Raw genomic sequence first — 144,179 nt, 5'->3', positions numbered from 1 at the left:
TGTCCGATTGGTATTTTTAAATCACTGATGAATGATCTTGAGACTGATTCCCTGACATGTCAATGTTTTTAATTTGCTGTTTTTGATTTTGTTATATTCTTTGTTAATTCTATGGTTTTTACTAGATTACTTGTAGTTTTTCATGTTGTTTGTCTGTAATTTTTGTAATGACTTGGCGCTGCCTATCTTGGCCCGGACGCTCTTGAAAAATAGATTTTAAATCTCAATGAGCCCTTCCTGGTTAAATAAAGGTAAAAAAAAAAACAAGTCAGAGTAGTGATCAACAATGAGAAGATAGTCCTTTTGTCTGTGGCTGAATAAGTCCATGCTGACGATTTGCCAGGCCCTTGTGGGCAGTTCGTGTGACATCATGGTTTCGGTGGGAGTGAGTGCTCTCGAGGAAAACGCAACAGGCTGGCCTTCCTGCATAAGGCAGTATGCAAGTCCCCTTTGGCTGGAGTCGCTCTGGATTGTGACAGGCTTCGTGACGTCGTAGTAGCGCAACACTGGCATGGATGAAGCCAGCGATTTCATCTCCTGCACTGCGGCCTCATGCTTGGGTAGCCAGTGCCATGGTGTGTCTTTGTCCAGCAACCGGCGCAGAGGCTCACAGACTGCTGATAGGTGTGGCATGAACTTTGCAAGATAGTTTGCAAAACCGATGAGACGCTGTACTCCTTTTGCATCAGACGGGTTTGGCATGTCGAGGATCGCTCTGACCTTGTCTGGGTCCGGCTTCAGGCCTTTTGCCGAGAGAATGTGGCCATGGAAGTGGACGTCTTTCACCTTGAACAGCAGCTTCTTCAGGCCAAGACGAAGCTTAACTGATCGACAGCGCTCCATCAGTGCCAGGAGCTTCACATCGTGGTCGCGTTCTGCTTCTTCGTCTGTGTCACCACAGCCTACGATCAGGACATCGTCGGCGATGGGTTCAATGCCCTTGAGCCCAGCCAGAAACTCGTGCTGCTTGCGTTGGTATACCTCAGGCGCCACTGAGACACCAAACGGGAGCTTGAGCCAGCGTTTCCGACCCCAGGGGGTCCAGAAGGTAGTCATGAAGCTGCTTTATTCGTCCAGCTTGCATTGAAGGAATGCATCTCGGGCATCCACCAAGGTGAAAATCCTGGCCTTGGAAAGCTTGTAGAGGACATCCTCTAGTGTCGGCATGATGTAGTGGGATCGTTTCAGTGCTTGGTTCAGATGCTTTGGGTCGATGCAGACCCTCAGCTTCTCTGTTTTTTTCACTATGACCATATTGCTGATCCAGTCAGTTGGTTCGGTCACAGATCTCATGTGGCCATCGGCCTCATACTTGTCCAGCTGGGCCTTCACAGCCACTTTCATTGCAATGGGCACATTGCGAGGAGCACACTGGACTGGAGTGATGCTCTCATGCACTTCAAAGTGTACCTCCCCAGGCACTGATTCAACGGGCATGTTGAATACATCGTCATATCTGCTGAGTAGTTGTTCTTTGGACAGGGTTCCATGCTGGACATGATCCACAATGTGCAGGTTATTTGGTACAGTGAACTGCATCAGTCCCAGGCGTTCGCATGTAGAGCCTGAGAGGAAAGGATGTTGACTGGTTTTCACAATCTCAAACTCCAGCTTGTTTGCGTCCCCGAATAACACATTCGGTCTCAAAGGTGCCTATAGAGCTCATTAGCTCTCCTGAGTACAGCTTTAGTCTAGTATCGCTGGGCAATAGATGTGTGTCAGGTGCCAGATTGATTTTGTCTTTGTAGCTCATTACGTTGCATGTAGCACCGGAATCCAGTTGACATTGTTGTTGCTTGTTGTGTAATCGTAGTGTCACAAACCATTTCTTCCCTCGAGTGTACAGCCCCAATGGATTCATGCATGTAAATGTCACTTTCACTGTTCAGCTCTGAACATTGAGTGACATCATCAACACAGTGAATCTTGCCCTCACTCACCTTCTTTTGCTTTTGAGACACACTTTTGCAAAGTGATTATTAGTTCCACAAGCTCTGCATGGTTTTCCATAGGCAGGGCAGTGCTCTTTGCCAGTATCAACTTCGGAGCGTGGGGTTTCGATTTCCATTGCTCTCATTCTCATGTCAGTGACTTCAGCAGTGCGGCACATTTCGATGGCAGTTACTAATGTTAAGCCTCTCTCTCTCAGTAGACGCCGGCGCGTATCCTCATTTGCAATTCCCAGTACTATTTTGTCCCGAATCAATTCATCTTTCAATCCCCCGTATTCACAAGTGGCGGATTTTTCTCTCAAACGGGTTACAAAGTTGTGTACTGACTCACCCTCTTCCTGTTTGCAGCTTCCGAAAACGAATTGCTCGTAAATTACGTTTCTGGCGGGTTTGAAGTAATTCTCCAATGTATCCAATATAGCCTTTGCATCACACTGTTGTCGTGCTGTGAGGGTGAGATTGTGCCGGTAGATATGCCTGCATTCGCTGCCCATTAAACTCCTCAGAGTTGCCGCTTGTACCTCGTTGGGTTTCTCATGTAGACCGGTCGCCAGCGCATAGTCCTCGAATTCATCCCTGAAGTTGTCCCAATTAGTATTCCAGTCCCCTGTGAGAACCATGGGATTTGGTGACGGAATGTTTGCTGCCATAGCGATGGAATAAGAGATTTCTTTGCCTTCAGTGATCGAGGTAGGTAATGATGCTAGCTAGCCAGCTAACAACGAGTTGATCAGTGTTGTGACTAGGAGTAAGAAACGGCATGTGTTCGCATATGGAACGTAACTGCGCCTATACTGTACTTAGCTACAAAAATAACAAACGTGTGGTTTTCGAGCCACTGCTGATACCATGTTTCAGTATGATATGTTGGATAAAGGAATACAGACAGACACCAATGTCAAGTTCAATTGCCTTGTTCATGCATTGTACAAATCCCTACACGCGGAGTCCGGGGAACAGTCCGGCTAGTCGATTACCTATCAACTAGACTCCGTAACAATGTTCTCATCAATTAAATATTTGATCTCAATACAGCTTTCTGTTCCCAAAACTAGAATCTGTTATGAACAGGGTGGACTAAGTTTTGTAGACTTTACCCTTTGCAAAAGTTTCAAAAAAATCGCACTGTTTAGGAGTGCAAAGGCAAATTGAGTTATTGCACAGGCGCCTACCACCTTGCTATTTCTGCCTGCTTTGACTCATTTGTTCCCATTGGAAACGACAAGCTGTGGTCTATCTTGGTTGAGTTATAAAAAATCTTTGATGTCGTTCATTATTTTCCACAGAACGCATAGCACCTCGTTGATTATCTCTTACGTAGACTCGACATAATCAACACTAACTACCCACACAACATGCGAGTGAATTTGCAGTGTCCCTACTCAGACCTCCACGAGCAACAACCTCCTCTTAAAATCCCTCAATCTTTTCTTTCCTAATACAAGGCCGCATTGTGGGTCACTGTTGTGTATTTATTTGTTCCTCTATTCTTGTCTGTCCTTTCTTTCTCTCTCTCACTTTACTCTCGCTGACTGACTGACTGACAGACACATGGACAGAGGGTGACATGCTTCAGCGATTTCATCCAGTTGAATGATGCGGGGGTCATGTGTGCAGTGGTGATCACCCGTCAAAATCCCTTGGGAGGATTAGCGTGACTCAAATCAAGACATTTGTGGTTTTCCCGCGCTGACCTATTGGTTTCTCCCGGCTGGCTGCCTCTCTGATTTCTATATTCAAACATATCTGTGACGCTGCTTGCACCTTGCTCTGAGAAACAGCAGATTCATAGAATAATACAACGGTCAACTGTGGTGGTAAAACTTGAAATTATCGTTATGATCTTTTATCGATGGAACCAGCAAAACTTGACCTTAGAATTCAAGGTACACTTAATCAGCATGCCTACCACAGAATTCTGCAGCGATTCACCATCCAAAATATTGTTTGGGCTTAGTGGGACTATCATTTGTTTTTCAACAGGACAATGACCCAACACACCTCCAGGCTGTGTAAGGGATATTTGACCAAGAAGGAGAGTGATGGAGTGATGCATCAGATGACCTGGCCTCCACAACCACCCGACCTCAACCCAATTGAGGTGGTTTGGGAAGAGTTGGACCACAGAGTGACGGAAAAGCAGCCAACAAGTGCTCAGCATATGTGGGAACTCCTTCAAGACTGTTTGAAAAGCATTCCAGTTGAAGCTGGTTGAGAGAATGCCAAGCGTGTGCAAAGCTGTCATCAAGGCAAAGAGTGGCTACTTTGAAGAATCTCAAATATAAAATATACACTGCTCAAAAAAATAAAGGGAACACTTAAACAACACAATGTAACTCCAAGTCAATCACACTTCTGTGAAATCAAACTGTCCACTTAGGAAGCAACACTGATTGACAATAAATTTCACATGCTGTTGTGCAAATGGAATAGACAACAGGTGGAAATTATAGGCAATTAGCAAGACACCCCCAATAAAGGAGTGGTTCTGCAGGTGGTGACCACAGACCACTTCTCAGTTCCTATGCTTCCTGGCTGATGTTTTGGTCACTTTTGAATGCTGGCGGTGCTTTCACTCTAGTGGTAGCATGAGACGGAGTCTACAACCCACACAAGTGGCTCAGGTAGTGCAGCTCATCCAGGATGGCACATCAATGCGAGCTGTGGCAAGAAGGTTTTCTGCGTCTGTCAGCGTAGTGTCCAGAGCATGGAGGCGCTACCAGGAGACAGGCCAGTACATCAGGAGACGTGGAGGAGGCCGTAGGAGGGCAACTACCCAGCAGCAGGACCGCTACCTCCGCCTTTGTGCAAGGAGGCGCAGGAGTAGCACTGCCAGAGCCCTGCAAAATGACCTCCAGCAGGCCACAAATGTGCATGTGTCTGCTCAAACGGTCAGAAACAGACTCCATGAGGGTGGTATGAGGGCCCGACGTCCACAGGTGGGGGTTGTGCTTACAGCCCAACACTGTGCAGGACGTTTGGCATTTGCCAGAGAACACCAAGATTGGCAAATTCGCCACTGGCGCCCTGTGCTCTTCACAGATGAAAGCAGGTTCACACTGAGCACATGTGACAGACATGACAGAGCCTGGAGACGCTGTGGAGAACGTTCTGCTGCCTGCAACATACTCCAGCATGACCGGTTTGGCGGTGGGTCAGTCATGGTGTTGGGTGGCATTTCTTTGGGGGGCCGCACAGCCCTCCATGTGCTCGCCAGAGGTAGCCTGACTGCCATTAGGTACCGAGATGAAATCCTCAGACCCCTTGTGAGACCATATGCTGGTGCGGTTGGCCCTGGGTTCCTCCTAATGCAAGACAATGCTAGACCTCATGTGGCTGGAGTGTGTCAGCAGTTCCTGCAAGAGGAAGGCATTGATGCTATGGACTGGCCCGCACGTTCCCCAGACCTGAATCCAATTGAGCACATCTGGGACATCATGTCTCGCTCGATCCACCAACGCCACGTTGCACCACAGACTGTCCAGGAGTTGGCGGATGCTTTAGTCCAGGTCTGGGAGGAGATCCCTCAGGAGACCATCCGCCACCTCATCAGGAGCATGCCCAGGCGTTGTAGGGAGGTCATACAGGCACGTGGAGGCCACACACACTACTGAGCCTCATTTTGACTTGTTTTAAGGACATTACATCAAAGTTGGATCAGCCTGTAGTGTGGTTTTCCACTTTAATTTTGAGTGTGACTCCAAATCCAGACCTCCATGGGTTGATAAATTGGATTTCCATTGATTATTTTTGTGTGACTTTGTTGTCAGCAAATTCAACTATGTAAAGAAAAAAGTATTTAATAAGATAATTTATTTCATTCAGATCTAGGATGTGTTGTTTAAGTGTTCCCTTTATTTTTTTGAGCACTATATATATATATATGTGTGTATATATATATATATATATATTATAGTTCCCCCCCAGTCGGATAAACTCTCCAAACAGTCTACTCGACCGCTCGGAGCCATCCGTATGATCCTAAAGCACACCATTGCATCGCTTTGTTTCACATTCCAGTGATAAAACTGGGGTGGACAAAAATGCAATTTCAGAATGTAACCCCCGTCCCCAGTGAAAGTTGCGCCCCTGGAAACAATATAGAGACATCAATAAGCATCAATGACCCCCATTTGAAACTTTTCCAGCCAATAACAGCCCCAACTAGATCCAACAAGCTGCCTAATTTCTCTTAACGGAATCCCTCGAAGGAACCCAGAAGATCCCGGGCCTCGCTACACCACACACTCCCACTACTTCACAGCTGTAGACCTCTCTGTGTGCTGAGGTTTAAAATATTTATTCTGAGCCATGTTTAGTGGGTTTAGTGTTGCGACCCCACTCAAGTAAGGGATCATCCCAACGTCTGTGTGTGTGATTGTGTTACAGTGTTTGTGTGTGGTACAGGTTCTGTTTGCATGTGTGTGCGTGTGCGTGTGTGTGTGTGTGTGGACTAGAAACACAGAGATCAGGAAGTCACAGAGATCAGGAAGAATTGTGCTCTGAGCTATTCATCATTACAACAACATTCTACTTATGGAACCTCTGCTTCAAGTCAATTCTCATTTGTAGTCTCCCTCTCTCCCCCTCCCTCTCCCTCATTTTCGCATTCCCTGTTGGGCCGTCTCCTCTTTCTACTTCTTCACTTTACTTACCTTGCTTTATCTTGTTGTTACTCTGTTCTTCCTTCCCTCCTCCCTCTGTAGCTCTCTGGTACATCATCTCCATATCGGCTTTCTGTCCTTTCTCACTCACATAAATGATGACTTCTCTAGTTCACACACCTTCACTTTCCCTTAGTCTTTATCTTGCTCTCTATGTCAAACTCTCTCTTGCAACTTATCTAACTATCCGGCCAAACACAGTCGCTCAGCTCTCTCTCTCAGAACTTTATGGATCAGCCACAAAGCCGTGGTCTGAGTCTTGACTCAGTGCTTGTGTTGCAGTCCACACTCCGCTCCTAGGCACAACAGACTGCTCGCTCATTGGTCACACACTCCTTGTTCCTATGCAGAGACAACCCCCGCCACCCTCAACCCTTCCCTGTACGCCCGCTTAGTTTCCGTCGTCCCGGTACGGTACACACACTCACCCTGACAGCTTTGCCATCTTTGCGAAACCAAAGACATCCATGCGTTCGAGTTATGGCTGTAAAAACTCAGGCACTCCAGATGGCGATTAGATCCAGATTCAAATCCAGAGTAGGGAAAACCACATTTGTACAAACTCCATAATCAGGATTCAGAAAGTAACAGTGCTAAAATATTGGAGAAGTCCAACAAGCAGAAGTGTCATTCCTTGCTGAAAGCGCTAAGCCTTAAGACCTGTCCTGTTTCCTATCCAGAGTAATGCCCTTGAGAGGGTATAGGGTGGGCCAGTGAAGGACCCCCCTCTGACTAGCCAGTCCGCTCTACCCCTCTCTCCCCCTGGCCGCGGTGGGCAACGCTGAGCCCTCTCTGGGTGGTCTCCATCTCAGCTGAGCTGGAAGATTGTGCAGGTCCAGAGCTACATGGAGAATAAAAGCAAAGAAGGAGAGGGAGGGGATGAAGAGGAGGGGGGATGGAGGAGTGAGAGAGGCAGGGGAAGGAAAGGAGGAGGGACTCAAATCCACATGACGGATGCTCTCAGCACTCGCACGTCCTCAGCGGAGTAGAGAGGAGCCATCCGTCCCCCTGGTCTTCACCCCTTTACGAAAGTGAGAGGGGTGGAGAGAGATAGGGAGGGAGGGGTGCTCGGATTGCCTGGGGAGGAGGGAGTGCAGCAGAGGAATGGAAAGGGAGAGAGGAAGAAAGAGTGAGAGAGAGAAAGAAACAAACGAGAGAGAGAGAGAGAGAGAGAGAGACGTGACGAGCGTTAGGAGAGGAGCGCTGACTCTGCAGAACGAGAGAGGGAGGGAGGGAGGCTGGCGGGAGCAGGACCCATTCTCTCTGGTTTATTTGTGTTGCTAAGTGAGCCACAGCAACCACGCTGACATGTAGAAAGAACACCAGCACACTGCTAACTTTCATCTATTTACAAACCTGAAACAGAGATATGCCTGACGACTCTTTGATGAGTCTCAGAAATATATGTAGTTACATATGAGCCGAGATACAGCTGTTAGGACTGTTTGCGTTTTGTGTAATTACTCCTTGACATGCTTTGTATGCATTTTATGTATGTCGATTGCACACTGCTCTCTCTCTCTTTCTCACTAGCTCTCTCTCTCTCTCTCTCTCTCTCTCTCATACAAACAGACACACACACACACACACACACACACACACACCACACACACACACACACACACACACCACACACACACACACCACCCCCCCTCAAACAGGAACGCATAAGTCCATTAGGACCCATCCTCATTCGCCATTTGACCTGAACCAGTGACGGTGGTCCTGCAGATGGTCCAGGGAGCAACAGGATGCTCTACCTTCTGTGAGTCAGCCCACGGGGGCCAAGGACAGAACATGGCAGCCATTATGAACATGCCTCTCAGCAGCAACACACTGTAATCGAATGCAAAACAGCCTAAGTCTATTTACCATACCATGTAATACAATTCAACACACAAACCCAATGCAACACAACCAAAAGGCAAGTCTGTTCAGTTCTGCTCTGATTGTTTCTGTGCTGTGGTGTTTTGGTCGAGGTTTTACTGCATTTTAGCCTGGGTGTCTGTTTCTACTCACTTGCCAACTCCTTATGGAATTGTCATGCCAAGTGTTTTTTGGCACGACAAAGAGTGACAATTTTGGCACGAAAGCATAGACAGACTGGCATTCAAGGTTAGCCTACTGTTACATTATATTGTTCTAATTTTATATTTTATTATACCATATTATTTTGATTTTTCATCCTTCCTTTTCGTCTATATCCTCTTTTTCCTATATTAACTAATAGTGTAGATCAGTTTCTGATGCCCTGTACTGTGTCATCATGTTCAGGGGTAGAATCAGGGGTGAAAGTAAGCTGAAACGGTCCCATATGGAGTACAGGCAAAATAAATAGTGGGGTAACCTAAACCAGTAAAACATGAGCTAATAGTTGGAAGTGTAACTGTCTGGACACTGACTGTAGGCCTCACATGTAGCTTATTATAATATTAACTGAAGTCTGGAAAAGGACTGTAGGCTGCACTTGTAGCCTATTATAATATTAACTGCTGCAGAATGAAGTGTTCCTCACAGTAAAATGATAGACCAAATGTTAATTTTGTCTCGGGAACAGGAGTGGAGGAGCTTTCTTTCAGCATCTTGAGAGAATGAGTGCACGCTTAGGGACCTGTTGTGCAGCCTAAACATGTCATTTCTTTCAATGACATAAAAGATGACAGTATTTCATTTTCAACCACATAAAATATGCATCCAAGATTAACTGAAACATGATGGATCGTGTTCACAAATTTTCATGAAAATAGTAAGGATTCTATATGCAGTTCCATGATTAGGCCCATACATTTAGTTTTCTTTAAGATGCACTCTGCAGAAACCGCTCAGCTATTCCGTGGTTGCTCAAATTCTAATAGTTTGCCTAATTTCAGTTTTTTTTGTGACAAAATAAGCAAGTATAGCGTAGAGAATCATTGTACAATCTAAACTGCTGTGAAATATCTTTTTCATAACCAAAAATATTGTATTTTCAGCTGTTTGAAGCTGGTGCACAAAACCTCAACTTAAGAATGGGAAGCATAGAAATAGTGCACATAGAAGAGATCTATTGTTTGTTAGACTTTCTTTCAATGAGAATGACAGATCTATAACTCACTGTTCTATGTGAATTTGGTTGGGTCGCCCTAAGAGCTACATATTGAAGCTTTAATAAAGAGCACGGGCACATATAGGAGGTCCCCGTACCAGGAACCCCTAGGTAGAATTTAGGATAGTATTCATGAAGCATCTCAGTGTGCTGATCAGGTCCCCACTGTCCATATCATCTTATTCATTATGATCTAAAAGACCTACTCTGAGATGCACAGGTTCAGGTCTGCCCGTATTGTGTCAGTTATATTAGCGTCTCCTTTACACAGCTCATCTCCTCAGCACCAGAAAACACACCCACTACGGTCCTGGGGTCAGTGTATATTCTCCAGCCACAGTCAACACAGGCTATGTTAACATGTTCAACCTGATCCCAGACCTGTATACCTTGTTTTGACCTGGGGTTACTTTCAACAAAGTCAAACTGATCCCACACCTGTATGGGAGTCTATAGTGAATCTATGGTGAAAGTGACTTGTTACGCCAAGAGGTCAAAGCACTTGCTGAACTTTGAACTGCTCCTGGAAACAAAGCTGCAGAACCCTTCGTTCATCACATGGAGGTTGATGGCTCAACGCTGTATGCTGTTCTATACGCCCCCCCCGTGAATCAAAGGTGCACTAAGAACGGAGCGTCCCTTTTCTAAAAACAGAGCGTCGGGAAGCGAAATTAAACAGCGCTTTAAGTCAAGCAGTGGAGAAGACAGCTTTGGTGTGGGAGTGGGGCTCTTTTATGTCACATCCATTTTTTATGAGGACCCCAGCGTTTCCTAAAGAGCTCTACCTGTGTTTGAGTGCTGTCTCCAGGGGTCGCCGAGACAACCCATCTCAAAGATGAGCCTGAAGCGTAAAACTCTTTCTCACATTTGTAGCCTGTTCTTTTCAAACCTAGGCAACACAGAGACTGTCATGTAGATTCCAAGAGGTTCAACTTTGTTCTTGATGATTTCTTCTGTGTTGAATGGGAGGGATGCAGACACAAAAGCATATTTAGAGACCATATTCAGACCATATACCAGAGGCGTAACTTTCACTGGGGACGGGGGGATATGTCCCTCCCAACATTCTGAAATTGCATTTTTGTACCTCGCAGTTTTATCATTGGAATGTGAAACAAAACGAGTCAACGGTGTGCTTTAGGACCATGCGGACGCCTCCGAACGGTCGGGTAGGCTGTTTGGAGTGTTTATCAGACTGGATATATATGTATTTGAATATGTCCCCACCCACTTCTAAAACCAGAGTCGCGCCCCTGCCATATACCACAACAACTCAGCTATTGGAACTTCTGCGATCCAAAGAATCCAGCCATACAGGAAGCCAAGAGCCTCTACATCAAAGTTACACAAGATACAAGAGACCTTCTAGCACTAAGCCCTGGGCTTGGGTTTAATAGACCGCCTGCACTGATTCTAAACCTTATAGAGCCAAGGGACAGGCTCAGCGGTGCTCGTCTAGATAGAACGTCAATGATGCTTTGTGTTGCAGGGAGATAAGGAAGACGCGATCGGCTACACTGTCCACAGGGGGGAACCAATATGCCCAAGGTCACAACGGGAGACTGTGTGTGTTTTATTAAAAACCACATTAGTATTTTGCTTTAGTATTCTCTTTGTGACCCAAGGGATGGTCCAGAATGGTGAAAACTGAACACAAGACGAAACAGCTATGGGCCTGGGAAAAGAGTTAGATAGAGTTTTAAGACCTGGATGTTCTTGTAGGGTTGCTATAACATGCATTCATAGCACTATGAATTATATCAGCTCAGACACAAAGGGATCGTATGAAGTTGTAGTATTAAAATCTGAACCTGCAGATGCCCTGCAGATGCCCTATGATGTACAGGAAGTTTATAGCAATGCAAATGAACACAGCCTCTCAGAGAAGCAGTGCTGATCTAGGATGAGTTTCACATATGATGTCATAATGAATAACATTATATGGTCCTGACCCTAAATTAGCAGTCATGCTCTCGGACGCTTTGAGGATATGGTCCCAAGTCAGATAGCTACACTTTGATTGTAATATAATTCAATAATATGAGTGATAAAAGAACAACCACAAGACGACCTGTTGAAATACCGTAGTACGTCAGCTGCAACAAATGTCCCTTTTGTGAATCTTTTTTTCATATTGAAAAGCCAAAGAGACTTGGAACATTTCTTAACGAGACATCTATTGTTTGACGAGGATGACTTTGTAATTGTGCCTCATGCGATTGACAGAGGCTGATTCACTACTACAGTATTACGTAACAACGCCCCAAGCTCCCGCATCTTATCCATAGTCTGTCAGTTCTCCCTCCAAATGGGTGTACTGAAAATCACATTTAAAGACACAGTCTAAGCTTTCCAGTCATTTCAATTAAGGAAATACAATATGATGTATGAATACCCTAATAGGATCTGTATGAACTTATCATAACTATTTTCCCATGTTTTGGTTGTCAAGTGCTATTTGCATGTGAAAATATTATGGAGGACGCATTTGCAACATTGTTGGTGGTCCACTCTTTGGATGGTACAGTATGACCATCCTACAGAGTGTGACTTTATAGTGGCATTTAATTAAAGAGCAGAGCTGATAATGAATGTTAACAAAGGAATCAGCACAATGTCATGTGGCTAATTCATCATCAGTGACGCCTTGTCTCGGCTCTTACATAACTGGCTGGCAGCGCTCTCTCATCTAGCGTACATATCACATATCTCTTCATCTTATGATTAATCAGCTTTACTATTAACATGACGTGATTTATACTGAAGTGTACTGTACACTTTGTACTGTAGTTCCCAAATGGCAGCCAGTTCCCTATATAGTGCACTACTTTTGACCAGAGACCTATGGGCCCTAGTCAAAAGTAGTGCACTACATAGGGAATAGGGTGCTATTTGGGATACACCCTACCTCTACACAGTGGAACTCAAATCAAATCAAATCTTATTGGTCACATACACATGGTTAGCAGATGTTAATGCGAGTGTAGCGAAATGCTTGTGCTTCTAGTTCCGACCATGCAGTAATATCTAACAAGTAATCTAACAATTTCACAACAACTACCTTATACACACAAGTGTAAAGGAATGAATAAGAATATGTACATATAAATATATGGATGAGCGATGGCCAAACGGCATAGGCAGGATGCAGTAGATGGTATAGAGTACAGTATATACATATGAGATGAGTAATGCAGGGTATGTAAATATTATATAAAGTGGCATTGTTTAAAGTGACTAGTGATACATTTATTACATCCAATTTTTAATTATTAAAGTGGCTAGAGATTTGAGTCAGTATGTTGGCAGCAGCCACTTAATGTTAGTGATGGCTGTTTAACAGTCTGATGGCCTTGAGATAGAAGCTGTTTTCAGTCTCTCGGTCCTAGCTTTGATGCACCTGTACTGACCTCTCCTTCTGGATGATAGCGGGGTGAACAGGCAGTGGTTCGGGTGGTTGTTGTCCTTGATGATCTTTTTGGCCTTCCTGTGACATCGGGTGGTGTAGGTGTCTTGAAGGGCAGGTAGTTTGCCCCCGGTGATGCGTTGTGCAGACCTCACTACCCTCTGGAGAGCCTTTTGGTTGTGGGCGGAGCAGTTGCCGTACGAGGCGGTGATACAGCCTGACAGGATGCTCTCAATTGTGCATCTGTAAAAGTTTGAGTGTTTTTGGTGACAAGCCAAATTTCTTCAGCCTCCTGAAGTTGAAGAGGCGTTGTTGCGCCTTCTTCACCACGCTGTCTGTGTGGGTGGACCATTTTAGTTTGTCCGTGATGTGTACGCCGAGGAACTTAAAACTTTCCACCTTCTCCACTACTGTCCCGTCGATGTGGAGAGGGGGCTGCTCCCTCTGCTGTTTCCTGAAGTCCACGATCATCTCCTTTGTTTTGTTGACGTTGAGTGTGAGGTTGTTTTCCTGACACCACACTCCGAGGGCCCTCACCTCTTCCTGGTAGACCGTCTCGTCGTTGTTGGTAATCAAGCCTACCACTGTAGTGTCGTCTGCAAACTTGATGATTGAGTTGGAGGCGTGCATGGCCACGCAGTCATGGGTGAACAGGGAGTACAGGAGAGGGCTGAGAACGCACCATTGTGGGTCCCCAGTGTTGGGGATCAGCGGGGTGGAGATGTTGTTTCCTACCCTTACCACCTGGGGGCGGCCCGTCAAAGTCCAGGACCCAGTTGCACATGGCAGGGTCGAGACCCAGGGTCTTGAGCTTAATGACGAGTTTGGAGGGCAATATGGTGTTAAATGCTGAGCTGTAGTTGATGAACAGCATTCTTACATAGGTATTCCTCTTGTCCAGATGGGTTAGGGCAGTGTGCAGTGTGATTGCGATTGCGTCATCTGTGGACCTATTGGAGCGTTAAGCAAATTGTAGTGGGTCTAGGGGTCAGGTACAGTGGAGGTGATATGATCCTCGACTAGTCTCTCAAAGCACTTCATGATGACAGAAGTGAGTGCTACGGGGCGATAGTCGTTTAGCTCAGTTACCTTAGCTTTCTTTGGAACAGGAACAATGATGTCCCTCTTGAAGCATGTGAGAACAGCAGACTGGGATAGGGATTGATTGAATATGTCCGTAAACACACCAGCCATCTGGTCGGCGCATGCTCTGAGGACGCGGCTAGGGATGCCGTCTGGGCCGGCAGCCTTGCGAGGGTTAACACGTTTAAATGTTTTACTCACATTGGCTGTGGTGAAGGAGAGTCTGTAGGTTTTGGTTGCGGGCCGTGTCGGTGGCACTGTATTGTCCTCAAAGCGAGCGAAGAAGTTGTTTAGTTTGTCTGGGAGCAAGACATCGGGATCCGCGACGAGGCTGGTTTTCTTTTTGTAGTCTGTGATTGACTGTAGACCCTGCCACATTCCTCTCGTGTCTGAGCCGTTGAATTGCGACTCTACTTTGTCTCTATACTGATGCTTAGCTTGTTTGATTGCCTTGCGGAGGGAATAGCTGTGTGTACACGACTGTGATTATAATCGAAGAGAATTCTCTTGGTAGATAATGAGGTCGGCATTTGATTGTAAGGAATTCTAGGTCAGGTGAACAAAAGGACTTGAGTTCCTGTATGTTGTTATGATCAAACCACGACTCGTTAATCATAAGGCATACAACCCCGCCCTTCTTCTTACCAGAGAGATGTTTGTTTCTGTCGGCGCGATGCGTGAAGAAACCAGGTAGCTGTACCGACTCTGATAACGTATCCCGAGTGAGCCATGTTTCCGTGAAACAGAGAATGTTACAATCTCTGATGTCTCTCTGGAAGGCAACCCTTGCTCGGATTTCGTCTACCTTGTTGTCAAGAGACTGGACGTTGGCTAGTAGTATACTCGGGAGCGGTGGGCGATGTGCCCGTCTACGGAGCCTGACCAGAAGACCACTCCGTCTGCCCCTTCTGCAGCGCCGTTGTTTTGGGTCGCCTGCTGGGATCTGATCCATTGTCCTGGGTGGTGGACCAAACAGAGAATCCGCTTCGGAACAGTCGTATTCCTGGTCATAATGTTGGTAAGTTGACATTGCTCTTATATCCAATAGTTCCTCCCGGCTGTATGTAATGAGACTTAAGATTTCCTGGGGTAACAGTGTAAGAAATAATACATAAAAAAAACAAAATACTGCATAGTTTCCTAAGAACGCGAAGCGAGGCGGCCATCTCTGTCGGCGCCGGATGTGATGGGTACTATGTGGTAGCAATTCTCCATTAACTAACTGGTTTCTTTGGCGTTGGATCATCAACAGTACATAATAGATAGTGTATTGGAGTAACTGCTTTGCTTTCTAAACGTTATAGTAACAATGCACTTCAAATGACTTAGAATGTCTTCCAGAATAACTATACAACTAAACCCACCAAAGTAGTAGCAGCAGCTGTATTAGTAGTCTGGGCCCAGATATGTTTGGGTGACTGTGTGAATAGCAACATGTTTGGCAAATAGATTTGGGACCAGGCTACAGTAGTCAATCAATCAAATGAATTTATAAAGCCATTTTTAGTAGTCATAATAGCAGTAGCAGTCATAGCCGTGGGAAGATGTTTGGGGGTGGGGGTTACTACAGACGGCTACATCGATCCCCTAATACACGACTACTAAAGGCCCAGTGCACTACTTTTGTCTAGAAAATAAATATTTTTAGGGGGTGCTGAGGGTGCGGCTATGGTAGGTGCCATCTAGACACTAAAAGGGTTCTTCGGCTGTCCTCATAGGAGAACCCTTTGAAGAACCCTTTTTGGTTCCAGGTGGAACTCTTTTGGGTTCCATGTAGAACCGTTTCAACATGGAACCCAAAAGTGCTCTACATGGAACCAAAAAGAGTTCTCTTATGGGGGAAGCTGAAGAACCCTTTTGGAACCGTTTTTTCAGGCTTCTCTGAAGACTGCAGTAATTATTAGGGATAAAGTGCATGTCTGGCTTCTGTGTCCTGTCTAAACAATAAGATCATAGATTTGCACACCCCATCTCCCGTAATCAAAGCAGCAATTTCTTCTTTCCTTATCAGGAAGCCTGCTGCCTAATCCCCCAGACAACACTGCAGTCATTCCCTCCAGAGAGATGGTGGGATGGAGGAAGAGAGATATATAGAGAGGGAGATGGAGAGAGAAAAAAATAGAGAGAGGAGGGGGGGGGGGGGGGGCATCCGAACAGTGCTGCAGTGATTCTCTGGTCCCCTGACAGATATAAGAAGGATCTCATGAAGTCTGGGCATCAGCACTGGGTCTGGGTAACATGGTGGGTTTTCTGGACCACTTCAAAATGGGATAAAAAAAAAAATCACTAATGGGGAGGGTGCTCTTCAGAAAGACAACTCCCAACAAATCATGAGTTGGGATAGGCGGTATTTAAAATTAGAGCAAGAATTGTGCTCTTGAAAAATAATCCCCTTGAAAACATGACAGAGACAGACACAATGCGAACGCAGATAGCTAGGCTTATTATAGCCACAGCCAGTCAGTGGTTGAAAGTTTGTAACACTAACTTTAGCACATACGGATAAGGCTCTGGACGGGTTTCCTGCACGTCCATTTCCACCTAGACCAACCGACAATTGTACCTGTGGACACGTGTATGCTGGAACATTTTTAATGTTTAAATCTGACCAGCCAGCAACTTTAGAGTAATATAATGTAGACTGGGCTCAAGAATAGGCCTGTGACTGCAAAGGGTCATGTACGCCATTACCTTTGTCTCAGCACAAAAATATGCTCATATGTCTGGGTCCAGAGTAGAGGTTGACCGATTAGGATTTTTCAACGCCGATACCGATTATTGGATGACCAAAAAAGCCAATGCCGATTAATCGGCTGATTTTTATATATATGTTTGTAATAATGACAATTACAACAAAACTGAATGAACAATGAACACTTATTTTTACTTAATATAATACATCAATAAAATCTATTTAGTCTCAAATAAATAATGAAACATGTTCAATTTGGTTTAAATAATGCAAAAACAAAGTGTTGGAGAAGAAAATAAAAGTGCAATATGTGCCATGTAAAAAAGCTCACTTTTAAGGGTCTTGCTCAGAACATGAGAACATATGAAAGCTGGTGGTTCCTTTTAACATGAGTCTACAATATTCCCAGGTAAGAAGTTTTAGGTCGTAGTTATTATAGGACTGTTTTTCTCTATACCATTTGTATTTCATATACCTTTGACTATTGGATGTTCTAATAGGTACTTTAGTATTGCCAGCCTAATCTCGGGAGTTGATAGGCTTGAAGTCATAAACAGCGTAATGCTTGAAGCATTTTGAAGAGCTGCTGGCAAACGCAGTAAAGTGCTGTTTGAATGAATGCTTACGAGCGTGCTGCTGCCTACCACCGCTCAGTCAGACTGCTCTATCAAATCATAGTCTTAATTATAATATAATAACACACAGAAATACGAGCCTTAGGTCATTAATATGGTCAAATCCGGAAACTCTCATTTAGAAAACAAAACGTTTATTCTTTCAGTGAAATACGGAACCGTTCTGTATTTTATCTAACGAGTGGCATCCATAAGTCTAAATATTGCTGTTATATATTGCTGCACAATCTTCAATGTTATGTCATAATTACGTAAAATTCTGGCAAATTAGTTCGCAACGAGCCAGGCGGCCCAAACTGCTGCATATACCCTGACTCTGCGTGCAATGAACGCAAGAGAAGTGACACAATTTCCCTAGTTTAATATTGCCTGCTAACCTGAATTTCTTTTAACTAAATATGCTGGTTTAAAAATATATACTTGTGTATTGATTTTAAGAAAGGCGTTGATGTTTATGGTTAGGTACACATTGGTGCAACGACAGTGTTTTTTTTCGCGAATGCGCTCGTTAAATCACCCGTTTGGCGAAGTAGGCTATGATTCAATGATAAATTAACAGGCACTGCATCGATTATTTGCAACGCAGGACAAGCTAGATAAACTAGTAATATCATCAACCATGTGTAGTTAACTAGTGATTATGTTAAGATTGATTGTTTTTTATAAGATACGTTTAATGCTAGCTAGCACCTTACCTTGACTCCTTGCTGCACTCGCATAACAGGTAGTCAGCCTGCCACGCAGTCTCCTCGTGGAGTGCAATGGAATCGGGCCATGACCGGTGTCCATAAATGCCGATTATCGATTGTTATGAAAACTTGAAATCGGCCCTAATTAATTGGCAATTCCGATTAATCGGTCAACCTCTATTCCAGAGCACTATCAATATATTAACACTACCAAGAATGTCTAATTAATTGCAATTGTAGGCTATCGCTAAGACCATTTCAAGTTACAAAACCCTCCAGAAATAAGTTATACTGTAACGTTTCAGTACCAGTTATGGCCTCTTGTCTAACTCTCTGTGGATTGACAGTCCAAACACATCATAACACTAAAAACCTCTACCTGTCTTGAAAGAACGAATAACTTTCATCTCTCAAATCTCTCTATTCAAGCAAAAATTCACATCAATAAATTATACCTGCAGGGAATGAAAAGCTTTTGATCCTGACTTGCATTATAGTCAAGCGAAAGCTATAACTTTGAATTTCCCTCTTGGAGGGAAAGTATATATTTTTTATGGATTACTGCCATCCGGGGCCTTCTCTCTCTCGCGCGCCTGACTCATGCGGTCTGTGACATCGAGGAGGGTAGATCAGTGACGTACGGTTGCTGTCAGAATACTAAATGATCTCATCAATAGCAGAGCTCCATGTGGCACGTTTAGATACTACAGAGTCACAGAGCCACAGCCATTTATCACCGCTTCACAGTCTGGATGAGAGGGTCACAGTCTGTTTGTCACCCCACATTCAGAACCACTGCAGAGGAAGAGAGGGTACACACATGCATGGAAGCAGGGACACATGCAAACTCGCACAAACACACACGCTTGCTGACGCACACACACTAATTCAAAATGCACATACAAACTCTAAGGCATGTGCACATACTGACATTCCCTAAATACTGAATCTAGACCTGCTGTATATCAGACCAATGCCAGACTGAACACGTGGACACTCTCTCTACATGCTGACCCCAGACCAGCATCGGAATGTCAGACATTGTAATTCTGTAAAATAAACATGCTCTGTATTCAGAGCCAGTTGGCGGTGCTCTCTCTGCATGTCATCTCTACACTTGAGAGCACTTCATTTTGCATTCTACACCAGGGGCTGCTTCTCCGAACTATGTTTTGATGTCTTTATTCAAATCTTAGTCAAGGGCGGATTTATGCTGGACCCATTTGATAGCGATGAATTGAAATACAACCCCAACAAAATACCTTTTTGAGCCAGAGAAGAGTATATTAAGGCAGGAGTTGAACCTTTGGTCTGGTTGCAAGTGGCAAGTAAAGCCTTATGAAAAGATCTCTGACAGTTTGCAAACATCAGGAGCCTTTCATAGATTGACACTGTAAATCCCCACTTAGCATGAGTTGTAGACCCATTTACACTATTGACTCCATCCGTAAGGCTGACATGGATGCTAAAATCCTTCTTACTGGAAGATTATGATCACGGGACACAGGAACCCATCTGCTTGCCATTGTTGTGGATACAGTGTTTCCCCCAACGTCATTCATCTCAATCTGTTCTATTTCCTACTTTTCACGGGAACTGTAATGGGCGCTCTTATTGCATCCATGAGGGACTGAGAAGTGTGATTGGCTGATGAGAGTACACACAGTGTCACAGGAATGTAGGCGAGTACACCATGTACATCATTTGTCTAATTGCCACACTATTAAATTGATCATGTTGTTGGTGACGTATATAGAGATGCTGTTCTTTTGTTTAGGAAGACTGCCCTTTCAGGGGGTACTTATATTTGTTGTGGCATATGAACTCTGGAACGCTTCTCTTTTTGGGGCATGATGAGTGAGTCAGATGTTCCCAACACCTTCCTATTGCCCACAGCAATCAACATGTTGAAATGACTTTCACTACGTCAAACATACAGCCGCCACACCAGAAGGAAATAGTATCTCGTCCCTGGTAGCTTTTGGATTAGCACAGGCAAAACTGGGCTAACAAGCTCAGTAGGGCAGACAACCACAAGCGTTCCATGCTGACAAGTGGGCTAACCTGAACCCAGCCTGTCTGTGTACGCCAGCTCTATAGCATTGACAGTTCTGCGAGAGTCTGCACTCCCTAGTGATTCAGTGGTCAGCATGGTCGATGTATGGTCAGCAGTTTTAACCGCGTCAGGTCCAGACGCCGTGACGTTTCACAAACAGGGGGAGGAGTTAGAGGTAAAAGAGACGCTGACTGTGTTCGGAGCGGAAGCCTCCGCGGTGTAAACCAATCGGGCTTGACCGCTTTGGCCGCCGGCCTGACCCAGCGACATCTAAAGCAGCATCCCATAATGCACCAGGCTCCAGAGCCGGACAGACATGGGATTACGGGATGCAGGATGCAGCGCTATAGATGCCTGCCAGCTCTGTGGAGACATCCACGTGTCTGGAGACAGCACTGAACAGTTGGGTCTATTGAATTCCCTCCTGTATTACACGTTTTATGATAAATTATCAATCTATTATTAGGAGTTAGTGTGTCAACACATATCTGCATTTCCTGTTGAAACTACCAATGGTAGAGAGGAGTGAAAAAAGAAAGAGAAATGGCTGGTGACTGCCCTCACACACCTTTAAAATATCCTCACAAATAATTCCAATTCCCACACGCACATTTCATTTATCTGGTTTCTAGGCCACATGTTTCATGGGGAGTGACCCTTCACCCAATCGTTGTAATCCTCCACAACGATGTGCGATCTCGCAATCTCTTTTTCAAAGTCATGTGATCAAGAACACTGGTGTGTCCTGTCCTCTGTGGTCTTGGTCGTATTATGTAACCTATAGTCAAAATCCTACCGGATGTAACCATATGTGACAAGAATAATGTTCTTGAAACATCAAAATATGTCACTGGCTATGATTGAATATTGGGGCATTATTCCAATAATCTACAGTATATTCATATATTCCTATTTTATCCCTTCATTGAACTGAGATAAGTCTAGACATTGCCAATATATGCAGCTCTGCGATTTATGTTTCATAAATACAATGACCTTTGCAGAAAATATAAAATGGGTTACTCTAAAGGTCAATATATGCTATATCCACAAACATGGTTTTTACAAACTGATCAAATGTTAATTCTAAAGTGATTAATATACAATACCAGTCAAACATTTGGACGCACCTACTCATTCAAGGGTTTTTCTTTATTTGTAAAAAAAAATTACATTGTAGAATAACAGTGAAGACATCAAAACTATGAAATAACACATATGGAATCATGTAGTAACCAAAAAAGTGTTAATCCATTCAAAATATATTTCATATTTGAGATTCTTCAAAGATTCACCCTTTGCCTTGATGACAGCTTTGCACACTCTTGGCATTCTCTCAACCAGCTTCACCTGGAATGTTTTTCCAACAGTCTTGCTTTTCCTTAACTCTGTGGTCCAACTCATCGCAAACCATCTCAATTGGGTTGAGGTCGGGTGATTGTGGAGGCCAGGTCATCTGATGCAGCACTCCATCACTCTCCTTCTTGGTCAAATAGCCCTTACACAGCCTGGAGGTGTGTTGGGTCATTGTCCTGCTGAAAAATAAATGATAGTCCCACTAAGGGCAAACAAAATGGGATGGCGTATCGCTGCAGAATGCTTTGGTAGCCATGCTGGTTAAGTGTGCTTTCAATTCTAAATAAATCACTGACAGGGTCACCAGCAAAGCACCCCCACACAATCACACCTCCTCATCCATGCTTCATGGTGGGAACCACACATGCAGAGATCCTCAGTTCACCTACTCCGCGCCTCACAAAGACACAGAAGTTGGTACCAAAAATCTCAAATTTGGACTCATCAGACCAAAGGACAGATTTCCACCAGTCTAATGGCCATTGCGCATGTTTTGGCCCAAGCAAGTCGCTTATTCTTAATCGTGTCCTTTAGTAAATCAAATCAAATGTTATTAGTCACATGCGCTGAATACAACAGGTGTAGACCTTACAGTGAAATGCTTACTTACGAGCCCCTAACCAACAATGCAGTTAAAAAAATATGGATAAGAATCAGAAATAAAAGAAACAAGTAATTAAAGTGCAGCAGTAAAATAACAATCGCGAGACTATATACAGGGGGATACCGGTACAGAGTCAATGTGCGGGGGCACCGGTTAGTTGAGGTAATATGTACATGTAGGTAGAGATATTAAAGTGACTATGCATAGATGATGATATCAGAGAGTAGCAGTGGTGTAAAAGAGAGGGGGAGGGGCAATGCAAATAGTCTGGGTAGCCATTTGATTAGGTGTTCAGGAGTCTTATGGCTTGGGGGTAGAAGCTGTTTAGAAGCCTCTTGGACTTAGACTTGGCACTCCGGTACCACTTGCCGTGCAGTACCAGAGAGAACAGTCTATGACTAAGGTGCTTGGAGTCTTTGACAATTTTTAGGGCCTTCTTCTGACACCGCCTGGTATAGAGGTCCTGGATGGCAGGAAGCTTGGCCCCAGTGATGTGCTGGGCCATTTGCACTACCCCCTGTAGTGTCTTGCAGTCAGAGGCCGAGCAGTTGCCATACCAGGCAGTTATGCAACCAGTCAGGATGCTCTCGATGGTGCAGCTGTAGAACCTTTTGAGGATCTGAAGAGCCATGCCAAATCTTTTCAGTCTCCTGAAGGGGAATAGATTTTGTCGTGCCCTCTTTGCTACTGTCTTGGTGTGCTTGGACCATGTTCGTTTGTTGGTGATGTGGACAACCTGCTCCACTGCAGCCCTGTCGATGAGAATGGGGGTGTGCTCGGTCCTCTTTTTCCTATAGTTCACAATCATCTCCTTTGTGTTGATCACGTTGAGGGAGAGGTTGTTTTCCTGGCACCACATGGCCAGGTCTTTGACCTCCTCCCTATAGGCTGTCTCATCATTGTCGGTGATCACTGTTGTGTCATCGGCAAACTTAATGATTGTGTTGGAGTGGTGCCTGGCTGTGCAGTCATGAGTGAACAGGGAGTACAGGAGGGGACTGAGCACGCACCCCTGGGGGGCCCCCGTGTTGAGGATCAGTGTGGAGGATGTGTTGTTACCTACCCTTACCACCTGGGGGCAGCCCGTCAGGAAGTCCAGGATCCAGTTGCAGAGGGAGGTGTTTAGTCCCAGGGTCCTTAGATTAGTGATGAGCTTTGAGGGCACTATGGTGTTGAACGCTGAGCTGTAGTCAATGAATAGCATTCTCACATAGGTGTTCCTTTTGTCCAGGGGGAAAGGGCAGTGTGGAGTGCAATAGAGATGGCATCATCTGTGGATCTGTTGGGGCGGTATGCAAATTGGAGTAGGTCTAGGGTTTCTGGGATAATGGTGTTGATGTGAGCCATGACCAGCCTTTCAAAGCACTTCATGGCTACAGACGTGAGTGCTACGGGTCGGTAGTAATTTAGGCAGGTTACCTTAGTGTTCTTGGGCACAAGGCACTATGGTGGTCTGCTTAAAACATGTTGGTATTACAGACTCGGACAGGGAGAGGTTGAAAATGTCAGTAAAGATACTTGCCAGTTGGTCAGTGCATGCTCGCAGTACAGGTCCTGGTAAACTGTCTGGCCCTGCGGCCTTGTGAATGTTGACCTGTTTAAAGGTCTTACTCACATCGGTTGCGGAGAGCGTGATCACACAGTCTTCCGGAACAGCTGGTGCTCTCATGCATGATTCAGTGTTATTTGCCTTAAAGCGAGCATAGAAGTAATTTAGCTCGTCAGATAGGCTCGTAGTATGAGCGCTCCGAAAGCGAAATGCTCTGAATTTACAAACGAACAACCTGACAACGCCCAGAGCGCACTCCAGATTGAATTTACAAACACAACCGAAGTCGTAAAATGTCGAGGTAGTAATTTGTTATGCTAACAAGATAGCAAGAGGTTCCATAGCAACAGAAACAACTTCCGGTAGACAGGCGAAGTACGCTGAACTGGAAGAATACCGTTCTTTTTCAACTGACTGATTCCCCTGATTCCTACCACTATAGAAACACAGACTATTCTAGTCCCCTGACTCCTCCCACTATAGAAACATAGACTAGTCTCATGAATCTTCCCACTATAGAAACATGGCAATGTGTAGTGCAGCATTTCCCAAACTCAGTCCTTGGAACCCCAAGCGGTGCACATTTAGTTTTTTGCCCTAACACTACACAGCTGACTGAAATGATCAAAGCTTGATGATTAGTTGATTATTTGAATCAGTTATGTAGTGCTAGGGCAAAAACTAAACGTGCACCACTTTGGGTTCCGAGGACTTGAGTTTGGGAAATGCTGGTTAGTGGTACTGTGGTAGCTCGGCATACAATTAGTTCAAGATGTTCAACCCTGGGGGGGAAAAAAAACTGCAATAAAAAACGTGAAGGAGATTTCTTATTTAATTGAATGGCCAAAAAATAAGCAAGGTTGGACTTACACACCTTGATGCCATTGTTCCTCTGTGGCTTAGGTGAATAGAGTATCTGTGTTTCTGTAGTCTGCAATGTTGCTGTAGGTTGTTGTAGATGTCAAACTCATCTTTAACCTTAAAACAATGTAACCAAAACCTTGATTTAACTATTATATTCACACTAAGAATTTGATAAAACACCCCTCACACTACATACTATTAAGCTTCTACTTGAGAATACCTTCCTTTCTTTTAGTATGCAGTCCCTCGGAGCTAGATGAGACTCCATTACAGTTCTGATCGTTTGCTTTCACTTTCCAGTAGGAAGGGCATGTGTGCATCTGCCTGCATAGAGTGTCATTGATCAATATTAGCCACTTATAATCCAGCTCAGGAAAAGCGCAATGACAGATGAATTTACAATCAGACCATCTCGCTTGCCCAACATGCCATGCAACAACAATCCTGCACTGATTGGTTTGGGTACTGATGGCCACTGCATAGCTCTAAACAAGCTACTGTTGATATGGGACATATTGACTAGTGAGGGGTTGGATTGTACCCCATGCTGACTGTTACCGCTCAGATACCAAATGTCAATACACCACACTACATGCTGCCTTTCTATGGATTGTTAATTGGTTTATGGATTGTTAATTAGTTTGATTAACACCACCTTCAAAGACCGAATGAGGTTCGAGATGGTTGAGGTTGGGGTTTGTGCACGTTTTAGTTTGCTGGTTTGTCTTCTCAAGACGTGTACCTAAAGCATGTAGAATACTGCTGCGATCTTTCTCAGCGCTTAGCAACACTATGAGATCCAACTCAATGCTGCTGCCATCTTTCTCAACGCTCAGCAACAGTATGAGATCCAACTCAATACTGCTGCAATCTTTCTCAACGCTCAGCAACACTATGAGATCCAACTCAATACTGCTGCCATCTTTCTCAATGCTCAGCAACAGTATGAGATCCAACTCAATACTGCTGCAATCTTTCTCAACGCTCAGCAACACTATGAGATCCAACTCAATACTGCTGCCATCTTTCTCAACGCTCAGCAACACTATGAGATCCAACTCAATACTGCTGCCATCTTTCTCGAAGCTCAGCAACACTATGAGATCCAACTCAATACTGCTGCCATCTTTCTCAACGCTCAGCAACACTATGAGATCCAACTCAATACTGCTGCCATCTTTCTCAACGCTCAGCAACACTATGAGATCCATCTCAATACTGCTGCCATCTTTCTCAATGCTTAGCAACACTATGAGATCCAACTCAATACTGCTGCCATCTTTGTCAACGCTCAGCAACACTATGAGATCCAACTCAATACTGCTGCCATCTTTCTCAATGCTTAGCAGCACTATGAGATCCAACTCAATACTGCTGCCATCTATCTCAACGCTCAGCAACACTATGAGATCCATCTCAATACTGCTGCCATCTTTCTCAATGCTTAGCAACACTATGAGATCCATCTCAATACTGCTGCCATCTTTCTCAACGCTCAGCAACACTATGAGATCCATCTCAATACTGCTGCCATCTTTCTCAACGCTCAGCAACACTATGAGATCCAACTCAATACTGCTGCCATCTATCTCAACGCTCAGCAACACTATGAGATCCAACTCAATACTGCTGACATCTTTCTCAACACTCAGCAACACTATGAGATCCAACTCAATACTGCTGACATCTTTCTCAACACTCAGCAACACTATGAGATCCAACTCAATACTGCTGCCATCTTTCTCAACACTCAGCAACACTATGAGATCCAACTCAATACTGCTGCCATCTTTCTCAACACTCAGCAACACTATGAGATCCAACTCAATACTGCTGACATCTTTCTCAAAGCTCAGCAACACTATGAGATCCAACTCATTACTGCTGCCATCTTTCTCAAAGCTCAGCAACACTATGAGATCCAACTCAATACTGCTGCCATCTTTCTCAACGCTCAGCAACACTATGAGATCCAACTCAATACTGCTGACATCTTTCTCAACACTCAGCAACACTATGAGATCCAACTCAATACTGCTGCCATCTTTCTCAACACTCAGCAACACTATGAGATCCAACTCAATACTGCTGCCATCTTTCTCAACGCTCAGCAACACTAGGAGATCCAACTCAAGGCTAAAACAGAACATTCTCCATCTTGACACAGGCAACAGAAGGCTCACTATCCAACACACCAACCTGACATTTTGGTAAGACCCGTACGGAAAAACCACATAAAAAACCACATTCCAAAACACGTTTTCATGTGATAACCTGTGATTTTATGTGAAGTTAATGTGATAACATGTGACAACATGTAAAGCAACATGTGATAACATGAAACTGCACATGTGAAAGATTTCCAAAAACACATCATGTGCATCCTGACACATGTGAAATCGTGTTTTTTTCTATAAGGGGAGGAAAAAACAATTATACTTCTACTGAATACACTGAATACAGCACGACAGTTTGGTCTCCAACGCCACACATCCTCAGAGGGCCTACAAACCTCTCCATTACTCTACCTAGTAGTTCAAACAAGATAATAGCTGGACAAAGATTATTCAAGGCATAGAGGACAACTAATACATGCCTGTGAAGCAGAAAGAAAGAGTACTTACTGGATGATGGTGAAGACTCCTAGTTCATCATCGCACCGTTCCATCCCTTCAGACGGACGGACGGTCACTCCAGCCCGCTAAAGGCTCAAAGGGGAATGTGCTCCAGTCCCTTTCCCTGAGAGTCCCTCTGAAAATCCACTTCCTCCACTGCCTGGTGTTTGCGAGAAAAACGTTGTGTTTTTTTTTGTTCACCTCCCTCCCTATTGCTCCTCAGCTCAGTGCCAAATGTTCCAGCTTAGCATTCGCTGCGCAGCACCGCTGGTGATGGATTTAGCCTGGGCATCTGGGCTAGCCGGGATAAACCGTTCAACAGACACACACACTCACACACATTCAGACACACTCACAGTGTCATGCTGTGCGAGTTAGGGGCCAGTGCCCTTGGGGAGACAGCCTCCCCCACCCTGAATAATGACACAACACCACCACATTCCAGGCCAGTGCTTAAAGAGATAGAGAAAGAGTGAGAGCAAGAGAGAAAGAGTGAGCGAGAGAGACAGCGAGAGAGCGCAATGAAAACAGAGAGAGAGAGAAAGAACGTTGGGAGTGTGACGGGGAGATCAACACAAACGGGGAGAGGATCAATGCATGAACAGATGTGTGCCAGCCAGCACACTCCAAAGCCGTTACCAGAGTCAGAGACAGGAGCGGCAGTTAGAGACAGCTGTCTGATGCCAGTATTATTAACCCTGAATATGCCAGAGGTGTCTCAGGGGGGGACTGGATAACTGGTTTCACAGTTAGTGTGTCAAATATTTTTTAATCGCTGCCTCCCTCCCACACACAGTACCTACAATAACCAAGCATAGATCATACTGTATTGACAAACCTCCAGGAACAAAAGAAAAACAACTAAATTGGTTGGCTATTTTCCGTTATTGCTAACGGTGTAAAACCAATTAAAACAAATCTGCATGTGAAAAGATCAACACAGCATCAGTCAACCGGGGCTAAACTGTGATCTGTGAACTAGGATGACTGAACATCACTACCCTGCATATGGACTCTGTAGCTTAATACCACTTCCACTGAGAAAAGCTCTCATTTAACGCAGCTCAGCGGTGCCCCATGCAACACGCCGCATTGACTGTTCACCAAATTGCTGTGCCTCTAGTCTGTGGCAGGCAGCATCCATCTGGAATCGCTAGGCCCTTACGTAACTGGCCGTTTACTAGGAAAAACAAGATGAAGAGTCTAGTAAGTTAAAGCTATTTATTTTTTATCCACTTATTTGAACCATGAGCCTACTTTATATAATGTGGCTTGGCTTGGGAATGGACTTCCTGATTTTGCTTGATTGGCTTATATCGCTCGGCAACCTAAATGACTTGACCAATCAACACTTGATTTATCATTAATTGTTCAGATCTTCATTCCAACAGGGTCAAAAAAAGTACATATATTTTACCTTCTCAAAGTCCTCACTCTATGTGACTCACATGTTGAGTAGATAACATTAACACAGTATTATTAACATACTGTAGTTCATGGCCCATGCTAATTTGATGTGATGACATGGTGGATGGCGCTGTGTGTATGATGAGCTCTGCTACTGCCTAGTACAGGGCTTTGTCTTAAGGGGACAGATGCTGGGCATCTCTGCAGTAAGCTGACTGCCTCTAATCTAAAATGCTAGGTTAGCGAATCTGTCTATAGCCAATGTCATACATGCAGGTTTCTCTACTTTCTGACATCGCTGCTTCATGACATCATCTTGACATTGTTAAATATATATACATATATATTGGTATTGTGTAAAGTTTCAGGTAAGGCGGCTCAGCTCACATGCACTCCAGCTTTACCGTTGTAGGCTGACTATTTTAGCCAATGAGCACAAGCCAGAATTCTATAGCATGCTATCCATCAGGATGTAGTGCTCCAACCGGAACTCATCTGGTCATGTGACCTGCCACAGGACTCTGGGGCGGGATCACCACTGAGGTAGAAGCCCCATTTTTTCCTCCCATTCCATACAAACAACACGATTGAATGTGTGTGTATGTCTGTGTGTGTGGAGGACAGCAGGCTAACATAGGCATAATACACACAAGGCTACTGAGAGAACTCTGCTACATGGCATAGACCAAGAGGATAGCCATACAGTATGTAACCATGCTTAAACCCTCTGGTCATCTATCCATAAAACAGTTGATCAATATTTACATGCAGACACAGTCACAGGTATATCGATTTTACTTCAGAGTACGACATTGCCCATGACTGTGCCCTTTATCTGAAAATAATGACTACCTCCAAAATTGTTTCAAAGAATAGGCATGTAACTTACTCCTGATTTGGTGTACAGGACACAAATCTGACAGTATTCATGTAATATGAAACCAATTAAAAGGTTAATTACCGTCTCTATGGAAGGTAATGGGTTATTGGATCAGCTGGAACTAAAGACAGTACACCCGGAGGAGCTATGAACCCGCTGTTTCATTACAGAGAGAAACTGTTTTCTTTTTTAATAATTGCTCCATATTTAATAAGCACACAATGTTTAATGAGATGATGTGGCCTAAGGATGTGACCAAGTTTGTTGTATTAATTATTTCATTTCCACACCTCATTTCAAATTTAATCTCCGGTAGTTTCTGGCAAAAATGGCTTGTAGATTATACCCAGGTTAACTGGCAAATTAACCTTTGTCACATGTTAAATGTGATTAAGTGTTGCCTACGCCGCAAGCCAGTACTACTGTACACTGTAGCTCTTAGGCCACATCCTATCAGTCTCTGTGGGGGCGCCACAGGGTTAAATTCTCGGGCCTACTCTTTTCTCTGTATATATCAATGATGTCGCTCTTGCTGCTGGTGATGCTCTGATTTCTACGCCGGCGACACCATTCTGTATACATCTGGCCCTTCTTTGGATACAGTGTTAACAAACCTCCAAACGAGCTTCAATGCCTTACAACACTCCTTCCGTGGCTTCCAACTGCTCTTAAATGCAAGTAAAACTAAATGCATGCTCTTCAACCGATCGCTGCCTGCACCCGCCTGCCCGACTAGCATCACTACTCTGGACGGTTCTGACTTAGAATATGTGGACAACTACAAATACCTAGGTGTTTGGCTAGACTGTAAACTCTCCTTCCAGGCTCACATTAAGCATCTCCAATCCAAAATTAAATCTAGAATCGGCTTCCTATTTCGCAACAGAGCCTCCTTCACTCATGCTGCCAAACATACCCTCGTAAAACTGACTATCCTACTGATCCTGACTTCAGCGATGTCATTTACAAAATAGCCTCCAACACTCTACTCAGCAAATTGGATGTAATCTATCACAGTGCCATCAGTTTTGTCACTAAAGCCCCATATACTACCCACCACTGCGACCTGTATGCTCTCGTTGGCTGGCCCTCGCTACATATCCGTCGCCAGACCCACTGGCTCCAGGTCATCTAAGTCTTTGCTAGGTAAAGCTCTGCCTTATCTCAGCTCACTGGTCACCATAACAACACCCACCCATAGCACGCGCTCCAGCAGGTATATTTCACTGGTCATCCCCAAAGCCAACACCCACTTTGGCCGCATTTCCTTCCACTTCTCTGCTGCCAATGACTGTAACGAATTGCAAAAGTCACTGAAGCTGGAGACATATCTCCCTCACTAACTATAAGCATCAGCTGTCAGAGCAGCTTACCGATCACTGCACCTGTACACAGCCCATCTGAAAATAGCCCACCCAACCACCTCATCCCCATATTATTTTTTTTACTCTTTTGCACCCCAGTATCTCTACTTGCACATCATCTTCTGCACATCTTTCACTCCAGTGTTAATTCTGAATTGTAATTATTTCGCCACGATGGCCTATTTATTGCCTTACCTCCCTAATCTTACTACATTTGCACACACTGTATATAGATTTTATATTGTGTTATTGACTGTATGTTTGTTTATCCCATGTGTAACTTTGTGTTGTTGTTTTCGTCGCACTGCTTTGCTTTATTTTGGCCAGGTCGCAATTGTAAATGACAACTTGTTCTCAACTGGCCTACTTGGTTAAATAAAGGTGAAATAAAACAATAAAAAAATTAAGACACGCCGGTTCAAGTCAAGATCGAGACTGGAGCAAATCCAGTCCGAGTCAAGACCAGGACCAGAGAAAATAGTCAGAGTCAAGACCAAGAGCGGAGGGGGGGGACCGACCTGCGTGTGCAGAGGCACACACTCACAGAAATGCACACACACACACAGACAGCAGTGTTCTAGGTCTCCAAACCATTTATTGTCTCGGTCTTGTCTTGGTGTTGGATACATTTTTACTCGGTCTTGACTCGGTCTCGGACAATGAGGACTACTAATTTCTTCCTGAGACCAGCCGAGACCAGCGGAGCACAAAAACTCATAGTTATCAGGTCCTATTCAGTCAGCGCATAAAACCGCATCACCAGGCCAAATATACACACTCCTTTTATGACACATTAATATCGACTTGGTCTTGACTTGGTCTCGCCCCTCCCTCCGGTCTTGGTCTTGACTCGGACTCGGTTTTCTCCGGTCTTGAACCGGTCTCGCTTTAGGTGGTCTTGAACACAACACAACCAGACACACACACACACATTTTCACATCATTAAAGAACAAAAATCCCTCACTCCAAGTAAAGATGTATCCTTACCTCATGACTCAGAGTATCATCCTGCAGCACTCCCGGCTTCTATACCCTGATCCTCAGGGCTGGTCAAAAGGCCACGTCACATTAAAAAAACCTACAGCAGCATATTCACTCCGCTTGAGCCCAAGAAGGAGATTATGTAATTACAACAGATGTCAAAAAGTGTTGGAAAATAAATGCACGAGTATGATCGCGAAAATGTGTGGTAGGTGTGTTTGTGTGAGAGCTGATGGGACTCTGGTGTGTTGGGAGGGCTTAGGTGGGAGTCAGGGGGGACTATTCAGTTAGGGGCGCGGTGTGAGGCGGGGCGGTATCCCTCCACAGACACATCTGGAGAGAGAGAGAGAGAGAGAGAGAGAGAACGTTTCACCTGGCTCATCCCAGCCAGCTGTGGGTACAGGCACATTCCAGATGGCCCAATCAGATTTAAACTCTCCCGACCACTGTAACCTCTTTAGACTTTAAATACAGTGCAAGAACATTAACTGTTTCCTTGTGCTGGGGTTTAGACACAGAGCCAGAGAGAGTCAGTCATATTTTATCTCCACCCAGGGCTTTGATGAATACTGCTCCGTCACATTATCTGTTTCAGCATTGGATACAAGACAAGGAAATTCAGAGAGAGTGAATGAGTGTGCAGAATGAGAGAGAGAGGGTGAGAGAGAGAGAGAGAGAGAGAGAGAGAGAGAGAGATGAGAGGTGGGGGGATTGGGAGAGCATAAGAGTGGGACAAGGGGTGAGTGAAAGAGAAAGAGGAAGAGGATAAGACTGCTACAAGGTTATGGAAAGTGAGGATGCGTGGGAATGAATGACTGCAATAAGGGTAGACTTTGAAGGGATAAGAGAGGTCAATGGTTGAATCGACCCCATTGATCAGAGATCTGAAGGAGCTACAGTTGAAGTCGGAGGTTTACATACACTTAGGTTGGAGTCATTAAAACTCATTTTTCAACCACTCCACAAATTTCTTGTTATTAACAAACTATAGTTTTGTTAAGTTGGTTAGGACATCTACTTTTTCCAACAATTGATTTCAGACAGATTAGTTCACTTATCATTCACTGTATCACAATTCCAGTGGGTCAGAAGTTTACATACACTAAGTTGACTGTGCCTTTAAACAGCTTGGAAAATTCCAGAAAATGATGTCATGGCTTTAGAAGCTTCTGATAGGCTAATTGACATAATTTGAGTCAATTGGAGGTGTACCTGTGGATGTATTTCAAGGTCTACCTTCAAACTAAGTGCCTCTTTGCTTGACATCATGAGAAAATCAAGACATCAGCCAAGACCTCAGAAAAAAATTGTAGACCTCCACAAGTCTGGTTCATCCTTGGGAGCAATTTCCATTTTTTTATTTGACCTTTATTTAACTTGACAAGTCAGTTAAGAACAAATTCTTACAATGACGGCCTAGGAACAGTGGGTTAACTGCCTTGCAGAACGACAGATTTGTACCTTGTCAGCTCGGGGATTCGATCTTGCAACCTTTCAGTTACTAGTCCAACGCTCTAACCACTAGGCTACCATAGACTAGCGGCCTGAAGGTACCACATTCTTCTGTACAAACAATAGTACGCAAGTATAAACACCATGGGACCACGCAGCTGTCATACCGCTCAGGAAGGAGACGCGTTCTGTCTCCTAGAGATGAACGTACAGTGGTGCAAATCAATCCCAGATCAACAGCAAACGACCTTGTGAAGATGCTGGAGGAAACAGGTACAAAAGTATCTATATCCACAATAAAACGATTTGCATATCGACATAACCTGAAAGGCCGCTCAGCAAGGAAGAAGCCACTGCTCCAAAACCACCATAAAAAAGCTAGACTACGGTTTGCAACTGCACATTTTGAAGAAATGTCCTCTGGTCTGATGAAACAAAAATAGAACTGTTTGGCCATAATCCCCATCCTTATGTTTGGAGGACAAAGGAGTAAGCTTACAAGCCGAAGAACACCATCCCAACCGTGAAGCACGGGGGTGGCAGCATCATGTTGTGGGGGTGCTTTGCTGCAGGAGGGACTGGTGTACTTCACAAAATAGATAGCATCATGAGGAAGGGAAATTATGTGGATATATTGAAGCAACATCTCAAGACATCAGTCAGGAAGTTAAAGCTTGGTCGCAAATGGGTCTTCCAAATGGACAATGACCCCAAGCATAGTTCCAAAGTTTTGGAAAAATGGCTCAAGGACAACAAAGTCACGATGTTGGTGTGGCCATCACAAACCCTGACCTCAATCCTATAGAAAATGAGGGCAGAACTGAAAAAGCGTGTGCGAGCAAGGAGGCCTACAAACCTGACTCAAGTTACACCAGCTTTGTCAGGAGGAATGGGCCAAAATTCACCCAACCTATTGTGGGAAGCTTGTGGAAGGCCACCCGAATCGTTTGACCCAAGTTAAACAATTTAAAGGCAATTCTACCAAATATTAATTGAGTGTATGTAAACTTCTGACCCACTGGGAATGTGATGAAAGAAATAAAGGCTGAAATAAATCATTCACTCTATTATTCTGACATTTCACATTCTTAAAATAAAGTGGTGATCCTAACTGACCTAAAACAGGGATTTTTTACTAGGATTAAATGTCAGGAATTGTGAAAACTGAGTTTAAATATATTTGGCTAAGGTGTATGTAAACTTCCGACTTCAACTGTACACGTGTACTACATTCACATATGTATGATATTTGACATTCAGGGATAAAAAAATTACTGTACTTGTCGATCATAAGCAGTGGTGGTGAGGTGGTGAGTACAACCAAAAAGGTTGTTGTTCAAATTAGATCTGCAATGTGCTTCACAGACATCTCTTGAAAGCTTCATGTCAACACGTGTTGAAATTAATACACCACTGTGATGTAAACAGAACAAATTGACACCTTCACTTTCACCCATCAAGGCATTTGCAATCCCTATTCTCACTAGCTTTCTCCCTGTTTCCACACAGCACTTTAAACTGTACACATTTTACATTGAAAACCTTCTCACTGCTTCATGTCATAACCTGTCAGAGGGATGACAAATAGTCAAATCTGGAGTCCAATGAAATACGGTATTTTCCGCAACGACGCCAAACGCGTTACCCTATATCAGCTTTCCTGTCTCAGTAGGACTGAGTGGGGTCCTCCCATGGGGCAGTGGGGCGTACGTGGATGAATACAGAGCGCGCCGTGATGTATGGGCTATCTAAACCCCTGTGGCGTCCAGCTACGCTTGGACACGCCTCTCTAACGATAATCACTGGCACCCGGTGTGGGGTGAAAAGTGATTAAAGCAAGATGAAATGAATTGGAATGTAGAGCAGGATGTTGAGTGACGGTTGATTTTTGCTCTTCTCACTTTGTTTTACCCAATAAGGGGGGCATGTGGTGTAGAAGTGTCCAGGACTACCTACAGAGGTGGCTTGGGAATCTGCTTCCTAAATCAGATTTTGACACCAGATCCGTTGCTTTACACTAAAACAATGTGCGTCATTGGCGAGACTTCTCTTTGAGGCCTACAAGTGTTAATTGCTTGACTCTGCCAAACCTTAACTCTTACAGTCTATCCCAATATCCATACGTACACCCAACTCAGTATGCTCTTCATCCCCACCATAATACTTCACAATAATCTAAGTATTTTATAATGGAATGTTGTAGAAAAAAAACACAAAGTAGACTCTGGATCAGCATCAACTATTCAGGGACATATCACATCCAGTGGCGGTCGGTGCCATTTAAGATGAGGGAGGATGATTATTTTAATTTTATGAGCATGGCCTTATTCTATTACAGCATATTGGATGACTGTCATTCATATTCCATTCAACCAGTTCAATGTAACATCGATTGGGTTAGGCTACTACATGATAGTCACATTTTCCCTATACCCATCATGAAGTTGCTACAACCTAGCCTATTGCTGAAAGTTTACAATGTAGGTGCACAGGTCGAGAGAATTTTGAGTAATCAAGGTGACAGACAGTTACAAATTCAATACTGCCTTGCACACTCTTGCCTGCATATAGGACGTAATCATTAGTCCAACAGTTGAAGATGATAGTTTCTATTGGACAAATTCAGGTATGTTTATCCCTGGAATGAATACACCCATGATCCACATAAAAACAGCATGATCACGTTGCTCGTTGTATATATAATTCCTTCTCGCAGCTATCTACGCGCTCTCCTCATCTCACCTCTTCCCTTCACTTGTGCAGTGTCTTTGTGGGGGGTGTAGTGTTTAAAATCCCATCTTAGAAAGTGACACCCTGGGAGAAGTTAGCTGAGCCAGCAAAATCAAGTCAGGGACTTGTGATTAGAAGGAGTAGCAACAACAGCAGGCAATCAGAGGACAAAACGTTCACAAAAATACTTTGAGATTCAAAAGGTTTGATGGTTCGGTGGGTAACTTTGACAAACAGTTATTTAGGTCCAAACTATTTCTGACATTTCAACATTAGGAATTTCAACCAATACTTGCTGTACAGTATATCCCTAATAACCAATGAGGTCCTTCAACACTCAATTTCTACTCCCAAATATTAGCATTGCTTGGAACCAGCATCTAGTGAGAAAACAGACTGAAGAAAGTAGGGTTGTCCTCAGTCTCTGTCATTAGAGAAGAAACCAAACGTCAAGTGCTAGCCAGAGGCTACTCACTCTGCAGGCCGCTGGGTAATGGCTGTCTCCTGCCACCCCACATCCATCGCTGACACGTCAACACTGGGGTTAGTGTCCATCTTCTCTATTCTCTCCGCTCCATCACCACCCTTCATGATGCCCCGACAGCCACGCTGGAGAATGATGGTGAGATGGAGGGATGAGACTAAGAGAAGAGAGATGAAACTAAAGAAAGAGGTGAGGAGTTGTGTGAGGTGAGCGTTGCTACCTTCTTCAGGCGATATCACACACGGCTCTCCAGCCAATTGAATCAGTAGGTAAGTGGATATCGAGAGGGTGGAACAGAAATTGATTTATTGCGGCTGGGAGACGGAGATTCTTGAACACAAAGCTCTATCTTGGCCATACGATAGCACCGAAGCAGGGTGTTGATCTCGGATTCCAGTTAGAAGTGGTTGATTACAGGACTCCATTCTATCCAAAAAGCATTAGTGCTTACCGCTAAACACATTTAGCCTCTGTAATGGTAGCAATGCTAACCTCCCTAGGGCTGAGGGAGCTAAGAGCATAGTTTTGCTATGGAAACCCTCCTAGTTTATTGAGCAGAAAGCTTCAGTACTGCACCGACTGTAGCCAAAGTAATAATATGTAATAGTCTGCCACATGGCAATCCTGAATGAAAACAAACTACAATATGTGTGGGACTCAAAACGTGGACAATATACTGTCCCTGTTTTCATTGGTGAGTGTCAATATGTATGAGACACCTTTAAAGTATTGGGATGAAAAAAAGCAGTGTATTTTCAAAATGAAATCTGATATGAAAAATATGTAGGTGAAAAATACATCAACAGATATCACTGGAGGACAGCCAGCAAAATTGTGACATTTTGAGTTGTAAGTATGACCACCGAGGACTGAACCCCTAACGTTCCAATCTCTGGGCAGACACTAACCACAAGGCAACTGCGTTGGTTAAGCTTCATTGCAATCCATCACATTTGCCAGTGATCCCCGAACCTTGGTGTAGTTATCTGGTTGTTCTGAAGAGGGTCAGGACTAGGCTAGCCGGTGCAGAGATGAGGCTCTAGTTATTCCCTCTGACCCTCAGGGCCTAGAGATGTTGACCACATGATAAGTCAAAAGCCACCCTAAGCGTTTTCCCTCAGAAAACCCCCCAAACACACTATCTAGTCCTCAAACTCAACTCTGGGCTTCAAAGTCAGTTTGTCCTTTTTTACATTCTTCCCCTCTAATCAGGGACTGATTTACACCTGGGACACCAGGTGGGTGCAATTAATTATCAGGCAGAACAGAAAACCAGCAGTACTCCGGACCTCGTAGGTTAAGAGTTGAATACCCCTGATTTAGAGGCAATGTGATAGCTTGAGGGAGGGGTTTCAGTCAGAACAACCAGAAACACTGGAGTTGTTCAGAGCCAAAAATATTCTGTACGTTGATTGCAACTCTGGCCGTTACACTCAAGAACCCATATTCAGAGGCAGTGTGTGATGGTCAATGTTAAGAGGTATTCTACAGCAGGCAGCTATGGCAGGATTCCCCAACTTGTGCACAGGTGATTTTTTTGGCCCCCCAAGTTTTATTAAAAAGTCTTGTTGGAAACAAGACTGTGGAAACACCAGCAAATCAGCTCAAAGTTATTTTATTTCAAATCTGTTCCAAAGTATTCCCACTCATAACATACATACTGTATATGTGATTGTATACCAATGTAAGTAAGGGTTGAAATGATTATGTTTTAGACATATTAGATCTGTTTGTGCTTCTTGCGGTCAATTTGGAGTCAACAAGTTCTTAGTAATTATGTTCAGGCCCCCTGTCCATCCTCTCAAGAAAAAATTGAAATTGATCTGCCGCTGAACCTAGTTGATGATCCCTGGTCTACGGGCACCAATATCCAGCGACTGACAGACAGGGCACAACCCAAAACACTGTGTGCCCATCAAAGGAGGCTGACGTCATCCTCTGAGGATAAACCCAACAATCTGCTCTTGTACTTTGCTGTAGTTTAGAACAACCTTTATAGTGAAGAATGTTTCTTTAAGGAAAAAGGACTTGAAGGAGAGAAGAACAGCAGAGAATAGGACCAGGATTAAATGCATGGCGCATTATAGCACAGCGATCTATACAGCTGACAACACCTTTTAAAAAGGCAACATTCGCAGGGATTGCATTCACGATAAACATAGCGCAGTTTGGCTCAAGTGTCAATTATTTGTTTATATTGTGCTGCCATATAACACGCCTTGCGTTGAATCCCGGCCTAGGTCTTTATGAATCAACAGAACAGCAATATTCATACACCACATGCCAAAAATATTGCTCTAACTTTTATTTCAGATAAGACTAATGGAAAACAAACTGAAAGTTGATATTTTTACATTTCCACCTCCACAGTGTGTTCCTGTTCGAGTCCACAAGTTAACAGTGTATAAAAAAAAAAAACACCGAATAAGGAATTTATACATCAATGAAATTCAATACCTTTTTCAAACATTGGGGGTAATGCCATGACAAATATCAATATGAACACTCAGTGGCCATAACATCACCGGCCCCTCTAAGCAAGAGGAACACAGATAGACATTACTAGAGTAATGACATTCTACAAGAGTTTAGAAAGAACTTAACAGACACTGAAGCGTGACTTGGGGCAGCAAGCGTGGTGAGCCAAGGAGAAGCCAATAGTCTCCAATAGTCACACAAAGCGAACGTATCAAATAGGCCTTCTCCCTGTGTTTGCTTGTCTAGGTGGACGGAGAGAGAAGGATCGGACGCAGACGCTGCTAGAGAAAGAGAGGGCCAAACGTGGTCCTTGAGTGCAGAGCGAGAGAAAGCAAGACAAAGTCAGCATCATGGGAAAGACCCCAGCAGGGGGTTACGGTCTACAGCCTAGGATAACAAGTAGACGTCCATGCTTTAGGTAATTATTGCATCCAGGAGGGTCTGTTCCTAGGCCAGGCTGCCAGGTTGGGGGCTGGGGAGAGTGAGTTACTGGGCCGATCAGAAGCCAAGACCCTTGCCTCACTTCCTTCCGACTGGCAAAACCACATAGCTGCATGGGTTGGATTTAGGAGGGCAAGGGGTGAACAGAGAGAGGGAGAGGGATAATGGCACAGTCTCAGAGAGGAAGTGAAAGAAAGGGATGGTTTGGGAAGCAGCTTGGAGCTCCCCTCCCAGCAGTGCAGTTCAGGGCGAGATAAACGGCCTCAGTAAACGGCCCGCGGGTGCTTCATGCAGTAGTGGGCCTCCGATGACGACACGTACGCCGACTCCGGAAAAAAGTCCTCGTGGAACTCAGCCAAAAACCTGGGGAGCAGAGAGGGACAGAGTAGAAAGAGACCGAGAGAGAGATAACACCATAACTGGGTCTAATTCACCACACTGAGTAGAAGTCTGAAGTTAAGGCTAGTTAACACAGCATGGCCATCAACAGACAGCTAATGCATTTGAAACAAAGACCACCGTGGGAAATGCATTACTCACCGGACTACTGTGGACGTCACGGACCAGACTAGTTACTCAGCACTCCCAATCTTGGTGTTTTCCAACAGGGGGCTTGTTAACACCCCCTTCCCCCCTCCAGGCTTGCAGTTAGTCAGTGCTTTTAGTAACTTGCCTTAAATAACCCAATTCGCCAGAGTAGGAGAGGGAAAATCTCCCCGTCTAATCAGTAGGGAAAATAATCCGGAATGTTCTTAGTATCCGCTGCTCAGCCAAATCCTCTAAATCTTGCCATCTCATCTTAGCTCTACCCGCTCTTCTAATTTGACTGCAAACAAATTATCCTCATCAGAGGGAGAAATTAAGAGGCGCTTTAACCGGCAACAAATTGTCGTCGTTGTGGAGCACCGAGCTAGTCCGTATGGACCACAGGACCGTGGCTACAGCTATTCTTCATTATTTATTGGTTCGTCCTATCTATTAGTCAGTGCAAATGTAGAGCAAAGGCTGTAAACTTCAACCACATTTCTCTGCAGATGTTAGATAAGATATGGATACATTTTTGTGGGAGAGCAGCTGGGCGAACACAGGCATCCTTGTTCTCATACACATTAGGCACTCTCCACAGTGGTGGAAAAGGTACCCAATTCTCATACTTGAGTAAAAGTAAAGATACCTTAATAGAAAATGACTGAAGTAAAATACTACTTGAGTTTTAAATATACTTCAGTATCAAAAGTAAAAATAATTTGAGTAAAATACTACTTGGGTTTTAAATATACTTCAGTATCAAAAGTAAAAAAAATAATTTTAAATTCCTTATATTAAACAAGCTAGATGGCACAATTGCCTGGTTTTTATTTATTTATGGAGAGCCAGGGACACAATCCAACACTCAGACATCATTTACAAATGAAGCACTTGCATTTAGTGATTCCGCCAGATCAGAGGCAGTAGAAATGACCAGGGATGTTCTCTTGATAAGTGTGAATTGGACCATTTTCCTGTCCTGCTAAGCATTCAAAATTAAATGAGGACATTTGGGTGTCAGGGAAAATGTATGGAGTAAAAACTAAATTATTTTCTTTTGGAATGTTGTGATGTAAAAGTTGTAAAAAACAAATAGCAATGTATTAGTACTTTAAAGTATTTTTACTTAAGTACTTTCAGGGATGCAAACTGGTGAGGGCCCAAAAAGGTGAGACTTTTTTGTTGCACTGAAACATGCAGAAAATCCCTGCTTGGGGGAAATGCAGGTTAACTAATTAAACAACAAAGACTATGATCAACATGTTCAGTCTCTCTGTGTAAAATAAAAAGTGGTTCATGTGAACCCAACTCACAGCTAAAAAAATAAAAAATGTAAAGAAAGCAATCCAGTGTTATTTGTTGCCTATACTTTACTGCAAATGAGTCTTGATAAAACAAAACTATACACTACACTAATATTGCGGTTATGCATGACAGCCTTTACAATAATAGAATGCTTGTGACCATAGACATCTAAATATTGCATTTGGGGGGAAAAAACATCTTAACTCACTTCACTCACACAAGTGTTAACACAACAAAAGCAATATATTTGGGCTACACTGCACATTATTACATTGTACACCTTCTGCCTGTGGAAGTATGTTCTACAATGTGCCAGCAGAGCATGATACCCTTTGTTGGCATAATTGATCTCTTTCAGGCAGAGTACACCTGGCATACCCCTTTTATCAGCTGTATTGAAAAGGTGAGAAAGAGGGAAAGTGTGTGGTTTTCCTTCCACCTCTAGTGGCATCCAGCTTAAGCTCAACTTGATCCATGAATACACTTGTTTAACAAGCATTTTCAACTAATTATCTCATTCTGAAAATGAACCACATACTCTAAAGGGAAAACATTCGTTCACAGATAGTAGTTAGTTCGTTAGCTAGTTAACATTTCAGATCGCCAGGGTCCAGAAAGTGACTAATGCGTTATAACTTGAGGAACGGCAAGGAGTCGTATAACGTTACCAGTTAATACTATAGCGAATTGGTTAGGTTACTAACGTTGGTTCATCTGATGTTGTAACGAGCTGTCTGACTTTGTTAGCCAGCTAATTTTCACACCAAACACTCAATTATTTGATCAGTTAAGTAGGCTAATGTTGCTCAACATGTCTCTGGCTAGCTAACGGATAATTCGATCCAGCTAGCAAGATACTTAACAATGCTAACAATACTCGTCCCACCACACTTTCTCCCTCGCCTCAAACTTTCCAAATGCCCGTTGTTTTTCGGTTATAGCCGTCTCTGTGGTCAGGCTTCTCAGCAAGCCCCCCCCTCGCCCAAACTTTTCTCATCGGATCTACACGAATAACGTAGGTCACCTATTCTGGATTCAAAACGGCGAATTTCGCCAAAAGGTGACTAGTTTGCATCCCTGACTTTACACTGCCATCCCTCCCTCTGTATCACAGCAACACACCAGACGATTCCCGATTCTTCCAGAGAACCATCTGTGTGCCCATTCCCGGCATGCACTTCTCCACTCTGCTACAGTCAACATCCAGTCAGGTTTTCTCCCTTCCTGTATCTCACTAGACTGAACAGACCTCCTAAAATAAATGTGCGTGAACAGCTGAAGTTAAATCCCATTATAAGGCAGGCGTCAATATATTGCTTACAGCATCCAACATGTCTCTGACCTCTCCCGTAATATCAGATAAGTAACTAGGTTTCCATCCAATTAGCAACAGATTGGTGAATATTCCAAAATCCGCATTTTCCCACCATTGTTGCGTTCCCATCAAACTGACTTGTTGCGGATAAAATTCACTGCACAAAATGTACTTTTTCGCTTACGTTTTCATGTGTCGAATAAAAATATATAGTTAATCGCATTTTCAACCTTACCGATAGTTTTATGGCAAAACTGTTGCATTAAATAGCAAATGTGCCTAGTCTGGTCTTGGCACGTGTGGTTTAGCCAACTGCTCGCAGATAGTGCTTGTAGGCTAGTCTACATGATAATATTTTTATTTGTCAAACGGCAGTCAAGCATCGATCATGTCACCAGAGTAAGACCTTTGATATTTATTGAAAAGGAGCATCCAGCTCATACCGTACTTTCACCACCCTGTGAAGTTCATCATAGCTTAATACACTGCCATGTTTTCCCCGAGTCGTATTGGAAGGACCCCACACCATGTCATCGCGTGACTCCCAAGTTTACTTCGATATTATGGTTATTATACCAACATTTGCGCATAAAGGTCTTTCCACCGCCATTTCTCAGGTAATTAATTTTACCGACACAAAATGATCTCACTATGTCAAAACAAATTTATAAAACTGTACTGAAACTTCCTGTTTCCATCACAGCCATCGTGATATTTTTTTATTATACGAAATGACTACTTGTATAAAAACTGTGATTGGAAACGTGGTTACTGTCAATAAAAAGATGACACTAGTGGAAGAAGGCCCTAATAGACGATTGAGATGTACCCAGCTGTGAGAAGAAAAGGAGTCATAAGTCCCTCAGTGTGACACAGCGCAGAGAGGTGGCTGGAGGGGAAACTACAGGCGTTTGATTAATAAAGGAGAGAGAATAAATCCCTTAGGTTTGGGGCCAGCTGAAGATCGCTGGGCAGGATTTAAAGATTAGAATCGCCGGCTTGTGTAACGCCGACTCATCTCCCTTCACTTTAATGTAGTCTGACAGTCTCTCACACACATACAGACAGATGCAGGTGCGCGCACACACACACAGAGACACATGCACAGACACAAAAACAGCAAATCAATCCCTCTGCATAAATAACATCTCAAGCCATCATCGTCTGATCACATCCTGTTAGACGATATTATGGCTACAATAACCGTGGCAGGCATGCAGGGCGAGCCAGTTTACAGGTCAGTGAGCACTTTTTCCACTCAGTGAGTTGCATGAATCACACAAACAGAGAGTTGCTACCTAATAGCATTACACCACAGCTAACTGCCCCGATGAATGAGCTAGACTTCAGGTGACGGGGCTAACACTGGATAGGCTGAGAGGATTGTGTGTGCGCATCAGCAGATCAATGCAGACTGCACTCCCATTGCTCCCAACAGGGACACCCCCATCCCTCTCCAAGATATACAAAAAGCCCCATGGGAAAAATCCACCTCTCTATTCTCCACTGCGCTGTCCAATTATTATGTTTTCTAGGTTAATGTTACAGGAGAGGCCCATCAAGCTGCCGCATTGTCCAAACATTTCTGCATGCTAAACTAACGTTAGTACAATGTCAGAGGCCCATCAAGTGGAAACCCCTCACCATGCTAGCGAAGTGAGCACGTCCAAAGAAATGCTGACGTGGGCATTATCGTGATGAAAGGAAGTCTATCATGCAACTATAGTCGGCACAGCAACTAAATGGCAGCCTGTCCCTTCCTGCGAGGCGGCCGGCCCAATTACACACCAGGCAGTGATTGACTGGGGGATAACGGGCTTCGCCCAGTCAGTGTCACTAATCCTGGAGACTGGCGATTGTGCATCTTCAGTTCCACTGTGAGTTACTGTGGCTTGAGGAGTTATTAAAGGAATAAGGCCTGATGGGGTGTGGTATATCGCCAATATACCATGGTTAAGGGCTGGTATTATGCATGATGCAACGCAGAGTGCCTGGATACAGACCTTAGCTGTGGTATATTGGGCCATATACCACAAACACTGAGGTGCCTTATTGCTATTATAAACTGGTTAGCAACATAAGTTAGAACAGTAAATTGTATTTTTTTGTCATACCACAGCATTCAGCATTCAGAGCTCAAACCACCCAGTTCAGAAAACGTGATTTATGACCTTTATTTAACCAGGAAGGTTATTGAGAAAACATTTTCTTCTTAAATAACCATCTGACATTACAGAAACATTACAGGCCTAGGTTGTATGGAGGTGAGCTATGGCAGCTGAAATAGAGATTATTGAAGCCCTGGTTCTAGCCTAGTTATGGTGTGTGGCTGATCACTAAAAGAAGAACAAAAGTAAAGAAAACATGTGATTATTCTATAATTAGATGGGAGGTACCTGAGGAAGAGCTCCAGGTGTTTGACCAGGGCCCTTAGGTTCTTCTCTGGGATTTGCATCTTCCCCAGGATCTCTGGCAGCTTCACTGTATGAGTGGAATAAACGAGATTGAAAGAGGATGAGTGACTGGAGGCTACATTGAACTAAACAACAATCCCCCCCCACACACACACACACACAAAGGGCTTCTGAGGACACCTACCGAAGAGGCGTAGGAGGTGCTGTGAGCCGTACAGGTAGGAGGGTGGGGGAGGCTGGTCACTCTGGGGGTAGTTATCAGGGGTCAGCTTCCAGCTCAGGACCTCGTTAAGCTCGTTGTTCCGTCGGCTCTCCAGGCCAGAGAAGACGCCGCTGCCCTCCTTGCTGGGCGTCTGGGGCAACGGAGAGGATGAGCCACTGTGGACAGGGGTTTCTGGGAAGGGGACAGGAGGGCAGACGGCAGTCAATCAACTGATGGGAGTGGGTGGAGGACAACATTTGCATGGACACTTCAGAAACAACAGACATTTACTGTGTGCTGTAGCACTGAGAAGCTGTGCGCAGACAATATTCCATGTGTTTGGGAGCGGACTGTAATGTATGACAAAACGGAAGAGTGCCATCTAGCGGATGGATATGGTCATTACAACAACAGAGGCTACGAGTGACATTGCATAAAGTAAAGCAATCAACTGCTCACTACACAATAAACTGCTTATTGTGTTTGAGTGTGTTTTCTTGCCACTCACTCTTCTCCAGATTGAGGAAGAACTTGGGCAGCTGGGCAGGCATGTCGAGGCGGCGTTTGGGCTGGGGTGAGGTCGTAGCGCTGCCGCTGCCCCCCTCGCCCGCCATCCGCTCGCCCCCCGAGGTGTGACGTGTGGAGCGTCGCAGGGACTGGGGGGCTTCGGGGTCGGCCGTGGAGGCACAGCGCCGACGTTTGGGCGTGGTGGTGGGGTTTGCCGTGGTTGTGGAGGCCTCACTCAGGGCTGGTTGGCTGTCCGTGGACTGGGGGGTGGAGGGGTTGTGGCCAGAGGGGCTGGGGGTGCGCTCACGCAGGGTCCTGGGACAGGAAGGGTAGAGATGTTCAAAGAAAGACCAGTTTGGTAATGACATCAACATCACAAAACCAAAGAAACGTACAATAATTTGTCACTGACATTTTCAACTTAGGTCAGATATACAAACTGAACAAAGGCCTGATGTACTTAGAGTCTTCCAAAAGTGAAACGTTTTCAACTTCATTTTGTTTTGTCTTCCTGCCTGAAAATGACAGATGTTAATTATTCAAGAGGATTGCATACATAGCCTGGTGTCTGTCTTACTTGCTGGAGCTGGCTGTGTTGTCCCGGATAGGCAGGAAGAACTTTGAGGAGCTGACTTTCTTGAACTGAGCGTGCTCGTTGGGGTACAGGAGGATCATGGGAAGGGTGAAGTCGAAGGTGATTCTCAGGCCGTCCACCATCTCCTTGCAAAGCTCCTCACTGAAACAAAACGGTGACTTTTAGCTATCACAATGATAATTTCATCCACGATGACCATGTTCGAGAGCATCGAATCTGTGATGCATTTATTGGTAATATTGTGACTGACATACTTGATCTACAAATAACATTGAGTAGTTATTTATGATGCAAGGTCATTTGTAGATCAGTCAGTTGGCAGGCAGCTGCAATGTTGGCTGCAATGTCAAACAAAACCATTATGTAGCCCATGGGACTCATGAGAGGCGAAAAGGCTAATGGGAAATGTTGTACTTTGGGGACTCACTTCTTCTCTGGAGGAACATAGTGAGGACTGAGGCTGGTCTGGGTGGTGCTTTGGTGACTTCTGTACCTCTCATTGGCAGAGAAGGCTGCGTTGAAGGCAAAGTGCTTCACGTATGATTCCAAGATGTTCAATATGTTCATCTGGCACGGAAGCTTCACCAACTGGGGAGAAAAAGAACAAAGCCCTTCATGATCACAGCTCATTGGCAGTGAGATGTTGAAATGTCAAAAGTCAAGGGTTGCATTCAGTAGGGTACATCGAGGCAAAAAGTTTTGCAACAGAAAATGACAAATCTGTGTTCCAATTGGACTAGTCCCTGTTTTTATACATTTTGTCTCTACTGAACATGACCAATATCTAGGGATTTGGAGAGATAGGAATAGGTATATGGAACTACAATAGAGCGGGTGTTATCTTTGTTTAATGACACACCTTCTTCCTCTTGTTGATGTAGTAGCAGTCATCCTCCAGTTTCTTCTTGAGAACCTCAGGGATGTCTATGTTGATGGTCTTGTCCTCACTCTCCATCTTAGCATGAGCTTCCTGCTCTTCCTGCTGGAGATAGATGGGCAAACAGTCAGATCCATCGAGTCATTTTGTCAAAATGTGCATTTCTGACAATGTCAATAGAACAACCGAGTTGATAGGTTATGTATTGAGAAAACACAATACCATTTTGTCCAAATCTTCGGAAGAGTCGCTCTCCTCACTTTTCAAAGATTCAGGATCCTCGGAATCGTCCTCGTCACTGTTGTCTGAAGACGTAATCAAACCTGAAAGATACCCCCACCAAAAAGTACATGTAATTTTAGCTTGCAAGCCATTTCCAATGAAAAGCCATTCCGATAAACTACTTTGCACTAGCACTAGTTTGAGTGTGATGGAACAGGCAAACTCACATGCGTCATCACTCTCTTCCTTCTCTTCAGGAAGTGTCTTCAGAGCTGACTCAACACCGGGTAGACGACGACGTCTCTTCCCCCATCCCTTTCTCCTCCTGTGGGTAGAAGTGGACACAGTTAGACAGGACACTGGCACCAAATCTGCAGTCAGGCCTAATGCTTACTTCTCCGATATTCTCCAATGGAGTAAAACTTACATGCGAGCCACAGCTTTACGAGCCAGTTTACGTTGTAATTTGCGATTTTCGTCAGTTTCCCTGAGCACATGGTCCTCTGCTGCCAATCGATCCCAACTGTAGCACAAAGCAACAGATGATGAATACCACCCCTTCCAATTCAAGCCGCATGCAGTCGGCATGACAGTATTGTCAGTGATATCAAGGACAATACTCCACTGAAGGTTGCTATCCACACTCAATGATTTCCACTATATAGATGGCTAAAACCATTGACAACTACGTACAGTTTTCAAAGGATTGTTAAATAAAAGTTAGCACTATTTTTAGCCAACTGTACAAAGTTTCTACCAGTAGCTTGCTAAGTAAACATTATCAGCTAACAGTATGTTGAAAAATGAGCCATTTTGCTGCTCAACAGGCAGAGCCCACAAAGGATGGGGAAATTAACCTAAACCATTCAGATACAGGGAACTGCACTTTTTTTTTGGGGGGGGGGGGGTCCTCCCATCCACCCCTCCCCTGTACCACCCCACCCCTCAGGAACCTCCCATCCTCCTCCCCAGTATCCCTTCTTCAAGCCCACCACCCCAGACTGTCTTGTGTGTGAGTTTACCTTCTGTTCCAACCATTGAAGTGAATCAGGTATTCTGGGACTCGCTTTCCACGTTCATCTTTGCCAATTACAACATCGACGACCTAAAACATACAATTCCAGAAATTAACGATAGTTAGCGGCAGCCGACCAAACTCAAGTTAGCGTGTAACAGACAGCAGGCAAATGTATCACCACATCTAGACCAAATAGACAGTTAGCCATCCGTACGCGTTAGTTAACTAACAAAACATGACTAATTGGTGCTAGCTAGCTAATGTTATGTAAACAACGGGTTGGCTGTTTGTAATTTGTTGCCGTGGCCTTGCACAGAGGCTAGCTAACGTTAACTCATGCTATGTTAATTCATCGTTGGTGGTTAACGTTAGCTAGTTTAACGTTACTTCCAACGTTCGCGGACAGTTAACGTTAGCTAAGTTACGTAGTTAGCTAAATGTAGCAACTACGAGCTCGCTAAGAACATATACCCGAGCTAACCTGGCTTCAGCATGTGCAGAGATAGCAGGTACAGCATAGCAACAAATAACACGGATGCAGCCATTATTGATGGCCTCGTTTTTGCCATAAACCTACCATATAGCGTTCACGGTGCGTTAGCCTAATAGCAAACGTTAGCCTAGCAGCTAACTAGCATGGCAACCTCGGTTGGGCCTTCTGTGGTCTGTCCGGATATATCAAATAAACATAATGTCTAACTTAGCTACAGTATTGGATAAAGTTATAAAAACTGGAAATCAAAATGTTTGGGAATTGCATGCAGTATCAGTCTCGTGACCACAAACAAACTATAGGCTAAACAACAAGCCATTTACCTTAGCATCATAGAGTACTTTAGCTTTCGTAGGGTCAGGTTCGAAACAGAGGACTTTTTCTCCTTTGTGGAATTTAAATTTCATTCCCCGGGAGTTCATTTGTTCGTCATAGCGAGCAGGAGAGGAGGCATCTGGCTACCCCGCTCCTTAACCCTTTCCCTGCCGGGCTGTATCCAAAGGGGTCTTTGAAAAAAATATGGAGATGGCGCTAGGACACAACTCATCAAACGAATCCGTAATAGGGAATTTCTAGTTTGGTCCTTCGTGGACGCCGTAGAAATAAACAGTACATAAATTGACCAGCAGAGGGCATCCGTTATTCAAAGAGGATCCTACTAATATTTCTGTGACATGTAGCCCTTCCAATAATAAATCAAAGTTTGTCCATGTAGCTAATAAATAACGCAACAAAGGATAACCAGTAACAATTAAAAGTTGTGTCAACAAAAATATGCTTTTTCCAACCTGAGCTTGTTTAAAACCAAGGCATATATGTTTACATCACCCTGAAGAAGACACAGTGATGACAAAACGTTGGTGTTTTACCCAGTAAATGATGACTAGGAGTTTATATATATATATATATATATATATATATATATATATATATATATATATATATATATATATATATAGAGAGAGAGAGAGAGTGTGCGACTCTCTTTATTTTTTTATAGCTTACAGTTTATTCGCTGTTAGTCAGCACCGCTACTCTAAATATTATTCTCTGGGTTCAGAAACAAAAACATTTTGATAGGGTTCAGATGGTGAATGTTTACTCAGCTTAATGAGGCTCATTATTTTCTAAATTTGGAGACCGAACTATTTCAGTTGTCAGATGAGAAAACAGAGAGCGAGATAGTGTGTGAGAGAGACTCTGAAGGAAATCCCTCTTCTTATGGCCTAGTTGCATTTGTGTGTATGATGCCTTGTATGCTAAACCGCTTATCAGTGCAAGTGTGTGCTTTTTTCCATTCTGACAGAAACCATCAGGCTATCTCTGCTGTCACTTCTGTCACCACACTGATGTGTGACATGAATAAGACCTGCATTCACTGTGCAATTCTAATGAGTGATACATTTAGCTCAGTCAACTCACAAGGTCAGGATTGTATGTCATAGCCTATTTAATTAGCCTAACACACTACATATGTTTACTGTTGGCCAGAGTAGGTTACTGATGATGTAGGCTACCTGTTTCTTGCCTTATGGCTAGACAAGAGACAGACTTCTCCAATTATAATGAATTAGAGCAGAACAGTTTCTTTGTTAAAAAATCTTTACTCTTCCTATAACAGCCAATTGGACTGCTATTATCTATAAACACATTTTTACAAAAGTGTTTTATAATCATATTTGGTTTCTAGTGGCTGATGCCCACTAAAGTATATTAGAAACCATTCTACTTAGTCCCTACCCAGCACCCCTCTCATCCTAATTTAACCCCTGCAGGCTGTTTTATCCCCATTACTCTATTAATAAAATATGTGGTTTTAAAAGGGGTTAGAAGTCCAAAACGTGCCTGCGTAACGGTGGGACTCATTGGGTTAACATGGGGGCGCTTACATGCACATGCATGTGTGATGATGATTTCTACCTCTGGTACACACCAACCATATAGTCATATGTCTGGTTTCAGTGCTGGGGCCCCTTTTACAACTCCTGCAGCCGTGAGGTAGAGCAGCAATAGATTGCTTCTCTCTGACTCCTTCTCACCAATCTCTATCCCTCTATCTTCACTACTGCGCTTTTACCATTTTTGTATTTTTTATTTTATTTAACCATTATTTAACTAGGCAAGTCAGTTAAGAACAAATTCTTATTGACAATGGCGGCCTACACCGGCCAAACCCTAACCCGGACGACGCTGGGCCAATTGTGCGCCGCCTTATCGAACTCCCAATCACGGCCGGTTGTGATACAGCCTTCAATCGAACCAGGGTCTGTAGTGATGCCTCTAGGGCTGAGATGCAGTGCCTTAGACCGCTGTGCCACTCGGGACCCCAAAATGATGAGAAGGGATGGATAATTGCCTTGCTTGTGTGTGTATGTGTGTGTGTGCATGCGTCCAGGCCTGCCTTTCTGCGTACGTGCATGCGTATGTTCATTCATGTATATGTATGCATGCGTGTGTACCTGCGTGTATGTGTGTGTGAAGGTATGGGGGAAATGGTGCCTCATGGAAGACTGGAGGAGGGGGTTGCCCTGATAAAGCTGCTTATGAAGCTGCACTGCATGACACTGATAACAGCTCAGTCAGATTTGACCAGCCTAAAAACAGACAGGGGGAATGGATGAGATAAAGAGAGAGAGTGATCCACAAAGAATTTGAAAACGCTGGGGCTCCTCCCTTTTGCACTTTAACCTATTTGCACATCGCTACAGCACTGTATATAGACATAATGTGACATTTGACATGTCTATATTCCTTTGGAACTTCTGTAAATGTAATGTTTACTGTTAATTTGTATTGTTTATTTCACTGTTGTTTATTATCTATTTCACTTGCTTTGGCAATGTTAACATATGTTTCCCATGCCAACAAAGCCCTTGAAATGAATTGAGAGAGAGTGAAAGCTGAGAGAATTATAGAAAGAGGAAGCCATGCCCCTATAACCCTGAGCTTCTCAAAGGACACCTACGAAATGTCCATTTACAATGATAACACTAGTAGAGTTGAGTTTGAAGAAAGAGCCAAGTCTGAGCTCATTCTGGCCAAACGTACTGCATAGCAGCTAACCCATATATAGCAACATTGCGCCTGACAGTCTTTGTCACAACTTCTGAGAAACTTGTGGTGCGAAAATGCAGAGAGCAAGATAATCAGACCATGATATTTATTTTGAGGGTAAGACACAAACGCCATGTGCCCCAATGTAATGTAAAAATGTGAATTATAGTAGGATAGACTAGACTATAGGATTAATCCTCATTTATGGATTATGGCTTTAGGTCGATGATTAATCTTTATGCCATGTCCTCACTCGGCCATCTTTAGTTGTGCTTTATTTCAACAAAGCCAAAGTTAGGCTATGCAGCTATACATCACATAGGCCCAACATATGTAGTCTATACAATTAATTTATGATACAAACTTGAGAGATGCAGGTAAAGACCTGGGAAAGACACTTGTATGCACTGGTTTTGCTCATTGGAGCAACATGAGTGCGCAGTCTTAACAGCCACAGGAGCGCATTGGACGGATTAGAGGAGCGGCGGCGAGGGTAATCAGCTGCGAAACTTCTCTCATCCTGCCGCCCGCTCTGACTACAGTTTGGGAATGAGCTGAGCTGCATGCATAATAACACGGCACAGAGAATTGGATTCATTTGCGCGCTCTCTGTCTCTCGCTTTATCTGAACCAAGGCATTCTGGCGATGACAGCATCAAAACACGTGGACCAAGGGTTCACTGTAGGAGTATATTGATGGGACCTATCTCGTGGTTTGTTTTTTTATGGCGCTTAAACTAAACTTCTGAGAAAAGGGTTTCAAAAAAACGCTGCTGCGTTTGTGCAGAGGGGAGATAGAGATGTCATCTGGTCAAGGACTACTGAACGTCTTCTCCTGCTCCACTCCAGCTTCCAAAGCCATCTCCAAAAGGAAGTTGCGACAAACTCGGAGCCTGGACCCTGATATTATAAGGAAATGTGGCACAGAGACAGATGGAACCAATGGGGACCGCTTGGGGTTACCGGGTTTGCGCGTTGAGGAGGCAGGTGCGTTTTCATCCTCGCCAAGCTCCCCTGAGCACCCGATTGCGTTGAAATCAGATCCCCGTTCCAGAAATCTTAGTGTGAAAAAAACACTTTCGTCTTTATCTGGTCCCTCCACACCCTTGAACCTCTCCCCGACATCAAACTTTCCCTTTAACTATGACGTGACTGTGAGGGGCACAAAGCGGAATACCGCGTGGGATTTACCGTTTCTGGTGAGGAGCCCCAGCGTCACTCCAACTGGGACCACGAACACATTATTCTCACCGCGGAGATGGCTTCAGAAGAAGCAGCAACCGTCCAGTTCTCACGCCTATATCGTTTGGAAGTCGGAGGTAAATATGACGATGCGTGCACTCCACGCAATAAAAAATAAGCCTTCATGGTGTTCAAGAGGAATGACATAATGACAACATACTTTTGTCTTTGAGGATTTACAGTGCCCTCAGAAAGTACTTACACCCCTTGACTTTTTCCGCATTTAGCTGTGTTACAGCCTGAATTTAACGTTGATTAAATTTAGATTTTGTGTCACTGACCTACACACAATACCGCGAATTAGGTTTTTAGAAAAGTTTACAAATGAAAAAAAATGAAAAGCTGGAATGTCTTGAGTCAATAAGTATTCAATACCTTTGTTAAGGCAAGGTACAGACACATGCATACGCACACATTGTGATATTGTTGTATAGTGGTATTGAACATTTTGTGTTGTGGATATGTGGTGGTGTAGGGATGTTATATAATTTACTGTTTTATCTTTAGCTCATTCAGTACAAACATAGTTCACTGTTTTATCTTTTGTTTTATATATAATGTGGGTGCTTTGGTGTGTTTGGAATAAAAATATTCCAAAACATGTATCCTGATTGCAGTAAGGCACTAAAATAAAACTGCAATACAATGTGTATGTTTGGGGCAAAGAATACCACTCTTCGTATTTTTAAGCATGGCGATGTCCGCATCATATTATGGATATGCTTGTCAGGAAAGGACTAGGGAGTTTTTTGGGATAAAAAAAAATGGAATAGACACTGGGAGACAAATGTACCTTTCATCAGGCCAATAATTTAAAACACAAGGCCAAACATACACTGGAGTTGAATGTTCCTAAGTGGCCGAGTTACAGTTTTGACTTAAATCGACTTGAAAATCTATGGCAAGACTTATAAATGGCTGTCTAGCAATGATCAACAATCAACTTGATAGAGCTTGAAGAATAAAAAAAATAATAAATGTGCAAATATTTTTCAATCCAGGTGTGCAAAGCTCTTAGACTTACCCAGAAAAACTCACAGCTGTAATCGCTGCTAAAGGTGATTCTATCATGTATTGACTCAGGGGTGTGAATAATTATGTAAATGAGATATTTCTGTATTTCATTTTCAATAAATGTGCAAAAATGTCTAAAGACATATTTTCACTTTGTCATGATGGTATTATTGTGTTTAGATGTGTAAAAAATGTAATCTGTTTTGAATTCAGGCTGTACCACAACAAAATGTGTAACAACTAAAGGGGTATGAAGACTTTCTGAAGGCACTGTATAACGGTCCGGAGTAGGCCTAAAGGCTACACGTGTTTATATTTCTTGTCTTTTGATAATTAGAGATGATTTGTTTCATATTTTCACAGTTAATAAAGGAGGGAGTGCCTTCCGAATGAAGCGTGCATGTAACAGCGTCTGCAGAGTGTCTGCAGCAGTCAGACCCATATTGAAATCCTTACAAAAACATACTTGGGACTTATTTTTAGCAGCGGCTTTATTGGCTGCATATTTGGCAGCTGTCCACATGCTCCAGTCCAGTTGAATGGTGTAATGATGTTTTTTCCCCCCCATCTCTTGTGGACTCCCTTGCTATCTGGGATCCTTGGGACGCTCATACCTGAAGTTTACATTTAAAATGGTTAAGGTAAGGGCTAAAGTAAGGGTTAGGTAAGGGAGGCTGCTTTAGGGAGGAACGGCTCATAATAATTGCTGGAAAGGAGTTAATGGAATGGCATCAAACACATGGAAACCATGTGTTTGATGTATTTGATACCATTCCACCGATTCCGCTCCAGCCATTACAATGAGCCTGCCCTCCCCAATTAAGGTTCCACCAACCTCCTGTGGTTATGGTTAAGGTTAGGATAAAGCAGGGCTCTCCAACCCTCTTCCTGGAGAGCTACCATCCTGTAGGTTTTCACTCCAACCCTAATATAGCGCACCTGATTCTAATAATTAGCTGGTTGATAAGCTGAATCAGGTTAGTCACAGCTGGTGTTGGAGCGAAAACCTACAGGACGATAGCTCTCCAGGAACAGGGTTGGAGTTAAAACCTACAGGACGATAGCTCTCCAGGAACAGGGTTGGAGTTAAAACCTACAGGACGATAGCTCTCCAGGAACAGGGTTGGAGTTAAAACCTACAGGACGATAGCTCTTCAGGAACAGGGTTGGAGTTAAAACCTACAGGACGATAGCTCTCCAGGAACAGGGTTGGAGTTAAAACCTACAGGACGATAGCTCTCCAGGAACAGGGTTGGAGTTAAAACCTACAGGACGATAGCTCTCCAGGAACAGGGTTGGAGTTAAAACCTACAGGACGATAGCTCTCCAGGAACAGGGTCGGAGTTAAAACCTACAGGACGATAGCGCTCCAGGAACATGGTTGGAGTGAAAACCTACAGGACGATAGCTCTCCAGGAACAGGGTTGGAGTTAAAACCTACAGGACGATAGCTCTCCAGGAACAGGGTTGGAGAGCCCTAGGGTAAATGGAGGGGTTAAGCTTAGGGTTAGGGTTGGGACGTCCCAAGGATCCCGTTTAGCGCTAACCCTGGAATTACGCTCATGTAACGATGCTTTGGCAGCACGTGACAACGCGTTTTGATGGCACTGAGATGGGTCTCACCAGTGTGAACTGAACTGTCACGGGGTCAAAGACAGACACATGAAATAAATGAGCTGTCTCACGATTTGCGGACCCTTCCCCATTATGTTGTTGTTCCCCAAACAGGGCAATGAATGTGACATAGACCAATGATTCAGGAAACTCAGTCAGTGTGAATGGTGGGAATTTCCTACATGCCTGAATGTGATTGAATATAATATAATTGAATTCAATTTACATTTAAATCCATTAAACAGAGGCAACAGAAATTATTCCCTTTTTATGTTGACAGTTAAACTATGGTGACTTTGATGTTCTAGGATGCAGGAGTAGAGGCAGTATCTTTCCTGTGACTGGTATTATCCCTTACGAGCTACACTACACAAGTAAGTGGACACCTGCCCGTCGAACATCTTATTCCAAATCATGGGCATTAATATGGAGTTGGTCCCCGCTTTGCTGCTATAACATTATCCACTCTTCTGGGAAGGCTTTCCACTAGATGTTGGAACATTGCTCCAGGTACTTGCTTCTATTCAGCCATAAGAGCATTAGTGAGGTCGGGAACTGATGTTGGGCGATTAGGCCTGCCTCGCAGTCGGCATTCCAATTAATCCAAAAGGTGTCCGCTGGAGTTGAGGTCAGGGCTCTTTACAGGCCAGTCAAGTTCTTCCACACCAATCTCGACAAATCATTTCTGTATGGATTTCGCTTTGTGCAGAGGGAATTTTCATGCTGGATCAGGAAAAGGCCTTCCCCAAACTGTTACCACAAAGTTGGAAGTACAGAATCGTCTACAATGTCATTGTATGCTGTAGGTTTAATATTTCCCTTCACTGGAACTAAGGGGCCTTGCCCGAACCATGAAAAACTACCCCAGACCTTTATTCTTCCTCCAACAAACTTTACAGTTGGCACAATGCAATCGGGCAGGTGTCGTTCTTCTGGCGTCCGCCAAACCCAGATTTGTCCGTTGAACTGCCCAATGGTGAAGCGTGATTCATCACTCCAGAGAACGCGTTTCCATTGCTCCAGAGTTCAATGGCGGTGATCTTTACACCACTCCAGCCAATGCTTGGCATTGCACATGGTGATCTTAGGCTTGGGTGTGGCTGCTCGGCCATGGAAACCCATTTCATGAAGCTGAAAAGTTATTGTGCTGACATTACTTCCAGAGGCAGTTTGGAACTCGGTAGTGAGTGTTGCAACCGAGGACAGACGATTTTTACGCGTTTCAGCACTTGGCGGTCCAGTTCTGTGAGCTTGTGTGGCATACCACTTTGCGTCTGAGCCATTGTTGCTCCGAGACGTTTCCAATTCATAATAACAGCGCTTACAGCTTACAGGCAGCTCTAGCAGGGAAGAAATTAGTTGGAAAGGTGGCATCTTATGACGGTGCCACGTTGTTTAAAATACTCAATTCCAAAAGCAACATGTCAGGTTTGCCAGGTATGTCAGGTATATGTCAACAGAAAGGACAGGTAGTTCATCGTTACCAGAAGTTCTAAACTAGTTGACATCAACAGCATATGATGTAACATATAAAGTATTTTGGGTCTCTGATTCAGTTAGGGTGATGAAAAGTGTGTTTTATCTGCTATCTATTATCTCTAGAAGGCTCCTTTGAAGTCTACAATCAATCGTCTACCTGGGTGTAATTGGGTGTTGCCTCCTTGGGTGTGTAATTTCTCATCCCGAAATCCTCGGACAGTACAACCAATCAATCAATAAATAAATAAATAAATAAATCAATCAAATGTATTTATCAAACCCTTTTTACATCAGCAGATGTCACAAAGTGCTTATACAGAAACCCAGCCTAAAACCCCAAGGGCACCTATTGAGAGTACAGGGAACATTAATTGCAAACCGAAAGTGGCAAAGGTGGTTTGGGATTTATGGTTTTTGGATCACTCCCAAGTCCTATCATATTATACACTAACAAGGTCGTAACTCTGTTTTTGGATATCCTACCACTGTATACATTATGTATCATTGAGATAAAGCAGGGTTGCTTCTTCTTCTCCACAATATTCAGATACAGTAGTGGTATCCCACTAGTCTATTCCTACAGACGCTGGCAAGTACAACTAGTGGATACATGCTGTCCTGTATTCAGTTTTTTCCAACATGTTTTTGTCATATCATATTTTGTTTTGTAGCTTGCTTATCTTGTCATAAATTGCCATTTGACAGTCTATCTTTGGATTCCCTTCGTGGGTGTTGGGTGTTGATTAGTGGGTGTTGATTCTATATTGATTCTGTGTCAGATAGGCCTAATGAAATCACAAGATACCGAATGGAACATTTCGACCAACTACTCAGCTAAGAGATTCAGAGTAGAGTAATTATTATTTTCCGATGTGATCCACGAACAGGAAGTGAAACCAGTTTGTTGACGTTTGTGAGGAGCTAGAAGGTTTACATTCAGGACCTATTTTTGGACATCACTTCCATTAATGGTTTAAGAGTGAACGAGTGGAAAGAAGAAAAAGGGGGAAGAGAAGGAGAAAAGCAGTAGCTAGGGTGTCTTAGTTTATCTTATTGAGTCATTCTACTAAAGACACCAGCTTGAAGCTTCAGTCAGGCTATAACAAGAAAAGGCCATTACTGGACATGCTGTATGTTTACTGTTCATGTTCCGTTGTTGCTAAGTAGCCCTGAGACTCATCCAGGCATATATTACTTAATGTAATGCGCATTCTCTACAGATAGCATATGAAGAGTTTATTTCCAATATGCTATATCCACCTATTTTCATTTGTGTTTTTTCATCAGAAATTATTGCTAATGGGTGCCTTCACGTGTGTGTAAAATATTACTGTTCTCAAATTTTAAAATCATAGATTTTAGATGTGTGTAAGAAATAATTATATTTTTGGCAAAACGCTATATTTACATTGTTTAGCTGGAATGGAATGTTCGTATCCTTTATATTTGACTGTGATATGTGGTTGTCTCACAAAGCTATCTTAAGATGAATGCACTTACTGTAAGTCACTCTGGATAAGAGCATCTGCTAAAGGACTCAAATGTAAACTATAAATGTTTTACATGCAAATCTCATATTACTGTATTTAATGATATATCAACAAAAAAAAATATATATTTTAAATATTGATATCAATTTCTTTTGTCTTATTTGCTACATTTGACTGTGTAAAACATAGCAAAGCTACTTATTTCTCTGAGAGTGATGCGGATATAAAGCATTTTGAAAATAATATGATTATTTCTCCCTCTGATATGAAACCAGGAAGTGATAGATTTTAAGCAAATACTGTACATGTCTGTCATTGAACAACCCCATGCCATAGGGAAAAAAACACACCAATCTCTTTTAGAATTTCTTAAAACAATAAAAGCTCATTGACCAACATCTCAGAAAAATTTCTATATAGCGTTTTGGAATGAAACTCTTCATATAGTTCTGGTTGGAGCATGTGCATTTCACTGATATGTCCACATCATACTCATTTAGTATCAGTATGTATTAATTTAGTTACTAGACGTTATCTCAAAGAGGTATTCATAAACTGGCACCATGTCGTTACCCCTTCCCTCCTTACTTGTGATTTATACTGGCAACCCTTTGGTCCATTTAGTTGCAGTTACCTAATGGTTTCTTCCCACTCCTATAAGGTCACAGTAGGATAACATTACTGAGTATTACTGATATACAGTTGAAGTCGGACGTTTTCATACACCTTAGCCAAATACATTTAAACTCAGTTTTTCACAATTCCTGACATTTAATCCTAGTAAAAATTCCCTGTCTGAGGTCAGTTAGGATCACCACTTTATTTTAAGAATGTGAAATATCAGAATGCTAGCAGAGAGAATGATTTATTTCAGCTTTTATTTCTTTCATCACATTCCCAGCGGGTCAGAAGTTTACATACACTCAATTAGTATTTGGTAGCATTACCTTTAAATTGTTTAACTTGGGTCAAATGTTTCGGGTAGCCTTCCACAAGCTTCCCACAATAAGTTGGGTGAATTTTGGCCCATTCCTCCTGACAGAGCTGGTGTAACTGAGTCAGGTTTGTAGACCTCCTTTCTCACACACACTTTTTCAGTTCTGCCCACACATTTTCTATAGGATTGAGGTCAGGGCTTTGTGATGGCCACTCCAATACCTTGACTTTGTTGTCCTTAAGCCATTTTTCCACAACTTTGGAAGTATGCTTGGGGTCATTGTCCATTTGGAAGACCCATTTGCAACCAAGCTTTAACTTCCTGACAGATGTCTTGAGATGTTGCTTCAATATATCCACATAATGTTCCTCTCTCGTGACGCCATCGATTTTGTGAATTACACCAGTCCCTCCTGCAGCAAAGCACCCCCACAACATGATGCTGCCACCCCGTGCTTCATGGTTGGGATGGTGTTCTTCGGCTTGCAAGCATCCCCCTTTTTCCTCCAAACATAACGATGGTCATTATGGCCACACAGTTCTATTTTTGTTTCATCAGACCAGAGGACATTTCTCCAAAAAGTACGATCTTTGTCCCCATGTGCAGTTGCAAACCATAGTCTTCCGTAGTCTGGCTTTTTTTTATAGCGGTTTTGGAGCAGTGGCTTCTTCCTTGCTGAGCGGCCTTTCAGGTTATGTCGATATAGGACTCGTTTTACTGTGGATATACTGTTGAAGTCGGAAGTTTACATACACTTAGGTTGGAGTCATTAAAACTAGTTTTTCAACCACTCCACAAAGTTCTTGTTAACAAACCATAGTTTTGGCAAGTCGGTTAAAACATCTACTTTGTGCATGACACAAGTAATTTTTCTAACAATTGTTTACAGACAGATTATTTCACTTCTAATTCACTGTATCACAATTCCAGTGGATCAGAAGTTTACATACACTAAGTTGACTGTGCCTTTAAACAGCTTGGAAAATTCCAGAAAATGATGTCATGGCTTTAGAAGCTTCTATTAGGCTAATTGACATCATTTGAGTCATTTGGAGGTGTACCTGTGGATGTATATCAAGGTCTACCTTCAAACTCAGTGCCTCTTTGCTTGACATCATGGGAAAATCAAAAGAAATCAGCCAAGATCTCAGAAAAAAGGTTGTAGACCTCCACAAGTCTGGTTCATCCTTGGGAGCAATTTCCAAACGCCTGAAGGTACCACGTTCATCTGTACAAACAATAGTACTCAAGTATAAACAACATGGGACCACACAGCTGTCATACCGCTCAGGAAGGAGACGCGTTCTGTCTCCTGGAAATGAATGTGCAAAAAAGTGCAAATCAAGTGCACATCAATCCCAGAACAACAGCAAAGGACCTTGTGAAGATGCTGGAGGAAACAGGTCCAAAAGTATATATATCCACAGTAAAACGAGTCCTATATCGACATAACCTGAAAGGCCGCTCAGCAAGGAAGAAGCCACTGTTTCAAAACCGCCATAGAAAAGCCAGACTACGGTTTGCAATTGCACATGGGGTCAAATATTGTACCTTTTGGAGAAATGTCCTCTGGTCTGATGAAACAAAAATAGAACTGTTAGGCCATAATGCCTTGAGGGCAAAAACAAATGTGAATGGTTTATTTAGGCGAGAAATGTGATGGGTTAAGTATAGACGTAATCCCAATTGTTTAATGTTAGGGTTAGGGGTGAGGTTAAGTTTGTGCAATCACTGTTAGTGTAAGATTGAATAAGGAAAACTCCTCTGAGCTACAGGTTGGTTGATGCTCAGTGCCACTTTAGACAGTTTTCACTGTATAATGTACATGTTGTAGTCTAGTTGGCATAAACAGAGACAGACACCCAGAGAGACATTCTCCAGTCAAAACCTCCAGTCAAATCAATTAAGACCATGTGTTCAAAGACCATTGATAACTGCCCGTACCTGTTCAAAGACTGCAGACTGCAGGTCTAACTGGATGCATATGTTCAAAGAAGGTAGGTAGATATTCTGTACTGGACGTGTACTGAGCGTGTCTCCTCAGTATAGTCATCGTGAGGTCTGTCTTCAAGCTACAGTGCTGTTTAGGCGAGTCCAGTTGATTGATCACACATTGTGATGGATCACACTGGGATCTTTTAGGAAAGGGTTTTGATTTCAACTCGATCTTGCCTAAAAGCTACCCCACCTTACACTCTGCACATACGCACGCACACACACACACACGCACGCACGCACTCCCACACACACAATTTTTTTTTAAAGAGGGGGGGGTGACGACCTTGACAGAGACATCTCCGGAATGTTTTTCAGAGTGTGTAGTAGCGTCTGGATTGGTTCAACCTGCCATCCCTTTTGCCCACTTCGCTTTTTCACTCAGTGCTGAATCGCAGCTCTGTCTCAGCTCGAAAATAAGTCTCAGTGAATGTCACCTGACAATTCTTGTTCCCTGGCCGGACTTCAATCAAATGATGAAGCTAACTGGAGAAAGAAGGCAGTGCGTCTGCACGCCACACCAGCAGAAATAACTGGTTCTCACTTTTTCCCCCTTGCATACTTCTCCTTGGGGAAATCAACCGTGGATTTGCGTCTGCGAATCTGCTGCCGCTAGAGTTCTAATTTAATTTCACGCAGAATGTAATTTGTTGTGGTAGTTGCTATTGTTGACCGACACCATGCTATCTGGGTCAGATTGTTATTTAGAGTTGTTGCTTGCATTTTATATCACTATTATTTATCAGTCAATTACAGATGCTATCTGACTGAAAAAGTGGACCCTAAGACAAACAAAATCCTAGAAGCGAAGATAGCATGTTTTTGGATTTGTGTATGAAGGGGACTATTTGTTGGTTTATCAGGAGACACATTGACACACCATTCCTACAACTACTAGCCTGGTCCCAGGTCTCTGTGATCTTCTGACTCTTATCCTATGACAAGACAGCACAAACAGATCTGGGGCCAGGCTATACAACTACTGCTAGCCCACCATCACCGATAGGCTACTGACTTTTGGCTTCTGCATTATCTCAAGATGGTTCCCTCAGGTGATACACGGAGTGAAGTGCTCCTGCTGTCTCTGTGAGAGAAACAGTGGCATGTTTATGCAGTAGAAAATCATACTAGGATGATGTTTTACAGCTTGGAGAAATGAAAATAACCATCGTCTGTTCTCCCTGTCAGGAGAGGAAAACATTCAAAACTGTGGTTTTGTTCAGACACAGGAGTTGGATGCCACGAGGGGCTGCCTGACAAATACGATCTGGCTGAGGGTGATCATTTAGTTAGTTTGTAATATTGAATGATGGATTTTTGTACGATTTTCAGTTCTTTAAAAAGTTTTTGGGTGCTATGTTTCACAACTGTAGTGTGAAATGTATACTGTTTATTAGCAGTCATTTCACTAAACAAATGGAATTTTTGGACATGGTTTTGGTTTATTAATTGTCTATATGGAAAGTGATCTCTCCTTTGAGAAAAAGGGGTATCTACTGAAATAGAACCACATGTAAAGTAAATATTCATTTCCGTTGCCAAATCTCAGTGTCTGTTGCCAATTAAGTCTCTCCTACAAGGACTCACACATTAATGTGGTCAGTCATGGGAAAAGCATGTATATGATTTAAGCCATTTCAATCCCTTACACTCCTCCAATATAAGTGTTTGTACTGGGTATTGGGTTCATGAATTCAATTTATTTAGTCATTTTGTTGAATATGAACTGTGGCAATCTGTTATACAAAGGCTAAATCTTCACATGGAGAAATTCACAAACAATATATTTCAAACAGAGCTGGGCTTTCAGCCCATGTGAAATAGAATAGGGGCTGTGTAAGAGGCCCTCCATTCCCCTCAAGTCAATATCACTGATTACCATGTTTGTGGCTGTTCAGTAGAACACGCATATAGACTACCTACACACTTGCTCAAGATCACAAAGCTTGGAGAGTTGGACTCACGTATTTTGCTCTACGGTTATTACCATCTTGCATGCCAACTGGGAGACTAGTTTAGAGGCGTTTCTGTTTCTCTGTGCCTCTGTTCATCTGTAATAGAGGGCCGTACGGGCCGGCCCTTCTGCCAGCGGGACCTGTAGACTTCATCAGGCCGAGGAAGTCGAGCCGTTTTCATTTCCTGTCACTATTAGAGAATGAGCCTGAAGGAAGGAAGCGTTTTATAGGCCAGGTCTACTTCTGTCGGTCAGAAGGGTTTAATAAGATACATTCTATTTGACACACAAGTTGTGTGTCCGGCTACAGTATGTTTCCATTTCACAATAGGCTACTGCTGTTTGAGATTCACATATTGTTTCAAGTGACTTTTTATATGTGAATTTATTTGCGATGTGAATTATATCTTATTTGGAGAGAGAAGCCTGAAAACAAGTGTCATTAACAAATTATTACAACAATAAGTCTTCATTTACCTGCTTCCTGGCTCCAGCCTCACTCGTCCATGGCTGCTTCCTAGCTTCCACCTCACTCGTCCACGGCTGCTTCCTTGCTCCAGCCTCACTCGTCCACGGCTGCTTCCTTGCTCCAGCCTCACTCGTCCACGGCTGCTTCCTTGCTCCAGCCTCACTCGTCCACGGCTGCTTCCTTGCTCCAGCCTCACTCATCCACGGCTGCTTCCTTGCTCCAGCCTCACTCGTCCACGGCTGCTTCCTTGCTCCAGCCTCACTCGTCCACGGCTGCTTCCTGGATCCAGCCTCACTCGTCCACGGCTGCTTCCTAGCTCCAGCCTCACTCGTCCACGGCTGCTTCCTAGCTCCAGCCTCACTCGTCCACGGCTGCTTCCTAGCTCCAGCCTCACTCGTCCACGGCTGCTTCCTAGCTCCAGCCTCACTCGTCCACGGCTGCTTCCTGGCTTCAGCCTCATTCGTCCATGGCTGCTTCCTAGCTTCCACCTCACTCGTCCACGGCTGCTTCCTAGCTTCCACCTCACTCGTCCACGGCTGCTTCCTAGCTCCAGCCTCACTTGTCCACGGCTTCTTCCTAGCTCCAGCCTCAGAGAAGGGTGGAAGAGTTGTTTGGATTTCCAGTCCATTGATGCATGGGACCCTGACGAAAAAGGGTGACTGCCCACAGTTCCCAATCCTCTCCTCTGGCTTCACACTCAGCTAAATTCCAGCTATTTCTGCTCTATTTTTTCACCCTGCTTTCCCAGGCCTGTTGTTACTTAGAATAACCAAGGCAGTGGTGTCAGAAACACACAGTAGTCTGAATGGCATACGGACGTTTATGCTGTAGAACTACTAGGTCCCCTCCATTCAGTTACGTCTATAGGAGCCTTGGCTCACTGTTAGAAAGATAAATATGGCTTGTTTTGAATTGACCATTTGATTGATGTTGTGATTGATGTAGATGGGAGGATACAGTGGCTTCAGTTTAATCCTATGTTGATATAGGATCATGCTGACATTTAATCAAGTCCACAGAATGAGCTTGTGGAATAAGTGACACAGTTATGCCTAGCAACATTGTCATGTCGCGGATTCCATATTCAGATGTTTGAGTTGGGAATCAATTCGTAGCTAAACAAACTCTACAGGCGGCCTGTGATATGGTTCAGTGCGTTCTCATCCAAGTGAACATAGAATCTAATGTTCTGTCCTAGACCGCTCTCTGATTGACTCGGGTCAAAAGAGGGGTAAGTCAGTGTGAGGAGGCCCACGTGAGGAACCCTGTCAAAACTCATCAGCCTGCTACTGTATGCTAATATCCTGAGGCGCAGCGGTCTAAGGCACTGCATCTCAGTGCCAGGGGCGTCACTGCAGTCCCTGGTTTGAATCCAGGCTGCATCACATCCGGCCGTGATTGGGAGTTCCATCGGGCGGCGCACAATTGGCCCAGCATCTTCCAGGTTTTGGCCGACGTAGGCCGTCATTGTAAACAAGAATTTGTTCTTAACTGACTTGCTTAGTTAAATAAAGGTTAAATATGCATACTACCTCTACCATATTGAAACTGCTGATATTAGCCCACTACCACTTTCATGCTGCTACTTCTACTTGTACCACTGGCAATTGATACTGTTACCACTACTTTTACTTATGTTGTCATTGGATACACATGTATCTGTAATAACAACTGAGCATACAGACCTCTCTACCTAACCCCTGGAGTCTCTCTCTCTCTCTCTCTCTCTCTCTTCTCTGCTCCCTTTCTCCGTTCTGCCTGTTCAGTGCTGTGCCCTGACCTCTGGTTTCCGTGCCAGCCGACTGGGCTGGGCCCTCTTCCTCCTCCGGTATCGTAGCGTTCTTCACTGCACTTAATCACATGGACGAAGCTCACAAACAATCCTTAGTTGTGGGTCGAGAAATATCAGAGTCCGCCTTACTCATCAACCATGTGCCAGTTTTGTTCAATCAAATAGTCCGGCTAACTGACAACCTCTATCCAGTTAAATGGACCCCACTGCTACCAGTACAATCCAACACAAGCTAACTGCAACCCCTGTATGACAACATATAGCTAGACCCCAGCAATCATTGCGCCCATATATCCTACCTGAACAGATCACAGAGTCTAACTAACTTGTGGTCCTTTTGGCCTATCCATCCTAAGTAATGATGGGAGACTCTGTGACACTCTGTGAACTTGTGTGTCAGACAGGCAGAGCCCAGCAGCTGAAGAAGCTCCACATTTAAACACAGGGACGTTGCAGAGCTAGTCAACTAACAAGACATTACTCAGCTAGGCTACAGTGTAGCTAACTCTATCGCTCCTGAGAGAGAGAGGACCTTATCAGTGTGTTCCCCCTTCACTCCCATTGGCCGGCAGAGCTCAGAGGCGACAGGTTTATCTGCTGTTGTACAGACTTGGTCTTGGAAATAATTAACCAATAAGGCACGAGGGGGCGTGGTATATGGCCAATATACCACGGCTAAGTGCTGTTCTTATGCACGACGCAACGAGCAGTGCCTGGATACAGCCTTTAGCCGTGGTATATTGGCCATACACCACAAACTCCCGAGGTGCCTTATTGTTATTATAAATTGGTTACCAATGTAATTAGAGCAGTATAAATACATGTTTTGTCATACCTGTGGTATACGGTCTGATATACCATGGCTGTCAGCCAATCAGCATTCAGGGCTCGAACCACCCAGTTTATAATTTAAAATAACTCGCAACTTTAGTAGGATTGTCGTTAGAGACCATGACAAAGTATTGTAATAGCTATTGTAGCTATTGTAGCTTATACGTTATGTGATAATTACGAAAACATCCAACAGTAGCGGTGTCCAAGCAAGATGGCGTCCGATGTGAAACTGAAATGTGCAAAAGTGTTTGGGATTCTAAAAATAAGAGGCACATATTTGCTTGGGTTTTCTAATTCAGGTCTTTGCCTGACCTGAATGCCTCCCAGCAGAAATAGTAATGGTTGTGTAAATATTGCGCCTCAGATGTAGGCCAAACAGACTCTCTAACCAGAAGACCTTTCACCCTGAACTCTGTCAGACAGCAAGGAAGCCTAACAAAACATGAAGCAAGAGGCATTTTAGTACCAGCAGCCATAGCCTCTGCAGCTATTAATAGAAAATAGCTTCAGACTATTTTGTTGCTCTCCGGACGGCCTACGTTTGAGTAACAGGCGCGATGGGTTTAGTGTGTGTGTGTGTGTGTGTGGGGCAACTATATAGTAAATGTCCATGTGAACGTGGTAGTGGAGCAGTTGGTATCAATATACAGTAGGTGTTTCATTGTAGAGTTTTCTGGCCTAATGTCTCAGGCCAGTACACACTGGAAGCTATGTGAGTACGATAGGAAAAGAACACCTCGTTATAGTGTGTGTGTGTGTATGCCCTGAAGCTGATTTGATAATTGATCATGTTCAGTTTGACCTTTTAGTGCAGTGTGTGTGTGTGTCTGCAGTGCTAGAACCGTGGAATAATTGATATGAGAGTTACATTGGTATGTACAGCTACGTGGTAGTTTTGATGTTGCTTAGGTCAGTGAAGTCACACAAAAGTGCATTCGAGGAGACTACCCATCTGCAATAATTGGTTAACATATTCCAGATAAATAGTTTCTTCTAGAGTACTTCTCTGTGACAATGCGGAGGAAAGGAGTGTCTCATTTGGCAATGTAACCCTTTAACTCCACCTAGTGGTATTCATTTCAATGTGGCCGAGTTGGGAGATTGACTGGAACGCATCCAGAGTGAAAGAAACAAAATGGAATGTTGAGAAATAGGTGTAGGTTGCTGTGTTAACCAGACGGGGGTGCTGTTGACACCTCCCATCCCCTATTACAGCCTCACTCAATGCTTGCTGAACAGAATGCAGAGTCTACAGCTGCAATGACATTTGGTATAATCCAGCAGAACACAGTCAGTGTGAATGAGCTGAGCTCCCGGGTGGCCTGTGGTTACAGCTGTGCCCAGCTGCCCGCCCTCCCCTCCTCTGGCTAACCTGCCATGAATATCTCTCTGGTTTTAATGACTCATTGGATTGTAACCCCTACACATGATCATGCTGTTACAACATAATATTATTGTTTAAGAGTGTGAATTATGGTAATACTATGGCCAGAGAATAAAGTACTAACGAGTTACTCAGTGGGTATTCACATCATGTCCAGGCATGGATCCCTTACCCTACTGCTGGGTCCCTTTCCAGAAGCCTGGTGCTGTGACGTTACGTGGGTGTGTGTGTGTGTGTGTGTGTGTGTGTGTCTGTGTGTCTGTGTGTGTGTGTGTGTGTGTGTGTGTGTGTGTGTGTGTGTGTGTGTGTGTGTGTGTGTGTGTGTGTGTGTGTGTGTGTGTGTGTGTGTGTGTGAGAGTGAGAGTGAGGGAGAGAATGTGTGTGCATAACTGCGGTGTGTATCCTGGCCTCCAGATGTGAGAGCAGTGTAGGATAGTGATGGGAAAAGGTCTCTACAGTTACATGTCGGGATATTATTTTTGATGATATATTGTATCTTTTTGACAATATTACAATATTATTTTTGATGATATATTGTATCTTTTTGATAATATTACAATATTCTTTTTGAGCTAGTTGGCTGCAGCTGCACCAAAACGTCAGTATTTTTTTCTTCATACCTTGTTCTTTTTAAATAGGAAGCCAATTCGTTGTCAGCACTTTTATTTTCATGACTGATAAAAACGTGTTTTTTTTCAGGGCTCTCTCTTGTCCCTCTGCAGCAGAAATATGGTGAGAAATATGTTTGGAACATCAAATCGCAATAAAATCACGGTTTTGAATCACCATACATCACCTAAGTATTGTGATAATATCATATTGTGAGGTCCCTGGTAATTCCCAGCCCTAGCATAGGATCGAGTTCACCAGGGTTAGGGTCGAGTTCACCAGGGTTAGGGTCGAGTTCACCAGGGTTATGATCAAGTTCCCCAGGGTTAGGGTCGAGTTCACCAGGGTTAGGGTCAAGTTCACCAGGGTTAGGGTCAAGTTCCCCAGGGTTAGGGTCGAGTTCCCCAGGGTTAGGGTCGAGTTCACCAGGGTTAGGGTCGAATTCACCAGGGTCGAGTTCACCAGGGTTAGGGTCGAATTCACCAGGGTTAGGGTTGAGTTCACCAGGGTTAGGGTCGAATTCACCAGGGTTAGGATCAAGTTCCCCAGGGTTAGGGTCGAGTTCACCAGGGTTAGGGTCGAGTTCACCAGGGTTAGAGTTGAGTTCACCAGGGTTTGGGTCGAGTTCCCCAGTGTTAGGGTTGAGTTCACCAGGGTTAGGGTTGAGTTCACCAGGGTTAGGGTTGAGTTCACCATGGGTGAATAGAAGGTAACATGGGAGACTTTGTAGGAGAGTGACTATTATTATTGCACAAACGAGCGGTGGAGGAGTCAGTTGAAACAGGAAGAGCAGGGGAGCTGAGGTAACAAACTGACAACCTTCAGTATGTTGTTTTACTAATGCTGATGGAGGGCTATATTCTTATGTCCACATAGAAAAGTAAGTGATATGGCACACTCTGCATGGTCTGGTCTGCAACCCTGTGTAGTATTCTAATATTTCAAGTGGGTGCTGAAATATTTACTTACTTAGGATAATGTATGGATGTGTCACCTTGCTGTATTGCATTGTATTCTAACACATTTTCATTTTCCACATTTTCCCCTCTCCTCCTTTTATCTCTCCTTTTCCTCCTTTCATCTCTCTATCGTCCATCCCTCACTTTATTCAGATGGCGTGTCCTTAAGTCACAGCATGTGACCCAAATGGCATCCTATTCCCTATATAGCGCACTACTTTTGACAAGAGCCTTATGGCCCCTTTTCCAAATGAATGCACTATATAGGGAATAGGCTGACATTTGGGACATACCCACAGTCTCCATGTTAGTAGCTAATTAAATGGACGGCAGAAAGAAGCTGTTCTTTTGTTATCTTGGTTACAGAGGTAAACAGCGCCTGTGTCTGTTCCTCATTTTTATGCTGTTCCAACATAATATTATTGTTTAAGAGTGTGAATTATGGTAATACTATGGCCAGAGAATAAAGTACTAACGAGTTACTGAGTGGGTATACACATCATATCCAGGCATGGATCCCTTACCCTACTGCTGGGTCCCTTCCCAGAAGCCTGGTGCTGTGACGTTACATGTGTGTGTGTGTGTGTGTGTGTGTGTGTGTGTGTGTGTGTGTGTGTGTGTGTGTGTGTGTGTGTGTGTGTGTGTGTGTGTGTGTGTGTGTGTGTGTGTGTGTGTGTGTGTGTGTGTGTGTGTGTGTATAACTGTGGTGTGTATCCTGGCCTCCAGATGTGAGAGCAGTGTAGGGTAGTGATGGGAAAAGATCTCTACAGTTACAGGTCGGGATATTATTTTTGATGATATATTGTATATTTTTGACAATATTATTTTTGATGATATATTGTAACTTTTTGACAATATTACAATATTATTTTTGATGATATATTGTAACTTTTTGACAATATTACAATATTATTTTTGATGATATATTGTATCTTTTTGATAATATTACAATATTATTTTTGATGATATATTGTATCTTTTTGACAATATTATTTTTGAGCTAGTTGGCTGCAGCTGCACCAAAACGTCAGTATTTTTTCTTCAAAGCTTGTTTTCCATCTTCTTTTTAAATAGGGAGCAAATTCATTGTCAGCACTTTTAATTTCATGAATGATAAAAACGTGTTTTCTCAGGGCTCTCTCTTGTCCCTCTGCAGCAGACATATGGTGAGCAATATGTTTGGAACATCAAATCTCAATAGTCCCGTGTGGCTCAGTTGGTAGAGCATGGTGTTTGCAATGCCAGGGTTGTGGGTTCGATTCCCACGGGGGACCAGTACGGAGAAAAAAATGTATGGAATGTATGCATTCACTACTGTAAGTCCCTCTGGATAAGAGCGTCTGCTAAATGACTAAAATGTAAATAAAATCACAGTTTTGAGTCACCATACATGTCTTATCGGCACCTAAGTATCGTGATAATATCATATTGTGAGGTCCATGGTAATTCCCAGCCCAAGCATAGGGTCGAGTTCCCCAGGGTTAGGGTCGAGTTCCCCAGGGTTAGGGTCGAGTTCCCCAGGGTTAGGGTCGAATTCCCCAGGGTTAGGGTCGAGTTCCCCAGGGTTAGGGTCGAGTTCCCCAGGGTTAGGGTCGAGTTCCCCAGGGTTAGGGTCGAATTCCCCAGGGTTAGGGTCGAGTTCCCCAGGGTTAGGGTCGAGTTCCCTAGGGTTAGGGTCGAGTTCACCAGGGTTAGGGTCGAGTTCCCCAGGGTTAGGGTTGAGTTCACCATGGGTGAATAGAAGGTAACATGGGAGACTTTGTAGGAGAGTGACTATTATTATTGCACAAACGAGCGGTGGAGGAGTCAGTTGAAACAGGAAGAGCAGGGGAGCTGAGGTAACAAACTGACAACCTTCAGTATGTTGTTTTACTAATGCTGATGGAGGGCTATAATCTTATGTCCACATAGAAAAAGAAGTGATATGGCACACTCTGCAACCCTGTGTAGTATTCTAATATTTCAAGTGGGTGCTGAAATATTTACTTACTTAGGATAATGTATGGATGTGTCACCTTGCTGTATTGCATTGTATTCTAACACATTTTCATTTTCCACATTTTCCCCTCTCCTCCTCTCCAACCTTTTATCTCTCCCTTCCCTCCTATCGTCCATCCCTCACTTTATTCAGATGGCGTGTTCTCCTTAAGTCACAGCATGTGTCCCAAATGGCACCCTATTCCCTATATAGTGCACTACTTTTACATTTACATTTTTACATTTTAGTCATTTAGCAGACGCTCTTATCCAGAGCGACTTACAGTAGTGAATGCATACATTTCATACATTATATATATTTTTTTTTTCTGTGCTGGCCCCCCGTGGGAATCGAACCCACAACCCTTGTGTTGCAAACACCATGCTCTACCAACTGAGCTACAGGGACAAGAGCCTTATGGCCCCTTTTCCAAATGAATGCATTATATAGGGAATAGGCTGACATTTGGGACGTAACCACAGTCTCCATGTTAGTAGCTAATTAAATAGACGGCAGAAAGAAGCTGTCCTTTTGTTATCTTGGTTACAGAGGTAAACATAGCGCCTGTGTCTATTCCTCTTTCCCTCCCTCCCTCCCTCCCTCCCTCCCTCCCTCCCTCCCTCCCTCCCTTGCACTCACACTGTTTTGGAAGGGATCATAGACCCTCGTCATACCAGAGCAGGGTCTGAAGAGCGCTGACGCACTTCAGTGTTCTGTGTGTGTGTGTGTGTGTGTGTGTGTATGTATGTATGTATGTATGTATGTGTGTGTGTGTGTGTGTGTGTGTGTGTGTGTGTGTGTGTGTGTGTGTGTGTGTGTGTGTGTGTGTGTGTGTGTGTGTGTGTGTGTGTGTGTGTGTGTCTGTTTTAGCAGTTGGATAAACTTGATGATGTGCTCATGTTCTAGCCAAGTGTTTGATAAACCTTTAAATGCCCTTGTTATGATTTTAGAAAAGACTAGAGCCATAGATTGCTCTAGAGTCTAAAATGTCATCATTCTACCCAAAGCCCAGTGCACTGGGGGAATGTGTGCAGAATAAACACACTGAAATAGTCCCCCTAGTGCCCACTTTACTGTGCCTAGTCTGCCTGGCTTTGTCCATGCTGCTGCTCCTGTCTCTCTCTGCTTCCACATCCCTTTGTCACGTTGTATCACTACGCCCACACCCCACTGGCTCCCCTCAGACGAGAACAGTCTGCTGCTGGAATGGAGACATTACAGGAATAAGCATTTTTCTTTCGGGCCCTTTCGGGAAACTCGAGCTGCCGTGGCAATGGAGCAGTATTAGGGAGAGAGGCAGACGGCTTCATGGGTAGAAAGAGGAGAGGGAGGGGCAGGGAAAGAGTAGCGAGAGGAGGGTGTTACTACAGGGAAAGGAGGCTGAGCTAAGGCTGAATTCTCGTTATTCAAAAGTCAGAGTCATTTGAATCAAGACCCCCAGGGGGTCAGTTACATTAAGAAGCCCAAATGATGGGTGAATTTCAGTTTAGAATAGCTTAATTGTCTCTGGATAATTTGAATGAAGGAAATACATTCGGGAGGCTTATTGAAACAAAGAGGGGAGGTTCTTGTGGTAAATCTAAAACAAAGAGGAGCCAACACTTTAACTAGGAGTCTAGATCATTATATTAAGACATTAGTCTCGGCTTTAATACGATTGTAAAAATTAACGCCTCCTACTAATTTGCTGCAGAAGGCTGAATTAATTTGCCTGGCTACACAAACTTGCTTAGGCCAAACGTTAGTTTATTCTCCACAATGAGTCTGGATCTGAGTACCTTCCAGATGATTTCTAGAATGCAAACACATTCTGGCCATTCAGATTGGTCCCAGAAACCGATGGGTTGGGCTAGAACATTAACACACATGGGGAAAGCAGCATTTTGAAAATGTGTCATTGGCTTTGATACTCTGATTGGTTAGAGCTGAGCCAATTGCAGGTTACTTTGTTTTGTACAACACCCCTCATTTTGACATCACCACAAACGACTTCAACGATGGCAGTTTCAGACTGAAGTATGGAGCGAACATAGGACAGTGGAAGAACTCAGTTTGAGTCGTCAATCAATGAATTAATCATAATTTGCCCTAAACTGAGGAGGGCGGTTAATAAACCTCAAAGCCCATGGGGTAGCATGGGAAACGGAGTCCTGGGTAGAAGTTGCTCAGGCTGAGGCCTGTTTGTTAGCTGTGGTTGTCTGAAGCCACACCTGTGTCGGATTAGCTGAGCCAGCAGGGAGGGCTTCCCTCTAATGGAAACTTAATAGGCTCTGAAATGACTTACTGCTGCTGCCGCTGTGTGAGGAGCAGAGCACTGTCTTACTGAGTTCAGTGTGAGACAATGGCTTCCATGTAAGACAGTGGGTTTCATGTTAGACACTGTGCTGCACCCACAGACAGAGAGGCAGACAGAGAGGCAGACAGAGAGGCAGACAGACAGGCAGACAGACAGGCAGACAGACAGGCAGACAGACAGGCAGGCAGGCAGACAGACAGACAGACAGACAGACAGACAGACAGACAGACAGACAGACAGACAGACAGACAGACAGACAGACAGACAGACAGACAGACAGACAGACAGACAGACAGACAGGCACACACACCACTGCATTCACTCATACCAAACTGTCCCTTCTCACCTCCTGTTCTTCTGTTTGCCGACAGACACAGCACATTTGGATTAAACCTGTACTCCGTAGATTAGTAGCATGTGGTTTGTCATCGTCACTGTTTTGCCAACACTGTACCATTGTAGTGCAGCAGCAGAGCGACTAGAATATGCCCTCTACTGGCCAACACTGCTACCAACCAGCAGCCCAACATTCTTCTCTCAGGGGGCTGTCCATCCAAGTTTCTATAACTTAATAAACTCATCTGCATATTACTTTTATCATGTTGAAACTGATGATATTAGCCTACTACCACTTTCATGCTGCTACTTCTACTTGTACCACTAGCAATTGATACTGTTACCACTACTTTTACTTATGTTGTCATTGGATACACATGTATCTGTAAGAACAACAGGCACACAGACGCTCTCTACCTAACCCCTGGAGTGTCTATCTCTCTCCCGCTCCCTCTTCCTCTTCCTCTCCCCCTTTCTCTTGCTCTCTCTCGCTCTCTCTCTCTCTCTCTCTCACACACACGCACACGCACACACACACGCACACACACACACACACACACACACACACACACACACACACACACACACACACACACACACACACACACACACACACACACACACACACACACACACACACACACACACACACACACACACACACACACACACTTGGTGTCGGCTCACCCCTACAGAGCCAGGAGCAGCTGGAAGCTCTCAGAGCAGGAGGACACACACTGCTAACCTCTCACTGAGAGCACACTCGTGGCGAGGGCCTGTGGTGCATTAAGACTCAGGGAAACGGACTGACCAGTGAGTGACCACTGTCCTCTAGGTTGACCATCCACTCTGACTCAATAGATGGAGGGTTACAGGACATGGTTCTAAAAACCCTTTTCACACTATCATGCCAACCCCAACCATACTGTACGGTTCCAGGAACTATGGTAGTGTGAAAAGGGTAGACAAAGTAGTGAAATCCAAGGACAGTACTCAGTTGGGCAATTCTTAAAAAAATATATATATTCATTGTGTTGCGTCCAACAAAAATATTTGATTCTCCATCTGATAATAATGTAACATTTTATATGTGGTTAGGTCATCGAATGTTGCAATAGCCAAGTAATGGTAGGACCTAAAACTGTACAATTTGCCTGATATACGCTTTGCTATTGCGTAATCCCAACGGTGATATTGCCCACACACTCCTCTCTGCTTCCTCTTGCGTGTTTCACGGCTGCTGCCATGGCGACCATGGAGTGTTGTAAACATTTTTGGTGACCCTGTCTGTAGGAGGGTGAGTAGGTAGGGTAATCCAGAAGAACGGTATTGGACTAAAGCCTCTGAGATGTCTCTATACTGCATGTAGTCCCAGCGTGGTTACAGCATCTTTACATGCTCTATGAACCAGAACGTGGACCGCTTACACTCAGAGAATATTAAAGGCTCATACAAATAGCTTACAGTATAGGTATGTAATGAATGAACAGGGGTTACATTTGGTAGTGAGGAACAAGCATATTCACCTCCTTTGGCTATTATAGTGGTAAAATAAACCCCTCAAAGTCTGACCGTGAATACCACCTCCAACACGCAATGTAACGTCCACATCAGTTTGAACCATCTCTTGTGCTGTAGTTAAGTTGAAGATCTCACCTCGGTGTGTTTTGTTGCAGTGCTAGTGGAGCCTGGTGGTTTGAGATGGAGGGAGGCTGGAGCTGAGGGGTGGGGCAGATGGGGGAGTCTGGGTAGGATTCCAGACGCATTCCGGAGCTCCCAGGGAGGGCAGAGTGGCCGGGATGGATCTTTCAACCTCCACCTTTCTCCCCTCTTCCCTCATTCCCTCCATCCCTATCCCTCCCACAATTGCCTGCAAAAGCTCAAATAGAAACGCAACACGACTAAACTTTTGGAAGGAGAGTCAATTCATGAGATTAACCTTTAGAATCGTTCTCCAAAATGTAGATGTTTCAATTGTCAAATCCTCCATGGGTTAGTGTAAATGTTTACAGAACGTCTGGAAAAGTACAGTTAGGACCTAATGTTGCAAACAATGAATTCAATATTATTTACAGTAGTTTTACACCGACTGCCAATAGAAGACTACATAAACAGTGGTAGTTTGTGTTCACTCATCATTAATGCCACATGCTTCATACTATGGATATACAGTATGATGTGTATAATACTATAATATGATGTGTAGTGGAATTCTCTACAAGCTGATGTGAGAGAATTCATAACCCCTTATGGTTGTGTTTGCTTCAAAGGTCAGGTGAACGAGGTCATATACAACAAAACTATACTATTGGTAGGCTAAGATGAAACGTCATGAATGTTTTTGGGGGCTTTGAGAGTGTGTGAGTGTGTGTGTAAATGTTGCAGTGGCCTAGTGTGGTGTAGGAGGTGAGATACCAATGTCTTGGTCCAGTCTACGTTATGTTTGACAATTAGGACACTCTGACACAGAAGAGGTGGCATGAAACCAAAACGGAAAAATACACTCGGTGCTTGCCGTCTCTCTGCTCGCTCCCTGTCCTTCTTCTAACACATACAATGACCCCGTCTTTACAGCTTGCAGACCGTGTTCTCAGAACCATGTGTTTAGAATCCAACATAAATATTTAGGACGAGAGCTCAAAATAATTTAAGCTTCTCGGTTTGTTCGACAGATAAGGATTTTGATGTGTTCAACATCAAGACTTTGTTGATTTGGACGTTTTGAAATTAGACCAACGTGAAATAACAAAACAAAAAAATGGTATAAATGTATTATTAGCAAAGTCACCAAATATGTCCTGCATGTTTTTTGTAGAGTAGTGGGTTGTTCTCAGCTCTCAGTATAATATAGTGGGTGGTTCTCAGCTCTAAGTATAATATAGTGGGTTGTTCTCAGCTCTCAATATAATATAGTGGGTCGTTCTCAGCTCTCAGTATAATATAGTGGGTTGTTCTCAGCTCTCAGTATAATATAGTGGGTCGTTCTCAGCTCTCAGTATAATATAGTGGGTCGTTCTCAGCTCTCAGTATAATATAGTGGGTTGTTCTCAGCTCTCAGTATAATATAGTGGGTCGTTCTCAGCTCTCAATATAATATACTGGGTCGTTCTCAGCTCTCAGTATAATATAGTGGGTAATTCTCAGCTCTCAGTATAATATAGTGGGTTGTTCTCAGCTCTCAGTATAATATAGTGGGTCGTTCTCAGCTCTCAGTATAATATAGTGGGTTGTTCTCAGCTCTCAGTATAATATAGTGGGTCGTTCTCAGCTCTCAGTATAATATAGTGGGTCGTTCTCAGCTCTCAGTATAATATAGTGGGTCGTTCTCAGCTCTCAGTATAATATAGTGGGTCGTTCTCAGCTCTCAGTATAATATAGTGGGTCGTTCTCAGCTCTCAGTATAATATAGTGGGTCGTTCTCAGCTCTCAGTATAATATAGTGGGTCGTTCTCAGCTCTCAGTATAATATAGTGGGTCGTTCTCAGCTCTCAGTATAATATAGTGGGTCGTTCTCAGCTCTCAGTATAATATAGTGGGTCGTTCTCAGCTCTCAGTATAATATAGTGGGTCGTTCTCAGCTCAGTATAATATAGTGGGTCGTTCTCAGCTCTCAGTATAATATAGTGGGTCGTTCTCAGCTCTCAGTATAATATAGTGGGTTGTTCTCAGCTCTCAGTATAATATAGTGGGTTGACTGGGTTTACTGGGTTGTGTTTCCTTTAGAGAGGATAGTCACGCTGGAACAGCCGTTCCAGACATTGTCACTCTACTTGTTCTGTTATGTCTACTGGGTTTGGGCTAGGTCAGGCTTCAGAGGCCTGGTGACCCTGTCAAGGCCAGCAGACAGAGGGGAGAGACAAGGAGAGGGCTGGGGATGAGTGAGAACATTCAGTGCATGTCCACAACCGCGTACATGCATCTGTATTTGCTTGTGTGTGTGTGTGTGTGTGTGTGTGTGTGTGTGTGTGTGTGTGTGTGTGTGTGTGTGTGTGTGTGTGTGTGTGTGTGTGTGTGTGTGTGTGTGTGTGTGTGTGTGTGTGTGCGTGCGTGCGTGCGTGTGGATGCGGTTGTCTTACACTGGCATTATTTCTCTCTGTGAGACCAATTCAAAAGACCAAACGTTATGCTCAAGCGGCAATTCCCTAATGGACCAGAACACCCATAATCACACAATGACACTACAGAGCAGACCGTGTACTACATCCACAACAGCGCAGGTCAATATAATCAGCTAATTTAAAGTAGCCATTCCTCTTCTTGCTGTGTGCCCATTTAGACAACCCTCCTTTTGAGGGAGGACAATTAACGGATATTTAGCTGTGCAGAAGAGGAGTCACTTGAGAGACATTAGCCCGGCAGTGAGTCTGTGTTTTCTCTGGGCCTGCCATCTCTGAGACATTGGCTTTATTGAGGAGTAATTCATCAAGGAGCCCTCAAGCATCTCCCTCTTCTTAGACAGAGACACAGCATCACAGGAAGGTATTGGTGCCAACAGTAGGACTCAGATAGAAGGGTTTAGGGAAAGGGAGAGAAGGGGATGGATGGAGGTAGGGACGTAGTCTAAAGTGGTTGATAATGGTAGTTTGTATAATTTTACCAAATCATTTTCAAGTAAATACCATCTCTGTGAAACTGTCCGTACCAGATGCAATGCATGCCCGTTGATGTCTTTAGTCAAGTAACCCTCAGTCAGTCCTCTATCAGATTTAGTGTATGTTTCATGTGACAAACAATGTGGCGTGTGACACTGACATTGTATGGACATCCGTAGCATTGTGCTGTCTCTTACAGCTGGCAGGCCCCAACGCCATGGCAACAGTCGTCAACGGTGGTCAGTGGAAAACATGTAGGTGCGTAGGTGGAGGATGTCTGTCTCTGTCGCTGTGTAGAAGCAGCGTGAGCCGCACATCACATTTCCCTGTCTAGGTCTGGTTTTCGCCTGCCTTCAGTTCCTCTGTTCCTCTGTGTCCGCATTGGTTTCTTCTGGACTATTGTTCCCCTTAAGGACAGTCTGACATGGAGACATTGAGGACACGTCGCAGAAGGTGAAAGTCCTCTCAAACTACCTTTGAGGTCCTTAACAGTTCACATTAATGCCATTCCAACCACATCATTTGCCATGGTTTTAAAAGCCTCACAAAGCCAAGCCACAACAGAGACATTTCTTAAACTGTGTTGTGAGCTAAACAGGGAATAGTTGATGTGAGTGGCCCTGTCTACATGTAAAACTTAAGGGGAGAAATAGTGCACAGTGTTATGCGTGTAGCCTGATAAACGTCACTCCCAATCCGTCACAGGCCAACTTAATCCTAATTTTTACCATACCACTGTGCTGGAGAGTACAAGCTGTGCAGTTCCGCCAGAGAAGCCTAACTTCATGACGACATCACTGGGAGGCATGTGATGAAGTATAGCCAGCCGTCAGCAGCCAGATATTCAGGCAAGAGGGTGTAACTAGGACACATTGACCCAAAAAATGCACGCAGGCCTGGATTCCATCTCACTGCCATAGCCTTTTGTCTTCTGAAACACTTGGATTTGATTAGCGTTTTACTTCGTTCCTACTTTACTTTTAACTTTGAGCTTTTGAAAATAAATTCTGCCCATTTGAGCTTTAGCATAGCTCTTGAATAGCTCTTAGATGGGACAACTGGAGTAAACAATATGTATAGAAGTCCTGTTCACCCTCAGGATAGAAATGGATTCAGGGCAAGTGGTCCCTGTTGCCTGCTGATTGAAGCCTGGTGATTGAATCCAGACCAGGGGGTGTTGTGTGTTTGGGATGGGGTGGATGCGAAGAAGGGTGTCTTAACCCTAACCCTCTTCCTCTGCAAGAACTCATGTTCGTACAGTGACGTCGCCCGAGGTCCTCGAAGATGTCAGCGAGAGACGCAGTGGTAATAAGCGGCTGTTTTTTCTATTTTCCTCCCTGGAAAAGGGTTGAAACTGCATTCCCCAGCTTTGAGGTCATCACTTCAGGTCGCTTTGTGTCGCTCCGCAGTAAAGTCGTTTATGTGTGTACCCAACCTTCAGCGTTCCCCCTCCCCACTTCTCTTCTTCGCTCTCGTTTGTATTCCCCAGATCCCTTCTCGTGCTTATCTCATAAGATGGTGTTTCACAGAGAAGAGAGCGTGAACTCAAACGAAAGAAAAAACTGGACAAACAAGTGCTGTAAATTTGTCCAGGGTTAAATGTTATTATTTTTCTCTTGCAGTATTTCATTGGCTCTTTCTTGTATCATGGGAGATATCCAGATGAGGAAAGAGAGTCACATAAACAAAACTAATCCACCAAACGATCACACAAAGGGCAACAACAAAACTCGTGCAAGTATTCCATGTCGAGTTTGATGTCACAACATCTATTTCTGTGAATGTTTATTAGACAGGTCTTGACCACTTATGGGATATTTTGTCATTTATTGGATTGTCGTAAATCCTTTTATGGGAGATTTTCCATACGATTCAGTGATTTCAGTGCAGAGACATGTAGTCACTTGACTGGAGAAAGCGGGCACGTAGTAACTGAGCGATGTAAACATTTGCATTTTGCTCCACGCTCCGAGTTTATGATGACAGAAGGTATTAGGATCGCCTCAGATAAGTGCATTTCATTCTTTTGTAATTTTCCAGGTGCATAGCCTGGGAGAAGTAACTGAGGTAGTAAATCACTTCACACGGAATCAGGCATAGGAATAAACAATCCAAATACCAGTTCTAAAGACAGACACATGGCAGACAGTAGAATATGTCAGAGTTATATATACTATCAGGTTTGAAGGTAAGACCCAGGTGCAGACAATGTCGAAGTAACAAAAGTTTATTAAATCGAACACGGGCAGGCAAAGGTACAGGACGGCAGGCAGGCTCAGGTCAGACAGAGGTCGGTAATCCAGAGTAGTGGGGCAAAGGTACAGGACGGTAGATGGGCTCGGGGTCAGGTCAGGCAGAGGTCGGTAATCCAGAGTAGTGGGGCAAAGGTACAGGACGGCAGGCAGGCTCAGGGTCAGGTCAGGCAGAAAGGTCAGAAACAGGCACTATAGACAGGACAGGAGCAAGGGGGGAAATGCTGGTAGGTCTGAATGAACAAAACGAACTGGCAACAGACAAACAGAGAACACAAGTATAAATACACAGGGGATAATGGGGAAGATGGGCGGCACCTGGAGGGGGGTGGAGACAATCACAAAGACATGTAAAACAGATCAGGGTGTGACAATACACTGTACGTTGTACTATCATTGAGTCACAAAAAGCAATAGTCCATACAACCAATGTACACACAACCAGCAATAACAGAGGTGTGAAGCATAATGGAGCATGTGAAGAAGAAATTAGTAATATTATTAGATATTTGTGTTTATGTTTCATGTGTTGGGGAGTAGTAACATTCCACATTCTGTCCAACTGTTAGTCTTTTTGTTATTCCCCTCTGAACCTTTCTCCTCTCATTGCCACAAATATGAATGACTTGACTATGAAATATGTCGACCATCAATAGGATCATTCTATGCCAGAATCAACAGTGGAAAAATTAAGCACAGTGCTAAATACAATAACAACAAATGGCCCTGCTGCTGAATGTTAGCACAAGAAGCAGGTTAAAGGTTACAGAGAAAATCCCAAGGCTCAAGATGTATGTGCTCAAGATGACTCCGGTCAGATTGAATATGATGACTATCATGGTCCCATCTCGGAGCCTTACACTTTCAAAGTTTTACGTTGTGAGGGAGGAAGCTGGGAGGGACCTGCACTTTTGAATTATTTCTCACTTGTTGGATTAGGCCTACACTTTGACAAGCTGTGAGTAAATTGCAAGAAGAGCTCAGGATAACATGTATGTAATATGTTTGTAGGCTTCAGTATGGACTCTTGGTTAGGTTGACATTTGCCAGACACGTTGATGAGGCATTTGTTCTACAGCAAGATGAATATGGAATGTATAGCGTCGGGCATTCTCAAAGTATATCCTACTCACTAACTCACACAGATGTGTGGAAGCAGAATGAAGTGGATTGCTCAACATAACACAGCAGTGGCCAGTTTGAAATCTGAACTGGCAACCTTTTCTCAACAGAGAGGTGTGGGAGCTTAAACATGTCTTCTGTTTCACTTAATAAACCACTGCTGCTAACCTTTTCCTTTTGATCAGCTTTCCTTATTGAGTTAAACTCTCTCTCGCTGCCAGGGTTTGAACACTGAGAGCGCTGCTCGTTTGGGACAAACCGCTCCATGTTGTGTGACGCAACACATCTGGAGTTTTGGGATGTTCTGCCACGTTCCTTCCTCCTTCTCCTTCTCTTCCTTCTTCCTCTTCTTCAGCACAGGCCGCTACGTCAGCGTGTCAGCTACAGTCACACTGGGACTATCAAACTACCATTTTAGGAGACAAAGGACTTATCCAGGGGGATCACAAAGTGGCTCCTTCAGATATGAACTTAGGCTTACCCAGTGGAGTGAACTCAATGAGCTGGAAAAAATACATGTAAAGTACTATGACCTAATAATTGTTTAATTATCTATGTTTATTTCAGGGAGCAGGGTTGGACAACCTAACACGTTTCCCAGGTTCCACACTCAGATTGTAACAATGATTACGTCAGTTGATCGTGATCATGCACTTTGATATAGCTATACTCTAGTGTAATGCAAAAACCCTCCTTTCTTTTTAGTCAGCAGATTTCACTTTGCTGTGCCTCACACATTCTTTAGATGTTTACACGTCTCGTCCTGATTACGCTGGTATTCATCCTGTTTGTGTGTGTGTGTGTGTGTGTGTATGAATGTGCGTATAGCCTATATACCCTAATCATGTGCTGCATGTCATTTTCAATCGAGTCCCCTGAGGTTTAACCATGCCCCCGGGCTGGTACAGTATTAATGTCCCCTATAAGAGCTCTGTACATGAGAGACGGACAGTGAAGAAAGTTTCCCAATAAACCCCTGGCCAACTTGCCAATAGAGAGCAAGGGAAATGGTTTGCATTAACTCAAGTGAATATGAGTCTGGAAAATGTATTGTAAACCCCTCACAGGAGGCCAGTATTAGTCCCTGAACACTGTGACCTGACGAAACCGCTTTATTTCATGTTTGTGTTTGTAGAAATTGCAGGCAAACCTTGGCCAGGATTGCTCAACTCTGGTCTCACACAAAGCGTTGCACATACTCAGCAATGCCCCACTAAAGCCCTAATGGGCTTTTTCATTTATTGTTATTTTTAGCCACTAGTTGTCTTTAATATCCTTTTAACAGTAGTGTGACACATAGCCATTGTGCATAACTTTGAAGTCTGAGGGTCTCATCTATAGCCCCCCCCCCCCCCCCCCACCGCAAACAATGTACAGAAGGGGTTTTGTGTTGTGATGAGGTCACAACACATTCATTGGGTTACAGTCATTTCCCTGCATCCATACCCCAAATGCTGTTGAATCTTTGTACGTTTCTGTAGAAGCAATGGGGTGAACGTTTAAAAAAAAAAATCGAATTACACACCACTGTGACAACCATGCCAACCAACCAACAACCAACCAGCCTACAATAATTGTACAACGGGTGGGTGGTTGAGTAAACAGCTTATAACAGCTTATAACAGCTTGAGAAACGAGAGCTTGTTCCACTGATGGAGGGGAAGATTTAATGGACCGGGGTGCTCTGGAAAAGGCACCTTTTCATTCGCCTATGTGTGCGTTTTGTAAATGTTTCTGGGGAACTCAGTCGGGGTCTCAACGTACTGATGAGAGTTAGAAAAGTAGAATGAACAAGGTGCAACTTCAAAAATTCGTAGTGCATCAGCAGTTTTCCACTTGTTATGTCAGTCACTCAATTAGCCCATGTCAGCTAGCTTTAAAAATATTTTTATTGCTAGGTAAAGTAGTCTAGCCAGCTATATAGACCATGTATATAGTAGGGCTAATCATAACCAGTTTACCTTACCTGACATGCAGAGCATCTGCTCAGGGCCCTATCCTCAACTGAATATACAATCGGTTTTCAGGGACACCTAGCTATATGTTTTCCCCTGAAAACCGGATGTGGGGACCCACTCAGGCGTTTATTTTACACCCGCTACATTAGGTTACATGACCTCCAGTCATTCTCACACAGATATCATGAACATAGCATAAGTAATGTAAAAATATATAGAACTCCAAGAAATTTGCTTTAAAGTGGCAAAAGTGTCTCACTACCCCATGGCAAAATGTGTAGAATTGCAGGAAATGCATTGTAACAAAATGCACTGAATATCTTTATGTTGTTGTTGCATTGGTCGTTCATCTCTTTCACTTTCTCCACTCGCTTTCCGTGTGCTCCCTTGAGGTGCCCCGCCTTTAGCCCCTCTCCCCTACTAGTTTCCCCTCTGTTCAGAACGGCGGCGCAGCATCGCTAACTTCAGCAGTAGGTCCACTACAGAGCGGAGTAGCCAGCATGGAGCGGGAGCTGTTGCGCACTGACACTGCTTTCCTCCGTGGCATGCATAACCTCCAACCCTACAAGTGTTGTCCTATTCGGGGATTTGACTATTCAGCGTAAACCTGTTACAAGTGTTTTTATGTTGTAGCTTTTTTCTTCAATCGAAATTGATGATACAGCGAGTGGTGAGGATATAAGGATAACGCTCGTTCCGTTACTTTTGGAGGGATTCGATTAACATTTATTTTCTTTCCTCGTTCACGTTTGGAAACGCTACTTTATATGTGGACACTTGTCCTGAATCATGGGCGACTCCGTATTCTTGGAGAGGCACAACTCTTACCTTGTAAGTATTCTGCGTATGCTTCTCTCTATACAGCCTGTGGTTAAGAAGTAACTTATGGTAGTTGAGACATAGGCTTCCTCCTGTATTTGTTTATGTTAGAGGACAGAGATGGGAGGATATTGTTTCCTGAAAAGGAATGACTGACACATTGTGCAGCATCGATATGAATCCAGGCTATGTGCTATGCACACTTGTTTTTCTTCTTTCTCCAGGCAGTAGTGTTTTAGCCTCACCTCATTTCCGCTGCTATTCAAATGTAATTACCATCGAACCATGCAACTAAAATCTGTTAGTTTCACACACAATAGGCCATCCAGTGTCCTTCCTGATGTCAACACAGGAGAGGAGAGAGCCAGAGGCAGCTAAGGTCAGTGGTAGGCTGCCTCATGACTCTGGAGAGTTATGTGGCTGGCTGAGTGGATGTTACCACAGAGATGAAGAAAGAACAGTACAAGCAAAGCCATAAGTCTTCTTTTTCTCACTGTCAGCTCAGGGTTCCAGTGCAGTGAGTGCACTCAATCTTCACAAAGAACTCCGAGCATAGGAAGCAACAGGTTTTGTGTAGCCCTGTGCTTTTGGAACCTCAGTGTTTCCAGTATTTCATGAAATGAACACGTTGTAGTTTCCTACCATCAGCCCCACAGTCTTCCGTCTTGTGCAAACTTCACATTCTATATCGCTTCTTATTAGAGAGAGAGAGACAGAGAGAGAGTGGTGGATGGTGGTCTAATGATGCAAGGGTCAGAGAGGCAGAGTGGAGGATAGAGAGAAACACACACACACACACACACACACACACACACACACACACACACACACACACACACACACACACACACACACACACACACACACACACACACACACACCTTACACCTGTCAGAATGTGTTGCATGTTTGATTAATCCCAGCATGCATTAGGGCTCATTCCAAAGTAACACGTAATTAGATAACCCTTCAGAAACAGGTTTATTTACACATTTCTGGGATTTAAAAGATAGGGGGTTACATAATACATTATTGGAGCTCTGTGGCCCAATGACCCCATGTTGCCACAATTGTGTTTTGATGTGGTCAAGTGGTTGACTCCATCAGGCACCACAGAGGTGGTAGATAAGGACAAATCAAATCTCTGCTGTCGGTGATCACAGATAATACCTGAACTAATGCAACTATAGCCTCTTTAGCAATTGTGAGTGGTGTCTTTTGTTTACGTAGTGGAGTCTTAACCAAAGAACTCTTCTGCTTGTAAATCCTCATGGGTGGTTAGATCAGCATTGCGTGTTGCTGTCTTTCCCCTTGGAAATTACGTTGGGTAATTTCTCTCCATGTGTGAGTAATCTACTGCCCACTGAGGCTGTTCGGTGGGTCGACTTCACTTTATGAGCTATGTTTTTGAGGTGAAGACTCATAAAAGTGCAACCAAAGATTGAAAAACAATACAGATTTCTTTGGCTTCACTGGCCAACACTGTGGTCTCCCAACGGACATTTTTTTTCTTGAGGGGTATGAAATGTAGTGTGTATGAAAAGCCCATGCAAGTTTGTAGCCTCTAAGTTGTGGTATCACTCACACACAGTTTACTTAGATAAATAAACAACACGTTCCCATCTCTCTCCCGCAATGAACTGGTCGTTCAACTTCCACTGTCTCTGGAGTTATGAATGTTATGTGGAGTGTAAGCAACACATTGCACATATCATATTGCAGAGTACCTTGGTTTTCATTGTAACTATTTAAGCAGACTCACAAAACGTGAAAGGAGGATTAGGTCCGCATAAGCTTTCCCCATCAGCCTTCCAATAAACAAATTCCATATTCTGTAATTTTGTCCACTGTGTATAAATGTTCCAGATTCCAGTGTTATACTGGTTGGAGACATTGAGGATTTGAAGAGGAGAGAGAGCAGCACCATGCCGGTTGCCAAAGCATATACTTTGAATCTGTCTTGTAGGCGGCCATGTGGCTCTGCTCTGCTAGGCTCTGATAGGCTCTGCTAGGTTCTGCTAGGTTCTGATAGGCTCTGCTAGGTTCTGCTAGGCTCTGATAGGCTCTGCTAGGTTCTGCTAGGCTCTGATAGGCTCTGCTAGGTTCTGCTAGGTTCTGCTTGGCTCTACTAGGTTCTGCTAGGCTCTGATAGGCTCTGCTAGGTTCTGCTTGGCTCTACTAGGTTCTGCTAGGTTCTGATTGGCTTTGCTAGGTTCTGCTAGGTTCTGCTTGGCTCTACTAGGTTCTGCTAGGCTCTGATTGGCTTTGCTAGGTTCTGCTAGGTTATGCTTGGCTCTACTAGGTTCTGCTAGGCTCTGATAGGCTCTGCTAGGTTCTGCTTGGCTCTACTAGGTTCTGCTAGGTTCTGCTTGGCTCTACTAGGTTCTGCTAGGCTCTGATAGGCTTTTCTAGGTTCTGCTAGGTTCTGCTTGGCTCTACTAGGTTCTGCTAGGCTCTGATAGGCTCTGCTAGGTTCTGCTAGGTTCTGCTTGGCTCTCCTAGGTTCTGCTAGGCTCTGATAGGCTCTGCTAGGTTCTGCTAGATTCTGCTTGGCTCTACTAGGTTCAGCTAGGGTCTGATAGGCTCTGCTCGCTTGATGCTAGCTCCTCCAGGTGTACTAGCGCTGGTGACCCAATACTCAACCAAGACCCAACTCCTCACTGAGGCGGCAGGTAGCCTAGCGGATTAGAGCGTTGGGCCAGTAACCGAAAGGTCCTTGAGTAAGGCCCTTTACCCTAATTACTCTTTACCCTAAGAGCGTCTGCTAAATGACATAAATGTAAAAAATTATCAGACGCCACTGGGTTGGTTTTTGTTCCGGACAATTCCCAGACGGGTGTTATTACATGGTTGTTATCTAATGTGTTCGGATTCTTTCCCCCAATGCTTTTGTCTTCTTGGGGTTTGAGGATCCATGATGGATTCTCTCTTCCTCATTTGGCCGAACATCTGCTGCCTGCTTCCTCCTTGACTAAAATGGTGATGTGTTGATGTCATCTGGTGGCTGGTTTTAGTGTCAGGGCATTACACAGGATGGCACGTGTTTGTGGCATGGTTAGGGGAAGTGACGTCAACCTCAACTGCCACTCACTTTGCTGAGGCTGGTTCCTGCTTGTATCACTGTTGTCCGAAAGCTGCATCTTAACTCTCCCCTGGCTCTCCATTTTGTCCTTTAACCTTTTACTGCAGTGGGATAAATCAGGGTCACAGAGTGTTTCTTGGTATTCTTCAACAGATCTACTTTATAACGAAAGTATACACCTCACACACATGGTTATGAGCTTAAAAAAACAAGACCCCTGTACCATGTCAGATATAGAGTTGAAATGTATAACATTTTGAGTTTGCATCCCAATATTACACATCACAGAAGACTGAAATATAACAAAACCGTTTGACATAGAAACATACACGTTTTTAAAAATTGTTATTAATTATGGAATTATGAAAAAGATTAATAACATTCCACCCATGAGGCCACTAGAGGGCGCTTTGGGCATATGACTGCAGGAAATGGGTACAGATTTGGTACATTATGTGATGTAGCAACAGACCTGTTGTCTACTGTGTGCATGTGACTGACTCAGAGAGAGGAAGCAGACAGAAAGTCAGACACATTGACTACAGATCGGATTGTTTAATTGTTGATTCATTGAATGACTGATTACAAACGTGCTGGTGTTGTCAGCTGACCTTCAAAAGACTTCTGTATCACAGTGGCTGGGCCTCTCTCTCACCCTCCTGCCTCTCCCCCTAACCGAGGCATCACTGGCCAAAAGGAACCTGCATCCACCCTTTTCCCTATCCTGGAGACACTCAGAGAGCCTCGTCAGTCTGAGGGCCAAGTACCTGCACAGACAGGCTCCAAATTCCTCTCATTGTTCTAGTACTAAGTAGATGTTTCGTAACAGGGTCTGGTCTGACCCCCTTACCTGTTTCCCGCTCACCTTGTCCTTGTTGTTTCCTGAAGGCTGTTTGCTTTGCCCCAACCACAACCACTCCCTCTGCAAATAGGACTCAGGTGATCGACCGCACAAAGAAGGCTGTTTCAGGGCACCTGACTCCATGATTAAACACAGTCGGATCCTATGGCATCCAGGATGTTGCCCAGTTCCAACAGTGTTTGAGTACATTTCTATTGATTCTGATTGAGTTAGAGCTGTTCTAGTTCTAACATATCTATTTCTATCAAGGCTTTACTTTTTTTCTGTTACCGGCAATTTCAGTGATTTCAGCCAGCATGGTCAAACTGACACACGTTGTATTGGACTCTGAGGAAACAGATTCAGTGTGTTGGATCTCTACTTACGGTTCTGTAATCTGACCAGAACCTCACATATAAATACAAGGAATAAGCTGTACTGTTTAATATCATTTTCAAAAAACATTTTAAGAGGTCAGACCGATTTATTTTATTTATCTAATGATTTAAGTAGTATTGTCGGATTGAAACCGCCGTAACAGCCCAATGGGGGTCAAATGTTAGACGTTACAATTGGATGTAGTTATTTTGTTCCAGTGCCCATTTAGCCTGGGACTGGAAAATCCTGTGGTGTTACAGAGGTCACAGGGTCAAAAGGTGAGACAGGGTTCAGCACATCTCTGTCATCTGATTAACTTTTTTGATATGTCTCTCTGTGTAAGGTCAAAAGTCATGGAGCTCACTGAACTGCAGTCAAGGAAATGTTCAGGATCGGGGGAGTGTGGCTAGGCTAACTCAACCAGCCAGGGGAGAGGAACATTCAAAGAAAAAGCTTATGCAGCTACACTGAAAAACTTAGATGATGTATGGAAAAATAGTGGGATATGCTTCCGATGGAAATAGTGTCCAAATGAAGTCTGCAAGATTCCCTGCTTCCCTGTAAATTCCTCTTGATGATGTAGATATAAAAAGCTTTTTATATATTTTTCCCTGATCAAAAACCAGGAACTCCTTGACAAATTCATGTTCTTTGTTTACATGGAGCCAATTTCCTGCAGCGCCCAAGACACTTACAATTGAATGGATAGAAAGGACATTCCCACTTGATTTCACATGGACACTTGAATGCTCAGAAGAGTTATAGTTGCAAAGAGCGAACGAACATAGCACTTTATTTTAGACTGTAAAGTGAGTGTAATGGTTCTACGTTCAATTTCTATTCCTGGAACAGAAGCACTGCCAATCTAGATGATGAAGAGCACATATTCTACCATATAAGGAGAATTCTGCAGACTGCTTATTCACAGAAGATTACAGGCCTAAGAGGGCTTGTGCTGATTTTATGTGTAAACGTGTGTCTATGCTTGAGTGCTGGTGTGAGTGAATGTGTGTGTGTGTGTTGTGGCATTCACAGATCTGTGTATGGGTGGCCATAGTTAATTCAAGCCTAGTGTGTGACCTCTTAGCTCATGCTGATGTGGCCGGTGACACTTTGCTTCTTGAAAGTCCAGTATCTTGAAAATGTGACAGCTGACATGCAAAAACATTTCGGGACTGTATCAACAGTGGACTAAGGAAAAAAATACCAAAATATAGTTTTTGAGTGGATTTTCCCTTTAAGAGTAGATATGCTTGTTTCCATGCTGAGGTGAGGAATGTCAGGCTGACAATGTGTCTACGCATACAACGCACACACACACACACACACACACACACACACACACACACACACACACACACACACACACACACACACACACACACACACACACACATACACGTAACGTCACAGCACCAGGCTTCTGGGAAGGGACCCAGCACACACAGGCGCACGCACACACACATGCGCGCGCACACACACACACATGCGCACGCACAAACACACACACACACACGCACACACACACACACACACACACACACACACACACACACACACACACACACACACACACACACACACACACACACACACACACACACACACACACACACACACACACAGCCCAGTGTGTGACCTCATCATCGTACACTGAGGCCGAACGAGGTTAAGCATCACTGATTAGTGAATTTTCAACCACACTGAAATTCCACTCAATATATTATATTTACCACATCAAAGCGCTTACATCAGGATGACATTCCTCATCATTACAGCTGAATTACTGCACCCTTCACTTTCAACTGGTTGTGGTAAACAGTGTATGTGGCTGAAAAAAAGCAGAACGTGCTTGTCTCTCCTGGCATGTTTGCTGGTCGTGTCTTGTGACTGTGAGCTGATAGCTCCTCTCTCCATCAGAGGGTTCCAACAGGAAGGGTCAGAGGTGCATGGCACAGAGGAAACACCCACGGAATGAACGGGAGACCAAACAACCATCAATCAGAAGTTATGTGGGGCTTGAGGGCTGTCTCCTCTGCCTTCAGTCTCTCTTATCTCTTATCTCCAGCATGTGGACATTTATCTTGTGTTTGACAGCCTTCTGTGGTGAGACTGTGCGACTCTCTCTCAATGGACTGAGCGAGCAAGTTCCTTTAGGAAGTTTAAGTTGTGTGTCACTTATTCCATGTTTTGAGATCAAGAGGAAGGAGACGTCAGTGGCTAAGTCCAAGCACTGTTCTATAGATGATGCCATGATGGACCTTTCTTTCCCTTTTGCCAGTAACGCCACAACATCAACCAAGGCCTCCTCGTTAGTATATATCCCATGTCTAGAGCTAGCTGTGTATTCCCAATGAGCCTCCCTCCAGACTCGACGTAGAAATATCAAAGCGCTTCCCGCTTTTCTTCACAGGGTTCCTGTGATGTCAGAACAAACGAGAGAGAGAGAGAACAAAACGATAGTGTTTTCCTTACTTTTCTTTGAAAAGGCCGCAAAGGCTGCTCCCCACCCCTCTCTCCTAGACCCTGAGGAGGATGGAGCCCAGTTTAACTTGGAGGGTCCTTGTCTAAGAAAACATTCAGTGAAGACCGTTAAGGTCCAGCACTTTATCTCTTCCCTTGCCAAATCCTACAGAGTATGAAAGGCTGGGTGGTTCTGGTGACAGCCAGCAGATAGCTGGATTAATGGCCAGACCTCCTGCTTTCAAAAGAGGAATCTATTTTAACGGTGGTAAAGAAGTCCCAAACGAAGGTGAGTAAGTATACAGATACATGGTGTGATTAAGACTCTCAAAAATATCTGACTGAATTGTATTTTTAGAAAGGGTTTACCCAAATGGATTGATGATTTATTCATTCACCCCAAAAATTGTCAACAGGGATTGTAATTTCTATACGCAGCAGAAGTGCTCTCTAATTTTCAGAGCTCAAGCCGTATTATGGCCTGTCGATGGCTCACTGAAGAACGGGTCTCTCCAGGATTGGTGTAGTTATGAAATGACACTTTTAGTGGAAGTGTCTTTCTAATAGGTAGTTTGGGAGTCATTTGTCACTGTGAGGGATGTTGAGGAGGAAGTTGTGAGTGCAGGAGAACAGAATAAAGTCATTGTCTTATAAACACACCAGTACATCACTATCTGGGGAACTATTGTGTGTGTGTGTGCATGTGTGGAAGGAAAGCAGTACATGTGTAGACATGACAACCTACCAGTGTTAGACTATGTTTACAGTGGAGTGATACCGTACAGTATGATAATTAAAAATGCCTCATTAATACTCATCAAGTATTCAAACTGTTGGACGACATTCATCATCATGAAGAAATAAAATGATTGGATAGAACACTGACTACACCCCGCAGTTGAAATGCCCATGGTAACACTCGGCTAAAAGTGAACGCTGTCCACAACGCTGAACTCTGAAGAGGTCAGCTGAAGGTTGCAATGCTGGAGGGAGGAGGTAGAGACGGGCAACTGGGCTCAATAATCTGCCAGGAAAATCAATAAAGCACCAGCCTCCCACCCTGTGACCTAACCGACCGAACTGATATACAGTGCCCTGGTTCTGGAAAGCTGGGCACTGTTGCCGGGCGGCTTTTCTGTTTTGAAGTTTTTTAAAAGCCAAGGACTCTCTTGCTCGCATGCACACACACGCACACACACACACACACACACACACACACACACACACACACACACACACACACACACACACACACACACACACACACCTGCCGGAAGTGACACTTGTCTCACACTTCCTGAGCTAAGACAAATGAGCAGCAATGGCTGGCTGTGGCAGCTTGTGACATTGTGAGTCGTTGTTAAATCAAATCCAACTGGTAAATCAAACTGTGGTAGTGTTATTGTGCACAAAACAACTCAGTTGCGGTAGAGATAAGGACACAATTCAACTCAACATACATGCCACACACAGGAGTGTATGGATGCACACGCACACAGATGCATACACACATGCACATGCACACACACGCGCACGCACACACACAGACAGACATATAAACACACACACACACACACACACACACAAAAACTTTGAAAGGCTTTTCTCTGAAGTGGAAGAAAGTGTTCAACTTGTTCAACCATCAAGTAACGGTGACCTTTTGTGCCACGGTCAGATATCATCCAAGTCATACCGGCATTCTGATTCAGCCATGGAGTTCTCTTTGTCCAAGAGAAAGTTCTGTAAGAATTCCATTCCCATTGGTCATATCACCTACTGAGTATACAGTTGGCAGGGTTCAAAGACAAGCATTAGCTATACATAGGCATTCATGACACAGTTCATGACAAAGTGGTGATGCATCAACAGCAACCCGCTGAGCACAGCCGTCAATTCAACGTCTATTCCACATTGGTTCAACGTAATTGAATTGAAATGACGAGGACACGGCATTGATTTAGTGCCCAGTGTGAAGTATCTGTGGTGGTTTTCAACTTCTTCCATTCTATAGTTCAGGGGTTCTTAAACATTTTCATCTCGAGACCCAAATACGTAGTTGACCGTCCTCCCGTGACCCAAATCCTCCTCCAACAACCCAAATGAAGAAGAAATAGTGTCCTGACCCATAGTTTAAAGAAACCCTGATGTATGTTGACTGAATAATGTCCTGTCAAAAGTTGACAGGAGAATTACAGGACAGGACAAATGTACTGTGCTAAACTCTCCATCAGGACATCTGAGAAACGCCTTTACAGGCCCTGCGTAACCGTGCTGGTTATGAATCGCTTTCATTTTCAGCCTGCTTAAGTCAGCACAGCCATAACACTTTGTAACCATCAATCACGTTCTCATGAACATCTGATGGCTTCTTAGCGCGTAGAGAGTGTAAACGGTGCCATGTGTCTCGTAAAGGGGCATTGCCTGGTGCTCGGCTTTCTCCCTGTCATCGAAGCTTTAAACCAGCCCAGTGGAACCAAGCAGTGTTGTAATCCCAGTTTTTTTTAAACAGCGCCTGTCAAAGTGAGGACTAGGTAGCGGATGGAATGCAGTGTGGCTTGGGGCTCGTTCACAGTGGGCTAGTTTGAGTGTTGTTTAAGCACTGTTAAAGCCATTTTGCTAAAGAAGCTCTTGTAAGAGCCAGAGCTGCCGTGACATCACATTAACAGGCCACAAGGGCCACAGATTTAGTCCCTCCATGCTAGAGGGATGTTGCGAGTGGTTCGCAGGAAGTGTGAAATGTCACAGCGAGTGTAGCGCGTCTGGAGGTCCCCGGTGTGTTTGTTATCCGGCGAACAAACACTGGTCTCCTGAAAAGAGAGCGGAGACAGGGAAGGAAGAGAGGAAAGGGAACGAAGAGGAGAGAAGGAAGGAAGAGAGGAAAGGGAATGGAGAGGAGAGGAGAGGGGGAAATAAAACATTTCACTTTTCTGGCACCCACAGAAAACCTCCAGTCACCTGGTGGAACGTTGTGAAATATTGTGTTGTTGTTTTTCTCTAGTTCTTGGTTCAAAGAAAACTACCTTAAAACCAAAGTTAATCTGAAACCAACTAGTGGATCATGTGGCTCAATATGGTTGTTCAGCTTGATTGCTCCTGATTGATTCTCTATTTATTTCCAGACGTCCCGATGGCATATTATTTCTTGGGGAATGGGTTATGTAGTGATATGTTCTCATGCCGTGGGTATGGCAGAGTGTTCTATGGGAAACCAATGCCCAGTGGGCTAGTTAGCGAACACGCTGCCTCAGGCTGGCTCGACTGCCTCCTAGACAGTCAAAGAAGCTGAGAGAGGGAAAGAGACCTTAAGCTGCTGACTAACTTTTGCAGTTAGAGTTCCTAGAGTTATTGACAGACATTGGAAGGCCATAGTCATAACACACCTCAGCTATACTGTCATTGCCACCTCTGATTTGGGCATAGTCTATAACTCACAGCACTATAATTAACTAAGTTGGACAAAGGTAATTTCATTCGAGATCAGCCACTCCCTTTTAACCTAACCAAAACCTCATGTTTCGCCGAAGGGTCACATGTTTGACACCCCTGGTAGCTTTGACATCAAAGGACAGTTGAAAACTAATGGAGTACATCCTCTGCTGTAAACACAGAACAGCGGTGCCATTGTGGCCTGCATACCTCGAGTAACAAGCGCTTGGGTATGAAGCAAAATCACTCAACCTATGTGTCAGGGAACCTAGGTAAGCAGTCTAAAAGTGGGACTATTACCACTTTAGGCTTCCCTCCCCCCAGTCAATAAATATGTGTAAATCCTACTATAATGATGCCTTAACTCAGAAGCTTCTAGCTGTGTAGATTAGAAGCAGCAATTGAGGGGAGATGTAATACTTTCTGCAGCTGTGGAGCCATTGAAAAAGGTCTGTACCTTATATGATCAATGGCTAATCAGGGTTCAGCTCCCAGGGTAGAGGTCAGAGATGCATGCCCACTTTGAAAAACAATAGGCTGCCATATGCATGTGTTCAGCAGAGAGAGAGAGAGAGAGAGAGAGAGAGAGAGAGAGAGGTGTGAGGCCCTCCGTGTGAATGTGTTTGTGTGTGAACGAGAGATTTTTCGATTATGCTCGTTATCGTTTTGATTGTTCTGTGATTAGTCTTAAAGAATTATTTGGACGCAAGTGCTTTTGCGTCTGATATCCACGTATTCGACTACATCATATTTACTTTGAGGCATTGGTAGGCCCACAAGAGAAAAAGGAGACATTCTTAACGTGTGCTATAATAGTATAAAAAAAAAAAAAAACATAACAAATTATGTTTTAAAGGTTTCCTGATTCAGCACCAAATCCTAACTGGAGAAGTGCGTGTGTAGCTCAGACGTTTGTGTAAATCATGCATTGATGTCAATGGGAGCTTGGCACGGAAATTCAAGTTAAGTACTTGGATCTCCAGTGAGGAACTCAGCCATCACTGTCTACCCAGCTTCTAGCGGACTAATGAAAGAAATACCAAAAGATTGTTTTTGGGTGGTATTTTCCTTTAACGGTATGTATCAATTCCCCTAAAAGACACAGGTCCCTGACAGTATATGCATTGGTGAAAATGGGGCAACATAGAGTAGTTATGCTATGTTGTAGCCATATGTATGCATTCATTGACCATTGACAGTGAAGAAGGAGACATGGGAACATACAGTCAAAATGATTATGTATTTTCGATGTTTATGGCTACCACTTTTCAAGTTTTGAAACTGATATCCAACGCCACACACTTCTTTGCGTTCCTGCCTCACATTTACGTGTTTGCTGTGACATCGTCATCTTTTGTTATTGTGCGGCCATTCGGAGGTCGCAACTGTTACTTCTAAAAGCTCCAATTCACCAAGAGTCGACGAAAGGTCTGCCTTCCTCTCTAGCTGTCATCACGCAGCAGCACTCAAGTCAAATTGCAAGGGGCGGCACATTTTTCCCACACATTTTCCCTGCGATTGACTAATCATTGAAAGCTCTGCATATGATATTGGAGTCATTAAGAGCGTTCATTAGCTCACTGCGCTGTTGAGCTTAAAGGCTAGAGGATTTGCCTGCTGGCATGCATGGGAGATTACACACGATCTTCGGAGGTGGTGATCTCGGCTGTAGGGGAAGAGAGAGCAGGGAGCGCTTGCACCAGAGAGCCTTAGTGTTTGGGCTGGATGGACTTGGGGATGGGGAAGAAGAGAGAAGGAAGGAGAGAGAGGGGAGTGATCTTGGGTCATGCTATAGGCTGAATAGAGCAGTGGGAGGAGGTGTTGTTTAGTTTTACATGAGGTTATAGGACTAAAATATATGACACACACAGAGACGGGCCACTCGCACACACATAAAGTTATAGCATGCTGAAGGAAAACTTTACAGTACTTAACTTACACTAATAAAACTTTACAGTAATAAACCATTCTGCGATTGAGTTTGTCAGTAGAAAAAAGGGCCAATGTGGTTCTGATTAATTGAACCCATGTTGTCTTACTGGCCTGACTGGGGTAATGTCTACAACCTCTCCTTAACAGTCAGATTTGCTTGATACCAGAGTTGTTTTGGTTCTATAGGTTATCTAACAATGACGTAATCTATACCCTCAACCTCAAGGGTTGAACTCAGTTACCCTAATGCACACATTCTTATGTCGTTACAGTTTTGAGTTTGTGCTACCCAAATGTCTTCAAAATAATCTACCTCATATGACCCCCCTCCACTTGATTATCAAGCAAGCATGTTTGTCATGAGCTAGAGCTGGTGTGTTGTCACAGTCCCACATATTTGCAAATTAGAATAGTACATTGGAAGCACACCATCCCCTGAAACACTAAATATTTTGTCATTGTTGATAAGACCAATGGTAGTTACCTCATCTGCTTCACCATGGTTATTTTGCGGGGATATAGTCTCTCCCTGACTGTTTATGATATATGTTCTTCCTCATTAGCCCCCCAGTTGTCTTCTGATAACTTGACTTTTGCTAGTTGACATATCAGGATGTTTCCCCGGGCTATTTTCTCTCAGGCAGCAAGACGGATGGACCACGGCAGGTGGAGGGGTCCATCAATCCTTTGTCTCTGACAGGCCAACCAGTGTTTAGCTAGCCCAGCGGCGCTGTAATTACAAGCAGATGTTCACCTTGGTGCGGTTCCAACGCTACACGAGTAATCCATTACCCTGTCAGAGTCAACGGGACCTGTAAAACGAAAACATAAAGAGTAAAAACAATGATGTTAAAAGGAACATTCCTTTGCTGCAATCTCTTAACAGATCTCCCTCTTTTCTAAAAATCATTTTCCTGGGCCACGGTATCAGGCGGTATCCCTATGCGAAATTGGGATTGGGAGGCCTATTTGGGATTGGGATGTTTCATCCCCAGATGTGCGATGTGGTATCCTCCTCTGAGAGGGTTGAAGAGCCGACCGTCGTTTTAAAACGGAACAGATGTTGCCGTTAGTTACATGTGCGGACAGAGTGCATTTTCCTCAATTGAGAAAATGATTTTTGTATTATTGGAGCCCAAGGGCCCAAGGGCTTGTCCTCTGTGGTGTGGATATGCTAGTTTTGGAGTGTTTCAAGGTTTGATTTTACATGAATTGGATTCTCTTTCGTGATATCACATAGAATACACGCGCAGCAACAATGGATTTAGAAAATTAGAGGGGCGAGAGTTGATGGCAGGGTCATCAGCTGTCACTGATTTCATCTGTTTACGATCACATTCACATGGTTGTTGTTATGACAACAAGTCCTCAAATGAGGTCTGTAGCATGCTGGTCAATGGTGCAAGAAATGTTGAGATCAAGTTCACTAGGCAATATGAAGTGGTTGTCTTATTGAATGATGTATACAGTGCCTTTACTACTCTGTGTAACGAGTGATAGCCTACTGTACCGTAATGTTGTTTAAAATGTTCTTGTAGATGGATCAAATTGGTTCATTTGCAGGGTTTGGATTCTCATTCTAAAGTTTAATTGGGGAGCCCGTCCTCCCCAATTAAGGTGCCAACAACCTCCTGTGGCCGGGTGTTTAATCTGACTGGTGAATTGATTGGTTAGGTTCAGAACATGCTGCATTGTTTGTTTGCTGGGTTTTAATGGGTGATGTCGTGATCTTTTGTCCTGCAACCAACGCCATGGACATGTGTTGTCAATACAGTCATATCAGAGGATTCCCATTCAAGTCAACATTCTTTTTCTACGCTCTCTCACCCATTGGATTAGAATGACTAGAACGGACATTCAAGTCAACATTCCGGCGGCCATATTGAGTGTACCTCTATTTCTATGCTCTCACCTATAGGCTATGACTATGTGTTGATACCTAGAGTGACATCCTACACCTCAATTCTGGGCCCAGGTTCTTCTGGTCCTTTGGATCAGATGAATGTGTTCTCAGTTAAAGCAGTAGGTTTGTACCCGCCAGGGTCTTAATAGAATGAATCTAAGAGAGAGAGAGGAACATGTTGTCTTTGTCCGAGTGCCAACCAGGGCTATTGTGCCTTCCCAACTTTACATTCACTGGTTTTCATGCAGACAGTGTGTTATGAAAATCACCATGAAATGTTTGATTGTATGATGTAGTTGAAGTTACTGTGCAGTTTGCTACTGCTGATGGTTGCTGAGTTGTTGAAGAGGATTTTAGGTCATTGCATTTGACTGAGAAATGAGAGAGAGCGGATGGAACATTCCATTAGGTCTTCTAATATGAAAGCATGCTCATTGATTCAACTGATGATGCACTTCCTTTACTTTATGTCCATTCAGTGAGGTCAGTAGCTTGTGCAAGTTTAGCGATTGAGCGTTCGATCGATGGTTGCCATGGTGATGTTTTCCTGCATATCCTGAAACACTTGAGGCTCTGTGTATATGTTACCATGGAAACAAACATATTCTTTTGCCTCAATTTGTGCAATTGGTCCTCGCTCACTGAACAGATTTTAAAAAGGCGCAGACGCCCACCTTATTAGCTGAGTCATCCCAAAGCTATTTAAAAAAGGGCTGCCCTGACAAACAGTAATAACCCACACAATACATTACAGAGGTATCTTGGAGAGAACAGAACCTATAAGTTGAATGTTGTCATGAGTCGATAGATTTTTCAGTTCGGTTTTGAGAGTCTGGAATAGCCGTTATTAGTTTAACATGATGTTGTTCCTCCCTCTATATATTGTATACTTTGTTTAACAAACCGTCAGTCTGCCTTAAGGCATTATTGTAGACTTGTCCTGTATATCACAGTACAGTAATAGCCTGCCCTGCGTGGCAGTCATTGGTATGCTACAGTTAAACTTTCTTGCAAGACTTTCACACTTTTCAAAGAAATTGAATTACATAAGCCAAATTGTTAAGTGATATGATTAGTCACAGCAGCATGGCAACCTGAATAAGATTATAGTTAGATAACAGGAAGTGTTTTCATGCACATCATCTGATGATTGGTTGAATAGAGATGTTCAAAGCAAATGGAATAACTCGATTGCAGTACACAACCATTTTATAATGTGAACGGAATGGGGTCATAGGATAAACAAACATCTGTTTAAGGACAAACAATTCTATTCTCATCCCGCTATTAAATCAAGCTCAAACGTGATTGACACCTATGACAATGCGCTACTGAAAGGCAAGGTAAGAATCAACTTGCAAAGAGTAAGCTTATTATTTCAGCTCAATGCAATTGGCAAGGAAGTTGAATGAATTTCCTGATTTCACTGGGAAATCAAATGGAATTGACGTGTTGAGGACAACTCATTCTGAGTGACAATTTGTACTAGTCCTATTAGCAGTATCTCTGGCCATGAGGTCTACCTGTGTCAAGGGTAAACATGTTTTCAGGCACAGAGTGGATATTATGTGTGAGTAGTGGAAAAAGAGATGTATAAAACACGCTAAGGGGATGGAGGGAGGCAGCCTCGTCGGGTCCTGTCTTTATATAACGAGAAGGCCATGTGTGGAAGACCGTGTGGGCCCCAGAGCTGGGGGTTTGGAGCAGGAGTAGAGATGGCTAACAGGTTTGGAAGATGTTGTTTCTAGTCATCCCTAGTCAACTCTAATCCTTAGCCAAGTGTGAAAACAGTGATTACGAAACGCAAACTGACCAATATTGATTGGTTCTCTGGCAAAGGTTTACAGTAGGTACAGCGGAGAGGATAACATTGGACAATATCATTTTTATTCCTGAGGTTGTTAAGGGAGCAGCCATAGTAGATACATTTGACCCCTTTAATTCACCCAGTGGGTCATGGCTCTTACAAGCATGTTGAATTGTTTTGTAAGAAATGAGTTGTGTACACTAAGCACTGTCAAAGTCAACTGGCTTTCCTGTTTACTGTATGGTAAATGTGCTCATAGAGACTAGAGTTAGAGTCTGAAGAGAACTCCGAAGTGGTGGGCAGGGAGCAGCATTTCTTAGGTACCAGCGTTCCATAACCATTCCATACATGTTCCATCGATGGACTCGGGGGAATTGGAGCTTAGCCATTTTATTCAGCCCCCCTGCCAAACCTAACAGCTCAGGAGACAAGCAGACCCTGCTTTTCCAGCTGTTGTCCCCCCCCCCCCCTTCAACCGCAGGGTCCTCCTTCCCTTCACCCCTTACGGCTGTGTCCTGTGTGTTCAACCAGTGGAGAGGACTGGAACGGAACAAGCTCCCTGCCATCACCAGTGGGATGGGGAACTCACAAAAACAGTGCTGTGGTTTCATCCACACAGGGCTAGACGCTAATAACTAACTATTGGAGCGAGTGCATCTGGCTGTTCCTCTGCATGCTCGTTAGCTAGGAAGTATCAGGGCGAGTGAGAAGCCTTTGTCCTATTAGTACAACTGTGTAGATCTTCTGTTTCCACCTCCTGTTTTTCACTGTTCTGGTGGATGATGGTGTTGTTCCTCTCTGCTGGCTGGGGCGTTTTGGGAGCACGAGGTGGGTATTGTTGTATCTTTAAGTAGGAGTGAATCCAAGGTCGTTGCACAAAACTAGGCTTACGTAAGAACAAGCTATAAGCTAAATGAAGTTCTATGACGTACTAAGCCAGGTTCAAGGAGGACTCCATGTGTGCATATGTGTGTGTCAGATTTAAGACTTTGTGGCTGTGCCAGCTAGTGACCACTGTGCAGACCTGCCTCCAGAACAAGATTCATGACGAAAAATGCTGACCTGCTCTGATCTCTGGCTAATACATCAGTACTCTAGCTCTGTCCTCTCTCTTCACCAGCTCGTAGGGATGACAGAGGGGAATTCAGAACCATAGATCCAGGGATTGAGGTGATTTATGAGTTCATCATTAAGCTCTTTTTTGAGTTGACTGCTAGTCAAGCCATCCACTCTCATTCCTCCCCTTTCCCTAACCTGCCATATACAATACTGTCTGTTCCGCTCTGCACACTACCGTTCAAAGGTTTGGTGTCACTTAGAAATGTCCGTGTTTTTGAAAGAAAACCAATTTTTTTGTCCATTAAAATAACATAAAATGTATCAGAAATACAGTGTAGACATTGTTAATGTTGTAAATGACTATTGTAGCTGGAAAGATATTTTCTGGAATATCTACATAGGCGTACAGAGGCCCATTATCAGCAACCCATCACTCATGTGTTCCAATGGCACGTTGTGTTAGCTAATCCAAGTTTATCATTTTAAAAGGCTAATTGATCATTAGAAAACCCTTTTGCAATTATGTTAGCACAGCTGAAAACTGTTGTTCTGATTAAAGAAGCAATAAAACTGTTCTTCTTTAGACTAGTTGAGTATCTGGAGCATCAGCATTTGTGGGTTCGATTACAGGCTCAAAATGGCCAGAAACAAAGAACTTTCTTCTGAAACTCATCAGTCTATTCTTGATCTGAGAAATTAAGGCTATTCAATGCGAGAAAATGCCAAGAAACTGAAGATTTCGTACAACGCTGTGTACTGCTCCCTTCACAGAACAGTGCAAACTGATCTCTAACCAGAATCAAAAGAGGAGTGGGAGGCCCCGGTGCACAACTGAGCCAGGACAAGTACATTAGAGTGTCTAGTTTGAGAAACAGATGCCTCACAAGTCCTCAACTGGCAGCTTCATTAAATCGTACCTGCAAAACACCAGTCTCAACATCAACAGTGAAGAGGCGACTAGGCAGAGTTCCTCTGTCCAGTGTCTGTGTTCTTTTGACCATCTTAATCTTTTATTTTTATTGGCCAGTCTGAGATATGGCTTTTTCTTTGCAACTCTGCCTAGAAGGCCAGCATCCAGCAGTCACCTCTTCAATGTTGACGTTGAGACTGGTGTTTTGTGGGTACTATTTGTGGGTACTATTTCTAATGATCAATTAGCCTTTTAAAATGATAAACTTGGATTAGCTAACACAACATGCCATTGGAACACAGGAGTGATGGTTGCTGATAGTTAAACTAGCTTGCCTAGTTAAATAAAGGTTACACATATAGTTTTGGTATAATGTGTATATTTATGTTGTATATACATATTGAAACCTAGGTCTCAATATGTCTTCCCTGTTAAATAAAGGTAGAAAAACAAAAACAAAACAAATGCTGAGCCTGAACATCCATCAGCTTTACTGACCTGGGCTGTGTGCCTTTAGGACCTATTGCTCAGGCATAAAATGCTTTGGGTTAACAACCAGCCTTCGACCATTATGGGCATCACGGTCAATTGTAGTGATTGCAGACCCATTCTTCGAAAAGAAAATCTGACAACTCGGTCAGGTTATGGTGACAGTATCAGTGATGAGAGTGGTAATGGTTGCAGGTAGTCTTAGGGGCTATAACCAACTCTCAAGCTAGCTACTTTAAATAAGAACAGCTGCTTTGAGATAGGGTAACAGTGGTGCTAGCCACTAGCCCTGGTACCTAACAAATGTTCCTCTGCGAAGTGACAGAATAAAAATCTCTCCCCAGGGTGACTTCACCTGGAACAGCCTGTCAGGGCGGAGTGTACGGCTGATGCCGACGGCCATCCAGAGCCTGTCGGAGCTGGAGCGGACCTGGCTACAGGAGGTGGCCTTCAACAGGCTCCATCAAGACTATGACCTGGGCTGTCAGATCACCATCCCCAAAGGTAAAGTATAGAGGTATTTTTGTGCGTGTGTGTAAATGTCCGTCTGTCTGTCTTCCTTTCTAGTCCGTCCATCCGCCTGTCCGTCTGTCTGTTCATATGGCTAGTCAGTCTGTCCCTGTGCCAATGCTACAAGCATTTTCACAAACATATGCCATCAACATCCGCCTTGGACCTCTCCGAGACCAACCGCAAACTGTCTAGCAGACAGTCGTGAACTTCCCCTCCACAGAGTGTGTTTGAGGAAGCTGTAAGCACTTGTTTTTTGAGATGTAAATCTCAGTACACATGATTTCCTATACAGTACATCTAGAAGACTCAGGAGTGAACTTCCTGTCTTATGTGGTGTCAGTAAGACACTTACACATGAAGATGTAGCCCTTTCCACTCAGGACCATAGGGCCATAGCCTGCTGCTCTGCTCTAAGTCATGCTCTGTGGAGAGCTGTATATTAGCCAGGGTGTGCATTCCAGTCAAAGGTTCTACCTCTCCCCCGGATGATTTAATGTATTCGTCTGTGTTCCTTATGAATTCCAGAACCCCTCAGGCATGTGTTACTGAGATATTTCAGCACCTCGATGGTGGGTTTTGTTTATCTTGCGCCTGCGGTTGGGTTAGCCGGTGTTTTGCTGAGGCCCGGAGATCCTTGAAAAAATAGAGAAAAGAAAAGCAAATGGCTCGTTGGATCGTTTTACAAGTCATTGGAGTGGGGAAGAGAGAGAGGACTGGAGGTTCCTGGGATTGCTGTCCAACTTGCCGAGTCAACTGACAAGAATCCAAACTATTTCCCCTCTCTCTCTCTCTCTCTCTCTCTCTCTTTCTTTCTTTCTTTCTCTCTATTTTCTGTCACACACATACTGTCTCCCGCTCCCTTTCTCTCATACATCTCTCTCTCATACCCCCCCACTGTCTTTCTCCCGCTCCCTCTCTATTCTTCACTCTAGTTCTCTCATACTCTGTCTTCAGATATTCCATAATGATCTGTAGATATGTCGAAGCATAGTTTCTTAGCAACCTGTTCTCTATATATATATATATATATATATATATATATATATATATATGCCAAGGAGTCTGGGAGGCAGTGAGGGGAGGCTGGGTGGCAGCGAGGGGCAGAGCCAGGGGCAACATAGCGGACACTGCTCAGGACTGATCTGACTGCCCATAATTGCGCTCACTTGAAGCTTGTTATTGGTGTCAGCGTCTCTATGAACCTATTGTGCTCAACTTAATCCAAGATGGCGTAGCAGTCAGACGTCTTTTGTCCTTCGTCTTGTCGTGTCCCATGTATATGTCTTTTTAGATCTTTTTCTTCGCATATCTTTTTAATATTTTTTTCTAAACCTCAACTTTAAAACAATCTCCTGCAACCCGCCTCACCCAATGTGGCGGCGTGGATCTGTTTTTTTTCGAAAGTATTTTTATTCACCTCGAATCCGGAATCCTCCAACAGAAGCTAGCCAGCTCACTAGCTACTAGCTAGTAGTCAGCTAAACACTGCTAGCGGTCATCAGGTAACCATTAGCTCGGAAAGCTCTCGCCAGTTTGTACAACGCGACTCAAACCAGAGCATACCGGACCTATTTTCTCTCCATATCCCCAGATTCCTACCGCAAGCTCTGGACATTTTCACCTGGATCATCGCAGCTAACTAGTTGCTATCCGAGTATAGTATCCGAGTACTATACCTATTTTGACAATTGGACATGGACCCCTCTGCTACTCGGAACCCTACTAATCCATCACGACTGGTCTATCGACATCACCGCACGCGGAGGCTAAAATAGACTTTCCTCCATCGAGACATCCCTATAAGGCCCTTCTGCTAGCTTGCTAGCCCCGGCCTGCTAGCTGTCTGAATCGCCGTGTCTCCAGCCAGAAAAACCACTCACTAGACCCCGATTAATCACCTGGATACGCATGCCTCTCCCTAATATCAATATGCCTTGTCCATTACTGTCCTGGTTAGTGATTATTGTCTTATTTCACTGTAGAGCCTCTAGCCCTGCTCAATATGCCTTAACCTACCATTTAGTTCCACCTCCCACATATGCGGTGATATCACCTGGTTTCAACGTCTCTAGAGACAATATCTCTCTCATCATTACTCAATGCCTAGGTTTACCTCCAATGTACTCACATCCTACCTTACCTTTGTCTGTACATTATGCCTTGAATCTATTCTATCGCGCCCAGAAACCTGCTCCTTTTACTCTCTTCTCTGAACGCACTAGACGACCAGTCCTGATAGCCTTTAGCCGTACCCTTATCCTACTCCTCCTCTGTCCCTCTGGTTATGTAGAGGTTAATCCAGGCCCTGCAGTGCCTAGCTCCACTCCTACTCCCCAGGTACTCTCATTTGTTGACTTCTGTAACCGTAAAAGCCTTGGTTTCATGCATGTTAATCTTACATCTAGACGTTCCGCTAGCGGAACACCACTCCAATATCCAATGATTGGGCGTGGCGCGAAATACAAACTCCTCGAAAATCCGAAAACTTTATCTAACCACACTGTCCAATTTCAAAAAGGCTTTACAACGAAAGCAAAACATTAGATTATGTCAGGAGAGTACCCAGCCAGAAATAATCAGACACCCATTTTTCAAGCTAGCATATAATGTCACAAACAACAAAACCACAGCTAAATGCAGCACTAACCTTTGATGATCTTCATCAGATGACACTCCTAGGACATTATGTTATACAATACATGCATGTTTTGTTCAATCAAGTTCATATTTATATCAAAAACCAGCTTTTTACATTAGCATGTGACGTTCAGAACTAGCATTCCCACCGAACAGTTCCGGTGAATTTACTAAATTACTCACGATAAACGTTCACAAAAAACATAACAATTATTTTAAGAATTATAGATACAGAACTCCTTTATGCAATCGCGGTGTCCGATTTTAAAATAGCTTTTCGGTGAAAGCACATTTTGCAATATTCTGAGTAGATAGCTCGCCATCACGGGCTAGCTATTTTGACACCCACCAAGTTTGGTACTCACCAAACTCAGATTTACTATAAGAAAAATTGGATTACCTTTGCTGTTCTTCGTCAGAATGCACTCCCAGGACTTCTGCTTCAACAACAAATGTTGGTTTAGTTCCAAATAATCCATAGTTATATCCAAATAGCGGCGTTTTGTTCGTACGTTCAAGACACTATCCGAAGGGTAACGAAGGGTGACGCGTGGACGCATATCGTGACAAAAAAATTCAAAATATTCCATTACCGTACTTCGAAGCATGTCAAACGCTGTTTAAAATCTATTTTTATGCGATTTTTCTCGTAAAATAGCGATAATATTCCGACCGGGAGTCGTTGTTTTCGTTCAAAGACTGATAATCTAAAATGGACTCTTCACGTGCACGCGCGCACCCGTCTCATTGTTCTCAGATCGACCACTATCCAAATGCGCTACTGTTTTTCAGCCAGAGACTGGAGAGTCATCATTCAACGTTCTGGCGCCTTCTGAGAGCCTAAAGTCACGTTATAGCAGAGATCCTTTGTTTTGGATAGAGATGACAAAGAAGGCCAAGAAATGGTCAGACAGGGTACTTCCTGTACAGAATCTTCTCAGGTTTTGGCCTGCCATTTGAGTTCTGTTATACTCACAGACACCATTCAAACAGTTTTAGAAACTTTGGAGTGTTTTCTATCCAAAGCTCCTAATTATATGCATATTCTCGTTTCTGGGCAGGAGTAATAACCAGATTAAATCGGGTACGTTTTTTATCCGGCCGTGAAAATACTGCCCCCTATCCATAACAAGTTAACATTAGAAGCCTCCTCCTTAAGTTTGTTTTATTCACCGCTTTAGCACACTCTGCCAACCCGGATGTCCTAGCCGTGTCTGAATCCTGGCTTAGGAAGACCACCAAAAACCCTAAAATTTCCATCCCTATAACATTTTCCGACAAGATAGAACTGCCAAAGTGGGCGGTGTTGCAATCTACTGCAGAGATAGCCTGCAGAGTTCTGTCTTACTATCCAGGTCTGTACCCAAACAATTCGAGCTTCTACTTTTAAAAATCCACCTTTCCAGAAACAAGTCTCTCACCATTGCCGCTTGCTACATACCACCTTCTGCCCCCAGCTGTGCCCTGGACACCATATGTGAATTGATTGCCCCCCATCTATCTTCAGATCTCGTGCTGCTAGGTGACCTAAACTGTGACATGCTTAACACCCCGGCCATCCTACAATCTAAGCTTGATGCCCTCAATCTCACACAAATGATCAATGAACCCACCAGGTACAACCCCAAATGCGTAAACACGGGCACCCTCATAGATATCATCCTAACCAACTTGCCCTCCAAATACACCTCTGCTGTTTTCAACTAAGATCTCAGCGATCACTGCCTCATTGCCTGCATCCATAATGTGCTGCGGTCAAACGACCACCCCTCATCACTGTCAAATGCTCCCTAAAACACTTCAGCGAGCAGACCTTTCTAATCGACCTGGCCCGGGTATCCTGGAAGGATATTGACCTCATCCCATCAGTAGAGGATGCCTGGTTATTCTTTAAAAGTGCCTTCCTCACCATCTTAAATAAGCATGCCCCATTCAAAAAATGTAGAACCAGGAACAGATATAGCCCTTGGTTCTCTCCAGACCTGACTGTGCTTGACCAGCACAAAAACATCATGTGGCGTTCTGTATTAGCATCGAACAGCCCCCGTGATATGCAACTTTTCAGGGAAGTTAGGAACAAATATACACAGGCAGTTAGGAAAGCTAAGGCTAGCATTTTCAAGCAGAAATTTGCATCCTGTTGCACAAACTCAAAAAAGTTCTGGGACACTGTAAAGTCCATGGAGAATAAGAGCACCTCCTCCCAGCTGCCCACTGCACTGAGGCTAGGAAACACTGTCACCACCGATAAATCCACTATAATTGAGAATTTCAATCAGCATTTTTCTACGGCTGGCCATGCTTTCCACCTGGCTACCCCTACCCCGATCAACAGCACTGCACCCCCCACAGCAACTCGCCCAAGCCTCCCCCACTTCTCCTTCACCCAAATCCAGATAGCTGATGTTCTGAAAGAGCTGCAAAATCTGGACCCCTACAAATCAGCCGGGCTAGACAATCTGGACCCTCTCTTTCTAAAATGATCTGTCGAAATTGTTGCAACCCCTATTACTAGCCTGTTCAACCTCTCTTTCGTATCGTCTGAGATTCCCATAGATTGGAAAGCTGCCGCGGTCATCCCCCTCTTCAAAGGGGGAGACACTCTAGACCCAAACTGCTACAGATCTATATCTATTCTTCCCTGCCTTTCTAAGGTCTTCAAAAGCCAAGTTAACAATCAGATTACCGACCATTTAAAATCCCACCGTACCTTCTCCGCTATGCAATCTGGTTTCAAATCAAAATCAAATTTATTTATAAAGCCCTTCTTACATCAGCTGATATCTCAAAGTGCTGTACAGAAACCCAGCCTAAAACCCCAAACAGCAAGAAATGCAGGTGTAGAAGCACAATAAGAATGTTGTGATTGACAGAGTCAAAAGCCTTAGCCAGGTCGATGAATAGGGCTGCACAGTAATGTCAGAGCTGGTCATGGGTGCACCTAAGCCACGCTCAAGGTACTAAACGATATCATAACTACCATCGATAAGAGACATTACTGTGCAGCCGTATTCATCAACCTGGCTAAGGCTTTCGACTCTGTCAATCACAACATTCTTATTGGCAGACTCAACAGCCTTGATTTCTCAAATTATTGCCTCGCCTGGTTCACCAACTACTTCTCTGATAGAGTTCAGTGTGTCAAATCGGCAGGCCTGTGGCAGTCCTCTAATCGGCAGACCTCTGGCAGTCTCTATGGGGGTGCCACAGGGTTCAATTCTTGGACCAACTCTCTTCTCTGTATAGATCAATGATGTCGCTCTTGCTGCTGGTGATTCTTTGATCCACCTCTACGCAGATTACACCATTCTGTATATCTCTGGCCCTTCTTTGGACACTGTGTTAACTAACCTCCAGACGAGCTTCAATGCCATACAACTCTCCTTCTGTGGCCTCCAACTGCTCTTAAATGCAAGTAAAACTAAATGCATGCTCTTCAACCGATAGCTGCCCGCACCTGCCAGCCCGTCCAGCATCACTACTCTGGACGGTTCTGACTTAGAATATGTGGACAACTACAAATACCTAGGTGTCTGGTTATACTGTAAACTCTCCTTCCAGACTCACATTAAACATCTCCAATTCAAAATGAAATCTAGAATTGGCTTCCTATTTCGCAACAAAGCCTCCTTCAATCATGCTGCCAAACATACCCTCGTAAAACTGACCATCCTACTGAACCTCGACTTCGGTGATGTCATTTACAAAATAGCCTCCAACACTCTACTCAACAAATTGGATGCAGTCTATCACAGTGCCATCCGTTTTGTCACCAAAGCCCCATATACTACCCACCACTGCGACCTGAATGCTCTCATTGGCTGGCCCTCGCTTCATACTCGACGCCAAACCCACTGGCTCCAGGTCATCTACAAGTCTCTGCTAGGTAAATCCCCTTATCTCAACTCACAGGTCACCATAGCAGCACCCACTCGTAGCACGCGCTCCAGCAGGTATATCTCACTGGTCATCCCCAAAGCCAATTCTACCTTTGGCCGCCTTTCCTTCCAGTTCTCTGCTGCCAATGACTGGAACGAACTGCAAAAATCACTAAAGCTGGAGACTCTTACCTCCCTCACTAGCTTTAAGCACCAGCTGTCAGAGCAGCTCACAGATCACTGCACCTGTACATAGCCCATCTGTAAATAACCCATCCAATCTAACTCATCCCCATACTGTATTTATTTATTTATCTTGCTCCTTTGCACCCAAGAATCTTTACTTGCACATTCATCTTCTGCACATTCTACCATTCCGGTGTTTAAATGCTATATTGCAATTACTTCGCCACCATGGCCTATTTATTGCCTTACCTCCCTTATCCTACCTCATTTGCACATGCTGTAAATATACTGTTCTACTGTATTATTGATTGTATGTTTGTTTACTCCATGTGTAACTGTGTTGTTGTATGTGTCAAACTGCTTTGCTTTATCTTGGCCAGGTCGCAGTTGCAAATGAGAACTTGTTCTCAACTAGCCTAAAAAAAAAAGAATATATATATATACTGCTCAAAAAAATAAAGGGAACACTTAAACAACACATCCTAGATCTGAATGAAAGAAATAATCTTATTAAATACTTTTTTCTTTACATTGTTGAATGTGCTGACAACAAAATCACACAAAAATAATCAATGGAAATCCAATTTATCAACCCATGGAGGTCTGGATTTGGAGTCACGCTCAAAATTAAATTGGAAAACCACACTACAGGCTGATCCAACTTCGATGTAATGTCCTTAAAACAAGTCAAAATGAGGCTCAGTAGTGTGTGTGGCCTCCACGTGCCTGTATGACCTCCCTACAACGCCTGGGCATGCTCCTGATGAGGTGGCGGATGGTCTCCCGAGGGATCTCCTCCCAGACCTGGACTAGAGCATCCGCCAACTCCTGGACAGTCTGTGGTGCAACGTGGCGTTGGTGGATGGAGCGAGACATGATGTCCCAGATGTGCTCAATTGGATCCAGGTCTGGGGAACAGGCGGGCCAGTCCATAGCATCAATGCCTTCCTCTTGCAGGAACTGCTGACACACTCCAGCCACATGAGGTCTAGCATTTTCTTGCATTAGGAGGAACCCAGGGCCAACCGCACCAGCATATGGTCTCATAAGGGGTCTGAGGATCTCATCTCGGTACCCAATGGCAGTCAGGCTACCTCTGGCGAGCACATGGAGGGCTGTGCGGCCCCCCAAAGAAATGCCCCCACACCATGACTGACACACCGCCAAACTGGTCATGCTGGAGTATGTTGCAGGCAGCAGAACGTTCTCCACGGCATCTCCAGACTCTGTCACGTCTGTCACGTGCTCAGTGTGAACCTGCTTTCATCTGTGAAGAGCACAGGGCGCCAGTGGCGAATTTGCCAATCTTGGTGTTCTCTGGCAAATGCCAAACGTCCTGCACGGTGTTGGGCTGTAAGCACAACCCCCACCTGTGGACGTCGGGCCCTCATACCACCCTCATGGAGTCTGTTTCTGACCGTTTGAGCAGACACATGCACATTTGTGGCCTGCTGGAGGTCATTTTGCAGGGCTCTGGCAGTGCTTCTCCTGCTCCTCCTTGCACAAAGGCGGAGGTAGCGGTCCTGCTGCTGGGTTGTTGCCCTCCTACGGCCTCCTCCACGTCTCCTGATGTACTGGCCTGTCTCCTGGTAGCGCCTCCATGCTCTGGACACTACGCTGACTGACACAGCAAACCTTCTTGTCACAGCTCGCATTGATGTGCCATCCTGGATGAGCTGCACTACCTGAGCCACTTGTGTGGGTTGTAGACTCCGTCTCATGCTACCACTAGAGTGAAAGCACCGCCAGCATTCAAGTGACCAAAACATCAGCCAGGAAGCATAGGAACTGAGAAGTGGTCTGTGGTCCCCACCTGCAGAACCACTCCTTTGTTTGAGGGTGTCTTGATAATTGCCTATAATTTCCACCTGTTGTCTATTCCATTTGCACAACAGCATGTGAAATTTATTGTCAATCGGTGTTGCTTCCTAAGTGGACAGTTTGATTTCACAGAAGTGTGATTGACTTGGAGTTACATTGTGTTGTTTAAGTGTTCCCTTTATTTTTTTGAGCAGTGTATATATATATATATATATATATATATATATATACCTGTTCCACGAACAGTGGGATTTAACTGAGCCAATGGGAAAAAAACATCTTTGTTAAGATTGTAAACCAATCATAAAAGAGCATAACCACTGGGCATCAACATCAATTTAACATCTATTCCACATTGGTTCAACGTAATTTCATTGAAATGACGTGGAAACAACATTGATTCAACCAGTGTGTGCCCAGTTAATAACATCTTGACTGTTTTGAAGACAGATTCATTGACTGTTTGATTAGAGGCGCTCTGGCTATAGACACTGTTTTGAGGTATTTCCTCAATAAGAGTTCCAACCCTTGGTCCAAGCTGCCAGAGGTTTCCTTTGCATTAATCAAAGATCTTGCTAGGAGTCATAGATCTTGTTGACAGCTGACAAAACACTTCTTTCCCTTCCTCATAACGATTCAGTCGTTTTCAAAATGAAACTCATATTTGGATCCACCCTAATTCAAAGCATGATGTGAAATTTTCCAAGTCATCCACTGCTGGTGATATCTAATCTTGTGAAGTAGTGTGCTGTAACCTTGATATAATAGTAGAATAATATTCTATAAAATACATTTTACATTGAAGGTGCTCATTCTCTACTTTTCTCAGGGTTAAGTTTCACTTCCAGGATTGAGCTCAGGTGAACTGGGGCCCTGATTCCTTATTATAACATTTTTACATTTTAGTAGACGCTCTTATCCAGAGCGACTTACAGTAGTGAATGCATACATTTCATACATGCCCCTCCCATGGGAATTGAACCCACAACCCTGGCATTGCAAACACCATGCTCTACCAACTGAGCTACAGGGAAGGCCAGTGGATGGTTCGATCCCTGAATGCTGATTGGCTGATTCCTTAATAATTCCTCTTCACAGGAAAGCCTGAGGATCAAGAGGAAATGAGAATGTCCTCTGTTTCTTTCCTCTTGATCCTCTATTGATAACATCACTGGACCAGAGGCTGGAGACACTCATTTGTTATCTTTATCGCTGCAGTGTTTTGATAACCAATGCTCTTTTAAGCCACTGGCTTGATCATCTCCAAAATGGCCGACGTACATGATAATGGAAGAGATCAGCTAATGTGACAGCAGGTCATTGTGTGGATTGTTATCCGTGTGTACAGATAACTGACCGTTTTTCATTATTTTCTTTCTTTTTCTCTCTCAGATGGACAGAAAAGGAAGAAGTCACTGAGGAGGAAGTTGGACTCTTTGGCGAAAGAGAAAAACAAAGATAAAGGTACATTGATGTGAAGCCTTCAACATGGTTGTCACTAGTTACCACACCCACAAAGTCATAAAGCCTGCCCATTTCTTCAGTTTCTCTTGGTAAAATTGTATTTTAAACTTAACCCTAACCTTAACCAGACTGCTAACTGTATGCCTAACCCTAACCTTAAATTAACCAAAAGTAATTTATATATTTTTTATTTTATTTATGTAGCCAATTTTGACTTTAGCTGTGGTAACTAGTGCAAACCCCTCAGCATGGTATTTTATGGAAAGACTAAGTGCTTTGTACTGTACATTTTCCTGCTGTGACAAACTGGTCAAATTAATTGAACAGATCTGTAGGCTATGCAAGCAGTGTCCTCCTTGGTAATACAATTAACACTGTTTAACAAGGCAGACATTGAAAGCAGTCTCTTCACTATTGGTGCTTCAAAATGGACTAAGGAGGCATAAGGATAGTGGAAATATTGGAAAGATAAGGATTGGGTGTCTTTTCAGATGCAAACTAGAACCAGGGGTTAAGCGCTCTTGTTTGAATTTTTTCTTTGGGTTTTACTTTTTTCTTTTTACGCTGTCACATTTCTGAAGACGTTTTCCCGGTCCTGAACATTTAGTTTCCAGAGAGAACAGATCCTTGTCAGTCCCCAGCCCTACACTCTTAGAACAAAGGGTTCCAAAAGGGTTATTCGGCTGTTCCCATAGTAGAACCCTTTTTGGTTCCGGGTAGAACCCTTTTGGGTTCCATGTAGAAACGTCTGTGGAAAGGGTACTACATGGAACCCAAAAGCCTTTTACCTTATTGTTCTTCAAAGGGTTCTCCTATGGGGACAGCTAAAGAACCCTTTAAGGTTCTAGATTGCACCTTTTTTTTAAAGTTTAGCCCCAGGCCCAGGTGAATAGCAGAGTGGCTATGAAACATAGACATATTTACTAGGGGAGGAGCAGGGATATTTTTAGCAAAGTGGAGCAACTCCTTCTAAGGGGACTGGGCTGAAATACAGCCACTGTGCCTGCATCACAGACGGCATATTTGGCAACGTGCTACAGATCTGATGGAAGGTAACTCTCCATAGAGATGGAGGTAAAAACTACTCTAAGTGGTATAAAGTACCAGTCAAAAGTTTGGACACACCTACTCATTCAAGGGTTTTTCTTTATTTTTACTATTTTCTACATTGTAGAATTATAGTGAAGACATCAAAACTATGAAATAACACATATGGAATCATGTAATAACCAAAAAATCTAAATATATTTAATATTTGAAATGCTTCAAAGTAGCCACCCTTTGCCTTGATGACAGCTTTTCACACTCTTGGCATTCTCTCAACCAGCTTTACCTGGAATGCTTTTCCAACAGTCTCAAAGGAGTTCCCACATGTGCTGAGCACTTGTTGGCTGCTTTTCCGTCACTCTGTGGTCCAACTTTTCCCAAACCATCTCAATTGGGTTGAGGTCGGGTGATTGGAGGCCAGGTCATCTGATGCAACACTCCATCACTCTCCTTCTTGTTCAAATAGCCCTTACACGGCCTGGAGGTGTGTTGGGTCATTGTCCTGTTGAAAAACAAATGATAGTCCCACTAAGAGCAAACCAGATGGGATGGCGTATCGCTGCAGAATTCTGTGGTAGCCATGCTGGTTAACTGTGCCTTGAATTCTAAATAAATCACTGACAGTGTCACCAGCAAAGCACCCCCACACCATCACACCTCCTCCTCCATGCTTCACGGTGGGAACTACACATGCGGAGACCATCTGTTCACTTACTCTGCGTCTGACAAAGACATGGCAGTTGGAACGAAAAATCTGAAATTTGGACTCATCAGACCAAAGGACAGATTTCCACCGGTCTAATGTCCATTGCTCATGTTTCTTGGCCCAAACAAGTTTCTTCTTGTTATCGGTGTCGTTTAGTAGTGGTTTCTTTGCAGAAATTCAACCATGAAAGCCTCAGAAATTGGGTCTTCCTTTCCTGTGGTGGTCCTCACGAGAGCCAGTTTCATCATAGCGCTTGATGGTTTTTGCGACTGCACTTGCAGAAACTTTCAAAAATTCTTGCCATTTTCCAGATTGACTGACCTTCATGTCTTAAAGTAATGATGGACTGTCATTTCTCTTTGCTTATTTGAGCTGTTCTTACCATAATATGGACTTGGTCTTTTACCAAATAGGGCTATCTTTTGTATACCACCCCTACCTTGTTTCAACACAACTGATTAGCTCAAACACATTAAGAAGGAATTCAATTCCACAAATTGACTTTTAACAAGGCACACCTATTAATTGAAATGCATTCCAGGTGACTACCTCATGAAGCTGGTTGAGAGAATGCCAATAGTGTGTAAAGCTTTCATCAAGGCAAAGGATGGCTACTTTGATTTGTTTAACACTTTTTTGTTTACTACATGATTCCACATGTGTTATTTCATAGTTTTGATGTCTTCACTATTATTCTACAATGTAGAAAATATAAAAAATAAAGAAAAACCCTTGAATGAGTAGGTATGTGCAAACCTTTGACTGGTACTGTATGTAAATAATTCATCACAGCAGCAGTCCCATTCTCGGTTTCTCATGTCATGTAAACTCACTGCGGGAGAGATTGGCGGTCGATGAAACATTCCCCTGAGGTACTGGGTTAGAAACATAGTGGCTGTGAACATGCGGGCTGCCAAATGCTGTGTCATTAGGGTGTGTGTGTATGTATGTGTGTGTGCGTGCATACATGTGTGTGTGTGTTTAAGTAAACATTCTCAAAATTTGTGGTTGCAGAGAGAGTGGACTGTGTCACCTAGCATATGTGGTTGTTTAGTACATGATGACTCTCTCTCCCTCCCTGCTTCCCTACATCCCGCTCTCTCTCTCTCCCTCCCCCTCTCTCTCCCTCCCCCCTCTCTCTCTTTCTGTCTCTCCCTGCTTCCATCCCTTTCTCTCTCTCTCTCTCTCTCTCTCTCTCTCTCTCTCTCTCTCTCTCTCTCTCTCTCCCTCTCTCTCTCTCTCTCCCTGCTTCCCTCCATCCCCCTCTCTCCCTCCCTGCTTTCCCTCTCTCTCTCCCTGCTTCCCTGCTTCCCTCCCTCCCTCTCTCCCTCCCCCTCTATCTATTCCAGCTGTCATGTGTTGTCTCAAAGCTCTGGCTCAATCTGTCACCAGAGTGGGACATGTGTGATGATGTGGCATGTGCTGTCGTCCATTGGGTTGACGTGATGCCGTACTGGCCTCTGGAGCAGCATCTCTCTCAGCTGTGTAGACAACCATAGTAAATGAACTTACAGTAGGGCACACACGGCATCAAACTCACTCCTGAGAGGGACCTGTTTATAATGTAGCCTTCTAACACTGCACTGCAACAACAGAATGTGTTCGGGGACTGAAACAGAAATCTGTCTGGGTGATGCCTTTGTCTTGCGATTGGGTGGACCTTGGGTTTGTTGTGGACCGGAAGATATATTGTCATCCAATGTCAACAACGGTTTCCACATTGAACCTAACATGGCTTAACATTTACTGTAGTCTGTATCTCTCTCGGTTCCGGTTTGGAGACGCACTTGCTCTAAAGGTCGTGACAGTAGTTGATTTTAGTGTGCTCATTTTGAGTAGGCACACTGAAATAGTTTAGTTTCTCTCCTAGACAGAGAGTGAGAACAGGCCTAGAGTAGTGCCAGATCACACAGACGCTGTTAATTGAATTTACGAGACTGCCATGAGCCTGTTCTAAAAATGACTTGTAGCAGGACCTTATTGTTCACTGGAATCGAAGACCACCTGGCTAATGTGGTGGGCTTACGTGCAGAGAAGTCTTAAACTGACTTACTGTTAAGAAATGGTTCCTTGTTTGACTTATTTATGGGAAAATATAGGCTGGATGAGACGTTTTATGAGATTTAGTTTAATCTGTTTTATTCGTAGCATGTGTAGTAATCTCTTTTCGGCGTGTTCATCGAAACACAGATGGTATCTTGAAATGTTTAATTGGAGATTTGTTTCATGTTGATAATCCTGAGCTGCGATAAACCAAGTCTGTAAACAGCTATTTTTTTTAGCTTAATCCCTTCTCTTTCCATTGTGTGAATTGAATTTCCATGAATCCCTTCTCTTTCCATTGTGTGAATTGAATTTCCATGAATCCCTTCTCTTTCTGTTGTGTGAATTGAATTTCCATGAATCCCTTCTCTTTCCATTGTGTGAATTGAATTTCTCTCTTTTTCTCCCTTGTCTTCCTTCCCTTCCTCTCTATCATTCTGTCTCATACATGTCAGTCATGTCTCTTGCATTGTCTCTTGGTCACCATGATAACAATACATTGTTAATATTGTTTTTATATATCGAGAGCTTGGGACAATAAGGTTCTATCTGCAAAAAGAGGATTCTGAAATAGTTATGCTTTAAAGTTCCAAACCCTCATTTGTGTCAGCAATTTGTGTCTTATATTCTTTTGAACTTAACAGGAATTTGCACATTTAGACTACTATATACTGTAGGTAGAGAACATTGACAAGAACAAGGCTATGTCAATAACAACATTTAGACTAAAATGCAGATTCTACCTGGAACCAAAAAGGCTTCTTCAAAAGGTTGTCCTATGGGTACAGCTGAACAAACCTTTTAGGTTCTAGATTGTACTTTTTTTCCTAAGAGTATACTGTCAAGGACCTGTGTCTGTTAGGGGAATTGATACATACCGTTAAAGGAAAATACCAACCAAAAACGATCTTTTGGTATTTCTTTCATTCGTCCGCTAGAAGCTGGGTAGACAGTGATGGCTGAGTTCCTCACTGGAGATCCAAGTACGTAACTTGAATTTCCGTGCCAAGCTCCCATTGACATCAATGCATGATTTACACAAACGTCTGAGCTACACACACACTTCTTCAGTTAGGATTTGGCGCTGAATCAGGAAACCTTTAAAACAATTTATGGGCTGTTTTTTTTATACTATTATAGCACACGTTAAGAATGTCTCCTTTTTCTTTTGTGGGCCTACCAATGCCTCAAAGTAAATATGATGTAGTCGAATACGTGGATACGTGCGCCACAACACCTGTGTCCAAATATTCAATGAGTATTCACAGAACAATCAATACAGTAACGATCATAATCTAAAGATCTCTATCGTTCACAACACATTCACACAGAGGACCACACACATCTTTCATGCATACACGACCACACTGTCTCTGTCTCTCTCTCTCTCTCTCTCGGTCTCTCCCTGTCTCTCTCTCTCTCTCTCTCTCTGTCTCTCTCTGTCTCTCTGTCTCTCTCTCTGCTAAGAATATGGTATTTAAATTCCTCTCTCTCCCTCCCCTCCCAGAATGCATCCCCCAGGCCTTCGGTATGGCCCTGTCCCAGGTGATCGCCAACGACCGGACCCACAGGCAGCGCCAGGACGGCCTGCGTCAGGACCCTCCTCACAGGGAGGAGCATAAGGACCCGTCGGACCTGGTGTCGTCCATCCTGCAGTTTGCCACCAAGAGGTCCACCAATAAGGAGCTGTCCAGCAGTAACTCCTCCCTCAGCTCCACCTCGGAGACAGCTAATGAGTCCACGTCGCCCAGCACGCCCGAGGCTGCCCCGCGGGCACGCAGGAGGGTGAGGGTCTCCCCCCACACGCCTACTGTACCAACTCCATACACGCACTCCATCGCCGTGTGAGTGTGTGTGTGTGTGTGCGTGTGTGTTTGTGTGTGTGTCTGTGACCTCAAGTAGACGTCAGCTTGATAATGCTCTCATTGTGGTCTGCAGGGGGGCATGTCGGTGGACTCCATCACAGACCTGGACGATAACCAATCCCGTCTGTTGGAGGCGCTGCAGCTCTCTCTGCCCGCTGAAGCGCCCAGCAAGAAGGAGAAGCACCGGGACAAGAGGCTGAGCCTCAACCCTATCTACAGACAGGTGCCTCGCCTGGTGGACAGCTGCTGCCAGCACCTGGAGAAGTATGGTACGAATGAACACGGCCCCTCTCACTGATCACACCTGGGGCCTGTTCAGCAGGGCACAATGTAGCAAAAGGTTTTGCAACGGAAAACAAAAACGAGCGCAGGTAGCACCTCCCTGTTTCAAAACGTTTCCTATGTGTTGGTCACGGCTCTATTCCTGTGGTCAAAATCCTCGTCTTTGTCAGGGATCACTCACCCGATCTGATTCGAGCCCCACATCTTTACCCAGCCCTGCACTGCCCAACCAGCCCCACATCTGTACCCCGCCCTGCACTGCCCAACCAGCCGCACATCTTTACCCCGCCCTGCACTGCCCAACCAGCCCCATATCTTTACCCCGCCCTGCACTGCCCAACCAGTCCCACATCTTTACCCCGCCCTGCACTGCCCAACCAGCCCCACATCTGTACCCCGCCCTGCACTGCCCAACCAGCCCCATATCTTTACCCCGCCCTGCACTGCCCAACCAGTCCCACATCTTTACCCCGCCCTGCACTGCCCAACCAGCCCCATATCTTTACCCCGCCCTGCACTGCCCAACCAGCCCCAGATCTTTACCCCGCCCTGCACTGCCCAACCAGCCCTATATCTTTACCCCGCCCTGCACTGCCCAACCAGCCCCATATCTTTACCCCGCCCTGCACTGCCCAACCAGCCCCACATCTTTACCCTGCCCTGAACTGCCCAACCAGCCCCACATATTTACCCCGCCCTGCACTGCCCAACCAGCCCCATATCTTTACTCCGCCCTGCACTGCCCAACCAGCCCCACATCTTTACCCCGCCCTGCACTGCCCAACCAGCCCCACATCTTTACCCCGCCCTGCACTGCCCAACCAGCCCCACATCTTTACCCCGCCCTGCACTGCCCAACCAAGATGATATAGAAACAAGGCAGTAGTGTCTGGCCATTCATTCCTGACACTCAGTGAACCGACTTTGCAATCCTTCTCAACGTCGACCCCTGGTCTTACTCCCCCCACTCTCCCGCAGTCTTTAAATCCTCACTTGCTGGACTGAGCGTTAGGAGCTAAAGTCCACTTAGGCGGGAATGGGCCACAGTAGCATTGGTTTAGGTTTGCTGGTTTATGATCTCTGTGTTGAAAGGAGGCTTACGGCGGCTACATCTTCACATCGCTTCCATCTGTGATTATTCGGCTTGAGTGTCTCTTTGACCAGTGGAGGATGATGCTCATTTATGTCCTCCGCTGTTTCCTCCGACAGGTCTTCAGACGGTGGGGATATTCCGAGTGGGGAGCTCCAAGAAGAGAGTGAGGCAGGTGAGAACCTGGGGGAGGCACTTTTTGATACTTCTTACACATTGCTGCACAAAGCTGTTGTTTCAGCCCACCGTGAGTGGTCGGCGACATTGTATAACTTAATCCATCGTATTAATAGGGGATCTTGAATCATTAACTCAGTTGAAGCATCGATTGAAATGAATTACACATTTTTAGTAATTGACTGTTCTGGTTGACAATATGGTTTTATAAGTCCTTATTATTATGCTAATTACATTATATTTCTGTACACTGTGATATAGATAGAAGCTATTGAAATGAATGTATATAGATAGAAGCTATTCAAATTCGGATATATTGACACAATATATTTATATTCATGCATTGGTTGTGATATTGCCGCTGCTTCGGAGAATGCACACCACTTGGCATTAGTTCAGCGTACGTTATTAAAGGAAGCAGAGCGAATGAACTTGGCCCCGGCTGAAGAGCCAGGCTCCTCTGTAGTCGTGGCCCTAGTCTACAAATGGACGCAGTCGAGCCTTAATGCCATATTTGTAATTCAAGCAGGGCTTTTAGCGTTGATTTCCATCCCAGGGCCGGTATTCAATTTCCATCCCAGGGCCTGTATTCAATTTCTATCCCAGGGCCTGTATTCAATTTCCATCCCAGGGCCTGTATTCAATTTCCATCCCAGGGCCTGTATTCAATTTCCATCCCAGGGCCTGTATTCAATTTCCATCCCAAGGCCTGTATTCAATTTCCATCCCAGTGCTGATCTAGGATCAGGTTCACCTTTTATATCATAATGAATCAGATTACATGGATATGTATGTTCTGCCTATATGGTCATAATGTGGTTTTACTCTTTAAAACCATAGTGTGGTTTTAAGTATTTTTTGCTCGCCATTAATTTTTTTCCCTCCTTTTTTTCATGTCAGAGAAAACTCAATTCGTTTTAGTGTTGTTTTTGGACAATGTCTCTGTTTTTAATAAGGAGATTTGAGTGTTTTCCGACTTGTGTTCTCTGAGTTTGGACTTCTCGTCTTCCCTGTTTGCGTGGCTCAATTTCCATCCCAGTGCTGATCTAGGATCAGGTTTGCCTTTTGCGTTGCGCTCACAATGGCAGATCCTAATCTTTCGTTCAGGTCAGCAAAAACAAGCACTGGTGCCAGCCAATTTCAGTCTCGGTCTTAAATGGTGTTGTTTCCGTTCTGTGATGGGGAGTTTATTTCTATTTTCAACATCTCACCGTTTGAGGGATACAATGCTATCAGCGTGTTGAATCAAAATGTCACCATGTGAGACAATTTACATGACTTCTCACTGTAATCCCCCGTTTGCTGACTTGAAAAAGAACTGACTATATCATCAACATCACTAACAGATCGTATTTTGAAAGTGACTTAAATCTCAACCATCTCTCACTTAAGGAAGTAGCTATATGAGTAGGCTACTTCCTGCCAACATTTAGATCTGTAACCAAGTTTTTATCTAAAACACAAGCTATAATCAAACTGTACTATAATGCTTAATCAAATACAATACTTGGTTATAATGCTTATCTTACTGGACTAAGTGGACCCATTTTAATCCTGAGTAATGCTAGGGGTCAGATTGTGGAGTAAGCAGGTTGATACAGTATGGGAACAGAACCGGTTGGACCAGGACTACCTGTGAGAATGTTTTCACCACCAAGGTCAAACCTGGTGTGTGCGTATCTGTGTATATCTGTGTGTCCCCGTAATGTGTGCGGAATGTGTTTATATGCGTGTGATGTGAATATGTTTTAGTGTTTCTCTGAGTTCACTTTCTAAACTGTAGTCGCTATAAACAGTAAAGTATGTGGACTACACGGTATATCTCATGTTCTGTTTTACTCTGTCTCTTAGCTGAGGGAGGAGTTTGACCGGGGAGTGGACGTCCAGTTGGATGAGGAGCACAGTGTCCACGACGTGGCTGCGCTGCTCAAGGAGTTCCTCAGAGACATGCCTGACCCTCTCCTCACCAAGGAGCTCTACACTGCCTTCATAAACACCATGTGTGAGGAAACATCAACTTCACTACTTATGAATACTACCCTCTGTGTGCAGCATTAGAATCACTCTCTGCCCTAGGCCCAATCTCCTTCTTTGGCCTCTTTTAGTAGGACACACCTTCAGTTTGCACTAAACCCACACTTAAGAGTGTATACTTGGGTGACACAGAGGCATGCTGTATGCACTGTAAATGTTGGGCTTTAGCCTACCAGAGTGCATACATTGTGCCAAGTGTTGTGTATGTGAATGTCATTGTCTACATGTACAGTCGTGGCCAAAAGTTTTGAGAATGACACAAATATTAATTTTCACAAAGTCTGCTGCCTCAGTTTGTATGATGGCCATTTGCATATACTCCAGAATGTTATGAAGAGTGATCACATGAATTGCAATTAATTGCGAGTGTTGACGAGGACAAGGCTGGAGATCACTCTGTCATGCTGATTGAGTTCGAATAACAGACTGGAAGCTTCAAAAGAAAGGAGGGTGGTGCTTGGAATCATTGTTCTTCCTCTGCCAATCATGGTTACCTCAAGGAAACACGTGCCGTCATCATTGCTTTGCACAAAAAGGGCTTCACAGGCAAGGATATTGCTGCCAGTAAGATTGCACCTAAATCAACCATTTATCGATTCATCAAGAACTTCAAGGAGAGCGGTTCAATTGTTGTGAAGAAGGCTTCAGGGCGCCCAAGAAAGTCCAGCAAGCGCCAGGACCGTCTCCTGAAGTTGATTCAGCTGCGGGATCGGGGCACCACCAGTACAGAGCTTGTTCAGGAATGGCAGCAGGCAGGTGTGAGTGCATCTGCACGCACAGTGAGGTGAAGACTTTTGGAGGATGGCCTGGTGTCAAGAAGGGCAGCAAAGAAGCCACTTCTCTCCAGGAATAACATCAGGGACAGACTGATATTCTGCAAAAGGTACAGGGATTGGACTGCTGAGGACTGGGGTAAAGTCATTTTCTCTGATGAATCCCCTTTCCGATTGTTTGGGGCATCCGGAAAAAAGCTTGTCCGGAGAAGACAAGGTGAGCGCTACCATCAGTCCTGTGTCATGCCAACAGTAAAGCATCCTGAGACCATTCATGTGTGGGTTTGCTTTTCAGCCGAGGGAGTGGGCTCACTCACAATTTTGCCTAAGAACACAGCCATGAATAAAGAATGGTACCAACACATCCTCCGAGAGCAACTTCTCCCAACCATCCAGGAACAGTTTGGTGACAAACAATGCCTTTTCCAGCATGATGGAGCACCTTGCCATAAGGCAAAAGTGATAACTAAGTGGCTCCGGGAACAAAACATCGATATTTTGGGTCCCAGACCTTAATCCCATTGAGAACTTGTGGTCAATCCTCAAGAGGCGGGTGGACAAACAAAAACCCACAAATTCTGACAAACTCCAAGCATTGATTATGCAAGAATGGGCTGCCATCAGTCAGGATGTGGCCCAGAAGTGAATTGACAGCATGCCAGGGCGGATTGCAGAGGTCTTGAAAAAGGGTCAACAGTGCAAATATTGACTCTTTGCATCAACTTCATGTAATTGTCAATAAAAGCCTTTGACACTTATGAAATGCTTGCACTTATACTTCAGTATTCCATAGTAACATCTGACAAAAACATCTTAAGACACTGAAGCAGCAAACTTTGTGAAAATTAATATTTGTGTCATTCTCAGAACTTTTGGCCACGACTGTATGTCTATGTGTATGTATATTTGCCTATGTGTATGTATGTGAGAGTGTGACATATTTCTAATGATTTAGACTGAATCCTCACTCTTAACCTCAAGCCCCTGACCCCTGTCCTGTACCTCTATAGTGCTGGGCTGTGAGGAGCAGCGGAGTGCCACCCAGCTCCTGGTTTACCTGCTGCCAGGCTGTAATAGCGACACCCTGACCTCTAACCCCTGACCCCTGTCCTGTTCCTTTGTAGTGCTGGACTGTGAGGAGCAGCGGAGTGCCACCCAGCTCCTGGTTTACCTGCTGCCAGGCTGTAATAGCGACACTGTAATAGCGACACCCTGACCTCTAACCCCTGACCCCTGTCCTGTTCCTTTGTAGTGCTGGACTGTGAGGAGCAGCGGAGTGCCACCCAGCTCCTGGTTTACCTGCTGCCAGCCTGTAACAGCGACACCCTGCATCGCCTCCTGCAGTTCCTCTCTACCGTGGCCAACCACGCCCACGACAGCCAAGACAAAGAGGGACAGGAGGTGAGGCGAAGACCCCTTCCTGTGTAAAGTCTTTTAACTAAATCATTGACTTTTGTGACTGTTATGCTTCACGAGGCCAGTGTCTATTTGTTGTGCAGCTCTTACTCTACCCCCTAGACCTCCCTATAAATAAACTAGATCTGAGAGGATTGGATAGGTGTGTAACCGGCGTCAAGCTGCCGCTTCAACAGCATAGCTTCCTCCCTCCCTAACTCGCACTCATAACATTGTCATGTCATTGTGTCCCTCTGACGCACAGTGACTGATTTGGTCTCTTGATGTGATCAAGGGGACGAGGCTATTTCGGAGGGTTGGATACAGAGGGCTGTTGTTCTGTGACATCATGCTGAAGTCTCAGTTTAGCCATTGTTGCGTGTTCTTCATGGTAGTTGTCCAATCTGTTTAGCTAGTTATTTTCCTGCAGCACTCAATATCGTATTCTATGAGGTCAGTATAGTATTCTATGAGGTCAATATAGTAGTCTATGAGGTCAATATAGTAGTCTGAGATCAATATAGTAGTCTGAGATCAATATAGTAGTCTGAGGTCAATATAGTATTCTATGAGGTCAATATAGTATTCTATGAGGTCAATATGGTATTCTATGAGGTCAATATGGTATTCTTTGAGGTCAATATGGTATTCTTTGAGGTCAATATGGTATTCTATGAGGTCAATATAGTATTATATCTTGTCAAATTCTTTTTTTAAACTCAGGAAGTATAATGAAGTGTATCTCTTTGTGTTAATGACAGTCAATTGCACTTGTTTGCCAAGTCTAGTGTGGCTGTATGTGATTCCATGCTATGCAGGAATCACATACAGGACACACTAAAACTGTATGCACTCACTGTACGGTCAGTGGCTTTAGATAAAACCATTTGCTAAGCAGCTGGCATTATTGTTATTCCTATGTCCTCATCTCCTCCAGGTGACGGGGAACAAGATGACCTCTCTGAACCTGGCCACCATCTTTGGTCCCAACCTGCTCCACAAGCAGAAGAGTTCAGACAAGGAGTTCAGTGTGCAGAGTTCGGCCCGCGCAGAGGAGAGCACCGCTGTTATCGCTGTTCTCCAGAGGATGATCGTAACCTTCCACTCCCTCTTCATGGTGTGTGGGGGGGTTCTTTGTGTGCGCGTGCCTGTGCACGTATGTGTATGTTTTATAGATGTCATACTTTGAACAGAGATATAGAGATACTATGTGTGTGTGTGTGTGTGTGTGTGTTGATATCCTACCCACTCTCCTGTTTAGTCCCTCTTTATAATAACTTTGCACGTATATGGTAATTGGACAGGCAGGTACTGTGTAGTTACAGTAATGTATTCATAATAGCCAGCAAACAAGCTACAATTAATTAGCACTTTAGATTGGCCAGTAAGTAAGACTCCCTTGTGAGTTCATTGTATACACTGTACACAGGTGAGGTGACGCAGTTGTAGAGAAGTTGTAACAACTACATAACCTACATTGTGTAAACTCAATCTGTTTATGTAGTTACCATGTCAAATACATGGGTTTAGCACTGACACATTTGATGAACTCTCTATGTCCTAGGTCCGTATACAGCCATACCATTTCCATTACCTCTGCCTGTCCTCTTTCTTGCCATCACACATTCCCCTCCCTCCCTCCCTCCCTCCCTCCCTCCCTCCCTCCCTCCCTCCCTCCCTCCCTCCCTCCCTCCCTCCCTCCCTCCCTCCCTCCCTCCCTCCCTCCCTCCCTCCCTCCCTCCCTCCCTCCCTCCCTCCCTCCCTCCCTCCCTCCCTCCCTCCCTCCCTCCCTCGTCCCGGGTTAGCAGTGCCACTCAGTAACATATTTTTGCATCCCAAATGGCACCCTGTACACTATATAGTGCACTACTTTTGACCAGGGCTCATAGGGAATACAGTGCCATTTGGGATGCAGCCTGTGTTTAAGTTAAAGAATCTCCAGGCTTTACCAGACAATGGTTCTGTCTTATAGAATGAAAACAAAGCTCTGTGGGCCTTTGTTAGAGCTGATCCTGGACCTGATTAAAGGCCTTAGGGCCCAGTTCCGGACCACTACAAATCACAGGCTTTTGAGACGGTGCCAGAGAGACTTATGGGCCAATCCCTTGCACTGATTGTTCCGACACCACCACCACCATTTCCCTGAACAGAAGTCGTATTCGTTGAACTTTGCAGAGGTTGTTTTTCCCTCCGCTCAGATTGTGTAATTCAAGGTAGTGGCGGGACGCTGGAAAGAGGTCTTGTTAGGTCCTGAAATGCTATCCCTCGTGTTTTTCGACTGGGCTGGGTTGTTTGCTGAAGGTCCTGACGTAAACCAATAAAGAGGTTTGTAGCTCTTTAGTTGGATGTGTTTGGACTGTCGTGCTTCATTGCCAAATCACTTATTTTATTACCCATGTATTTTATTGCCCATTGCCCAGACACTATACATCAGGGATGGGCAACTGATGGGGGCAACATATGAGGGGCCGCAGTGGCTCGTGGGTCGGCGTAAATTTTATTTTTAAAGTTAATTTCTTGCAATTCTGCATATTTTGCCATGGAGCATAGCGAAGATTTAGCAATTTTATAATTAATTTCATGTAATTCTAATAAGTTTGCAGTTTTACAGCTCATTTCCTGCAATTCTACATATTTTGCATAGGATGGAGGCAAATGTTTGCAGTTTTTAATATGATAACTGATCATCAATGGGCCCCAACCTGGTCGGTAATTCAACCATGACTGGTATTTAATAGTATTCAATGTTATACTATGTGTTCATGTATTGACTGGCTTGTGATCACCAAACATGAAGATGGAAAAAGTTAGACTCACTTTCACTATGAGGTTGTCTTGGTCAATAGCTCCCCCTAGTGCTCTATCATGTGCCATTACATACATAAACCGTTTTTTTTGTACTAGTTTTGTCATGTCTGTTGTTGTCTGTGTGTAGGTGCCCCCGGACCTGCAGAATGAGGTCCTGATGAGTTTACTAGAGACTGATCCTGATGTGGTAGACTATCTGCTCAGGAGAAAGGCATCACAGTGAGTACATTGGCTCCACGGCACATATCACAGTCACACATTTTGAGTACTCATGGAAAGTAGTTGCTTAGCCTGGTATTCATGTCTGTTGAGAGAAAGTGAAGAACCCATCATCTCTCTACCCATCCTTTTCTCTCCCTTATCCATCCCTCCTTCCACTCCACAGGAGTCCAGACGTGTTGCGTTCGGAGGATCCTTTCTCCCTGAGCGAGAGGCGCTGCTCCAGTGACTCCAACAAGGTCTCCAGTGGAGAGCTGTCCCCCTATGACAACAACTCCCCCATTCTGTCTGAGCACCTGAGGGAAGGGACCAGCCCAAGGTCAGAACAGTACACCCTGGTGAGGCAGGTGGCAGGACGGACACGGGACACCCATGGGTCCAATCCCTGGGTCTCAAAAGGTGAGGGGACTACTGTCCAGTTTTACTTAGCTGTGGTTGATATGATGGTGGTGATGGTGGTGATAATTATAATGATGATGATTACGATGATGATGATGGTGGTGGAGGTGATGATGATAATAATCTTAATGATGATGATGATTGTGGTGAAGGTGATGATGATGATGATGATAATCTTAATGATGATGACGATTGTGGTGGAGGTGATGATGATAATAATCTTAATGATGATGATGATTGTGGTGAAGGTGATGATGATGATGATAATCTTAATGATGATGATGATTGTGGTGGAGGTGATGATGATGATGATTATCTTAATGATGATGATGATGATTGTGGTGGAGGTGATGATGATGATTATAATCTTAATAATGATGATGATGATGATGATTGTGGTGGAGGTGATGATGATGATTATAATCTTAATGATGATGATGATGATTGTGGTGGACGTGATGATGATGATTATAATCTTGATAATGATGACGATGATGATTGTGATGGAGGTGATGATGATGATGATGATGATGATTATAATCTTGATAATGATGATGATGATGATGATGAGTATGTTGGTCCCTAAACACGGTCATGTACATTATGTCCTATACGTCAGAGGAGCATGCTAATATCTGGGGAGCTTGGCATTCCACTCTGAAACCAGGGCTGAAGGACCAGCCTTATGCAGGTAAGCTGTTGAAATGTAACAATCACATTTTTGGACTTTTACTTATCTTCATTTTCGGACTTTTCCCATTGACATCTGTATCTCCAGGTTCCCATAGCAACATGTCAGAGGGCAGCTCACGCAGCTCCCAGGAAGGACTTGACTGTCTCCAAGGCGATGCCAGGCAGGTGGTACGACGGACACAGACCTCGCTGGGCGTGGCCGAATGCAGGCCCCATCCCCCTGTGACACGGGTCTGCAGCAGCCCTCACGGCGAGGCGGGAAGGCCGCGCCTCCTGCTGAGCCTCAATCCTGTGACCCCACCCCATCCGCACCCCGACAGCCAATCAGCAGCCAGCAGCGCAGAGGACCTCCCCCAGGGCATTAGACACCAGGATATCCCCAGCCCTAACTCTGCCCACTCGGGTCCTCCCCCTCCCCCTTACGGTGGCTCGTCCTCCAGGCTCTCCCCCGCTGCCTCTAAACCAGCCCAGCCTGTCTCCCCTTCCCCCGCAGCACCCCCTCACCAGCACCCCCTGCAGGGTGGGAGGCCAATGGTGCCACAGAACTCAGCCTCCCCCACCACGGACAGCATGGTACCCATGAGCCAAGAGTGGCAGGACTGGCAGAGGGACAGATGGCAGATCTGGCAACTCCTGTCCTCGGAAAACGCAGACACACTCCCAGAGACACTGGTGTAAGCTGGACCATCGGACCGTGGGGTAGTGTTAGCCATCCCTCCCTCCATCCCTCCCCTCTGTCCTCCCCTCCGTCCTTCCCCCCAAACATGGGCGCCATGGCGTTGTTTACATGTGCAGCTGCTGCCTATACTACGGACTTGGTACAGAGTCAATAGTGTTTCCTGTTTGCTATGTATTGATCCGCGATTGATGTTGTATCCTGGGGACCCCTTTGCTTGCTATTAAATACTCTCTCTGAGCTGTTTCAGAGAGGATCAAAATTAAACTGTCAGCAAAACATACCTCAAACGTCAAATTTATTCATTTGATTCACAATTATTATTATTGCATGTCCACATTTCGATAAGGCCCCAGTTTAAATTGAGCTGAATGAGATATGTAGAGGTGACTTTTGAAGATAGGAAGGTTTAACGTTTATGACAACAATTTGATAAGCTACAGTCAATTTACATGACCAGTCCTACCCTTATATATTTACTGAAGTCATCACATATATTAGCGATCGCTGCTAATATTCAGAAGGTTTTTACTTGCTGATAATATATCCCGGTAAGTACCGTACACGTTTGTATGAACAGAGTTTTATTCAATGTCAGTCACCAAGTAACAGAGCCCATAGTACAGTTTTGCAACAGTTTGTACATACGCTTTATAATGTATTTTATGTCGACCTAGCTAACATTTTTTTTTACACGCTGTCTAAATGTTTGTGTTGTGTTGTGTGGTTTTAACTCGGTTTAAAAAGATAACGTCTGTCAAAACTTTACTGAACCAAGTTGGGTTCTAAAAGAACAGTGCTGTGTCAAAGTTCTTTAATTCCTTTACTCTCTTTTCATCAAATGTTTTTTGGGCGTCTATAAAGTCTCATCTGCTTTCTCTCATTCCATAGTTGACATTGTTCTTTTAGCTATTGGATGTAACTTCACCATGGTTGCTACAGCATGGCTTATCTTACAAGCTCATATCAACATAATTCATTCCAATGATTCTCTCATTCCATTAGGTGGTTGATGTCAAGGTTATGGCTGCATAGGAATATTTTTGGAAGCAGATTAAAAAGACAAGTTCATTGCTGGCCTGACAGGTTCATTGTTGGCCTGACAGATTCATTGCTTTCACTCTCACTGATTTTACTAGATATTTGCACTTACTCTACTGGACTCTCGGAATTGCCAAAGCTTTTTTGATTCCTCCTTTTCAACAACAAAACAAACACGTCTCTTGCTTTTGTCATTACATGCACTGTCTGCCTCAATTTTTTTGGTAAATGTAAAAAATAAAAAATAGAAAGGTTTGAGCTGGCCTTTATTTAACTAGGCAAGTCAGTTAAGAACAAATTCTTATTTACAATGACGGCCTACCCCGGTCAAACCCAGACGATGCTGGGCCAATTGTGCGCCACCCGATTTACATTTTAGTCATTTAGCAGACGCTCTTATCCAGAGCGACTTACAGTAGTGAATGCATACATTTCATTTCATGCATTTTTTTGTTGTTGTTGTACTGGCCCACCGTGGGAATCAAACCCACAACCCTTGCGTGGCACACACCATGCTGGCATTGCAAACACCATGCTCTACCAACTGAGCCACAGGGAACCCTATGGGACTCCCAATCACAGCCGGATGTGATACAGCTCTTGATACAATATATAATTTACCTGATGCTTTTTGCTCCCAAATACACCAGTAGCCTACAATCACTTCCCAGTTTTGTGGATATTTGCTGGCAAATATTGCACACTTTCTAAATGGTAGTTTGGGTGGTCATGTTTGTTTCAATCCGTCCACATGTCAAGAGGAATTTGAAGTGTGAGAGACAAGTGTGAATAATTTACAAGGATTCACACATTTCTACATATCTTTACAGTGTCCCTAAAATGACAGTACTTGTCGAATACGCGTCCCATCTTTACTTCTATAAAAAGCGCTTTCAACAGCTTGTGTTTCTCTGCACTATTCTCAATGTCTGTGTGTTTGGAGTCAAGTATGCCATAGATCCATGCTCTTTGAAAATGATTACAACTGTTATGTCCATTCAGTATTGTAATATATGGAAATAACTGTTTTTACTCCCCCCCAAAAAAATCAACAAACACATGTATATGGCCCAAGTTTTGATCTGATGTCCGCTTTTGTATTGTGTGTCGTCTTAAATATGCCATTGTGGAATTAAACATGAAAGAAGGTGTTTTGTGTACTTGGTTTGTTGGTTCACAGCTTGTGCCCTTATATACCTTTTACCAGTGGCGATGTAACCGATTTCGACAATGCATGAATGTTTGATGGTGTAATAACAGTATAGAACCAAAAGAGGGGACCCTAGATCTTTTTGCTTAGTCGTTTTGTCCACAGGTCATTCTAAAGATACGTTCTTAAAACAATTTGCATATATTTGGACAATTCTTCACCTTGAAAGAGGGAAAATAATCTAAAAAGAGAGAGGAGGAGAGAGCAAAAGAGAGAGTGTGGAAGGGAGGAGGTAAGAGTGAAGACCAAGACCTCCGTAAGGATGTTCCACGCTGGCGGCTTTAATTCCGTCTGAGCTCGGGAGAAGTCCTGCATCTGTTTACGGCACAGAACGGAGCTGAAAATGAACTTCCAGTAGATTATTACCCACATCTTAAATCGGTACTGTCCTGCTAATCAGGTGTGTAAGTACAGCCAGAGAGATGTGGTCAGAAGACACCAAGATTCCACTGACTTCAGAGCATCATAAAAACATGTGGTCTACTATTTGATCATTTGATGATTGATTAAGCTATTCGGTAGGTCATTTTGTGCAATTATTTGCAAACCATCAGCTAGAAGTATTTTGAACATTTGAAAATGAATAAAATCCCCTAGCTTAAAATAGTTAAAAGGGATGTTAAGCTTTCTGTGGAAAATACCTTCCATTAAAACAAAATCATTGTGATTTGTGGAATCAGACTGTGTATAATGATCTGAAAACGGACTTCCTCAAAGATAGTTGACATTCAATGGTGCAGTGTCCCATGGCCTGTTCAGAATCCCCCCCCCCCCCCCCCAGTTCAGCATCCAAAACAGCAGTCAAAGCATGTGATTAAAGTACTTCCTTTAAAGTCTGTGGTTCACCCAATTGGAATTCCAATCACTGTCTATCTGTAGACCACTGAATATTTCCCTCCTATTTCCGAGCAGGCATTGGTAGGCCTACCGTTCTTACTCAATATGGGCTCAATTTCCCCTTAGCATGGTGTAAGCACAGACACAAGGAGAGAAAGGATACAAGACATAATGAATCCATTTACATCACTAGGACCATAGGATTTTTTGTCTCAAGTTATTGAGTACATACTATCTTACTGACATCAACCACTGAAGGGATATATTTTTATATTTGTTTCCAGGGGATAGCTTAGTCTACGGGAAAGCAGTGATCATACTCTACAGGTATGGACCAGTGTAGCTATTTTCCCTTGTCCATCTGACATTAGCCATGTATTGCAATAGATTGTCAGTGTTGCAGAACAAGCAGATACAGTGGAGGCACATGATCGCATGCAGGCCACAGTAATTCCCTCCGTCTCCGGTTTGACTCTTGCAAAGTGGAACCATGCGGACCAGATGGTTCTGGAGCCGGACTCAAGGCTGACCTCAAACCCTAGCCCAGTGGAGGAGGAGTGGTTCTGGTTCTGAGAAGGAACACGCCCGTCTGAGGGTTCTGTTCTGTCTCTGAGATCCGACTCCACTCTGCTACCCTGCCCACGCAACCCTGTTTCATGGAAAACACTCCTGGAGGGAGAAAGGGAGGGAGGGAGGGAGAAATGTGTGAGGAACTGGGAGAGAGAGGTAGAGAGAACAGAGAGAGAGAGAAAGAGAGGGGGACTGTGAGAGACAGAGGAGAGAGAGAGAGAGAACAAGTGAAAGTACGCTTCTTCAAAGAGATGACCACACACAGTCCTGTGCCTTCAGGGAGAAGGTTTGACTGACTCTGTATTCTCTCCTGAGTATTTCTCCGCCTCCAGAAGTAATGTGAACTGTTTGGTATCACAACTAGAAAGGAGCTGTACAACAAAACTCTTTTGTGGCCAAAAACAGACAAGCCCAGTACGATTGAACCTCAAACAATGACTCCAAACAACGGCACACAATTACTTTTTTCCTTAGAAGCTTTCGTCTGTTACTGAATGCTTGCCCATGCATTGTTTCTGTTTAATTTCAATGTTCTAGTTATTCAAATCAGCCCACCAAAAGATACCGTGAAAAGTCGCTATGCTGCTGACTACTTACAGTATGTGTGATATAAGAAATACTGTATTGAAGCCTTGCAACACTCACTTTTTTCAATCTGCCTTAGTAACGCGAGAGCGATCGGGACTGATGCTTGACTATCCCGCTGGGCACAGACGTCAATTCAACATCTATTCCATGTTGGTTCAACGTAATTTCATTGAAATGAAGTGGAAACGACGTTGATTAAACCAGTGTGTGCCCAATGGGATGTGTTTATTAGGCCCGGTTCTTTTGTCTTTTGTCTCTTTTGGCCCGTAGGACATGTCTGTTTTCTGGATAGGAGCTTTGTTCTAAATAGCCTCTGCATGGACCGTGAAAACAAACATAGAAAATACAAAGCAGCTTTCTTTCTGAGCCTAATGATATGCCTCCTAATAGTGTAAGCTGTCTGGCAATGGAAGAGAAACTTGTCTTTTTCACTGGCCTTTGATTTCTTGCTGCAGGAGGTTAAACAGTTGGTTGGTGTGAGCTGTGGGAGGTCAACAAACCTTTGATGTACTGGAGTGTTTAGTTAGATGTAGAATGTGTAGATCTATTTTTCTACACAATATTTGCACATTCTACGGTGCCCAATGCATTCATGAGCCTCTTATCCTTAATGTTTTTATCTCCATCACTTTTCGTTTTCTCACCATCACTGTGTGTGTGTGTGTGTGTGTGTGTGTGTGTGTGTGTGTGTGTGTGTGTGTGTGTGTGTGCACACGTGTGTGTGTGTGTGTGTGTGTGTGTGTGTGTGTGTGTGTGTGTGTGTGTGTGTGTGTGTGTGTGTGTGTTTGTGCGTATGCGTTCATGCATTAGTGTGTATGTGTCGGGCAATGAAGGGTGTTTGTGCCCCTGAGGACCTCATTAGCAAAAAGGACCAGCAGTTAGTTGTCTGTTTATAATCAAGATTTCTGACCCAATTCTCCCTCTGTCATTGTTATCATGCAGTGAGGAAATGCTACATATCCTGGATCATTGTGATCTGGTACTGGTTCTGCCCACGGAGTCCCACTGACGTTTTACACATGAACTAAATAGCCTGCATAACGCTGTGCACCTCGGGCCAGCGTTTTGATTCAACTGTAAGACAGTTGTGAATCAAGAAAGCTGGTATACTTAGTAAATAATCATCCAGATGTGTTTTACCACTAGCTCATCTGCGTCATGTTTGAGGTTGTGGTGGTCGGGACAGGGAGGGACTCTGATTTGACTGGATGATCACAGTGCCCAGAGTGGATGGGCACATCATCAGGGGGGCTGAGATGCAAGGAGGATGGAAGTTGGGGGATTCAGAGCTCTGTTAGCTCTTTTAGCAGCCGAAGGGATGTTGGAGGAAGTGGAGTAGGAGGATTAACAGGAGGAAGAGGAGAAGGTGGAGGAGGAGCAGGAGGAAGGAGGGGAGGAGGAGGAAAAGGAGGAAGGAGGGGAGGAGGAAGGGGAGGATGAGGGGAGGAGGAAGAGGAGCAGGAGGAAGAAGAGGAGGAAGGAGGGAGGAGGAGGAAGAGGAGCAGGAGGAAGAGTAGGAGGAGGAGGAGAAAGGAGGGGAGGAGTGGAAGGGGAAGGGGAAGAGGAGGATGAGGAAGAAGGGGAGGATGGGAGGAGGAGGAAGAGAAAGAGGAGAAGGAAGAGGAGGAGGGGGAGGAGGAGGAAGGGGATGATGAGGAAGAGGAAGGAGAGTGGGAGAAGGAAGAGGAGGAGGAAGAGGAGGGGAAGTAGGAGGAAGGGGAGGAGGAGGAAGAGAAGGAAGAGGAGGAGGAATGAAGGCAGGAGGAAGAGGAAGGAGGGGGAGGAGGAGGAGGAAGAGGAGGAAGGAGGAGAGGAAGAGGAATAGGAGGAAGTGTTCCATCCAACCGTAACATTGTCAGATTTGTCCACAGGGGATAGGGAGCAAACATGGACCACACATGTTCACACTGATGCTAACATACTGTACTGTTGATATGGAAGCACACACACACACACACACACACACACACACACACACACACACACACACACACACACACACACACACACACACACACACACACACACACACACACACACACACACACACACACACACACATGTGTCCATGTTTTTGACAGCATTTTGATGTCACATCAATATATATGAAAAGAAAAGCCTTAAATGTTCCCATTCAACTACATCAATTTTCATCTACCATGCACAACAAAGGATAATGGGAGAAAAGGGAGCAACATACTGGCAAAATAATGGAAACACCAACATGAAGTATTTTAATAGGTCATTAAAAAGAAAGGAGGACCAAGGCACTCTTCATATAATTAATTAAAATGCCTTTATTTGTATGGCATGTTCAATGGAAACAGAGTTTTAAAACATGCGTTTCGGCAGCATGTTTTTCATCAGGGATGCAGCCGCAACGCGTCTGACTTTTTAAACTCTTTCCGTTGAACATGCCGTTCATTATATATATGAAGAGTGCCTTGGTCCTCCTTTCTTTTTGATGACCAATTTACCTCTTTTACCAAAGAGCACCTTCTGTCTACCAAAACCTACAATTGTGTACCTTAGCAGCACTTCCCTTCCTCCTTTCTTCTGTTTTAATAGGCCGTACGGCCACCACAAGCCGCCAGAACAGCTTCAATGCGCTTTGGCATACATTCCACAAGTGTCTGGAACTCTATTGGAAGAATGCGACACCATTCTTCCACCAGAAATCTCATAATTTGATGTTTTGTTGACGGTGGTTGAAAACGCTGTCTCAGGCTCCGCTCCAGAATCTCCCATAATTCAATTGGTTTGAGATCCGGTGACTGAGACGGCCATGTCATATGGTTTACATTGTTTTCATGCTCATCAAACCATTCAGTGACCCCCCCCCCCAGCACACACAGACACCCTGCTTACCCTTCACACACACCCACTCCCTTGATGAGTAAGAGGCCAACTCAACACCGATAGCCCTGAAACAGCTGTGATCCCTCCCCATGTGAAAGTACATGTAGTCCATATCCTGCTCTGTCCGATCGAAGCCTGTCGCGGGCCCTTACAGTATGGAACAGGCCTGTGTGAGCACGCTCAAAATAAAGGCCAACTCAGGTATGTCCTTCCTGTCTCTCTCACCTGAACACATATTGAATGTTCTGGGTGCAATCAATGTTGTGGGACAGTATCCTGTGTTGTTCTTGGTTTTTGGCTCAGTGGGTTATAATATAATTTGGCTTTGACTCACACCTATAAACTAATCTAAGGCCACTTTTGCATTTTACCTCCCTATAGTAAGAGTAGTTTGGGGAAACATCTGCTGTACCTGGTCATTTGACTCTGATTCAGATCACATTTATAAGCAAAGTGAAGTGTTTCACTTTTACCTAAAGAACTGATCTAAGGTCAGATTTTCTTTTAAACCTTTCAATGGTAAGAGTAGGTTGGGGCAACATCTAGTGTACCTGGATCATACAGTAGGTCTGACAAGATTCTGCCTCTGAGAAACAGTAAGATAAATTCCATTCTTCTAGGTGGCAAACAAACAAAGCACCCAAATGCTCAACATGCTATGTAACAGATGACATAGAACTATGACAGATGAGATGACATAGAACTATGACAGATGACATAGAACTATGACAGACATAGATCATATACAGTATGTCATACATGTCATGCACATTTCCCTTGTCACCCTTTCTCAGTCGTTGATCACTCCCTGTCAGCAGCCGTGAAGCGTGACAATAGTGACTTCAGGCCTTGGTCATCATGATCACGTTTTCCATGGAGGTGTTTTCCAGAGCTCGGCGCTGTATGATGGATGTTATCCAGTAAGTGCTGAAATGAGGAAGTGGAGGTATAACCCTCAAACCTCCTTTAACCTTCTCAATGCATTTAGTGTACTGAAACAGAGAGAATGAAGAACTGTTAGATGTTTGGAAGTAGCCTAGAGCTGCAAAACAATAAATAATTTCCAGACATTATAACATTATTACTCTATTACTACAAATTACAATATAAAATCCACAATACCATATCATTACATTGTGTGTGTGTGTGTATTCGTGTATTCGTGTGTGTTTGTGTGTGTGTCTCTTCACAGTTCGCGTTGTGCCGTGAGGTGTTGTTTTGTTCGTTTTTTATCGGATTTTACGGCTCGCTTGAGTTGCTTGATGTGGAAGAGAGTTCTATGTAGGAATGCACATTTCCCAGAGTCTGTTCTGACTTGGGGACTGGGAAGAGACCCCTGGTGGCATGTCTTGTATGGGTGTCTGAGCTGTGTGTTCGCTGTCGCGTTGCAGTCGCGTTGTGCTGTGAGGTGTTGTTTTATTTGTTTTTTTTAAATAGGATTTTACGGCTTGCTTGAGTTACTTGATGTGGAAGATGTCTGAGCTGTGTGTAAGCTGATTGAACAGACAGTTCACAAAGACAAGTAGTGATGCAGTCAGTCTCTCCTGTAAACCGTTCCAGTTCACAGTCAAGTCTATGAAACATGCTAGCATGATATTGTAGAGGAAACAGCTGATAGAAAACATTCCTCAATCATTTTGACACTCTCAAGGGTGGTCCCATGTAGTCTGTTGGATGAACAGATGTGATAAGCCAATTTGATAAGCAACTCGTCACATCAGGGGCACATGCAGTATCTTTCTGTTTCACTGCACCGCCGGTTTCCTAGGCGACAGCCTTGCTGCTTCTGACTGGCTGAGTGCAATTTCCTGTTTTGTTTTGATTGTGACAATCAGGTTGAATGGTCCCTCCAGCGGGGCAGCAGCAGGAGATTGTTACTTTTGGCAGGGAGGATGGCGCTAACTAACACCCCCCCAATGCAAACACTATGCCAACTGCCAATGTGATGTGTTACAGCTGGGATCTGCCCTTCATGAAGTGTCTGCATGTTGTTTGCAAAGATGAAATTTCTCCTACAACCAATGTCTCTATTCTTTTAGTTCATGGAGGAATTCTAGGCTGTGACAGTGGAGCCGGTGCTCTGGGTTTTAACAAACATGTCTTCATACGTTCATGTACTGCATGCATATGTCAACACATACTCAAACATGTGTCGTGTATGACCTTAATATGATGTTAATCTACAGTAATGGAATGTCTCACGTGACATTTTCACCATGGGGTAATCAAGTCGGACAATGTGAAAAGGCCATGCCATCCAACAGTCAAAACCCATTAAATCAATACATCAACTACATCCATGAAAGAAAGGGCTATCAACTCTAACGCAACTCATTTGTCCCGATGTTTGCATGCAGAGCGAACAGACTGTTATGAGTAAGCTGTCCTTCTTTCCATTTTAGCTGCACTGGCAGCGAACCAAATGGAGACAGTTTGGCTCGTGTTGCGAACGGACCTGAGGCAGACAGATTGTTTCTCTCGTATAAGAACTGTGACTACATGGCTGTATCCCAAATGGTAGCCTATTCCCTATTTAGTGGGCAATTCCCTATGGACCCTGGTAGTGCACTATATAGGGAATAGGCCGCCATTTGGGATGCAACCCTTATGTGAAGACATAATCAGTGAAATGTTTCGCATACCTATGTTGACATATGAGCGAATGGAAGTGTATGGGCACAGGAAGGTCAGGGTAACTATAGACAGGTACAGTCAGCTATCTGTTTAAATGGTTATTAAAACATCCTGCAACATTCTATGCCCCATCACCTGGCTCCAATAAAGGTATCATTCACCGTTGAAGCATATCAACTAAATATCCCCACGTTACCAGCTTTCAATAAGCTTCGTGAAATGACTTTTGATAAGCCGTCCTCTCCTCTCCTCCCTCTCCTCTCCCTCTCCTCTCCTCTCCTCTCCTCTCCTCTCCTCTCCTCTCCTCTCTCCCTCTCCTCTCCTCTCCCCTCTCCTCTCCTCTCCTCTCCTCTCCTCTCCTCTCCTCTCCTCTCCTCTCCTCTCCTCTCCTCCCCGCACCCAGGCTAGCTTCCGGAAAGACGTGATAAGGCACATACCATATTACATTTCACTCAGGATATTAAAAAGCATATAGATAAAATCTATGTAATATGTTGAAGGGTGTTTAGTGTTTTCTCTCCATCTGAAACCATTCTAAACTCATATTTCTAAAGAACAGCTTTGTATTACATGTAATAGCTGTCAAAACATATTCTACACACATTTTTACCACGTCGCCTGCAAAACTATTGTAGAGATGGAAAATCAAGTGGAACTGTATCGTAGCAGCAGCAGGCATATTATCCCAGGGCTGGTATTGTACTTCATGACTTCACAACACCTTCCTGTTATTTCAGGGGAGGTGAGGGGAGTTCTGCAATGACGGTATAGTACCACATGGGAAGTACAGGAAGAATAAGGTGTTATGACAGATTGTGCTCCCCTTGCTCTTAGTAACCTCTGGGGTGAGAGGCAACACTGTTTCAGAGATTATATTTATCCCAGCATGCCTCAGGAGAAGGGAAACCAGTTGTTTCAAGATGCAGGTTTTTTCATAACTTAGTTTATATGACCGGTTCAGTGGAAAGTAAGTAACAGTAGGACAGCAGAAGGGTCCAAAGTGACGTTCTGGATCACTTGTCACCATCTTGACAGGAAATTATGTCACTCAACATGGAATTTTGAATTCAACTCTCATTGATATTGCAGGTGCAAAATGGTTGTAAAAGAAATCTCAGTTATGTCTACATGGATTTAAGATAGACCATCAATACATTCCCTCCCCTTCTTCATTGAACTCGCCATAGTGGCTTTGCTCTCCAAACATTTTTAGAATACGTTGAAAGATGGTTGTTTTTGGAGGCTTAAGAAACATTTAAACCACAACTCTCTGGCAAGTAACATATAATTTAAAAGTGAACATAGATAATTACAAATGACAGGACTGCGTCGGAGGACAATGTGGTACCTCCTGCTGACCTTGCTGTTAGTAAAACCTGATCTTGCCTCAGTGTGTGTCTATGGGGCAAAGCTAAACTACACTATACACTCTTTGAAAAAAGGGTTTCAAAAGGGTTCTCTTATGTGGACAGCTGAGGTTTAGGTTCTAGATATAACCTTGTTTTTTGAAGAGTGTAGAGACTGTTCTGGGCACGACCGCCTTTAAACACATAACTATGGTCTCTCACATCAGGTAGTAATTATGCTGAAGCAGAAGTCCTGATGATAAGTAGGCTGTGTATTTTCTGAAGAGAAGACTCTGAGGACAGGCAGGGTCATCTTGGGCCTACCACACACACACACACACACACACACACACACACACACACACACACACACACACACACACACACACACACACACACACACACACACACAATGTCAATGTAAACCATTCACTGAACATTCCTGAGCACGTGAGACCAGGGGCAGAGAGGTGGCCGAACTGAACTTGGCCACATTACTATGAGCAGTAATAGAAAAGCAGAACCTTTGGCTCTCCTCCACATTCCTCTGTCCTGTCTCTCACTGTACCTTCCTCTCAGTGAGCCTGTCTGTAAAAAGACTGCTGGGAATGGTATGCACCATTTACTGTGAGAACTCACTTTGCACAGCAGACCGCAGCAGGAAAATTGTTTAAGGATCAGCTATCGTATGCTATATAGACCAGACATAGGTATAGTCAGTAATGTATGTTTTTCTCAAAACACAGGCAGATTTGTGCAGGGAACGGGTTGAAGTGATAGAACCAACTTGACTCTATACTCTATACTCTATACTAATCAATATAGTCCAACAGGTGTTATGTTCTCTGTCTTTCCCTCTTTCTTCCCCTTTACAGAATAACTCTCTTGCTCTGCCTGATGAATTTGGATGTCGAGACTCAACACTCACTCAGATTGACTGCTGTACTAGAATATAATTAGTCCATTTCTAATTTAGATAACTCGTTCTCATATTAATGAGAATGCTATGCTAATGTTCTTGTTGAGCTACTGGAGAGATACAGATCTGCTCGACTTAGACGAGTTTAACGGTTGCACATTTTGAATTGCATATTAAAAAGAAACTTTCATTTAATCCCACTTGAAGAGACGAGCGGAATGTATTTTGAGGTACCTTCAAATCTCTTCCCGTGGTCCACTGTGCATTTTTGGCATGGATGCCAATTCTGTAGTTGTATGCCACTCCATATCTATTGTTAGAATTGTGATGTTGTGATGTTTTTCAAAGGCCTCGCACTCAGTCTACTGGGTAAGACTAGTGATCGTAGATGGCCTGAAACATCATACATCACCGCAGAGCTTTTGTGGATAGGAAAGATGGATGTTGAGATTCACTTACCTGAAGTTTGGTAAAAGTTGCATCCCCTTGTGCGATATGTATTACTTGGAGAGGAGAGAATGAATGGCTAATGCAAGGTCAATGCCTAATGGGCATCTATTATTCTATTGTTTGGAGAGGTCTGAGCTCCAGCTGTCTCTGTGAAATATTGATCCCGTACCTAGCAGTTGTTGAGTGGAACCATGGTGTAAAGGCAAGATAGATTGTGGGGATTTTCTGGAAAGATACATGAGGTCAGGACTTATCGGCCATACACAAGTGTGTATCTTGCCTCTCTAGTCTTCCATCTTGGACGGGTCAGGCAATGACTTTATATTTTCTTCCTCCCCGTTTCATTCCCTCTTCTCCGTCCCACCCTACTCCTCCCTCTCCTCTTCTTCATTGATCTCTCTTTTCCCTCTCTATGTGGTTCTCATAGCTACTGTGTGTAGAGCTGGAGGGAAACCCAGCATCATTAAACATGACAATTAACTTTTCAGTCGTTAAGTGGATGGCTTCATTGGAAGTTCCCCAAGGATTCATCCTACTTCATTTCAGTGGAAAAAAATACCTTTTCTTCAAAACGTAAGAAACGTTTCTAATGCCACCCATCATAATGGTATGGTTACAGTGTGTGAATACTGTATGCAACCTAGTTGGTGTATAATTTATGTACACAGTGCAGTGTAAGCATGACTTAATTCTTCCCCTTTAGGAAATCTGTTTCATTTAAAAGAGTGAGGCATCACCACGCTCCGTCCTGTCCACATAAATGTTTCAGAGCTGGTGCTTTTTTCCCCTTTTGTGTCCCAGGACAAAGTTCCAAATACTTTTCCTCACTGCATCTCTCAGTTTCCCTCTCATAGCTATACTGAAATAAAGACTTCTTATGAATTAATTATGGCTATAGCGTAGGAGGGCTAAGGCTTATGTACAGTAGGTTTCGTCCATCGCCATAGAACTTCAGTTGTTGGGGTCATTTTCACTCATAATCCTCTCCTGTCCAGGGCAAAGAAATATTCAGCATGGATTAATATTCAAGATCATATGCTGCAACCCACAAATCTGTTTACTAAAGTTACAGGTGTACCAGGTAAGATTAGGACTTGGTTTTTCCCAGACTTTATGTTTGAATAATGCATCATTATAATAATGAAAGTGCATTGGTTATGTAATGATTGTATCCTATCAAAATACATGAAGCAGCTAATACACTACGGGCCAGTTGTATGAATTTAATGCAGAATATTTCTTTCTGTATTTTGGTTGGCTTGAATATTGCTTTTGGGCATGATTTGCATTGAAATTGAATTGGGAGGAAAGTGGTTCAGACAATCGTGGTTCAGCAGATGCTGATGGATTTTTCTCAGGGGCGAGCTAAGCGTACTGTCTACTCTGGTTGACTGATCGTAGTTGACAAAAGGTTTACTTATCTTTAATTTGTGTTCATTATTTCAAACTGAATGTTTTATCTCAATGCAATGAATGGCAGGAGAGCAAAGTGGACTTAAGCATTGTGGCCAAAACTACTCAAAACAACAATCTAACCCAGTATTTGTTTGTTTTGTCAGTTTTGGGACAGATTTAGTGGAAAACATATTGAATTAAATAGCAGAAA

The 144,179-nt window shown here is 43.9% G+C and overlaps 2 protein-coding genes across 5 annotated transcripts; one reads left to right on the top strand and one right to left on the bottom strand.

The window, feature by feature from the left end:
* Window positions 1-38,839: 38,839 nt before the first annotated feature.
* On the bottom strand, window positions 38,840-49,526 carry msl3 (MSL complex subunit 3). 2 transcript variants are annotated; one of them, NM_001141647.1, is given in 12 exon segments: window positions 38,840-39,831; window positions 45,013-45,097; window positions 45,215-45,424; window positions 45,741-46,054; window positions 46,317-46,475; window positions 46,762-46,922; window positions 47,194-47,316; window positions 47,434-47,534; window positions 47,661-47,758; window positions 47,861-47,956; window positions 48,456-48,538; window positions 49,268-49,436. In NM_001141647.1, coding segments are annotated over 12 exon segments (1,629 nt in total). In that variant the 5' UTR covers window positions 49,367-49,436; the 3' UTR covers window positions 38,840-39,731.
* Window positions 49,527-52,505: 2,979 nt separating this feature from the next.
* LOC106575282 (rho GTPase-activating protein 6) lies at window positions 52,506-132,311 on the top strand. 3 transcript variants are annotated; one of them, XM_014151711.3, is made up of 13 exons: window positions 52,509-53,317; window positions 103,758-103,917; window positions 113,841-113,912; window positions 119,216-119,493; window positions 119,647-119,842; window positions 121,065-121,120; window positions 122,974-123,124; window positions 125,182-125,330; window positions 126,262-126,441; window positions 128,260-128,351; window positions 128,518-128,750; window positions 129,370-129,441; window positions 129,529-132,311. In XM_014151711.3, the coding sequence occupies exons 1-13, from the start codon at window positions 52,799-52,801 to the stop codon at window positions 130,119-130,121; spliced, it is 2,751 nt and encodes a 916-aa protein (XP_014007186.3). In that variant the 5' UTR covers window positions 52,509-52,798; the 3' UTR covers window positions 130,122-132,311. The 3 variants fall into 3 exon arrangements, with proteins under 3 accessions (XP_014007187.3, XP_014007186.3, XP_014007188.3); XM_014151713.3 differs by lacking the exon at window positions 52,509-53,317 and adding an exon at window positions 84,746-85,135; XM_014151712.3 differs by lacking the exon at window positions 129,370-129,441 and having other exon boundaries at window positions 52,506-53,317.
* Window positions 132,312-144,179: the final 11,868 nt, after the last annotated feature.

The sequence above is a fragment of the Salmo salar genome, chromosome 17 (genome assembly GCF_965601325.2).
Source record: "Salmo salar chromosome 17, fSalSal1, whole genome shotgun sequence".
NCBI classification, from domain to species: Eukaryota; Metazoa; Chordata; class Actinopteri; order Salmoniformes; family Salmonidae; genus Salmo; species Salmo salar.
This window is presented reverse-complemented; position numbering and strand designations above follow the sequence as displayed.

Bases quoted from the DNA above. Each gene is read 5' to 3' on its own strand.
- msl3 (XM_014151629.3), bottom strand. From the start codon at position 49,366: ATGAACTCCCGGGGAATGAAATTTAAATTCCACAAAGGAGAAAAAGTC. The intron at 47,759-47,860 runs GTAAGTTTTACT...TTCTACCCACAG, and splicing joins CGTAAAGCTGTGGCTCGCAT to GAGGAGAAAGGGATGGGGGA. The intron at 46,923-47,193 runs GTGTGTCATTAA...TTTTCTCCCCAG, and splicing joins ACATCAACAAGAGGAAGAAG to TTGGTGAAGCTTCCGTGCCA.
- LOC106575282 (XM_014151711.3), top strand. From the start codon at position 52,799: ATGTCATCTGGTCAAGGACTACTGAACGTCTTCTCCTGCTCCACTCCA. The intron at 53,318-103,757 runs GTAAATATGACG...ATCTCTCCCCAG, and splicing joins ATATCGTTTGGAAGTCGGAG to GGTGACTTCACCTGGAACAG. The intron at 126,442-128,259 runs GTGTGTGGGGGG...GTCTGTGTGTAG, and splicing joins CCTTCCACTCCCTCTTCATG to GTGCCCCCGGACCTGCAGAA.